Below are 144179 nucleotides of genomic sequence, written 5' to 3'. Positions count from 1 at the left end.
TTGTCTCCCCAGATTTCAGAAGATTATCTTTGAACAACTTCTAGATAAATCAAGAAGTGCATCAGACATCAAGGCATGTAAGCAATTATGTGCTCATCAAGCTGATCAGGTACTTGGAGAAATGGACTGTTTCAATAAATTTGGTTGGAGCATTGAGGTAGAATAAGATGACAGCATCCTTCTCTGGTACATTGCAACTGATCTCTTCTACTATAGTGATCTAAAGAAAAATTCAATCTCTGTCAAGAACTCAAAATGGGAAGCATGCAAGTTGCTATTGGATTATATGCTATATCTGCTGGTAATGTGTCCCTTCATGCTACCCAATCGAATTGGACAGTTCAGATTCCTAGACAGCTGTGCTGAGGCCATGGAGTTTTTTCAGGATAGGAAGTATGTAACAGATAGAATCCAAGCTAGTGAAAAGTTGCTTCAAGTTAGCACTGAAATTCTACCCTTGGAAATGAAAGGAGATAGAAACAAGTCTGCGAAATTTGATGCCTGCAGGCTAGCTAAGTTCCTGCAATCCCTGGAGACAGAGGAGCAATGTGAGAGTGAAAAGAAATGGGAGATGATGAGTCATGTGTGGGTGGAGATGCTATGTTATGCTGCAAACCAGTGTCGATGGAATTACCATGCCAAGCAACTCAGGCGAGGCAGAGAGCTTCTCAATCATGTCTGGCTTCTCATGGCTTATTTTGGTATAACTGAACATTTCAAGATTTCACAAGGCTAGGCAAGGGCTGAGCTGGTTGTCGTTTGATAAGTTTGATATGCCACAAGATATCTGATTTCACCTTCCCTGTGCTGCTACTTCGAATATAAGGTCGTCTACAACATCCTCAACATCATAGGCAATCTCCACTAATTTATCTGTGAAGTGCTGTAAATAATTAGGAGCCCAAGTCCTCAATTCCCTCTCAATCCATTCAATCGGTTCTGCCACTGCAACAAATAGTGCTGGTTATGAATTAGCAGAAAAGAGAGCTTCTCTGTCACCCTGGACAAGGGTAGCAGAATTTAGCAGTTTGATTAATGTATTAGATGCATGATTTGTCATTTTTCTCAATTTGGCCAAGAAACTCACTACCCATTTCCCCACCTTACCATAGTCGAGTGGAAACAAAAAATTTCCACATTGGAGACATTTGTTTGTTAATTTACGTTGACTCCTTGTGTTACAAGTCTTTCCAAAAGAGCCTACAGTATTCCTCTTAGAAAAAGGGTGGAAGCAGTCCATTGTCTCTCATAGTGAAAAAGAAAAAGAGAAAGAAACTGATGGTATTGGGTGGTCAACATGTGGTGGTCACTGTAAGTTGGCTTTCAGAGAAAAAAATGTATATACAGAGAGAGGAAAGGAGAAAAGACGTCAAGGGGGAATGTTCTTAGAAAGAGATGATGAAGGTGGTGAGTGTTAATTGGGTTGGAAAGAAAGAAAATGAGAATGTAAAATGAGAAGGAAAGACAAAATGATCAGGGGAAGACTTAGTTTACTTGTTAGTTACCAGATTTCCTTGCCATTGTGAGTTTGTTACTAAGGCCACCTCCACCTCAGTCCTTTGCTGTTCGCAGCTAGCTTCATCTTGGCAGTATGAAATGGCTATTGAGTTTCGTGGGGGGCTTTGTCGCCTACAGCTTCTTGTAAGAACAACGAAAATTTTATCATGTCTGCAATATCATCTCTCCTTTTGTGATCCTCCTAAGATGACAGATTATTAAATATTTATGCGTCAATAATTTCAGTTATTGTTTCCTTTTATTCATCATCCTATAGCGTTTTATTAGACATTTTGTGTGAGTTTTTTTTTTTGTCCCTTGGTTTAATTTCTAGATTCTTGTTTGGATAGAAAAGCAGAATCTGCATCTCTTGATGATTATTATGATATGTTTTTGTTTAGATTTGTGTGAAACCTTTTCTGTTCCTTTCACATAGAAAAATGCTGCATGAATACTCTACAAGGAAGGTAAGGGAGGAGGCGTGGAGGATGATGGCAGAGGGGAGAAATGAAGAAGCAAAGGGGATGCGGCACAGAAACTGTACACTGAAGATGATCGACACACCAGATTGGGACACAATAGATTGGGCGGAGGTAGATGACACACGAAATTTGGCGAAGATAGTCTTGTCGAGGGTCATAGAGAAACTCTATGTTGTGCGGATTCAAGAACCAGCAGTTTTGGTTGGAGTTGAAGAAGAGGTCCAATGGATCCAAAGGGAGTTGATGGGCGCTCGGGTAAAATATAGTTATGCCCCAGAGGAATTAATGGATGTTGCCTATGATTTTGAAGATGTGATTGATGACCTTATACTCAGATCAGCTGCAAAGCAAAGGGGAATAGGAAATTGGGAGAGGTGCCTTTTGTCAATCAGAATTCATAAGAAGCTGGAATTGATCAAGTCTAAGATCCCTTCTCTTCCTCATCTCCCGATCGCAACAGGTTCCAGCTATGATAACTACATCGAAGAAATGGTCTGGTCAGACATCTTCTTGATACAGGGTCGGAGTGTGGCAATCACGATTGTTTCCCCGGTGGAAGAGAAGGTATCAGCTCTGCTAGCTCTAGAGGCAATTCATCCCTATACTAAGAAGAAGGTCATGCGGGCACTAGACAAATTCAGGTCTCTGAATGATTTTCTGACAGGCTTACAATCAGTAGAATTAGACGATTGCGGAATGGTTTGGATGGAGGAGCTGTCCCATGTTGCCCTGTCTGCTGCAATAGCCATTGAGGACCTCATCAATAAAGAAGAACAGTTCACAAAAAGAAGTTGGATGAGACCTTCCAGGGGATTTCTTTCTGCTTTTGGAAAATTGAAATCTGAGGATAAGCTTTCTGTGGAGATGGACAAAATATATGCTAAGATTCAGAACCTCTCTATGCACAGGCCAACAGAATTCAGTAGACAATGTCAAAGTAGGGACACAAAGTCCACCATGCCAATCCCACCACAGCCAACAGCACAAGAACCTGATCTCGCCAGCTTCAGTGATGATGTACATGCAATGATAACACGGTTGCTTACTGATGACAAGAGATTCAGAGTGATTCCAATTATGGGTATGGAAGGCATTGGAAAGACAACCCTAGCAAAGTTGATATTTAACCATAAAGCTGTTGTAGATCATTTCCCCTTTGCTGTTTGGACGTCAGATGGCTGTCGACTTCACCTACGTAACAAGGAAAATTTGATGGAGTTCGACCTAGATCAACTGGGAGATTTGTGGAGTTATGATGAGGAGAGGCACCCGCTGAAACCTTTCTTGATTGATAACAGGTCTCTCGTAGTTTTGGATGATCCCCACTTCTTGTACGAGGTGTTAATGGTACTTCCAGATACATCAAATGGGAGTAGAATGATTTTGACTACTTGCGATATGAGGCTACCTTCAAAACTCGAAAGGAAGAGTGATCCACATCCACTACGGTTACGTACAGATGAGGAGAGCTGGGCATTGTTTACCCATGCTTTGAAGGTGAGCATACCCCCAGAACTGCTAAAGCTGAAAGAAGAAATTGTAAAAAGATGTGGGGGGCTACCACTGCTGATTGTAAAATTTGCAGAAGCACTCTCACACAAGGATGCAACCATTGAAGAGTGGTCCACTGCACTTCTACAGTGTCCTCATGACCAGCAGCAACTTTGGTCCAATACCCTCTGCAATATCCATAAGGATTTGTCCTTGTACATGAGGAGATGTCTATTTCATTTCACTTTATTTCCTCAAGATTTTGATATTCCTGCAAGAAGGTTGATAAGATTGTGGGTTGCAGAGGATTTGGTGCAACCAGAGGGCGAGAATGAAGCTCCAGAAGATGTTGCAGAGAGGTGTTTGAATCTGTTTATAGCCCAGGGAATGATTCAAGTAACAAAGAAGAAGTTTAATGGGAAGGTGAAAGCGATTCGCCTGCCAGATACCCTAAGACAATACTGGTTGTCCAAAGCTCAACAAGCCACATTTCTTGGAGTTCATACTAACACAAGATCAGAGATGTCCCTAGGCACCAACAAGATTCGCCGTCTTGTTGATCATCTTGACAGAGAAGATATAAGTTTCGGTCATATTCATGGTGATTACAACACAACTACTTCTTTGACACCTTTCTATGAAGATGTACTTTCTTTTCTATCCTTTGATACTAGAAAAGAAAGCAAACCAGGAGAAGAAGTAGGGAACTTTCTCCATCGATGCGTATCTAGGGGTTGCTTCCTAGTACTGTTGGTGCTTGATCTTGAAAATGTATTCAGACCTAAGTTACCCGAGGCAGTTGGTGAACTAACTCGACTAAGGTACCTTGGCTTGAGATCTACATTCCTCGAGATAATTCCATCTTCCTTAAGCAAGTTGCAGAATGTTCAAACACTAGACATGAAGCATACTAGCATCAGCACCCTTCCTAATTCAATCTGGAAGCTACAAAAATTGCGTCACTTATACTTGAGTGAGAGCTACCGAAGTAAACTTATGCTTCGACATGGTACCAATTCTCTTACAACCCTCCAAACATTATGTGGGTTATTTATAGATGAGGAGACTCTGGTAAGAGATTGCCTAGATAGGTTGCTTGATATTAAGAAATTGGGATTAACAATGTCATCTAAACAAGAGGCAGTGTCATTAAGCTTGCAGGCAGTCGCTGATTGGATCTCGAAACTAAACCAACTCCATTCTTTAAGGCTCAAATCTATTGATAAAAGCAATCAGCCATGGGATCTAGAATTGAAGCCTTTAGTAGGCCATGTGAATCTTTCTTGCATTTACTTGCTGGGGCGGTTAAGGAATCCATCTATTATTTCCCAATTCCCATACAGCCTCATCGACCTCACCTTATCAGGGTCAGGACTTGCAGAAGATCCAATGCAGTCATTGGATAAGCTTCCAAACCTTAGAAGTCTTAAATTGTTTGCCAAATCTTATTTAGGGAAGAACATGCTCTGCTCTTTAGGAGGCTTTCCTCAGCTTCGAGCTCTTAAACTATGGAAGTTAGAGCAACTGGAAGAATGGAATGTAGACAAAGGAGCACTACAAGATCTCCGAGATTTGGAGATCAGGTTCTGCAGAAGTTTGAAAATGCTTCCCGTAGAACTGCTACACAGAACTCTCTTGAAAATTGAAGTTATACCTGCCCAGTAAGTTTACTACTTAATCTCTTGAAAATTGGTTTATAACTTGTGTGTGTGAACTCTAGAATTAGGTCATCATGAACTCAACGGGGCCAACTCAATGGAGTTCTGGGTGTGAAAGTTGTAGAATTTTGCTTTGTGAATGTATTTGGATTGAATGGAGTAATTTCTTCTTTCTGTTGATAGTGTTTGTGCGGGTACTATTCTCTTCTTGTCCAGATGGATGGAGAGTGCACATAGATTAATTCGCCACCTTTGTTAGTAGTCCTGACATATGTTATGTTAATGCTTTGCTCACAAGCCATATCAGAGCCCACCATTACCTGCATGGCTGCTTACATGCCCCGCCCATTTAGTCCAGATACAATCTCAAACCTCACACCATTTCTTTTTTCTTTTTTTTTTTTCTTTAAGTTTAAAAGAGAAGGATCACTACAGATATGGACTTGTCGAGAAGAGTCCAAACCATTGAAATGGGATTCATCCATCCCAAGCAAAACTAAAACTGAAAGTGGTCAAGAAGAGTTCCTCTATCCAAACCATTCCTCTATCATCTAATTCCACACACTGTGTATCTTTCAGAAGAGCTTTTGTCAACCTGAACATGTCTTGTAGCCATCTGACCTTCTTCAGTTCAGGATGAAGATAATTCTGTCTTCTTTTTCCATAGCTGGTTCTTTTTCCATGACAAGGGAAACACCTGTGTTGGCTATGTTTTGATCCTTTACTGAGCTGGAGAACCTCCAGTTTATTTCTTCAATGCCTGCAAAATGGCTCTGAGCATGTGGTCTTAGAACTGGAGTCGGAAGAGCTGGGATCTTAACTTTAATCCATCCCAGCTTCTTGTGGAGTTGATATTGATCAATGAAATCACAAATGAATAAAATGAATCCTTCAAGAATTCCTCTTCTCCTTCCTTGTCTTGCTGATTTTAGCATAAGAAGATCAATGGTATCCGCTACATCATAGGCAGCATCTATTAATTTCTAAGTGAAGCCATGATGCCCAGTACTCCAACCAAAGCAGCTGGTTCTTGAAGGGGCAGAACAGGGAGTTTCCTCAAACACCCTCCATATAATGTTTACTGCCATAATCCCTGTCCTTCCTCAACTTCGAGCTATTATGGTCCATCAACTTCTTCTTCTTTTGGTATGATCAGTGTGGATTCTGGAAATGAACAACATAGCTTTCCCCCAAGTGAGAGTTTGACTTTGGAGCCATAAACTTATCTTGTGCTTTGGATGATTGAAACACAGCAATTGAAATATAGTTGCCCTGTAGTGCATGGATTATTCCTAGCAGATAATGAAAATAGTCTAAAGGGTTGCATCCAGTTTCAGGCTAAACCTTAACTAGAGACAAGAAATTTTCCTCTGGAGTGAGTCTCAAGGGCAAAGATTGGATATTCCAGCCATTGCAATGCTCATCATTGGACCCCTCAAGTATGTCAAGCAGTATTCATTTAAGTGATGCCAATGCTATGTAGTTATGCAAAATTCATTGAAAATTTAAGTTAAAATGGCATTGGGCTGTAAGTTTTCAGTGGGGGTAGTGATAAAACCAGCAACTACAGTAGGTCATTCTGATATAGCTGCAGGAAGCAGCCATTCTGCATTAGGCTTACTGCTTTCTCAGCAATTTTGAAGCAACTTATTTGCAGATCAGATTCAATTTTGCCTGTAGAATACGCCTTTTCTAACTTTAGGACTTTTAACAGTCACAACTTGGAACAACCCTGCAAACACCCTCATAAGAAATGCATTTGAATCTCGACTTGATGACTTCTAAGATGGTATATATCTTGCATAATAATTTTCAGTACATCAGTACCAGTTTGACTCCAAAAATATCCTTACAAAAATTGTTTCTGCTGCTCTTGAAGTCAGCATTCTTGGAAGCCTACGCTTATTCATAAGATTAGTAGTGGAATGGCTATCAACTATCAAGGACAATTTGCAACCCCTCGTGCACTTCCAAATTCTCTGAACATGATCAGAGCCCACCATCCCCTGTATAGCTGCTTACATGCTCTGCCCATTTGATTTATTGTTACTCACTTTGGCTCAGATACAATCTCAATTCTTTCACCTCTTAATTTTCCTCTTTTAGAAGAGAAGAACCACTACAGGCTTGAACTTTGGACCACACAACTAAATCACATATAATAGGAAACAATTGTGACTACACCCATTTGAAATGGTACTTATCTATCTATGCAAAACTAAAACTGAAAGTGATGGAGATGAGTAGAGGCAAGATAGAAAAAGAGGCTCTAACGCTCTAAGCATAAAGTTTCACTATTTGCACTTGAAAATTTGATCAAGAGAAAGTAACTAACAACTAGAAACCAAGCTTGTACAACATTGAAATTTAAAAGAGATAGAAACTAGTCAGTGCTCTTTGATGCCTGATGGCTGGCTAAATTTTGCAGACCCTAGAGACACAGGTTCTTTGGGAGTGCGCACAGAAATGAGAGATTATGAGTCTTGTGTGGGTGGAGCGCTACTTATGCCAAGCAGCCCAGGAATAAGCTGCTTAAAAGTTAAGACTTGATAAGCTAATAAAAGTAGAAGGAAATGCCAATGCCCTAGTTGATAAGCTGATATAGAACATGTTACCTGGCTGTATCAAAGAACATTTTGCATTTTCCCAGTAGCAATATTTCTTTTTTGGATTCTTTTTGCCTAGGACAAAAGAATTATGTGAGAAGAGAATTACGATCATAGCATAATCAGAGAGCTGAACTTGACTTTGTTTAATGATTGGCAAGCAGAGCGCAAGCATATTTCTTTGAGCTTGGTATGAGTGTCCAGCTATAGACTCCACAGTTGACCAGATTGATTAATTGATCTCAAAGTCAACGCTATTTTCCAGAACCATGGCCTGGAAATTATGTTCTGAGTTTAAAACAAATTAAAATCACTTCAAAAAGGATATGTATATCAGCTGATCCCCACCCCAGATGCCATGTCTGATTAGCTTGTATCAGCACTGTTGAGCAATCAGAGTAATGATTTCTCTGAAAGATGCCTATATCTGCAGAGGAGATTACACTAATCTACTCCGACAATAATGAAGAGTATGAAGCTTTTCAACTCTCTTGACTTTGAACCAGGAAAAGATCTCAGAGAACCTTGAGAGATATATGACGGATACAAATTTTTGATGGCTTGGCCTGTCATATATAGCTTGCATGGTCCTTTCCTCCACAATTTAAAGAGGGCCCCTAGCCTTTGGCCTTGAAGACCAGTAACATAGGCAGAACACCTCATAAAAAAGCTCCAATGGTGAAACATTGATAGATAAAGCAAAGCGGAACAATGAAGTAGAATAGTGCATTATAAGTTGTTGAATTTTGACTTAGTATTTGCTGGAATTTGAATTTTGAATATTGCAGCTGGAGTCTTGCACAAAATCTGCAACATCTAGATATTTTCTTATTTTTATTTGGTCAAGATTTGGTTTCTATTTTATAGGAAGTAGTTGTTCATCATCTAGTAGCTTGATTTTCTGCTATTCTAATGTCATTTTAGTTACAAGCTCATGTATAAATTCAGCACTCTTCATCAATAAAATTAGTTCCGGCAGCCCAAAAATATATATTCTGTATAAGTATTTAATCTTATACCAACATAAGTGGTAGATATAGCCATTACTAAAGCACAACATCCAATCTTGTCAAGGACTAATAAGTAGTGATTGTGGGCAAAAGAAAAAGAAAAAGCACATACACTCCAAATCTGTTCTGCTAAGTCTGTGATCCCACAAGAACTAACAATCATGATCAGATTACCCCTTTATTCAATCCTATGTAGTGAACTCGTTCCTCATGTCTGATAACTTCAAATTCATAAGATTTCTGTGTTGCAATTCTTTTGGGAGCATCTTCAACCTTGGGCATGATCGAATCTCTAAATCTCTTAGAGCTCGAAGTGCCCCTTCTTCAACATTCCATTCCTCCAATTCCTCTAGCTTCCATAGTTTAAGAACACGAAGCTGTGGAAAGCCTCCTGAGGAACAGAGCATGTTCTTTCCCATGTAAGATTTGGCTAACAATCTAAGAATTTTTAGATTGGGAAGCTTATCCAATTTTTGCAGTGGATCTTCTGTTAGTCCTGAACCCGATAGAGTAAGGTCAGAAAGACTCTCTGGGGACTCAAACACAACTAAGGGGTTCTTTAACCTTCCCAACAAATAAATACTAGAGAGCTTCTCAAGTCCAGACAAAGGCTTCAAGTCTAGATCCCCAGGTTGATTCTCTCCATCATCTGATTTCAGCCTTAAAGTATGAAGATGGTCCAATTTTAGAACCCAGTTAGCCACTGCCTCCAGTTGTGCTAACATTGCCTGTTGCTGAGATGGCATTAGTCGACATGTCAATCCCAATTTTTTAAGATTGACCAACCTGTCCAGACCATCCTTTACTGGAGTCTCCTCATCTACAAATAGTCCCCACAAGGTTTGGAGATTCGTTAGAGAGCCAACTCTTGGTTGAGGCATAAATTTACTCCGATAACTTTCACTCAAGTATAAATGTCGCAACTGTTGAATCTTCCAGATTGAATTAGGAAGAATGTTGATGTAAGTGTGTTTCAAATCCAGTGTTTGAAGATTTTGCAATTTGCTTATGGATGATGGAAGCATCTCGAGGAATGTCCATCTTAAGCCAAGGTACCTCAGTCGACTTAATTTACCTATCGTCTCAGGCAACTTAGGCCTGAATACATGTTCAAGATCAAGCACCCGCAATAACAGAAAGCAACTGCTAGAAATGCACCGATGAAGAAAGTTCCCTATGTCTTCTCCTGGTTTGCTTCCTTCTTGTGTGTCAAAAGACAGAAAAGATAAGGCATGTTGATAGCGAGGTTTCAAAGAGGTCAAAGTTCTGTTGTACTCACCATGGATGTGCCCATAGCTGAAATCTTCTTTGTCAAGATGATCAACAAGGCGGCGGACTAGACCAGTGCTTAGAGATAACTCTGATCTTGTGTTAGTGTGAAATTGAAGAAATGTGGTCTGCCGAGCTTTTGATAACCAGTGCCTTTGCAGGGCATCAGGCAAGCGACATGTTTTAACATCCCCATTCAGCTTCTTCTTTGTCACTTGAACCATGCCTTGGGCTATCAATTTTATCAAGCATATCTCTGCAACATCTTCTGAAGTTTCATTCTCTCCCTCTGGTTGCATCAAACCTTCAGCAACCCACAATGCAATCAACCTTCTCGCTGGGACATCAATATCTTGAGGAAATAGGCCAAAATAAAAGAGACACCTCTTCATGTGTAAGGGGCACTTCCTATCAATCATGGATAACGTATTTGACCATAGTTTTTTGTCTCTATGGAGTTGCTCAAGTGCAATAGACCACTCCTCAATGTTTGCATCCTTCTGTGACAGCACCGCTCCCAATTTCACAATTGCAAGTGGCAGCCCCCCACATCTTTTCACAATTTCTCTTTTCATCGTTTGTAGTTCTTGGGGTATGTTCATCTTCAACTTATGGGTGAACAGTGCCCAGCTCTCATCATCACTCCGTAATCGCAATGCATGATGAATGCTCCTTGTTTCAAGGTGTGAAGGTAAGCTCATTTCACTAGTGGTCACAATCATTCTACTCCCATTCAATGTTTCTGGTAGTGCACTTAGCAGTTCATTCAAGATACAGACACTGGAGCTCCTGGCATGATCTAGAACAATGAGATACCTCTTATCCATCAAGAAAGCCTTCAGCTTCTGCTTCATTTCTTCCTGCTCCTTCCGCCAACTCGTCCTTGTGCTTTTCTTGTAGTCGATAAATTGTTTAACGATGTCATCAAGAATTTTAAACATATTAGTTGCAGAGGCCCAAGCACGATAAGGGAAATGATCCACAACAACATCATTTTCATATATCAGTTTGGCTAGTGTTGTCTTACCAGCGCCTTCCATACCCACAATTGAAATCACGCTGAAACAACTGTCATCTGCCAGCAACCGGGCCATTACTGCATACACATCATCATAAAAGCTGATGATATCATGCTCTTGTGTTGGCTGTTGAAGGATTTGGAATGTACATCCTTGCTCTCTGCTTTGACTATGTCCAGGGACTTCTTCAGGCCGGCTCATTACTGCTTGCGAATCATCATCATCATCAAAACTGATGATATTAGGCTCTGGTGCTGGTTGTTGAAGGATTCCAAATGTGGATGCTGGCTCTCTGTTGTGAGTCTTGTGACCATGCCCAGGGACTTTTTCAGGCCTCCGGGAGGAGATATCCAAGATTTTGCAATGTATTTGTTCCATCTCCATTGAAAACTTATGCCGAGATTTCAAATAGTCAACGGCCAAAGCAACTTTCCTGAAAGGGCTCCTCCAGCTCCTTCTAAGCTGCTCTCTTCTGTTGATGAACAGCCCAAGGACATCCACTGCAGAACGGGAAATGTCGCAAAGTTCCTCCATCCAAACCATTCCTCCATCAGCTAATTCCACTGATTCTAATTCCTTCAGAAAACCATTCATGAACCTGAATTTGTCTTGTATCTCTCTGACCTTCCTTTTCAGCTGGGGATGAAGTGACTCCTGAGCTAGCAAAACTGAAACTTTCTCTATGACAGGATAAACAACTGTTTTGGCCACGTTCTGATCCTGTACTGATCTCCAAGTTGACCAGTCTATTTCTTCAATTCTCACAGTAAAGGAACAAACCAAGCGTGGGGAGTCAACAGAAAGGGAAAGGATCTTAGAATCAATCCACTTGATCCTCTTGTGAAGTTGATATCGATAAATGAAATCACTGATGAACAAAGTTAACCTCTTCAAGATTCCTCTTCTCCTCCCCTGTACTGCTGATCTGAGTATAATATCGACAACATCCTCCACATCATAGGCAATATCTATTAATTCTGCTTCGAAGCCACCAGTGCCCCTCACATACGGTTTCATCCTCCAATGACAATCTTTAACCCATTGAATCTGTTCTTCAACTCCAACCAAAGCTTCTGGTTCTTGAAGGTGCAACATAGAGAGCTTCTCTGTTGCCCTCCACATAATGCTTTTAGTGATCATCATCAGCATTTCGTAGTCCATCTCTTTCCCCTTCTTCTTCCACCTCATGGAAAGAAAGGAACAGAAAAATTCACACAAATTAAAACTCTGGTTTTTCAAGCCTTACTAAATGAAAAAGGATTGTCCTTGGTTACTCAGTCGAGGCCTACAAGCACATGGATTATCCTCCATCTTTATTAGAAGTTATAATATTAATATATTGGAGTTTTTAATCTTTAGATCTCCATATCTTATGCTTGCTTTTATCTAGCTAGTGGATATTCCCATCTTTCCATTGCAAGCAGATAATCTAATTGTATCTGATGGTATGCCAAGGTCACATCTTGCAAATCCGCCCTCTCATGATCATGTTGTATGGCAAAGGCCTATCCATGACCTCAAACTTGGTCACCGCTGTTTTACCATTGAAACCCCACTAGCTGGCATTCGTTGGCAGCAAAGTCTCTCAATTGCTGTATGTTCATCTGATCAAATCCTATGACAAACTCGCATCTGCCAAGTTCCCCAGGGTCAGCTATATATGCAGTGAGCCAACTAAGCATGTCTATGAATTGCAGTTCTAAGATGGTTCTATGAAGCAATCCTTTGGGAAACATCTTCAATCCTATACCGGATCTTATCTCCAAATCTGTGCTCAAAATGAGCTTAATCAACAAATTTTTCATGTACATTATTCATGAAATAATCAAGTATTCAAATAAGAACTGAAACTTTAGCTCCTACCCACATCCATCTCTCAACATCTCAGCCTCATAGAAGGTCTAAGCAAACGGTAAAGTTAATTTCCTATTGTTTACGATGTCTACCCATTCAAATAGATGGTCTATTCAATAAGAGATTTAGAGTGTATTTGACAATAATTTTGAAAAGTATTTTTAATTTTTTTAATATTTTAAAAATAAAAATTTTTAAGTATTAAAAATGTTAAAAATATTTCTTAAAATCACTGTCAAATACATTTTTAATCACAAAGCTACCTTACCGTGTGTTTGGCTCTGGGGAAAATTGTTAGGGAAAGAATTTTTAAATTATTTAGGGTTCATTTCCCATGTGTTAACTTGTTTTTAAAAACTATTTTAAAGTTAAAAAAAATGAAACAATTTTTTAATATTTTACAAAAATAAGATTATTTACTAAATTGTTTTTAAAAATCATTTTTTAAAAATAGAATATAAAAAACTTATTTGGATAAATTGTTTTTAAATATAATTTTTTTTGTTTTATTGAAACATTACAAATTTAATTTATATAATATAAATTACATTTAATTCAAGTATTATTAAAAATAAAAATAGATTTTTAATTACAAATAAAATTAAAAAATAATATTTTTTAGTAAAACATGAATAATAATATTATAATAAAATCATAAATTATATTTTTTATAAAAAAATTACTATTTTAGTGTATGTTAGAAACATAAAGATATTAACATTTTTGTAATTTTTTTTTGTTAAAAATAAATAATAATAATTTTTAATAATATTTTATTTAAAATGAATAATAAACAAAGTTTAACCTTTTTTTTCACATGTAAATAAATCAAGATTTTCATTTTATATACACATTCTAAATTATGAACATAATATTTTAAAATATTTTTATTTAATCTGCAATTAATTAAATTAGTTTTTTGAATTCAAAATTATTTTTAAAAATTAAAAAATTCATTAAAGAATTTAAACTATTAATTATATCTTACTTAAGTTATAATTTATTTACCAAAATTCAAGAAATATAGTTGTGTATGGGAGAAAGGGTAAAGTCATGATTTATAGTATATTAGTTTTAATCTATTATTTTTTTAACAATTAGATTTTGTTTAAATCCAAATTATTTTTAAAAATTGTTAAACCCATTAATAAATTTAATATAAACTATTACTTGATTTGAAGTTTATTTTTATGATGAGAAAATTTATAAAATATAATTATATGTAGAATAACTAAAACAACTTCTACTTCTTTAAAAACTCTCTTCTATTTCATTTTATTTTTAAAAATTGTTTCCAAAAAACACTAACTGTTTTTAAATTATACAACCCAACAAACTCTTAATTTTTATATATTTAATAAATAAGTAAAATAAATTGAAAATAATAAATAAAAATAATTCAATGACTTTAAATCTATTTTTCACTTTTTTTTCTTTTTTTCCTTATTTTCTTTTCCTCATATATTTTTTTTTCAAAAATCAAACATAACCTAATGTTTGAGTATTATTGAAAAAAACACAATTAAAATTAAATTTAGGAGGTTTTTGTGGAAAGATGTTAATTCAAATTAAATTTAAATTGAAATCGAATTTTGAAAATTCCTAATTCATTTATATTTTGAAAATATTATTCATATTTTCTATTACTATTTAGAATATTTTATAAAATAATTAAAAAAATCTCAAAATTGTTTTAAAAAATTGATCAGAAAACGCCAAAAAGAAAAATAAAATAAAATTAAAATTAAAACATTAGGTGTGTCCCACTAAGACATGCCTATCGTGGCCTTCTATTGTATTGATTGTTTCTCACACAAAAGAAAACAAGAAAAGAATAGAGAAAATAACGCCTTTGCTCCTTGAAAATGATGTCGTTTTTGTTGGGACGTCATTTGTTTTTTAGTATATTTGGATGGTACCAGGAGGGCAAACCAAAAGTTAAGGTCTTGAGTTCGAATCCTAGGGAGGCCACTTTGTGGGGAAACATGTGCACCTAGTGCCGAGTATCCCACAGATCCAAATATACTCAAAACAAATGACGTCCCAACAGGAATCGTTATAATATATCCCACTTTTAAAGCTGTGAAGGCCCCTTCTGTCATTTTCTAATGATCAATTGGCATTCAGATCTTCTGTATTAATCTGATAATTTCCTTTTATATTTCCAAGTATTAGCTGCATCATCATCATGAATAAGAGGACTGCCTCGAAGCTCCAAAGTGTGACAGAATTTTGGAATGAGTGGCAACTCATTCTATTTGTTTCATCCAGTCTCTTCTTACAAATTATGCTCGGCGTCCTGGGCAGCAGGAGAAAATATACAAGCAGAAACTGGCTTAGATACATCCTTTGGCTAGCTTACTCACTCGCATATCGGATAGCTGCGGTTTCCATTGCCATAATCTCCAACGACCTAGGATATTGTGATAACCCATCACAACAAATACGAGCGTTTTGGGCACCATTTCTGCTACTGCATCTTGGCGGCCCGGACACCATCACAGCCTATTCTTCGGAAGACAACGCATTACGTGCAAGATATTTTCTTGGGCTCTTCACGCATTTTGTAGGGGCAGATTACATCTTTCTTGGATCCTGGAAGGCCACACCACTCAATATTCTGGCCATCCTAATGTTTAAGGCTGGACTGATCAAGTATTTGGACAGGACTTTTTATCTAATGTCCAGAAGTAACGCTCGTTTTACAAAATTCGTGATCCGGTGGCTCAGGGATAAGGGTGACAAGGGTGATGGCGGTGATGACGGTGGCAGCCATGACGACGGTGGCGGCAGTGACGAGGAGCCTGGTGATGCCGCATTCATGGCAGGGTACTATTTCAAGAAAGCAGAGGGATGCTATAAGGACAACTAGTATTCATGCAGAAAATCAGCATGAGAATTTGTAACTGCATTTGATCAGCTAGTTTAGGAAATCTGTACAGCTCACTCTTACCTTTATTTTCACATACGTTAGCACAAGTTTAGGAGTAATTTTAGTTTCTCAAATCTGTAATTATACCTCTTCTTCTAATAAGAATCGTGTGAATCATTTTGTCTAAACCTCTATATGGTATCAGATTAATGCCTCAAAACTCCAACGAGTATTTCCTGTCTTTCTCGCTTCTGCTATGGCCACTTCTTCCTCTGATAGTTTTCCAATAGCCATCAATGCCACCCAGCAAATTACTGCACGTCTCACACCAACCAACTTCCCTTCATGGCATGCTCAATTTGAGTCTCTCCTCCTCGGCTATAACCTCTTTGGCTATGTTGATGGCACTCATACCTGCCCACCCCTATCGACGTCAACTGATGCAGCTGCCACTACAGCTCATCACCTTTGGTTCCGTCAGGACAAACTTATTCTAAGTGCAATTCTGACTTCAGTGTCCCCAACTGTGATACCACTCATAGCAACCTCAAAGACGTCACATCAAGCCTGGACAAAACTGACAAAACTGTATGCTAGTCGATCCAGGACTCGTGTCATGCAGCTCAAAGAGGATCTCACTCTCATGCAACGTGGCAATCGCAGCATTACAGAGTACCTACACTCTGTAAAAACCATTGCCGATGAGCTTGCTCTCATCGATGCCCCATTATCTCAAGATGACATCACCCTATATGTTTTTCATGGCTTAGGATCGGATTTTCGTGACATTGTTGCCCCGATTCGAGCCCGAGAGTCTTCACTCTCCTTTGAAGAATTACATGATCTGTTACTTGGTCATGAGGCATATCTTCGAAGGCTTGACTGCACTGCTCAATCCTTGGTAGTTACTGCCAATACCACTCAACGCAGGGACTCACGCTCCTCAAAGAATCAGTCTTCATCAACTTATCAACAATCCAAGAATGACTCCAGATCAAAGTCTCGACAATCGAAACAATACAAGTATCCTCCAAGGTGTCAATATTGTGATCAACAAGGCCACATTGCAAAATACTGTCCGAAATTGAGACCCTCTGACGCCACTGTGAACTGCACAACTACCACTTCCAGTCCAAACAAACGTTGGCTCATTGATTCTGCGGCTTCCCATAATATCACTTCTCAGGTTTCAAATTTACAATTTCACTCTGAATATGATGGTACTGATGAAGTTATTATTGGAGATGGATCAGGTTTGCCCATTACTCATTCCGGTTCTCTTACTCTTTCATTTCCAAACAGAAAATTTCAAGTTGAAGATACTCTATGTGTTCCTACCATTAACAAAAACTTGATATCTGTTCACCACTTCACAAAGCAAAACAATGTTATCCTGGAATTTCACCCAACTTATTTTCTTGTGAAGGATCGGAGAACGGGGGAGATTCTTCTTCAAGGACCGTGTGAAAATGGAGTCTACCCTATGCCCTCATCGCCTGCTGCTACTCCAATTGCTTTTGTCCATGAACGCACATCAGTCGCTGGTTGGCATCAGCGCCTTGGTCATCCATCATTCAAAGTTGTCACTCGCCTCATTAGTTCGTTCTCCCTTCCCACCACTTCATGTCTTTCTGGTTCTAATAATTGTCATTCGTGCTCTATCACTAAAGCTCATCAGTTACCCTTTCATAAACATGGTCTAACTAGCACAACACCATTTGATTTACTTTACACTGATGTATGGGGACCTTCTCCCACTCCTAGTCTCAATGGCCACAGATATTATGTTATTTTTGTAGATCACTTTACCAAATATGTGTGGTTCTTTCCATTGCATCAAAAATCAGATGTTAAAACCATATTTCCTCATTTCTACAAAATGATTGAAACTCGTTTTAACATAAAAATTAAAGGAGTTTATTCCGATAATAGAGGAGAGTTCACTGCTCTTCGACCCTTTTTCACCACCCATGGCATTAGTCATTATACGACAGCCCCTTATACACCCCAACAAAATGGAGTGTCTGAGCGTCGTCATCGCCATATTGTGGAGACAGGTCAAACCCTTCTAACTCATGCCTCTCTTCCATCAGAATATTGGGCTTATGCTTTTGCAACAGCCACATATCTAATCAATCGACTTCCATCACCTGTCCTTCATCATAAATCACCTCTTCAAGCTCTCTTCAAGCAACAACCTTGGTATGAAAAATTACGTTCCTTTGGATGTCTCTGCTTTCCCTTGATGAAGTCGTATAACACAAACAAATTTCAAAAGAAATCTGTTCCTTGTATCTTTGTTGGCTACTCTATTAGCCAAAGTGCATATCTATGTCTTCATCTACAAAGTCAGCGTATATACACCTCCAAACACGTAACCTTTGATGAATCTGTTTACCCCTTCAAACAGGCTTCCATGCAATCACCCACTGACTCATCCCCACTAGAAACCTCTTCTTTTTCAGGACCAATTTTGCAGCTTGCTTCCAGGGAGCTTCCAGCAATCACACGGGCTCAAGGAGTTATCCCCTCTGCTTCTTCGACTCCAAGTGAAGATCCAACTCTTGTGCAACCTCAAGAGGCACCACTCTCCACTTCAGATCAGGTAATTCTTAGACCTTCTACTTCTGTTTCTCAACCAGAAAATTCAATACCATCCTCTCCACCACCATGTCCACGAACCATCATCACTCGCTCCATGAACAATATCTTTCGGCCAAAACAACTCCACACCACCACCAAGCACCCCTTACCTGAACCACCCGAACCAAGTTGTGTAAGTCAAGCTCTTAAAGACCCTCACTGGCGCAAGGCTATGTCAGAAGAAGTGACAGCCCTCCTTCAACATGGGACGTGGGAACTGGTTCCTCCCACTCCTGGCCAGAATCTTGTTGGGTGTAAATTTGTGTTTCGGAAGAAACGAAATCCAGATGGAACAATCAATCGATATAAAGCTCGACTTGTCGCTAAAGGATTTCATCAACGGCTAGGTATTGACTACTCTCAAACCTTCAGCCTCGTCGTAAAGCCAGCAACAATTAGGCTTCTTTTAACCATTGCTGTCATGCATGGCTGGCCCCTTCGTCAGTTAGACATCAATAATGCATTCCTGCATGGTAATCTTGAAGAAACAGTCTTCATGCATCAACCTCCAGGATTTGAAGATCCATCTCAACCTCAGCATGTTTGCAAGCTAAAAAAGAGTATCTATGGTCTTAAACAAGCCCCACGACAGTGGTACAAGGCTCTTCGGGATGCCCTTCTCCGCTTTGGTTTTATTCACTCGGCCACTGACAACTCTTTGTTCATCTATAAGTCTCATGATATCTTGTGTTACTGCCTTGTTTATGTTGATGACATAATTGTCACAAGCAACACACTCAGCTTTGTGAATAACATTATAAACAAGCTTGGCTCTACATTCTCAGTCAAAAATATGGGCTCCTTGCATTATTTTTTGGGGATAGAAGTGATTCCAACGCCACAGGGGCTCTTTCTATCTCAACATCAGTATATACGGGATCTCCTTTCACGAACCTCCATGGAAAATGCTGAAGAAACACTCACTCCAATGTCCACTACAGCCAAGCTTACGGTTCAAGATAATTCCGAATGTGTTGACAGCACTGAGTATCGCAAGATCATTGGAGCACTTCAGTATTTGGGGCTCACTCGTCCCGATATTGCCTTTGCAGTCAACAGATTATCTCAGTTCATGCAGAAGCCGACAACAAACCATTGGGCCGCAGCAAAAAGACTACTCAGATATCTTAAACAGACCATGTTTCATGGTATCCTTCTCCAAAAGCATGATCAATTCCAACTCAAGACCTATAGTGATGCGGACTGGGCATCAGATACGGACACTCGTGTTTCAACCACTGCTTTCATCACATTCATTGGTCCTAATCCAATCTCATGGTCTGCACGTAAGCAAAGGGCAGTCTCAAGATCATCTACAGAAGCAGAGTTTCGGGCACTAGCTACTGCCACATCAGAAACAGTTTGGCTTCATTCTCTTATCAAGGAACTTGGTCTCACTCTCAGAGAAGCACCTCAAATGTTTTGTGATAATATTGGCGCCAACCATTTCAGTTTAAATCCAGTCCAGCACACACGGATGAAACACATTGACATTGATCTCCTCTTTGTACGAGATCTTGTCAAAAAGGGAACTATTCGTGTTCAGCACATCCATACCATTGATCAACTAGCTGATCTCCTTACCAAATCACTCTCACGTCAACGCTTTCAACTATTAAGATCCAAGATTGGTGTTGCAGATGGCACCTCCATCTTGAGGGGGCATATAAGGACAGCTAGTATTCATGCAGAAAATCAGCATGAGAATTTGTAACTGCATTTGATCAGCTAGTTTAGGAAATCTGTACAGCTCACTCTTACCTTTATTTTCACATACGTTAGCACAAGTTTAGGAGTAATTTTAGTTTCTCAAATCTGTATTTATACCTCTTCTTCTAATAAGAATCGTGTGAATCATTTTGTCTAAACCTCTATAGATGCCATGTTTCATGCCAGCCAGAAATTAAAAAGCCTGAGGTGGTGATTAGACCTTGTCCAGCACCCAGAAACAAGAGTATCCCAGGAAGCAGCCATTTTGCGAAAGGCTGATAAATTCTTCCCCAAGTTCAAGACTTTATTTGCAAATCTTGGCCTTGAGTCGATAGTTCTTAGAAAAAGCAAATCCTTCTTCCAGAATTTATCTTGGACGGAAGCTTTTGGAGTGACTGAGATTGAGCTTGGATTCGTGTACGACATTTTCTATACCAATGCAGCTGATAATAAGCGGGGTGTCCTAAGCCGTTTCATCTGTCTATGTTTGACAATCTTGACATTCATGGGCTTCTCCATAATTGATAAGCATGAGTACCCAACTATTGACGTGATTATAACATGGTTGTTGCTGGTTGGAGCATTCCTTCTGGAGTTCTATTCTATAATTCTACTTTGCTCCTCTGACCAGACCAGGAGTTGGTTGAGCAAACAAGAAAAAACACGAGTGAATCTCCTCTGTCAAGCCATATCTAGTTGCCGAGTAACTTTTCTATTCCCTGAAAACAATAGATGGTCTAATTCCATGGCACAGTACAGTCTCATAAGTTACAGCCTCAAAATTTTGAATAAGTTCAGTGAGGTCTGGAAGTTCTTCAGTATTTGTCCAGAGTTGGAGGAGCGTTCTTCTAAGAATTCAAATGTTGTTCCCAAATATTTGAAAACATTGATCTTTGAACAGCTTCAGGAGAAATCAAGGTGGGCCTCAGGCATTAAGGCAACCAAGAAATTATGCGCTTTGAAAGGAGAATGGGCACTTGAAAAGATGAAGTGTTGCTGTAGATTAAGTTGGAGCATTGGGGAAGAATTCGATGAGAACATTCTCCTCTGGCATGTAGCTACTGAGATCTGCTACTATACTGATCTAAACAAAAATTCAATCCCTGTCAAGAACCCAAACCGTGAAGCAAGCAAGCTGCTATCAGATTATCTGTTGCATCTTCTGGTCAAGCGCCCCCATATGCTGCCTAATGGAATTGGACAAATCCGATTTCAAGACAGCAGTGCTGATGCCACAGAATTTTTTCGGAGTGGAAAGCACATAAAAGATAGAATCCAAGCTTGTGAAAAGTTACTTCAAGTGAACACTGAAATTCCACAACGGAAAGTGAAAGGAGATAAAAAAAGGAAAGTGAGAGGAGATAAAAAAAGAAAGTCAGTGCTATTCAATGCCTGTTGGCTGGCAAAGTCTCTACAATCCCTGGAGACGGAAGAGGAATGGAAATGTGAAAAGAAATGGGAGATGATGAGTCATGTATGGATAGAGATGCTATGTCATGCTGCATGTCAGTGTCCATCGAATCACCATGCCGAGGGGCTAACTCAAGGTGGAGAGCTGCTCACTCATGTCTGGCTTCTCATGGCTCATTTTGGTATTACTGAACATATTCAGGCTCCACGAAGCCACACCAGGGTTAGCCTGTTTTCAATCCTTTCATGCAAAAGAGTTTCTACTGGGGTGGTTAAAATTCCACCATTGTTAGACTTGCTTTAAGTTTTATTTTGAAGGTGGAGTCTTTCACCAGAATTGTTACTCCCATTTGTGCTTTGTTTCATTTAAGGGGCATATGTAGAATATATATATTGTGTGTGAACCTTTACCTCATTGTATCATATTGTGTGTGGAATCTTTAAACATTTTTACATCCATTTGCATAGAATTCGTTAATAATTAAGGTAGAAAATAAAGGAAATGATTGGTATGGATGAAATGGAAAATATCTATATTGGGCAAATTAAAGGGAAGAGATTCCTTATCTGAAAGACATAAATTGATATCTACAAGTGTTTGTCCACTACCTTATGGATTTTTCTTAGGCTTTCTTCCAAGTTGATGTATATTCAATTAGTATATATATTTATATAATGAACATGCTTATGAAGTATAACATGTTAATTCTTATAATTTGTGTTTTTTAAGTCCAAGGCTAAACCTTCAGGAGAATTTCGGTAAGAAGTCACATTTCTAAGAAAGATTATCTTCATGTTGATTATCAAAAACCTCAAAAAACCTTGTGGACTTTCAGATTCCCTGGCATGATGAGATTAGTTAGTGTACAAAGAATTCATCAAAACAGAGTGCCATGGACCTAAGATTTGATATGATAGATAGCTTGATCTTCAATCATGGACCCACTTTCTAACTTCTAGTGGATTAAGTCAGATGCCTGATCAATCCATATGGAATAATCAACTTCTTATACATCAGTGCTATATTGTGCCATTTCTGCTTTTTATTAAGTCAGATTAAGTCAGATGCTTAATCTTAGTGGAGTTTTTCTCATATCAATTTTCATTAAGTCTTACACTAGCTATACAAGGTCAGTGGCCAATTCCCCAACCTTCCAGGAAAATATGAGCTAAGGAAGATTCAAGATCCTGAGAAAGGCTCCAAACTTGCCCAAATTACCTTTTGATCTCCACCTTGAAGAATGCACAGTTTGGTTTCAAGGACCACTCTATCCTAGTGTGAGGCTTAGGTTGAAAACACTATAGTCCATCATACCATCTTCATAATGATAATATGTAAGTTGAAAGGAATTCATCCACATAGCAGAGAGGTTTTTCTTATTGATTCCATTACTATGAAAGTGGATTATCTGGAGGCAGGAATCCTCCTCTAGAGTTTAGATGGGGCCAAGGTCTCAAGGCAATGTAAAGGACATGAGTTTTTGCCAGAGAAGTCTTGCTACCTTGTCCTGATCCGGTGCCTAGTAATCTAAAATTTATGGACAAGTATAGTTCAAATAGCATTGGGCTTTGAGATTTCAAAGTTGGAGACAGTGATATTAGTGGAAACTGCAGTAGGTTATTCTAATACAGATGCAGGGAACAACATTACCCCCAAGTCAGCCATTCTGCATGAGGCTTGCTACATTTTCAACACTTTTAGGCACTACTTTGCAATCTGGTTCATTCTTGTTCCAGAATACATTTGGTGAAAGCTTGGTGGGAAGCTTTCATCATTTCTGTGTTTATAGCCTTCTTGATCTTATTCATTTAAGCTTAGTATGATTGTTCAACAATAGACTTCACAGATGATCAGATTGATTAATTGATCTCACACTCAAAGCTTATTGCCAGAACCACAATCTTGAAATTATATTGTTTTAAGTTCAAAACAAATTTCACCTCAAAAAAGGGTATGTTTATTAGCTGAACCCACACCCCAGAAGCTATGTCTAGTTGTATCATTTCTGTTAAGTAATCAGAGTAGTGATTAATTGAAATACTAAGCAAAGGAGAACCTGACAACAATGAAGAGAATGATGCTTCTCAACCCTCTTGACTCTGAACTAGGAAAAAAAATCTCAAAGCCTAACAAGCGAATATTACTATGAACTTATAGTAGTGAACTCCTTGGGCATCTGTTAACTTCAAATTCCTAAGAGTTCTGTAATGACCAGGTATTTTAGGCCAAGTTGGAATTTCAAGTTTGAATAGTCTTCTATTCAACTGTGGTTGAAAAGTCAAACAGACCATTTGAGAACACAAGAACATGTGTCAATTTTGGATTAACAGAATTCAAAAGATTTTATTGGTCAATTAAGCGAATTGAATTTTTTGTGTCACGTCAACTTTATAGTAAAAATCTCTTAGGATTTTAGAAATCAAAATTTCCCGAAAAACAAAAAAAAAACTAAAACGAAAAATGAAAAAATGAATGAATTAAAATTAATTAAGTAAAAAATTAAATTAAATTACTTGATAATAAATTTGAGAAAATTAATTTTTTTTTATTGGTGTTTGATAATTTATTAGTGAAGTGCAGTTGCAAAAAAAAATGAAAAAAAATAATAATAAAGAAACGAATAGGAATTGTGTTAAAAAAAACCTAAATGAATAAATATATAATATAATATATATATATATATATATATATATATATATATATATATATATATATATATTTGCACGTGCACCACTTTTGCTTTCTCTATGGGTTAAAAGAAGAAGAAATAAAAGGTAGGAAAGGGGAGGAAAAAAAAACTTGTAGAAAGGGGAGAGGAGCGGCGATTGTGAAAGGAAGAAAGTGTCGTCCACCTTGGCCAACTGTTTCAACAGCCAAACGCCGTCCATTTCTTGTGAAATTTCAAGGGAACACTCTACTGAACACGAAGAACATTTATATAGTGTCGGATTTCATTTTCAGCGGTTGGATTGTTAGATCTAATGTTTTTTTCTTTAAAAAAATAAATATAAATCTCATTGTTGGAAGTTAAATATGTAATATTTATGATACAAGAAATTTTATTGGATGATTTAGGAATTTTCTTTGGAATTTTTGTGATAATGGAAGTGTTTAGTTGTGGAAAATAATTGAATTTGGTTGTTGAATTTATTGGGATTGTTGAGAAATAATGGCATTTTGGTATAAATTATGTTTAATTGATATTTGAATTATTGAGAATTTATTTGGTTGTTTTTGGTAATTTAATTGTGGAGAAATAATTGTATTTGATTATTGGAATTATTGGGATTGTTGAGAAATAATGGAATTTTGGTATAAATTATGTTTAATTGATATTTGAATTATTGAAAATTTATCAAGTTGTTTTTGGTAATTTAATTGTGGATAATAATTGTAGTTGGTTGTTGAAATTGTTAGGATTGTTGAGAAACAATGAAAGCATAGTATAAATTGTAATTTTATTGAAATTTGGATTAGTAGGAATTTTATCTGATATTTTTGATACTTGTGAATTAGGATAATTAATCTCATTGCATCTTATATGCATCATGGTTGTGTGAAAGAAAAAAAAAAACTATAAAAAGTGTATGAAATGGAAAAAGAAAAAAATAAAATAGTAATGAAAAGTAAAGGCCCGTAAAAGGCAAATTAAGAAGGGAATGAGATCCCTAGGGTGAAAGACCCAAAAATCCACCTTGAAAAGACTCCAAATGGGGAGTGTATTTGGGTACAGACGTATATCCTTCAGTGAAAGCACGAGAACAATAATGCATTGTATGACTGTGTGTCACATCCTCATACACATTTTATTTAATTGTTGAGAATTGTTGAAGTGATGTAATGTGATTAAATGAAATGTTTGGAGTTGCTTATTCTATGGTCGAATGCTTAGTTTATGTAATTTTTTTACATTAGTAACCCCAATTAACCCCCTTGGGTGTAAGACACCTTACTAAGCTATGTGGAATGCTCACCTCTTCCTTCTTATATCTTTTTAAATATAGATGTAACTCCTAAGGATCCACAAATAGGGCTGGGAGGGCTTCAGGATGCTCTAGGGGATTTTGGAGTAGCTTAGAGGATTTTGTTATTCTTGGTTGTGTTTGGTTATCTGGATCATGTTCTATTAGATTTTTGAATTATGTAATCATTTATGGACTATATTTTGAATTAAACTTGCTCTATTGTGGACACTCTTGTTGGACTTGGGTTAGAGATCTTATTGATATTAAATTGCTTGTTGCTCTTGAGTAGTTGTTGTATTGTGATAAGTTAGAATGTTAGTTGGAGGAAGCTTTGTTGTGATTTGTATTTAGAAAAATAAAAAATAAAAAAAATCAAGGTGTTTTAGTTGATTGCTAATTTGGATTAGGAGGAACCCTTAGGGTCAAACCTTTGACCTAGGGTCATGAGTCAGATTTTGGGTCACTCAGAATTTGGGTCATGACAAGTTCTTTGTTGCAATCCTTTCGGAAGCATCTTCAACCTTATACATGACCTAATCTCCAAATCATAGAGAGCTTGCAATGCACCTTCTTCCATATTACACTCCTCCAATTGCTCTAGCTTCCATAGTTTAAGAATTTACAGTTTAGGAAAGCCTCCTGAAAAGCAAAGCATGTTCTTTCCTACATAAGATATGGCCAACAACCTAAGAAATTTCACGTTAGGGAGCTTGTCCAATTTTTGGATAGGGTCTTCACCTAATTTTGAACCTAATAAGGTAAGGTCAGTGAGACTCTTTGGGAATCATCTCTAGAAAAGTCCATCTCAAGCTAAGGTACCTCAGTCAAGTTAATTTACCAAGGTCCCTGAACAACTTAAGCCTGAATACATTTTCAAGATTAAGAACCCTTAATAATAGGGGAAACTAATAGAAATGCATCTATGAAGAAAGTTTCCTATGTCTTCTCCTGGTTTTCTTCCTTTTTTATCCAAGTGATTAGCAAGGCAATACTGGGGTGTCAATGATGTGGAAGCAATGTTGTAGTCCCCATGGATATGATCAAAGCTAACATCTTTTTTATCTAAGTGATCAGCAAGGCAGTAGATTAGACCAGTGCTTGGGACAACTCAGATCTTCTGTTAGCCTGAACTTGAAGAAATGTGGCTTGTTGAGCCTTTGATAACCAGTGCTATCGTAGGGCATTAGGAAGGCGAAATGAGTTAGCATTCCCATTAAGCTTCTTGTTTGTGACTTGAACCATGCCCTGAGCTATCAACTTTATCAAGAACCACTCTGTAACATCTTCTAGAGCTTCATTCTCTCCCTCTGGTTGCACCAAACCCTCTATAAGCGAATAGACATCGTTTCATGTACAAAAGCAAATCCTCATTGATCTTGTTCAAGGTATTAGACAATAGGTTATGATTTCCATTAAATTGTTGGAGCACACTGGACCATTCCTTAATGGTTGCATCCTTCTATGACAAAATATTTTCCAATTTTACAATTGCCAGTGGCAATCCCATAAATCTTCTCATAATTTCACTTCTCATATTTGGTAGTTCTAATGGTATGTTTACCTTCACAGCATACGTGAATAATGCTTGACTCTCATCATCTCCTCATAATCGCACTGCATGATGAACAATCCTCAATTTGAGATTTGAATGCAAACTCATTTCACATGTGGTTTCAATCATTCTACCCTCACACATTGTGTCTTGGAATGCTTCTATGACTTCATTTAAGCAAAAGACACGGTAGGCATCATCTAGAACTATGAGATACCTCTTATCACTTATGAAAGCTTTGACCATCTGTGTCATCTCATCCCACCAACTTACTAGCTCATTAGTGTCGTAGTCCATAAATGCTTTCATCATGTCCTCAAGAATTTGAAATTTACAAGTTACAAAGGTTTAAGCATGATAAGGGCAACGATCCACAATCATGTCATTGTTATATACCAACTTTACTAAGGTTGTCTTACCAATGCCTTTGATGCCTACTATTGAAATCACACAAAAACTTTTATCCTCTGCGAGCAACCATGTGATAAGCGCATGTACACCATCATCAAAGCTGACAGTATTAGGTTCTTGAGTAAGCTATGTTGGGATTCTGAAGGATGTAAATGTTAGCTTTCTTATTTGAATACATCTAGTGCAAGCTTTTTTTTGGCCTCCTCGTAGAGATCTCTAAGATCTTAGAATGAATTTCATCCATCTCCATGGCAAGCTTATGCTAACATTTAAAATTATAGAAGGCTAAAACAACTTTCCTAAAAGGTCCCCTTCAACTCTTACTAAGACGTTCTAGTCGGTTGATTAATAACATAATTACATCTACTGCAAAATGGGAAAGGTCACAAAGTTCCTCCATCTAAGCTACTCCTGTACCAACTCTTATGATTCTAATTCTCTTAGAAAACTACTAATCAGCCTAAATTTGTTTGGTAACCTGCTGATCTTCTTTTTCATTTAGGGATAAAGAGACTTCTTGAGTTAGGAAAGCTACAACTTTTTCAATGATTAGGGAAACAACTGTGTTGGTTGTATCCTGGTCTTATAGTGAGCTCTAGCATTCCCAATCTATTTCTTCAATATCAATAGGACAAGAGGCACGAAGAATAGGAACATAGGCAGAAAAAGATAGTTTGGAAAGTTATACCTCAATCATTCCAACTTTCTATGAAGTTGATATTGATGAATGAATCTAGTGATTAATAGATGTGGACTCGTATTTTCACATGTCTTCCTCTCTTGATGGTGAGACTTGTTTTTTTAGTGAAAAAACTAATTTTTAATAAAAAAAATTGAGTCATCACTTATTTTATTTTATTTTTAAGGGAAAACAAACTAAAAAATAGAAGCCTAAAAAACGACTCCTTATTTTGGAAAAACATGCCTTTGAAACTGTGAATCTAAGTTGAGGGATCAAGTTAATATTTGGGAAAGTACCTTAAGATAACACCCTTCTAAGGCCTAAAACAAGTCTCTACTAAATAAATTAAGGTAACTATGACAATCAATATGTAAATCAATGGATATCAAAGAGAATAAAAATGACTGTCTAAAGCTTAACATGATGTTATTCATATCGAAGCAATCACACCAAATAAATCCATCATACAAAGAAAATGATATAAGTGTACATAAGCCGCAACCTAAAGCACTTTCATGAAAACGCTAAGGTTAGTTTAACAAATAACACAACATGCAAATCATATCATCCAAGAAAACTAAGCAATGATCAAAGCATAATCAAGCACAAAGATGTTCATAAACACAACATATCTATTTACAAAGTTAAGAAATAAAGGACATACCTTGATAACATTGATAGCTTACAATGTGCTTGCATATAGTTAGAGCGTTAGAATAAACATGACAACAAATAAATATGATAGTAAAACCTAATTTACATGGCATATGTATGGCTCAAATAAAATGGCAAGAACCTAAAAAATGTCAACTATCACATAGAATACACATACAATTTATTATCAAAGAAAACTAATTCACAAGAGAGCTTAGAAATACCAATATTAATGACCAAGTCAAAATATGCAACAAAGTGGCAGAATAGTCAATTGTTTTAAGAAAATTATAAACAAAGAAAGTTATGTACAAGAATTTCAGCATTTAATCAAAATAGGAAGTTCATAAAATAAATACTCAAAAAATATCTAAAATATGAATTTAATCACAAAAATTTTCAGAGAACATCTACTACATGTTTAGCTTATCATTCAAGTGATCAAACAATTAAATAATGCTCCAATCAATTCGAGTTCACCAAAATATCCTAAAAGGTATAGATCTGGCTATATATTTCCTTCACTCGTTCTTTGTAGCTTGTTGGATGTAGTTCTGGTATTAATATTTCTGTTTGGTGTGACATAGGCAAGGAAATAAGAGGCCGGTTAGTTGAGTGGGTAGAGAATACCTCTTTCGATCGCCTCAACAAATTGTTCGTAATTATTGTGGATGAAAGAAATCATCATACTCTCCTAACTTACCAGAATCCGTTGGCAGTCATCCAAGAGCCTTAGTCATACATCATTCCCATCATTTCTCGCTCGCTCCCCAAGGTCCTAGTGTTCGGGGAACATCACTTACTGAAGGATCTTCCCTTCTACGAAGTGCCACATGAGACAGATGCTAAGGCACGCCAGGACCACCTTGATCAGAGAGAGAAGAATAGGCAGGAGAGGAAATTAAGGCAAGCTCCAGGTGGGAACCGTTCGACTACTACTTCCATTGTCCGCCCCCGACTAAAAAAAAAGTCTTCTACCTAGGCTGCCAAGAAGGCGCCTACTCCGGTCTCTGCGTCTTCGTCTGTCTCAACTTCTTTGGCGGTTGCTTCAGCGGCCAGCACTATTCCGGATTTAGAGACTGACTTAGATCTCCCAAGAGTAGAGCCAGACACAAAGGCTGAGTTTGTGGTCCCCCGCATCATCCACGAGCCGGAAGGGGAGGACAATATGGCGACAAACCTGAGAGCTGGTTTTAGGGAGAGGCAATGCAAATGCCTCTCCGAATATATTGCAGTCACCACCCCTCCTACTAAGAGGTCCTGCACAGAGGCCCCCTAGGAGGCACTTGTTCAGGATACTCTCTCAGTAGCGATGCCTCCAACTGATGTTGCAGGGCCTAGCAATGCATCGACTGCGAAGTCTTCTGCTAGGGAAAATACCTACCCTATTCGAGACGGGGCCTCTACTGATCTAGCCCCTATTAATGATGACCTGGACAAAAAAGAAGCCATGGCTGCTCTTCACGCCCTCAGCTAGGAGGAAATGGTGGAAATTTTGAAGTAAGTTCCCTGCTTTACCGAGGCCGAGCCCCCTTCAACCAAAATGTCAGACTTTTTCCCGCTTACAAAGCGGATCTCAATGAATTTAGAGAGGAATCCCCCCATTTCTATCTCAGCCTGACTTTCATTTTGCACTCCAGAAATCGTCGTCTCTTGTATCCAATCGATGCAAGGTTACAGGGCTCAGCAGACGACTGAAGTGGTAAATCTTGTCATCTCTTTGGTTTGAGTTTCCTTAGTTGCCCATTTTAATACTTATCTCAATGTTGCTCTTAGGTGGTGGCTGGTGTCTGCAACCTGATATGGCAGCGCGTCATACTTTTTGAATGGTTGAAGGTCGCTGAAATGATGAGGGCATTCATTACCTAAAAAATGGGCGATAGAGAAAACCTTCACGCTAAGTTGGAACGGGTAAAGAACGACCTGGCCGATGCCCAAAAGGCTGTAATGGACAGAGCTAAGGCATTGGGGAAGGCAGAAGGGGAGAAAAAGACGGCTCAAGCTGAGGTCGGTCGGTTGAGAGAGGATGTGAAGGTTGCTGAGGCCAAGGGCAGAGATTCCGATAAAGAAATTGAGCGTTTGAGAAAAGAATTGGAGGAGCTTCAAGCAAGGTTCGCCACTCAGAAGGAATTGGATAACGACTATCAAAAACAAGTGGATGATATGTTCTTCTTCGGCTATCAATTTTGCATGAAAAAGAACAACATCACCCAACACATTCCCAACTATCCTTCTAATGATAAGGACAAAGCGACCGACACTTCTACTCAGGGAGATGAAGTTTCTTCTATTGTTGATCCTTCTACCGGGTAGTGATATATGTTTCATTTTTTTAGTTACTTTCGGCCGGTCATGGCTTTGTAATCGAACAATTTGATTTTTGAATGAACACTTATTTCTTCCTTTGTTTGATTTTGCGCACAAGTCTCTTTACTTAAACCAACTCACTGATAGTATTGTTTTAAGTTAGATACATTCCATGGGCAGAGCAGGAGCACTTTGTCTAGCATTTGCAGGTGGTATGCCCCTGAGTCTCCAGCCTTAGTTATTACATAGGGTCCTTCCCAATTTGCTTGGAGCCTTCCAGACCCTTTTTATTTTGTGTTTTCAAAGACTCTTCTGAGGACTAGGGTCTCAACTCTGAACGCATGAGGCTAGGCCTTTTTGTTGTAGTGGGCGATGCCTCTTTGTTGGTAAGATTCCATCTGAATGGCTACGTTTCCTCTTACTTCGTCCACCCAATCCAAGTGTCTTTCAAGCTCTTGTTTCTCATCTCTTTGTCCTTGGATGGTTGTCTTGGTTGTTGGCATGTCTATCTTAGTCAGGATGACTACCTCCATTTCATAGGCAAAAGCGAAAGGGGTGTTTCCAATAAGTCATCTAGAGGTTGTCCCGTAGGCCCACAGAACTGCAGGCAGTTCATCCACCCACTTTCCTTTGGCTTTTTCTAGCATTTTCTTTAGCATAGAGAGTGGGGTTTTGTTCGTTATCTCCGCTTGTCCATTGCTTTGAGCATAACATGGCGTGGATTATAGATTCTTGATCTTTAGCTTCGAACATAAGTTCTAAAGGCAATGTTGTCAAATTGCGGCCCGTTATTGACTACAATTGCTCGTGGGATTCCGAATCAACAAACAATGTTTTTCCATACGAATTTGGAAACGTCCTTATCTTTGATGCTAGCATAAGCTTCTACTTCCACCAATTTGTTGAAGTAGTCGGTGGTTACAAGCAGAAACTTCTTCTATACTGCTGTGACGAGTAGGGAGCCAACTATATCCATCCCCATAGTGTAAATGACCAAGGACTTGTGATTGGATTGAGGACTTCGGAAGGCATACAAGGTATGGGAGTGTACTTTTGGCATTTTTCACACCTTTTGACCTAGTTCTCAGCGTCTTGTCTCATGGTGGCCAATAGTATCCTTGTGAATGAGCATGGTGTGTCAGGGTATGTCCGCCTATGTAGTTGCCGCATATACCTTCGTGGAGCTTGGCCAATACGTACTGTGCTTCTATATCATTCAAACACTTGAGGTACGACCCTCCAAAAAATCGTCTGTAAAGGCTCTCCTTGATTAGAGTGTAGCAGGCAGCCTGTACTCGGATCTTGTGGGCTTGCTTGCTTTCTTCAGGTAGCTCTCCTATCCGAAGGTACGTCTCAATTTCATGCATCCAACTAATGTCTGTCTTGCTAGCACTACATATTAATGTTGCTGTGATCGAGGATGTGGTTTGGAGGTAAATGGGTAGTTGTACCACCTCGTTTATAGGGAACGTGGAAGCTATCTTGGCTAAGGCGTCAACTAGTACGTTTTCTGCTCGAGGAATTCTTTTGACGTCCCACTCGGTTAATTTTTTTAAGTTGACCCACACCTTTGAAAGGTATTGAGCATACGTTCATCCTTAGTTTCATATTCCCCATAAATTTGCCCAACTATAAGCTGGGAATCGTTGCATATTTTTAATTTAGCTGCTGATAAAATGAAAGTGAGGTCCAACCTGAACAAGATTGTCTCATATTCAGCTTCATTATTAGAGGCAGGAAACTCTAGCTGGATAGCCTACTCTAATTGTTCCCCGATCGGTGATTGTAAGAGAATGCCTAAACTAGAACCTGAGACCCTGGACGTTCTGTCCACATGAAGAATCCACCACCCTTCTTCAGAGGATACTGCGATATGGTAAGGCTACTAGGGGACCTCTGCTATGAAGTTAGTCATGACTTGCCATTTCTTCGCCAGTCTGGGCCAATATTTAATTTCGTACTCACTTAACTCTATGGCCCATTTTAGCATCCTTTTGGATAAGTCTGGCTTATGTAGAATGTTTTTTAGCACAGTCACCTGATAGGCTTGGAAATACGGGCAGAGTTTCTGAGTAGCGCTTCTTCAGGCCAAAGTTGTCTGTTCCATCTTGGTGTACCGCGTTAGTCATTGCCTTGCTCACGTAGTAGACGAGCCTCTGTTCTTTATCCTTCACATGGCGAAATAGAACAACACTGACTGTGCATTCAGACACTACTAAATACATGTAGAGTTGCTCATCGGGCTCAAGGCTGCTTAGGATGAGCGATCGGGTGAGGTAAGTCTTAATTTCCTCGAATGCTTGTTGGCACTCACTCGTCCATCTAGTGGTATTTGCCCCTCTTAGGGTGAGAAAGAAGGATCTTAGCTTGTCGGTGAATCGGCCTATGAAGTGCCCTAATGCAGCTAAACAGCCCGTGAGCATTGTAATTCCTTCTTGTTACTTGGGGTAGGCGTTTCCATAATAGCTTTTATTTTATTCGAATTGAGTTTAATCCCCCTTTGTGTCACCATAAATCGGACGAACTTGCCCGCACTGAACCCGAAGGCACATTTAGCCGGGTTGAGCTTCATGTTGTATGCTCTCATTAGGCGAAATGTCTTTTCCAAGTATAGGGCGTGTTCACCCTTGGTTTTATTTTTTACCACAATATCACCGATGTAGACCTCCACATTCCAGTCGATCAAAGTTTTGAAGATCTTTGTCATAAGCCTTTAGTAAGTGGCTCCAGCATTCTTCAGCTCGAATGACATGACTTTGTAGTAGTACAACTCGTGTGGTGTTACGAATGTTGTTTTTTCCTCGTCCAGTTGGAACATAGGGATTTGGTGGTAACCGAAGAAAGTGTCTATGAAAGAGACAATCCCGTGTCCGGAAATGGAGTCAACTATCTAATTTATCCAAGGAAGGGGGAAGTTGTCCTTTGGACAAGCGTCGTTCAAGTTGGTGTAATCAACACAGGCTCATCATTTTCCTCTTTTCTTCGGGACAACCACTACATTTTTCAACCAATCCGGGTATTCGACTTCCCTAATGAATCCGACTATCAACAACTTGTCTACCTCGACTTGGATGATTTTTTGCCTGTCTGGATGAAAGCGTCAAACCTTTTGGCGAATGGGTTTCAATGAAGGTAAAATATTGAGTCAATGAAAAGCTAGCAATGGGTGGATGTCGGGCATATCAAAATGAGCCCAAGCGAAGACGTCTTTATTCTGCTGAAACACTCCTTCGAGTACCTTTAATTCCTCTGGTGAGAGGAAGGAACTAGTATAAGTTATGTGATCATTGTTGTTCAAGAGACGTAGAGGTCGGAGTGGATCGACTGCCAGTGGATCTTTGTCCATCGAGCACTATAGTTGTTATTGTCTCTTCGTGTTTATTGGTTCTGAGCACGGTTCACTACTGCTTGGTGCTTCGGACTCGAGTATCACTTGATAGCATTGTCGTTGGGCTAGCTAGCTACCAAGAAGGTCGATATGCCTGTCCTCAATGAGGTAACTTACCATTTGATGATACGTGGAAAGGATGACCTTCATGCTGTGATGCCATGTGCGTCCCATAATGGAGTTGAAAGGGAAAATATCCTCCACCACAGAGAAATGTACATTCTAGGTGACCGGCCCAACTTGGACAAGTAACACGACATCTCCCAGGGAAATTGTTAACGCTTCGATGAATTCGGACAATACCCGCCCGGGATTCTCCAAGACTAAGGGTGAGAGTCTCATATACTTATATGCCGACATCTATATAAGGTTAGTCAAGCTACCTGGATCAACCAGAATCCTCTTTAGATCAAAATCACCTATCCCCAATGTTAAGATCAAGGAGTCTTCGTGTGGCTGAAATACCCGGTTAGGATTTACTAGAGGGAAGGTGATTATCCCGTCTATTGGGTGTATGCTCATATTAGGCAAGTTGTATTGAATGGAGCTAATTTGCTCTCTTACGGATATTGCTCAAAGCAACCTTTGTCTTTTCCGCTTAGAATTGTATTTCTCATCCACAGGCCCCCCATGGATGTAGTTGATTATTGCCCTTGGGGCCGCTGAAGTGGAAGGAACTTGGATGGCCGGATCTTAGGCCATCACACTTCATCATTCGTCTGAGTAGACGTACTGCTTCAAGTGTCCTGCTCTTATTAGCCTTTCTACCAAGTAATAAAGACTTTTGCATTGTTCTGTGGTATGACCATGATCCTTGTGATAGGCGCATTTCCTGCTCCGATCCAGTTTTTTTGAATCCGTCTTGATTGGCTTTGGCCATCTGAAATCGGATAGATCTTTGATAATGAGTAGGAGCTTGTCATATGAGATATTGAGGAGAGTCAGACCAACTAGGCTTGGTTGTTGTTGTTCGTCCCGCCCTTTGCCTTTGCCTTAATTGGTTTAAGGGCTTGGAGTTTCCTGCTGAATCGTTTCTAGCGGGTCGACTGGTAACCAGGACCTGCTGTATAGCTGCATGGACATCGTCCTCGAGCATGGAATATTTGTTTGCTCGTTTGAACAAGTCATCCATCGTTGTTGGAGGTTTTTTGGTTAGAGATTCGAAGAAGGGTGTTCCCGGACAGATACTTCTTTTAAAGATTTGTAGGACAACGTCAATGCTACAAGATTCTACTTAAAGTATAGCCTGTCCAAACCGTTTCACGAATTCTCTCAAAGACTCAGTCTCATATATCTTTATGTTTTTTAGGGTACTAATGTTTTACTTATGTCATGCTAAACATAGATATTGTCCCATAAAAGCCTCTGATAGGTCCCAAAAATTATTTGTCTGTCCGTGGAATCATGAAAAAGTCTGGTCGTGGAGGCTGACTGGTAAGACCTTGCATAATAGTGCGTCATTCCCTATATCAAGGGTCATGAGTTGTCTGTAATGCATGATATGGTTGAATGGATCACTGGTTCTGTCGTATGTGGGGAACTTTGGTACCATGAACCCTCTTGGGGGCTCGTAGTTGATGATGTAAGGGCTGAAAGGCATGGAGAGCATGTCATCCGGTCGCCTACTGACAAAGTCGGGAGGACCTCAGTTTGTCAGAGCCCCTATTTGTGGTTTTGTTGGCAAATGGGGGTGCTAGTCTAGCATGGTTGGTGCAACCAAGGGACCATGATAGACCTTTTGGGCCATTACTACATGCGATCTTCTTTCCATACCAGGTGTTTAAGGCCCTAACCATGTGTGCATTGCATCTGATAGTTGAGATCTCCTATCTCATCTCCTTTTAGCTGAGATATGAGTGGAATCAGAGCTTTCATCCAAAGGCGCGTAGCACGTTGGTGGGGGCCTTTCCTCAGGTTACACCTCCTGTCCATTAGGGGGGAACTTTGTATTTCTAGGATATGACACTTTCTCGTTTTTCTTGGAGTCTATTCACTAACTTTTAGGTTGTCGGCTACGAGGAGGGCCTGATGAAGACACTTGTATTCGCAACACCTCGTTCTCCTTTCTAAGTCTCCTCGTTTCGTGGAGCAAGGCTTGCACTTGTTGCTCACTCTCTTGCTAGCGCCTCTCCATGTTTTCATGCTAGTCAAAGTAGCCCTCGCTACCCATGATTGACGATCGGCTTCTTGAGGGCGTCGACATCTTTGTCTCGTTCCCACAAACGACACCAATGTTGATGCTGAAGTCAACTGGAGTTATATCCTATCTCTATTGTCACAACGAAAACTTCTCCCCAACTGTTAGAAGTTGGGTTCTCTTCTTTCCTGCACAAAGGATGTCCGAACACACCCTCCGAAGCTTAAGTCATACACCAAAATGGATAAGAACCCTTTTAAGGAAAGCAAATGGGGGAGCCCTTGGTGGTGCGTACCCGAGTTTTCATTTCAGAAGAGTTTTTATAATGCCTAAGAGGGGGTCACTGTTGCGCTAAGTTAGCATTTTGACTTTTGCTATCATGATGGCAGCACTGTGGATGGCAGGGTAATCATCACAGTTTGGCCAGTTGGCAGGGTTCGCCAGATGGTGCGCCATGATGGTTTGCTTGTCGCCTCAAACAGTTGGAGGTATGGGGTAATGTGTGAAAGTCTTCTGACATAGGCGTGTGAACTGGGGAAGGTCTCATCTGCCATTCTTTGTGTTAGGAACGCATGATTGCATGCAGTAAGGAGACAGAGAAGCTATTCAGAACATGTTGCCAATTTGAGGGAGCGTAGTGCCGCTAGTCGTAGGCCTATATGGTCTGGATGGGGACCTCGGGGTCCCATGACGGTCGTCCGGATAGTACTAAGGGGAGCGCCACGTAGACCAGTAGTGGACTGACATATGGGGGAAGGCCCCCACACCCTTCATTAAAGCTTCTCGAATCCATTAGACATGCAATCCTCATGCTACCATATGTCAGCTGCCAACAAAAAGATTGATGCTTCTCCTAGTCTCGTGTGGTAGTATGGTAATGACCCATTCACCCTTTGGCCAAGTCTTCCGGAACATTAAGAAACACATCATGATCACATGAGCTCCCTCCTCATCCTCACATGAGGCTCATCTAAAATGTATGATGGTGAAGTGCTTTCTATGGGCATGTAGTTGTACTGTATTTAGGACGAGTGATGAAGATTCATCCAAGTTGCTAATAGTGCTCCTCAAAGGGATCCATGCATGGTGATGAGAATTCTATAGAAGACATGTGATCCTCCATCCACTAATGATATCCTCCTTCACTCCCAAATAGAACAGTGAGACCAAATGAAAACTCTCAAAACCATGAAATGAGTATCATAAAAAAAGAATTAAAATTAGTTAATTTAAAGATAAAACTAATTGAATTCATCTAAAAGCCATATCAAAAGAATTAATCTAAAAAAATGCCGAATAGATTATTCTAAAATAAGACTAAGATGATCTTTTTTTTTACTTAATTTTAAATAAAACTTTAATACTTAATAGTATTAAGTATTAGGTTGTTTGCTTTTGTAGTATTCTATTTCTATTAAGTATTAAAAAGTAAGGAAAAATCAATATGTTACTTTTTTTATTTAGAAAAAATCAAAATTTTTTTTTCTATTCAATAAAAAATTTATAATAAATCATAAAAAAATAGAAAAACAAATGTAAAGTTTGAAAACAAATTACTTTCAATAAAATGCTAAAAAAACAAATACCCTTAAGTGAATTAATCCAAAATGAAGTCAATCTTAAAATAATAATAACAATCATAATAATAATAAGAAAAAAAAACTATCCTAAAAATAAAATAGAAATACCAAGCTAAAAAAACTAAATAAATGAAATTCACTAAGAAAAGCAAGATCCTAAACTAAATTTGAAGGTAACTAAAATCACGATCGGATCCACGTAATCCCTCCAAGATATATCTCCAAAAGAGATTCGAAGTTGCAGTAAATACTTAAAAAAAAACACGTGTCAAATGGACAAAATGAAGGGTATGCGATAAAACAAACCTCCTTAGAAATCCCTTTTTCTTTTCCTGTACTGCTTGTTTGAGTATAAGGTCATCCATGACATCCTCCACATCATAAGCAATTTCCATTAACTCCTTTATGAAGCTATAGTGACCATGGATCCTAGTACTCTTCAAATCCTTTTCAATGAACTGGAGCTGTTCTTCAACTCCAACCAAAGCTGCAGGCTCTTGAATGAGCAGAAGAGAACACTTCTGTATCACCCTTGATACAACATCCTTTGCCATGAATTCCAAAATTCTATTCCTCCAACTCATCATATTCGTCTTCTGGTATGAGCTGAATTAATTGGAATGAACAATACTAAAGCAGTAGCTAAAATCCCAAAAAATATGAAGGTCTAATGGAATGACTTAGTGGAGCTGAAGAAAATTTAAACAGCATAGGATCACATGTTGACATTTAAGCATGCATTGAACGGCAAAAAACGGAAACGCTCACCTTGGTTAATTCCGTGAAAAGCCATTTCTTGCTTTTTTCTGGTATTCAGGAAGCTCCTCCAGTGCTTGATGGTGCGAGAATTACGGGTTAATGAGCTCTTCCCTTCTACACCCGGATTCAGTCCAAAACGAGAGTGCGTGCTCTCTTTCAGCAAAGGAGGAAGGAGCAAACGGCCAACCAGCAAGAGAGAGCCCTTCCTTTTCTTTTATATATATATATATATATATATATAAATATATATATTCATATATATATATCACACATTATTTGGACCACCACTTGACTTAATGGGCCAGTCAAGTGAATTAGGGTGAGCCCATAAAAAATCAAGCAACAATATGTGTCCAGTCCCATTATGGACCACAATGCAAAAATAAATAACACTGATTTATGACATTATTAAATTGATTATGTAAGTCCAGACATAAAAATTCCAACAATCTCCCACTTGGACTACACAATCAAACATTACAACATACACATAATCATAAATCAATGTCCCATAGAATCTCATCAGAAATAAATAATCAAAAGCAATCATATATGCTTCATTGCTTGATTCATAGGGAAATGTACAATAATAGCAATCCTTTCAACAATAACATAGTATTACAATACCAAAAAATGGCTCCCACTAACTTAATACAACCTAGGCTTCCAACAACCCCATTTGAAATACATGTTCTTGAAACGCAATTATGGGTAAGCCTTTTGTTAATGGATCCGCCAACATACTTTTTGTGGACATGTGTTCAATATCAATAAGAGACTCTGCCACTTTCTCTTTAACAAAATAGAACTTTACATCAATATGTTTGGAGCGAGAAATACTCCTAGTGTTCTTGGAGAAAGCAACAGCTGCGGAATTATCACAAAATAATTTCAGCGGCCTAGAAATGGAGTCAACAACTCCTAAAGCTGAAACAAAATTCCGCATCCACATAGCATGACAACAAGCCTCATAACATGCCACATACTCTGCCTCCATAGTTGAGGATGCTGTAAGTGTCTGCTTGACACTTTTCCAAGATACAGCTCCTCCTGCCATCATAAAAATATAGCCCGTAGTGGATTTCTTATCATCTATGCAGCCAGCAAAATCAGCATCACAAAACCCAACTACATCAAGTAAGCTGGTGCGCTGATATGTCAACATTAAGTCCTTAGTTCCTTGCAAATACCTAAGGACCTTCTTAGCTGCTTTCCAATGTTGACTCCCATGATTGCTCAAGTACCTTCCCAACATGCCCACAACAAAAGCAATATCAGGGCGTGTACATACTTGAGCATACATAAGGCTGCCCACCACAGATGAATAAGGAATGGTCTTCATTTCCTCTCTTTCATCATCATTTTGAGGACACTGAGCCTTTGAAAATTTATCACCCTTCACAATTGGCGTTTTAGTAGATTTACAGTTGTGCATATTGAACCTCTTCAATATCTTTTCAATATAGGCTCTTTGAGACAATTTAAGCATTCCATTAACCCTATCACGAAGAATCTTTATGCCCAAGACATAAGAAGCCTCACCAAGATCCTTCATGTCAAAATGGGTTGACAACATGTGCTTTGTCTCAATCAACAAGTCAGGATCATTTGATGCGAGTAGTATATCTTCAACATATAAAACAAGAAATATGTTACTACTCCCACTGACCCTCAAATATATGCATCTATCAACTGTATTTTCTTTAAAGCCATTTTGGGTGATAATACTATCAAACTTCAAATACCACTAGATCTCTCATCAACAGAGCTCACATCTTCAAAATATACAACCCTGTCTAACTCAATGATCCTGGTGGTATGAGATGGACAATAAAATCTGGAACCCCTTGATCCAATGCAATAACCAACAAAGAAACCACTGATGGTTTTAGGATCAAGTTTCTTTGACTGTGGGTTATAGGGCCTAACCTCAGCCTTACATCCCCAAACATGGAAATGGTAAAGGCTGGGTTTCTTTCCTGACCATAGCTCATAAGGTGTCTTAGGCACAGACTTACTGGGCACTTGATTCAAAAAATATGCCGCAGTCCTTAAGGCTTCACCCCACAGAAATTCTAGTAAGGAGGAATTGGACAACATGCACCTCACCATCTCTAACCAATCTCTCTAATAATTGCCTAGAAATATAACCTAGGCGTTTGTGCCACAATATGGAAGAACTCAAATTTTCTTGGCTTATCAACTCTCAAAGCCCAGTCCAAAATGTGCATAGTCATATGCACATTGAAAGACTCAAAACATTCCTCAAAATTATTCCAGTAAGAGGTTTGATGGCAGACAATTGCAGAGTAATACCAGGATTGCTAGTAGTTGGAAAATAGCAAAATTCAACAGTATGCATGTTATTACAATATCATGCATTTGCTAATTTCCATAATTTCTCAATTTAGCAATAGCTTGGAATTTTGAAAATTCCACGGCGGTAAGGACAACCAATTAAATATCACAACCAAGATGCACTAATTTTATTACCGAAAGGGCAAAGAAAATTAGTACGGTTCATAATATAAAATTAATTTCCTTCACCAATCCAAGCATCCTACCAAATATTATAATCATCGATAGGACAATCACAATACCCGTATGGACCTTAGTTATCACAATAATAAAACAATCAAAAGAGGGAGATAAAATATCTCAACAAAGACAATTTGACACATATAGGATCACGATAGGCAACCACACATATGTTCACTATTGTCATGAATAAAATTCAAAATATCTCAATTTTCACAATTTGACACACTTGGAATTGCGATAGGCAATCACACAAGTGTGCTTCATTGCCTCAATAAATTGAAATATTTAACAAAATTGACATAGGACAACATTATTGATATAAGGAAAAATTATACCATAAAGAACAATAATAATAATAATTGTCCCAATAAAGTCAAAATTAACAAAATGCATAATAATTCTAGCATATGCACAATCATTCCAATAATACCAAGGCAACAAACAAAAAAAAAAATTTTGGTTTTTTTTTTTTTTTTTTTTTTTTTTATGACGTCATGATGACGTCATCACGTCACTATTCATCTCCTTCTCCAGCTGAACACGGCCTGGTGCAGGAGAAAAAAAAATTTTCCTTTTTCGGCCAAAATTTTGGGCATTTTCCGACAAAAAACGCTTAGATTTCCATCCTCAAACATCAAACCTTCAATCTAATCCCAAAATTTGCACAAAAATCGCATAATAGGAAGAACCAAAGCAAGCCCTAATTCTCGAAATCCCACCAAACAAGCTCCAAAAATCAAATAAAATGATGGGTTTTGCTCCAAACAATATTCTCTACAAGTTTCCAACAACAATCGGGCTTGAAAACAGAGAATCAACATCAAACGAGAAATAAAAATCCAAAAAAAATGGCTTCCACCACAGGAAACGGGAAACCTAAAAATTAACCCAAAATTGCAGCTCAAATGTCATCCATGTTGGCTCTGATACCAATTGAAGAAAATTTAAACAGCATAGGATCACATGTTGACATTTAAGCATGCATTGAACGGCAAAAAACGGAAACGCTCACCTTGGTTAATTCCGTGAAAAGCCATTTCTTGCTTTTTTCTGGTATTCAGGAAGCTCCTCCAGTGCTTGATGGTGCGAGAATTACGGGTTAATGAGCTCTTCCCTTCTACACCCGGATTCAGTCCAAAACGAGAGTGCGTGCTCTCTTTCAGCAAAGGAGGAAGGAGCAAACGGCCAACCAGCAAGAGAGAGCCCTTCCTTTTCTTTTATATATATATATATATATATATATATATATATATATATATATATATATATATATAAATATATATATTCATATATATATATCACACATTATTTGGACCACCACTTGACTTAATGGGCCAGTCAAGTGAATTAGGGTGAGCCCATAAAAAATCAAGCAACAATATGTGTCCAGTCCCATTATGGACCACAATGCAAAAATAAATAACACTGATTTATGACATTATTAAATTGATTATGTAAGTCCACACATAAAAATTCCAACAGGAGCTTCATTGAAAACAGAAGAAAAAGAATGCATTTGATTCATAATTGATGTGGGAGAGGGGATCATGCAATATCACAGGATATTCGTTTCCCATCAACTCCAAAAGAAAAAGGAAAAGAATTCCATTAGAGGTTGTTCAAAAGGTACTTTTCCATTAGCATAAAAAAAAAAGCATTTCTTAAGACCATGTGGACGTTGAAATCCCCAACATGGATAAGCTTTCATTTGATTGGTGGAAGAGGTACATAATGGGAATTGAGGATAAGCTTTCATTTCATTGTTGGAATATGATAGGACCAGATCCGGGCATCATGGAATTGAAGATAAGCTTTCAATCACTTATGAATATGATAATTGAGGATGATGGAATATGATAGGATAGAATATATAATATTAAAATTAAAATATATTTTAAAGTGATTTAAGTAATTCAGAACAAGTCACTCTCACTCTAACCTCATCCACATCTCATTTAATTATATTTATTTTCATCAATGTTAAATAAATAAATAAATAAACAAGGCCGCTACTTGCTATTATTTATATTTATTTTCATCTATGTCTAATAAATAAATAAATAAGATGGGGCGAGTGTAAAAAATTTCCATACTAGCCCCATCTTGTATAATTTTTAAAAATGTTTTCATTTTTTTATTTTAAAAAATTTTAAATTTTCATTAAAAGTAAATATAGTTTATAAATAAATAAATATTATCCAAAAATGTGCTCATGAAGAAATTGCTTAGATGTACATAATGGGAATTGAGGATAAGCTTTCATTTCATTGGTGGAATATGATAGAACCAGATCCGGCATGATGGAATTGAAGATAAGTTTTCAATCAATTATGGATATGATAATTGAGGATAAACTTTTGATTGATGGAATATGATAGGATAAAATATATAATATTAAAATTGAAATATATTTTAAAGTGATTTAAGTAAGGGAGAATTATGTTTTAGGGGTAGATGGAGGCATAAATTAATAAAAGGTTCATATAACTCTTCAAATTGAGTTGAAGGATATAAAATAGTAATGGACAAATATACCCTTCAAAAACACATATAAAATTAAGTTAAATAAAATTTTTTTTTCAAAAATACTTAATTAAATAAAAGTAGTTTTCAAAAATATAAAATTAAATAATTTTTTTTTTCAAAAATATTAAATTAAATAAAAGTATTTAAAAAATATTAAATTAAATATTTTTTTAAAATATTAAATTAAATAAAATTATTTTTCAAAAATATTAAATTAAATAAAAGTATTTTTTAAAAATATTAAATTACATAAAAGTATTTTTTTTAAAATATTAAATTAAATAACAAATATTTTTTAAAAATATTAAATTAAATAAAAGTATTTTAAAAAAATATTAAATTAAATAAAAATATTTTTCAAAAATATTTTTTTTTCTCAAAATCAATCAAGGGCATTTTTGGAAATGCTGAAGGATAATATCCTTCAACTCAATTTCCATACTTTCATTGGGTTTTGGTCTTAATTTGAAGAATTATATGGACTTTTTGTTAATTTGGGGCTCATCTACCCCCAAAACATAATTCTCCCTTTTTAAGTAATTCAGAACAAGTCACTCTCACTCCAACCTCATCCACATCTCATTTAATTATATTTATTTTCATCAACGTTAAATAAATAAATAAACAAGGCCGCTACTTGCTATTATTTATATTTATTTTCATCTATGTCTAATAAATAAATAAGATGGGGTGAGTGTAAGAAATTTCCATACTAGCCCCATCTTGTATAATTTTTAAAGATGTTTTCATTTTTTTATTTTAAAAAATTTTAAATTTTCATTAAAAGTAAATATAGTTTATAAATAAATAAATATTATAAATATTTATAATTTATTTTAAACCAAAATGAGAGGGACAGGACGTTCTCCACAAAACTCCAGACCCGCGCTGATTAAAGTGATGACAGAGACTGAATCTGCAATTTTAAACCAATTAGTGAGTCTCACTAAGATGCCACACCAAAAAAATAAATAATTGAGGGAGGGAAGACTTCACTCGCGAAGACTTCACCCACTATTTCTGCTTGCACTCTTGACCTCCCATGACACTTTCTACTGTCTCTCTCCCTCACATCACATTCACAGACTCGGAGAAAAGTGGGTATGTTTTGTTTGGCCTTGATTATTGTCAATTTTTAATCTCAATTACATGCAAATTTGTTTCGGTTTGATCCTTGTTAGTTAGCCCATATGAATACTAATGAGTTTGAGGTTGTTATTTGTAAGTTTGTGGAATTCTGAATGAGTTTGGGTGTTGGGTTGAGCTCCGTTTGGTTGCTGAGAAACTCATTATTCTATGTAGCTGTAATGTCATGTAGTTGTGCCGGTGTCTATTTACCAGGCAAGCAAGTTGGAATCTGGTTTGTAGTGAAGTAATTAGTTTCCTTCATTATTTGAAAATCGAAATCAAAAGTGCATTTTGTTTTACTATTTGAAATCAGAAACACCCTCTGAAAAAAATCACTCCCCATTTCCAAAAATGTGCTCATGGAAGAAATTGCTTAGATGTGCTAATCACTGTGTTGAAAGCAAGGGAGGAAGCAAAATTTGAATTTTTTACTTAATGAATTATTAATAGTGTGATACCATTCTTAGAGGGAAAAAAAGTTTGTAGTAGTGTATAGTTTCTCTTAATCATGTAGACACACATTGCATCTAAAGCAAACACTATCCACATGAAGAGGAGCAATTCCCTCCAAATGCAATGCTTCTCTACATGTGATCCCTAACCTCGATCTTAGTGTGGAACTTTTCTACATGTGATCCCTATGCTTCTCTACATGTGATCCCTAACCTCGATCTTAGTGTGTAACTTTTTCTATCCACCCTGCAATCTCATGGAACAATGAGGTTGTTGTGTTCATGGATGAAAATTTCCATAAATTTCAACATTTGCAGATTAATCGATGAAGTAGGGAAAATATCTCAAATTGTGAGCTCCAATGTGGGTTACGGAAATCCCCTAATTTTCTATCTACATGGGGGCTCGAACACCTTACCCATCAATGGGCAAGTTCACCTCTTAATATATATATTAAAAGAATATTTTAAAGAATAAATTAATTATAATTATTTTATAATTATATGAATTTTTTTTAATTAATTATCAAAAATATAAATATTATCATGATAATTTTCTTCATAATGTTTTTATTATTATTAATATATTAATTAAATATTAAAAAATTATACATAAATCATCATTTATTTTATATCATTTAATACAATTGAATTAAATGTATCATAATTTTAATATTAAATATATTTTAAAATTAGACATATTATAATAAAATATAATAATATTATTATTGGATAATATTTTATGTAATTTAATAATGAATGAGCACTTATAAAATTTATATTTTTTATCAATGCATATAATATTATTATCAAATATGTTAAATTATATCATATATATATATATAATTATTCAACAAAATAGCTTTACAATGGCTGTTATACTTCTAATTACATTTCTATAATTTTTTCTTATATTTTCATGAGTTTTGTTGAATTTTAGGTTTATTGAAATTTTTTCCAAAATATCCGTCGATATATCCATAAAATCAAAGTACTGATATATCCGTAATTACCGATATTTTCATCATTGATTGTGTTTATATGGGAATTATTGTGACATCCCTCATTTAAAATCATAAGAGTTTATTGGGTTTAGAATGGATAATATCTATATTGTATATGGATCATATTATGATATAACTCACTTTAAAACTGTAAAGGTCCATTGGGCGCCTATAACAAGTAATATGTACAAGAAAGGAGTATGGTACTATTGTATGATTGAGATGTGTCAAAAGGTTTAGGTTTTGAGCATGCTGAATTCTGTTCCTCATCGATCGATTCAACTCTGTCATTTCTAATGATCAATTGACATTCAGATCTTCTGTATTAATCTGATAATTTCTTTTTATATTTTCAGGTATTAGCTGCATGACCATCATGAATAGGAGAATTGTCCAGGAAATTTTGCCCGTAATTGTGATAGGATTTCTTAATGACTGGCTACTCCGTGTATTCATTTTAGTCAGCCTCTTCTCACAAATAGAGCTCCTCCTCCTGGGCAACAGGAGAAAATATACACCAGGAAACTGGCTTAGATCCATCATTTGGCAAGCTTACACAACCAAAGATGCGATAATTGATATTTCTATTGGCGTACTCTTCACGTGCCAAGGAGCTAGTGAAGATAACTCATCACAACAAAACGACATGATAAAGGCATTTTGGCTAGCATTTCTGCTACTGCACCTTGGAGGCCCGGACACCATCACAGCCTATTCTTTGGAAGACAATGAATTATGGAGAAGACACTTGATTCAGCTATTCCTGAAGTCTCTGTGAGCATCGAGCATCTTTTTAAGGTCCTGGAAGAGCACACCACTCAATATTATAACCATGCCAATGTTTGTGACAGGACAGATCAAGTACGGGGAGAAAACTTGGTTTCTAAGGTCCGGAAGCTACGATCATTTTAGAAACCCGGACTTGTACCCGTACCCGGACCTGTACCCGTACCCGTACCCGGACCCGGTCCCGGTCCCGGTCCCGGTCCCGTACACGTGCACGTGCACGTACCCGTACCCGTACCCGACTAGGGGCTGTGCTTGTGCCACATTCATGGCAGGGTGTAATGGGCTTTGTTGTGCCGCATTCATGGCAGAGTATGATGGGGTCAGTTATGCCGCATTCATGACAGAGTGTGATTGCAAGAAAGCTGAGGGATATTGTGTTTCATGCCAGCCAGAAAGTGAAAATCCTGAGGTGGTGAATATACCTTCGCCAGACCCCAGAAATGAAAGTATCCTAGTTGCAGCCCCTTTGCAAAAGGCTTTTGAATTCTTCCCCAAGTTCAAGCGTTTATTTACAGATGTCGTCCTTGAGCCGACAGATCTTGAACAAAGCAAGTCCTTCTTCAATAATATATCTTGGAAACAAGCTTTCGAAGCGATTGAGATTGAGCTTGGGTTCATTTATGACATCTTCTATACCAAGCCAATGAAGGTTTATGATGAATGGGGTTTGGTACGCCGTTTCATCTGTCTATTTTCAGAAATCTCAACATTCATCGGCTTCATGATAATTGACAAGCATGAGTACTCAACTACTGACGTGATTATAACATGGTTGTTGCTGGTTGGAGCAATTGTTCAGGAGATTTATTCTATTATTCTACTGTGTTCCTCTGACTGGACCATGAATTGGTTGAACAAGCAAGGAAAAACACGAGTGACTCGGATCTGCAAAGCCATATCGAGTTGCCGACTACCTTATCTCTTCCCTGCAAACAAGAGATGGTCTGATTCCATGGCACGGTACAATCTAATAAGTTACAGCCTCAAAAATTTGCCTATCAAGTTCAGTGAGGTCTGGAAGTTCTTTTGCATTCCTCGGATGTTGGATGAATGTTCTTCTAAGAATTCAGATGTCCCCAAATATTTGAAAATTTTGATCTTTGAACAGCTTCAGAAGAAATCAAAGCATACCCCAGGCATTAAGGAAGCCAAGGAATTATGTGCTGACAGAGGAAAACGGACACTAGAAGAGATGAAATGTTTCTCTACATTACATTGGAGCATTGAGGGAGAATTCGATAAGTGCATTCTCGTCTGGCACCTAGCAACTGATCTCTGCTACGATACTGATCTAAACAAAAAATCAAGCCCTGCCAAGAACTCAAACCGTGAAGCAAGCAAGCTGCTATCAGATTATATGGTGTATCTTCTGGTCAAGCACCCTGTTATGTTGCCTGATGGAATTGGACAAATCCGATTTCAAGACAGCTGTGCTAAGGCCACGGAGATTTTTAAGTGTGTAAAAGATAGAATCCAAGCTTGTGAAAGGTTACTTCTTCAAGTGAACACTGAAATTCCACCATTGAAAGCGAAAGGAGATGGAAGCAAGTCAGTGTTACTCGATGCCTGTAGGCTGGCCAAGTCTTTGCAATCTCTGGAGTCAGAAAAATGGAACAACGAAAAGAAATGGGAGATGATGAGTCATGTGTGGGTAGAGATGCTATGTTATGCTGCATGTCACTGTCCACGGAATAAACATGCCAAGGAGCTAACGCAAGGTGGAGAGCTGCTCACTCATGTCTGGCTTCTCATGGCTCATTTTGGTATTACTGAACATGTATGCCAGGATTAGGCTGGTTGTGAATTAGGAATGCTGATGACAAAGAGGTTGGGTGGATTTTCTCCATTTCCATGGAAATTCCTTTTTTCTCAAAAATGGTTTTCAATCCTTTCATGCAAAGGAGTTTCAATTCAGGTGGTGAGAGTTCCACCATTGTTGCATTTTCTTTAAGTTTCATTTTGAAGGTGGAGTCTTTCACCAGAATTGTTAGTCCCATTTGTGCTTTGTTTTATTTAAGGCACATATGTAGAATATATATATGCACCTCTTCCTTACTGTGTTATATTGTGTGTGGAATCCTAAACATTTTTTCATCCATTTGCATAAAAGTAGTTATACTTAAGGAAGAAAATAAAGGAAATAATTGGCATATGTACAATATATATGCACCTCTTAGGCTTTCTTCCAAGTTACTGATGTGTATTCAATTAGTATGGATTTTTCTTATGAATTTGTCCACAAGCTCTCAGAAATGTCCTGGATCCTAGCATTGATTGCATCCAACTCCATGCCTAGACGAAGCTGAGACCACAATTTGTCAAAGGCTGTGATGACTGTCCTTATAGTTCCCTTCCATTTAAACTGTTTCCTTCTGTTGGTGTAGAACCCAATTACATATGCTGCATAAATAGAAATGTTGCAGAGTTCCTCCATCCATATCATTCCACTTTCATCTAAATTTTCTGATTCTTCATTAACTTAAATTCATCCTGTAACCTTCTGGCCTTCCTTCTCACTTGAGGACGAAAGACAACTGAGCTAAAAGAGCTGTAAGTTTATCTATAACTGGGGAAACCACTGTGATGGCTATGTTCTGTTCCTCTACTGGTTGAGCTGGTATGAAAGCGTAAGAAGCTGGCCCTCTACTTACATCATAGATCTTAGCCTTGATCTGCTCCAGCTTCTTGTGAACTCTACTTCTCCTTCTTGTTGCTGATGATTTCAGTGTCGGGTCATCAATTACATCCTCTATATCATAGGCAATGCCCCTGAACTCCTCTAATTCTGACGGTTCTCTCAATAAAGAATCCAGTTCCAAGTAGATGGAATTGACCTTTTCTTCAAGTCCATTCAAAAGGCCTGATTCTTGAATGACCAGAACAGAGAGCTTCTGTGCCACCCATGAGAGAATGACCTTGGCCATGGATCCTCCATTCTGCCTCCTCTTTTTCCTAAAATGCTGAGGAGAAAGAGGCTTCTACAAGACTCAAATCTTCGGGTTTGGAACTGAAAATTATAGGTTGTACCTAGAGAAAATAACTGGAACTGTAAAATTTATCTTGTAGCTGGAGAGAAAGGGATAGCTTCCTTGACATTTCCCTTAATCCCAGTCACATGTGGAATCTGGAAGCAATACTGATAGAGACGTGTTTTTAAAGATTTGTAGCATACCAGTGAACAAATGTATGGTATGGCCAAAACAAACAAACAAACAATTCACTAAAGTTGCTACCTAGAAAAGCAATTAAGAAGAGGGTCAGGATTTGTTTCATGATCTATAGTAGTTCATTTACAGAATTAATGACATAGCAGTAGGGCTTATGCTTATAGCATACACGAGCCAGTTTAGAAGAAATCATCAAGCAACAGAAATCCACGAGGTTTGAAAAATGCTCTATGGATTCTGAGGTTGTCTCAGATTTATTAGTTGATCCCAAACTCAAAGCTTTATCACTGTCTTTTTTATTAATCCCCACTCCATCTTTTTTCATACACAACAAAATTCTTTGGTCTCAGAGCCATGAAGTTTAGCCTGCAGCAGGGGAGAATAAAGGCCAAAATACAGTTCCCACACTTAATCAAGTTCTGTGAGTGCTCAAAAAATGGCTTAATGGAATCACCATGGCAAGGAGGTGAGGCAAGGCAGAGAGCTGCTGACTCATGTTTGGCTTCTAATGCCCCATTTTGGAATAGCTGAACGTTTCAAGATTTTGCAAGGCCATGCAATGACTGAGGTGGATCTCGATTAGGTACACTGATGAAAATTAGGAGAAAGGCCAATGCCCTAGTCGATAAGTTTGATCAACACAAATCATCTAAACAGCTCTAAGACTACTTCAAATTTATAAATTATATTCACTTTCATAATTTTTTTTTTTTGCCAAAATTTTTAGACCTCTCTTCATTATCTCAATGAAGAAGTAGAACAGAACATTGAAAGACCTACTCACATCCATTGCTTCATTCTCCTCCAATAAAAGCTTAAACAGAACAATGGTGTCCCAGGTGTTGTTCTAAGCAGTGTTTGACATCTCCGAAATTTCTCTTATCGGCCGGCTCCGGCATCATATTCGTCACCGATTATTGGTCGACGGAAATTTCGGTATTTATCGGTATTTTTACCCATTTTGTAGGGAAATTTCCCGATATTTCCTTACCAGTCCAGGCCACGCACAGGATACAAAATCTGTCCAATTCTTTTTTTAAAAAAAAACAAATAAGATGCTATTTGGTAATCTGATCATGATTTGCATGGCAAGGTTGTGTTCTTCAGCCTAGCTCAAAAATCGTGGATTTAGGGTTCGTGAAATTTAAATCCAGTGGCATAAAAGCAAAGAGACCCCTAGAACAGATCCAGAAAACACAGGGAGCAAAAAAAAAGAAAAAAGCAATTTTTTGGTTTTCCTTGGGGATTTAGCATGGATTTTCTCGGAAATCAAACGAGGATGAATTTTCCCGGAAATCAAATGGGGGATGGGTTTTCTTGGGAATCGAATGGGGTTGAAAAGGATAAAATAAAAAAATAAAACCCATGATTAGATTACTACCTGCGGGGATTGAGAGTGGCAGAGGAAAATAGGGCCTTTTTAGGGATTCTCTCGTCTGGAGGGCAACTTCAGACAAGGGCATCTTGATGCCTTGAGAGAAGTGGGTGGCCCGTCTGAGTTTTAGATTTAGTAGAGATAAAAAAGAAAAAGAAAAAAAGAAACAAATCATGAAAACAATTTTCCTCCATATAAATAATTATTAATTATTAATTATCCATCTTAATTTTTATTAAATCAAAACCTTGGGTTCAATCCTGCTGCCATTGGAATATGATACTCTTTGATAATATATATTTAATTTAAATTTGTTAAGATTCATCATTAAAAAAAAAATCTAATTTTAATTATTTTATTTTAAATTACATTTTAATTGATTAATAAAAATATAAAAATCAATATTATAATTTTTTTTAATAAGTCTTTTTTATATTATTTATATGATAGTTAAATATAAAAAATATAAATATTAAAAAAATCATATATTTATCATAATTTATTTCACACTATTAAATGTATTTAAATGTATCACAATTTATCTCATTAATCATATTCTAAAAAATTATTATCACTTCACTTTTAAATTTTTTATATTTATCCTTTTAATTTAGAATGTTTTTATTTTAAAATATTAAACATATAAATTTATTTTTAAAAAACTAAAATATAAATAATAATAATAATAATAAAGTTATAATATTTTATAAATTAAAATTAATTTGATAAGATAAATAATAAATTATATATATAGATATTTTTCTTCTTAATAATATTTATATCAATTACATTTACAAAATAACTTTAAAATGTGAATTCTTATTTATTTTATAATTTTTTTTATAGTTTTTTCAAATATTTTCATGAATCTTAAATAATTTTTACTTTAACGATATTTTTATCAAAATATTCATCAAAATTTCTCCGATATTTTCAATATAATCATAAAATCCAAGTACTGATAAATCTATGTTTACCGATATTTCAAACTTTAGTTTTAAGTAAGATGTAAAGAAAATGGATGCATTTTCAACCTTCCACGAGACTTGATCCTCTAAATCTCTAAATGTTGTGTTCAAAATGAGCTACATCTTTGAACCCATCATGATGAGACCTTGATTGATCTTACCAACTCATTATTCTTCATGAAATAGGACCTCTACTTCACATCCTCATATATACAAGGGCTAAGTAGTAGTTCTATTACCACCAAATCATGATAAATAATTAAAAAAGTGTGATTATCTTTTTATTAAAAAAGACATGAGAAGTCTTGCCACCTTGTCCTGACCAGGCCAGTGCCTAGTTATCTAAAATTCACAGACAAGTATAGTTCAAATGGCATTAGACTGTAAGATTTCACAGCTGGGGACAGTGATATTAGAGGAAACTGCGGTAGGTCATTCTAATACAGATGCAGGGAGCAGCATTACCCCCCAAGTCAGCCATTCTGCATGAGGCTTACTACATTTTTTATGCTTTCGGGCACTTCTTTGCAGATCTGGTTCATTCTTCTTCCAGAATACATCTTGGTGAAAACTTGGTGGGAAGCTTTCACAATTTCTGTGTTTATAGCCTTCTTGATCTTATTCGTTTAAGCTTAGTATGATTGTTCAACAATAGACTTCACAGATGATCAGATTGAATAATTGATCTCAAACTCAAAGCTTATTGCGAGAACCACAATCTTGAAATTATATTATTGTAAGTTCAAAACAAATTTCACCTCAAAAAAGGGTAAGTTTTATATTTATTAGCTGAACCCACACCCCAGAAGCTATGTCTAGTTAACTCGTATCATTTCTGTTAAGCAATCAGAGTAGTGATTAATTGAAATACTAAGCAAAGGAGAACTTGACAACAATGAAGAGTATGACGCTTCTCAACCCTCTTGACTCTGAACCGGGAAAAAAAATTTCTCAAAGCCTAACAAGTGAATATTACTATGAACTTAAAGTAGTGAACTCCTTGGGCATATCTATTGACTTCAAATTCCAGAGAGTTCTTTGTTGCAATCCTTTCGGAAGCATCTTCAACCTTGCACAGGACCTAATCTCCAAATCATAGAGAGCTTGTTGTACACCTTCTTCCACGTTCCACTCCTCCAGTTGCTCTAGCTTCCATAGTTTAAGAATTTGAAATTTAGGAAAGCCTCCTGAAGTGGAAAGCATGTTCTTTCCTATATAAGATTTGGTCAATAACTTAAGAAATTTCAGGTTGGGAGCTTGTCCAATTTTTGGATAGGGTCTTCATTTAGTTCTGAACTTGATAAGAGTATGGTCAATGAGACTCTGGGAATTCAGATAAGAATATTGATGGATTGTTTAACCATGACAACAAATAAAGACTAGAATGATCCTCATGACCAGACAAAGGCTTTAGGACTAGATCCCAAGGTTGATTATTAGTATCAACTGATTTCAGTCTCAGAGATTCAAGACGGTTCAGCTTCAAAATCCAATCAGCCACTGTTTCCAATTGTAACAACATTGTCCCCTGTTGAGATGGAATTAACCGACATGCTAATTCCAATTTTCTAAGATTGATCAATTTGTCTAAGCCATCCTTCACTGGAGTCTCCGCATCTATAAGTAGTCCCCAAAAGGTCTGGAGAGCTGTTGGAAAGCTTGCTTGTGGTTGAGACATGAATTTACTTGGAAAACTCTCACTCAAGAATAAATGTCTCAACTGTTGCATCTTCCATATTGAGTTAGGAAGAGTACCGATGCTAGTATGCTTCAAATCCAATGTTTGGAGGTTTTGCAGCTTGCTTAGAGATGAGGGAATCATCTCCAGGAAAGTCCATCTCAAGCCAAGGTACCTCAGTCGAGTTATTTTACCAAGTTCCCTGGGCAACTTAGGCCTGAATACATTTTCAAGATCAAGAACCCTTAGTAATAGGAGGAAACTGCTAGAAATGCATCTATGAAGAAAGTTTCCTATGTCTTCTCCTGGTTTTCTTCCTTCTTTATCCAAGTGATCAGTAAGGCAGTACTGAGGCATCAATGATGTGGAAGCAATGTTGTAGCCACCGTGGATATGATCAAAGCTGACATCTTCTTTATCTAAGTGATCAGCAAGGTGGTGGATTAGACCAGTGCTTTGGGACAACTCAGATCTTGTGTTAGCCTGAACTTGAAGAAATGTAGCTTGTTGGGCTTTTGATAACCAGTGCTGTCGTAGGGCATCAGGAAGGCGACATGAATTAACATTCCCATTAGGCTTCTTGTTTATCATTTGAACCATGCCCTGAGCTATCAACTTTATCAAGCACCTCTCTGCAATATCTTCCGGAGATTCATTCTTTCCCCCTGGTTGCACCAAACCCTCTGCAAGCCACAACATAATCTTCTTGCTGGAATCGCAAAATCTTGAGGAAATAGCCTGCAATAAAACAGACATTGCTTCATCTACAAGGGCAAATCCTCGTTGATCTTGTTCAAGGTATTAGACCATAGGTCATGGTCTCCATTAAACTGCTGGAGCACACTGGACCATTCCGTAATGGCTGCATCCTTCTGTGACAAAACATCTGCCAATTTTACCATTGCCATTGGCAACCCCCCACATTTTCTCACAATTTCACTTCTCAGATTTAGTAGTTCTAATAGTATGTTTACCTTCATGGCATAAGTAAATAATACCCAACTCTCATCATCTCCTCGTAATCGCCATGCATGATGAATACTCCTCAATTTGAGATTTGAAAGCAAACTCATTTCACATGTGGTTAGAATCATTGTCCTCCCACTCATTGTGTCTTGGAATGCTGCTATGATTTCATTAAAACAAGAGACACAGTGGGCATCATCTAGAACTATGAGAAACCTCTTATCACTCAGGAAAGCTTTGACCATTTGTGTCATCTCATCCCACCAACTTACTGGCTTGTTAGTGTCGTAGTACATAAATGCTTTCATCACGTCCTCAGGAATTTGAAATTTACAAGTTGCAGAGGTCTAGGCACGAATAAGGGCAACGATCCCCAATGTCATTGTTATAGACCAACTTGGCTAAGGTTGTCTTACCAATGCCTTTGATGCCTACTATTGAAATCACACAGAAACTTTTATCCTCTGTGAGCAACCATGTCATTAGGGCATGCACATCATCATAAAAGCTGACAGGATTCTGAAGAATGTAGATGTTGGCTTTCTGATTCGAATACATCTAGTGCGAGCATTTTTTTGTCTCCCCACAGAGATCTCCAAGATCTTAGAGTGAATTTCATCCATCTCCATGGCAAGCTTATGCTGACATTTAAAATTGTAATAGGCCAAAACAACTCTCCCAAAAGGTCCCCTCCAACTGCTACTGAGATGTTCTAATCGGTTGATGAATAACCCAATTACATCTACCGCAGAATGGGAAAAAGGTCACAGAGTTCCTCCATCCAAGCCATTCCTCTACTATCTAACTCTTCTGATTCTAGTTCTCTTAGAAAACTACTAATCAGCCTAAATTTGCCTTGTAACCTCCTAGCCTTCCTTTTCATTTGGGGATAAAGAGACTTCTGAGCTAGCAAAGCTATAACTTTTTCAATGATTGGGGAAACAACTGTGTTGGCCGTATTCTGATCTTGTAGTGAGCTCTGGCATTCCCAATCTATTTCTTCAGTATCAATAGCATACGAGGCACGAAGAATAGGAACATGGGCAGAAAGAGCTAGCTTGGAAAGTTGTACACCTTCATCCATTCCAACTTTCTATGAAGTTGATATTGATGAATGAATCTAGTGATGAATAGATGTGGACCGTATTTTTCACGTGTGTTCCCACTCACTTATGAGATTCGCTTTTTAGTGAAAAACTAATTTTTATAAGAATTGGAGTCCTCACTTTTTTTTAAAGGAGAAAATAAAACATTAAAAAATGACTCTTTATTTTGGAAAATCATGCCTTTCAGAACTCAAGTCCAGATATGAGGTTAGATTACTCTATGGGAAGATACTATAAGATAATACCCCTCTAATCCTTAAAACAAGTGTCTACTAAATAAATTAAGATAACTATGACAATTAATATGCAAATCAATAAATATCAAAGATAATAAAAATGACTATCTTAAGCTTAATAGGATGTTATTCATATTGAAACAATCACACCAAATAAATCAATCACACAAAGAAAATGATATATATGTGTACCTGAGCTGCAACCTAAAGCAATTTCATGTAAACATTAAAGTTAGTTTAACAAATAATACAACATGCAATTCATATCACGCAAGAAAAATAAGCAATGATCAAAGCATAATCAAACACAAAGATGTTCACAAACACATCTATTTATAGAGTTAAAGAAATAAATGAAACAAAGGGCATACCTTGATAGCATTCATAGCTTACAATGTGCTTGCATATAGCTATAGCGGTTAGAATAAATCACGACAACAAATAACTATGATAGTAAACCCTAATTTACATGGCATATGTATGACTCAAATAAAATGGCAAAGAACCTAAAAATTAAATATCAACTATCACATAGAATACACATACAAATTATTATCAAAGACAAACTAATTCACAAGAGGACTCAAAAATACCAAAATAAGTGACCAAGTCAAAATATGCAACAAAGTGGCAGAATAGTCAATTGCTTTAAGAAAATCATAAATAAATACCTAAAAGTAATATTTTATCATAGAAAAATTTAGGTAACACCCTCATTATGTCTATATTATAATACAAAATTTAAGATCAAACAAAGATATGCCAACTAAGACCAAATCAAATAACAAATAAAGTTATATATAGGAATTTCAACATACAATCAGAATACGAAGGTTCACAAAATAAATGCTAAAAAAATATCTAAAATATGAATTTAATCACAAAAATTTTCATAAAACATATTCTACATGTTTAGCTTATCATTCAAGTGATCAAACAATTAAATAAATTTCAATCAATTCCGGTTCACTAAAATATCCTAAAAGGTCTAGAACAAGATTGAATTCTATAGCATGAATAAATCAACTTTTTAGCCACCCCATAAATGTGATAAAATGATACAAAAAAATCATACCATATGTTCGGCATGTTAATTTGCAATAAAAATATTGGTGAGGTAGGAAAATATATGCATCAATTTTAAAAACAACCAAATAACCTCTTGGTTCAAAATTGGGAAAACATTTTCTAATATTTTATGTATCAAAAATCAATTTCACGATGTCTAGAATGAAGGAAAAATATTAAACCAATTTTTCAAAGTCATCCAGCAATCTATTTTTATAGAAACATTTCAGGTGTCTAGAATAGTGCTTAAACTACACCTGTTGGAATACTAAATTAAATCCATTGTTTGGAGAAGTGTTTTAGGTTAGAAAAAATTTATGTCACACATTTAAGGAGTCAATAATAATATAAAAGAATTGAAATAATTTTAGGGGGTATCTAAGTGATTGAATTCCAATTTAAAAGTTCAAAGGAGCAATGGACATTCAACAGTGGTAATAGAAAACTGATTTTTTGAAAACTTTGTATGTAGGGATCTACCAAATCCCTTTTTAATTTCCACGAATTCATCCATAATTCTCAACCTCAAATGATCACAACAAAGCTCATCAAAGCCGAAAATGACTCTATTGATTGGAGTTATGAATTTTAATTCATGTATCATTCAAAATCAAAATTCATTTTAAAACCTTTTTTTACGTATGCAAACCGAATAAAATAAGGTTGCATTGTCTTTTGGAAAATTGAAATTTCATAATTAAAATGACTAAGATGAATTTTAAATAGAAGTTAGAAGATTGATTTGACTATGAACACGGTTGAAAACAATTTTAAAAATATTAAAACACATAAAATCTCAAACACAAACCATCGAGAAAAAGTGTAAGTGTGTGAATGTGAATTCTAACAAACTAACCATTGTAACTTAATTTAGAATCCAAATTAAGATCCAAAAATGTTCTAAGTATAATTTCCTACATTCCCATGCTTAATCTAAAACAATCACCAAATATCATAGTATATCTCCACTACCCTATTATTATTATTATTATTTCATGTAAACATGCCACTAATACTAACATTATTCTTATCAAAAACTGGCTGCCATCATTCACTCCCTTTAAGTTTTATGTTATTCAGACAGCCGCTGATACCAACACATGCATAGCTACCTTTCTTCCCCATGTTGATTTTTCTAATTCAAACAATCGAACTACATTAAGCTTCATTTCCAAGTAGCTTTTATAGAATTTTAAAATTCAAAACTAGCTAACTAAATTATCACAACTTCATGGCTGCCACCATCCACTACGTTCATATATAGATTTTTATTTAAAGTTCAACAAACATAATTTTAGCGACCGGCCGGTCTGGGGCCATGAATATGGGACGAAATAATTTTTGTTCAAAAATGTTTTTATGAATGAAATTTAAAGTTTATTTGGTAGTAATTTTAGAAAATGTTTTTATTTTTATTTTATTTTTTCTCTTGTAAGTCTGAATCACATATATACCATTAACTAATCTCCGGCTGACACCCATTCTCATTCCACTGATAACAAAAATTAAAAATTAAAACAAAGCATTGACACTCTTCCATGCCTGTCATGCATTCATTGTATTTTTAAATCTCAAACAAACACCAGCAATTGACATCCCTCGTAGCCGACCACATTATTCCACATTCAATTGATTTTGAAAGTTCAACAAAAGCCATTACCAAAGAATTTCGATGGCCGACCACCATCCATCCTGACATCAGTTTATTCTTTTTAAATCAAACAAAGCATTTCACTAACATCCTTCCATGATCAGTATGTATACCTAGGTTATTGATTTTTTTTATTCAAATGGAAATAAGGATATCAAAACTCACCTTTATATCTTGTTCTAATGGTGATTAAAATTCTGATGATGAGTGCATGTATCATTGACGGGTGTCATAGTGCAACAGTGGGTGAACTCAATCCTCCTGCAAATCTGACATGGCCGCGTGTATTTCTTCAATGGAGCTGATGGCAGTTTGCGTGCTAATGATCCTTAGTAGTGCATGCTGATTTTCCTTCATGATGGATGCTGATTGTGTGTACTCAGATGAAGATGTAGGAGACATGGATGATGTATTGGAGGTTTATTGTTGATGCGTACGTGGCTATGGATATGCAGATGCTGTGGTAGACGGGACTGGTGTGGTGTGCAGACAACGCGATGCATGTGTGAAGCTGATGTTAGTGCGCTGTTCGCAGATGAGGGATCCGATTGGTGGTCTTTTCCAGAATGCCTTGATGATTCTTCTCCTCTGCTGAAGATGCGCATTCAAAATCCCTGATGATTCTGGCTAGCACGTGGTGGTGGTGTGTCTGTTCCACTGTTTGGAGAGCGAGAAAGGTGAAGGAAACTGAGAGAAGTGGTGATGAATTGACGTGATACTGAATCTGGAACACAACTGATGGAACCTCCCGGAACGAGATGCATTATGGTAGCGATGCTCTGATGCGCAGCAAATGAAGATGTCAAGATGTCGTGTGTTCAGAGGATGCAGAATGGCGGAGATAGATAATGCGCTGATGGTGCGCAGATGATAGCCAGGTGGTGGTGCCTGCGTGTTATGCTGACAGAAATCTAAAAAATGGCGAGATGAAGATGTGGGTGCAGTGTCCAAATGATCGAACTGGTGTGCTGGTGCAGATCTTCAATGGCGGTGGTGTGTTCTCCTTCCAGAGATGGACATGGTGTTAATGCCGAAAACTGAAGCTAGCATAAAACGCTAGGTCATGCCGTGTTGATGCAATGCCATGATGATCTGTTCTTCCTCTCTCTCCGAAAAACCCACTGCAAGACGGAGAGGATTCTTCTTCCCGGTCGGCGTGTCCTCCCCCTCCATTGAAGCTTCTGGAATCCATTAGACACGCAATCCTCATGCTACCATATGCCAGCTGCCAACAAAAAGATAGATGCTTCTTCCAGAGTCTTCTCCCAGTCCCGTGTGGTAGTACGGTTTTGACCCATTCACCCCGTGGCAAAAGTCTTCTAGAACATTTAGAAACCAATATTTTTTAGAGTTTCTAATATTTTCAGAATCAGACAGGTCATTAAAACAGAAAAGTTACCAGTTCATGGTTTATTGATCGGACCCGTGGTTGAATCGTGGTTGAACCGGTCCAATCCGATGTTTAAAACATGGGAAAGTTGTGTTTTCATGGGCCAATATGGTAATAATATTGTTTTGGGAACCCAGGTTTCTGAAATATGAAAAACATCTATTAATGTGGAAACTTATATCAGATTCATGCACTCTAAGCCGGCTGTGTTTTTTCTACCGAGCTTGCCCCTCCAGGTATCCACGTCAGCAGCCCATCTCAGTCCGGGGGATTTTCAGAACCCAAATAATTCCAATTCCGAAGAAAACAAATTTCCCTATATTCTCTGGAAAATCAATTCTCTGGAAACCGCATTTCTCCTCCAAAATCAAACCCCCCAACCGTCCCTTAAGCTGAAAACAAACGCAGAAGCATCCCTCCTTAGCTCCATTGTTTCTCTCTTTTCAATCCCATGATTCTAGAGAGAGAAAGAAAAGAGTTTCAGACTACAGCAATGGCCAAAACGCGTGACCGATCATCCAAGCCTCTCCACAACTTCTCCTTACCACGCTTAAAATGGGGCAATCAGAGATTCCTTAGATGCATGAAACTCTCTCCAAATACCTCTAATTCTTCATCTTTCCTCATACCCACATCTGTGATTTCGTTCCAAAACGCCGAGACCGACGCCAATGGTGGAATCGAAGCCATTCGCCATAAACTCATGCTTGATCTCAGAGAGGCCGCCGACAAGATGAGACACTCCATTTTGGAGGACGATTCAGAGAGGCCTTGTTGGATTTTGGATCGCATGAGCGGCTGTTTGATCTCAATATTTTTGTGTATTGGAGACTCATGAAATGGAAAAATGTTGTGGACATATTTAGAAATTGGGTGGAAAACTTGTGTATTTATTCAGATTTTTAGACTGATGGTAATAATTGATGAATATAATTAGGCAATATCATATATTGGCGAAAAACTTGATAATTCAATCATATATGTTGAGAATAAAAATAAAAATAATAATAATAATAAAAATAAAAATGCATAAATTATGTGTTGGTTAGTAGAAATTGTTGGTAGTGTTTATGAATTTGTAATGTTTGTTGGAATTTGTAGTGTACATCTTTTGTCAACGAAGACAGAATTGTTTCATCGCATCAGGTACTACCTTAATGCAAAACATGTACTACCTTAATGGTCTTGAGGTACTACATTAATGTACATCAGGTACTATCTTAGTGCATATTTGAGAAATGTTGTTGTTGTGTGACTTAAGACACAATTAGTTCATTTCATTACACATTGCAACATGACATTGTTATGTTCTCATAGGTTACTCCATCGGTGGCGTATGTAATTATAACAAATTTCATGTACTACCTTAATGCACCTCAGGTACTACCTTAATGGTCCTGAGGTACTACATTAATGTACATCCGGTACTACCTTAATGCACCTGCGAGAAATGTAGCTCTTCTATGACTTTAGACACAATTAGTTCATTTCATTACCTATTGTAGTATGACGTTGTTATGTTGTCATAGGCAACTCCATCGGTAGCTTATGTAATCATAAGAAATTTCAGGTACTACCTTAATGCACTTAAGGTACTACCGTAATGGTCTTCAAGTACTACATTAATGTACCTCAGGTACTACCTTAACGCACGTGCGAGAAATGTAGCTATTCTATGACTTCAAATTTTTATTAGTTCATTTCATTACCTATTGTAGCATGACGTTGTTATGTTGTCATAGGTGACTCCATCGACCTGATGTAATCATAAGAAATTTCAGGTACTACCTTAATGCACATAAGGTACTACCTTAATGGTCTTCAGGTACTACCTTAATGTACCTCAGGTACTACCTTAACGCACCTGCGAGAAATGTAGCCATTCTATGGCTTCAGATTTTTATTAGTTAATTTCATTACCTATTGCAGCATGACATTGTTATATTCTCATAGGTTACTCCAACGGTACCTTATGTAATCATAAGAAATTTCAGGTACTACCTTAATGCACATCAGGTACTACCTTAATGCACATAAGGTACTACCTTAATGGTCTTCAGGTACTACCTTAATGTACCTCAGGTACTACCTTAACGCACCTGCGAGAAATGTAGCCATTTTGTGACTTCAGATTTTCATTAGTTAATTTCATTACCTATTGCAGCATGACACTACCTTAAACCATATTCGATAAATTTTGCTCTCTCGACAATTTTTCACTCTCAGTAGTTATTTAATCATACTGTTGTTTTCTCATTTTTCTGGTTATGTCAAGTTAAGATGGTTTTGGTTGGATACGGAAGGTGATCATGCGAAGCAAATATTTATTGGTTTTCTACCACCTCCTCTCTCGACAGGGACACCGAAAACTTCGGTCTCCCTCTTTTCTTCTTTTTCTCCACTACAGCCGCCTCACAAGGGACCTTACAAGCCGCTTTCCGAGTCCTGAGATTCCAAGGCCTCTCTGAATCCTCCTCCAAAATGGAGTGTCTCATCTTGTCGGCGGCCTCTCTGAGATCGAGCATGAGTTTCTGGCGAATGGCTTCGATTCCACCATTGGCGTTGGTCTCAGCGTTTTGGAACGAAATCACAGATGTGGGTATGAGGGAAGATGAAGAATTAGAGGTATTTGGAGAGAGTTTCATGCATCTAAGGAATCTCTGATTGCCCTATTTCAAGCGTGGTAAGGAGAAGTTGTGGAGAGGCTTGGATGATCGGTCACACGCTTTGGCCATTGCTGTAGTCTGAAACTCTTTTCTTTCTCTCTCTAGAATCATGGGATTGAAGAGAGAGAAACAATGGAGCTGAGGAGGGATGCTTCTGCATTTGTTTTCAGCTTAAGGGACGGTTAGGGGGTTTGATTTTGGAGGAGAAATGCGGTTTCCAGAGAATTGATTTTCCAGAGAATATAGGGAAATTTGTTTTCTTCGGAATTGGAATTATTTGCGTTCTGAAAATCCCCCGGACTGAGATGGGCTGCTGACGTGGATACCTGGAGGGGCAAGCTCGGTAGAAAAAACACAGTCGGCTTAGAGTGCATGAATCTGATATAAGTTTCCACATTAACAGATGTTTTTCATATTTCAGAAACCTGGGTTCCAAAAACAATATTATTACCATATTGGCCCATGAAAACACAACTTTCCCTTAAAACATTATCAGAACGTGAGCTCCCTCCTCATCCTCACGTTAGGCTCATTTAATATGATGGTGAAGTGCTTTCTACGGGCATGCAGTGGTACTGTATTTACTGATAGTACTCCTCAAATGGATCCATGCATGGTGATGAGAATTCTATTGAAGACACGTGACCCTCCATCCACTAATGATATCCTCCTTCACTCCCAAATAGAAGAATGAGATCAAATGAAAACTCTCAAAACCATGAAATGAGTATAGTAATAAAAAGAATTAAAATTAGTTAATTTAAAGACAAAACTAATCGAATTCATTTAAAAGCAATACCAAATGAATTAATCTAAAACAATATTAAACAGATTATTCTAAAATAAGATTAAAGTGATGTTTATTTTTTTATTTAATTCATTTTAGTAAAAAAAAAATAAACATTCCTAAGTGAATTAATCTAAAATAAAGTCAATCTTAAAAATAAAAAAATTTAAAAAAAGTAATGAAAAAAAACTATCCCAGAGAAAAAAAAACAAAATAAAAGAAATTCATTAAGAAAAGCAAGATCCTAAACTAAATTTGAAGGCAACTAAAATCACGATTAGGTTCCACCTAATCCCTCCAACATATATCTCCAAAAGAGATTTGAAGCTGCAATAAAGACTTAAAAAAACACCTGCCAAAAGGATAAAATTAAGGGTTTGCGATAGAACAAACCTTCTCAGAAATCCCTTTTTCCTTTCTTATACTGCTTGTTTGAGCATAAGGTCATCCATGACATCCTCGATCCACATCATAGGCTATATTGATCATGGATCCTAGTACTCTTCGACTCCTTTTCAATGAACTGGAGCTGTTCTTCAACTACAACCAAAGCTGCAGGCTCTTGAATGAGCAGAAGAGAACGCTTCTGTATCACCCATGATACAACATCCTTTGCCATGAATTCCAAAATTCTATTCCTCCAACTCAACATATTCGTCTTCTGGTATAAGCTGAATTAATTGGAATGAACAATACTAAAGCAGTAGCTAAAATCCCAAAAAATATGAAGGTCTAATGGAATGGCTTAGTGGAGCTTCATTGACAGAAGAAAAATATTGCATTTGATTCATAATTGATGCCGTTAGCATAAAATAAGCATTTCTTATTATGTATGCATCTGATATCTATTCAAAAGAAAACATAAAACCCTCAAAAAAACCATGTGGACGTTGAGATTCCTTACATGGGAATGGAGGATAAGCTTGGAGGAGAGGATAGGTTTAGTACATGACGGGAATTGAGGATAAGCTTTCATTTCATTGATGGGATATTATTGGATAGAGTTACTTATTAGGATGATAAATGAGGTAGATTGGGGTCACTTTCACCCTATCCCTTTCTCATTTATTTATGTTTATTTTTATTAACGTTAAATAAATAAATGAACAAAAAATTAAATTTCCATATCTGTCAACTATTATTTATATTTATTTTCATCCGCATCAAATAAATATAACAGAAGAAATATAACAAATTTTCATATATGCTCCATCTTGTATAATTTTTAAAAAAATTTCATTATTTTATTTTTTTAAAATTCAAATTTTTATTAAAAGTAAATATAATTTATAAATAAATAATATTATAAATATTTATAATTTATTTTTATGAAAATTAATATATTATTTATGTTAAAAAAATTTAAAAATAAAAAAAAATGAATTAAAATAATTTTTTATTTAAAATTATAAACAATCAAGACAAATTGAACTGACATAAAATTATATATAAACATGTCCCAAACCCATTTCGGGTTTTAAAAACTCCTCAAACCCACTTTGAACCCATTTATTTTTATCTCAAACTCTTCCCATTGTAGGGACAAAAATTGACATATAGAAAAACCTAATCCATTGTCCTTCCTATAATGATAACATTATTTGTGTTTTTTTGACACATAATGTTTAGCTTTACTATTACAACTTAAATTAAAAAGAAAAATAAAATTATTTTATTTTTATTTTTTGACACATCGATAGATTCCCACTTTGAGTTCAATTATTTCAAATCCCGGAGAAACATCTGGGGCCACCTGGATTTAATAAGGTCAACTGGATTTAATACGTCAATCCCGGAGAAACATCTGGGGCCACCTGGAGCTTGCTTGGGACAAACCTAAACGCCAGAGAGAGGCCATTACTTCTTCACAGAACTCCACACGCGCCCTGATTAAAGTGATGACAGAGACTGAATATGCAATTTTAAACCATTGTCGGTCTCACTAAATTAATGCCACACCAAAAAAAATAAATGCCACACCAAAAAAATAAATAAATGAGGTAGGGAAGACTTCACTCACGTAGACTTCACTGGCTATTTCTGCTTGCACTCTTTGACCGCCCATGTCACATCTGTGTGTCTCGCTCCCTCGCATCACATTCCAAGACTTAGAGAAAAGTGGGTATGTTTTCTTTGGCCTAGATTATTCTCAATTTTTAATCTCAATTACATACAAATTTGTTACGGTTTGATCCTTGCTTGTTGGCCTATATGAATACTAATGAGTTTGAGGTTATTGTTATTGTAAGTTTGTGGAATTCTGAATGAGTTTGGGTGTTGAGTTGAGCTCCGTTTGGTTGCTGAGAAAACCCTTTTTCTATGTAGTTGTGCCAGTGTCTATTTACTAGGCAAGCAAGTCGGAATCTGGTTTGTAGTGAAGTAATTACTTTCCTTCATTATTTGAAAATTGAAATTAGAAGTGCATTTTGTTTTACTATTTGAAATCAGAAACACCCTCTGAAAAAAATCACTCTCAATTTCCAAAAATGTGCTCATGGAAGAAATTGCTTAGATGTGCTAAATCACTGTGTTGAAAGCAAGAGAGGATGCAAAAAATTTGAATTTTTTACTTAATGAATTATTAATGGTGTGATACCATTCTTAAAGGGGAAAAAGTAGTGTATAGTTTCTCTATATCATGTAGACACACGTTACATTTAGAGCAAATAATATCTATATAAAGAAGAGCAATTCCTTCCGGATGCAATGCTTCTCTACACGTGATCCCTAACCTCGATTTTAGTGTAGAACTTTTTCTTGTGTTCATGGATGAAAATTTCCATAAAATTTGGCATTTGCATATTAATCGATGAAGTGGGGAAAATATCTCAAATTGTGAGCTCCAATGTGGGTCACAAAAATCCCTTAATTTTCTACCTATAAGGGGACTCGAACCCAAACAAAAGTTTAAGAATAAACCTTACCCACCAATGGGCAAGTTCACCTTGATATATATATATATATATATATATATATATATATATATATATATATATTAAAAGAATATTTTAAAGAACAAATTAATTATAATTTTTTATAATTAGATGAAAATTTTTTATTTAATTAATTACTAAAAATATAAATATTATCATGATAATTTTTTTCATAGTGTTTTTAATATTATTAATATATTAATTAAATATTAAAAAATTGTACATATTTTTTATATAATTGAATTAAATGTATCATAATTTTAATATTAAATATATTTTAAAATTAGACATATTATAATCAAATATAATAATCTTATTATCTAATAATATTTGATGTAATTTAATAATGAATGTGCACTTATAAAATTTATATTTTTTATCAATGCATACAATATTATTATCAAATATGTTAAATTATATCATACATATATAATTTTATTTAACAAAACAACTTTACAATGTCTATTATACTTCTAATTACATTTTTATAAGGTTTATATATATATATATATTTCCATAAGTTTTGATGAATTTTAGGCTTATCATAATTTTTTCCAAATTATCCGTCGATATATCTTCAATATATCCATAAAATCAAAGTATACTACAGGTAATATCTACAAGAAATGAGTATAGTAGTATTGTATGATTGAGATGTGTCAAAAGGTTTAGATTTTGAGTATGCTAAACTCTGTTCCTCATCGATTCAACTGTCATTTCTAATGATCAATTGACATTCAGATCTTCTGTATTAATCTGATAATTTCTTTTTATATTTTCAGGTATTAGCTGCATGATCATCATGAATAGGAGAATTGTCCAGGAAATTTTGCCCGTAATTGTGATAGGATTTCTTAATGAGTGGCTACTCCGTGTATTCATTTTAGTCAGCCTCTTCTCACAAATAGAGCTCCTCCTCCTGGGCAACAGGAGAAAATATACACCAGGAAACTGGCTTAGATCCATCATTTGGCAAGCTTACGCAACAAAAGATGCGATAATTGATATTTTTATTGGCGTGCTCTTCAAGTGCCAAGGAATCATCACAACAAAACGACATGATAAAGGCATTTTGGCTACCATTTCTGCTACAGCACCTTGGAGGCCCGGACACCATCACAGCCTTTTCTTTAGAAGACAATGAATCATGGAAAAGACAATTCATTCAGCTACTCTTGAAGTTTGTGTGGGCATCGAGCATCTTTTTAAGGTCCTGGAAGAGCAGACCACTCAATATTATAAGCATGCCAATGTTTGTGACAGGACTGATCAAGTGCGGAGAGAAAACTGGGTATCTAAGGTCCGGAAGCTACTATCATTTTAGAAAAACCACGATTTCTCATCCACTCCCGGTCCCGGTCCCGGTCCCGGGCCCGGAACTGGACCACCCGACCAGGGGCTGTGCTTGTGCCGCATTCATGGCAGAGTATGATGGGGTCAGTTATGCCGCATTGATCATGACAGAGTGTGATTGCAAGAAAGCTGAGGGATATTGTGTTTCATGCCAGCCAGAAAGTGAAAAATCTGAGGTGGAGAATACACCTTCGCCAGACCCCAGAAATGAAAGTGTCCTAGTTGCAGCCCCTTTGCAAAAGGCTTTTGAATTCTTCCCCAAGTTCAAGCGTTTATTTACAGATGTCGTCCTTGGGCCGACAGATCTTGAACAAAGCAAGTCCTTCTTCAATAATATATCTTGGAAACAAGCTTTCGAAGTGATTGAGATTGAGCTTGGGTTCATTTATGACATCTTCTATACCAAGCCAATGAAGGTTTATGATGAATGGGGTTTGGTACGCCGTTTCATCTGTCTATTTTCAGAAATCTCAACATTCATCGGCTTCATGATAATTGACAAGCATGAGTACTCAACTACTGACGTGATTATAACATGGTTGTTGCTGGTTGGAGCAATTGTTCAGGAGATTTATTCTATTATTCTACTGTGTTCCTCTGACTGGACCATGAATTGGTTGAACAAGCAAGGAAAAACACGAGTGACTCGGATCTGCAAAGCCATATCGAGTTGCCGACTACCTTATCTCTTCCCTGCAAACAAGAGATGGTCTGATTCCATGGCACGGTACAATCTAATAAGTTACAGCCTCAAAAATTTGCCTATCAAGTTCAGTGACGTCTGGAAGTTCTTTTGCATTCCTCGGATGTTGGATGAATGTTCTTCTAAGAATTCAGATGTCCCCAAATATTTGAAAATTTTGATCTTTGAACAGCTTCAGGAGAAATCAAGGCATGCCCCAGGCATTAAGGAAGCCAAGGAATTATGTGCTGACAGAGGAAAACGGACCCTAGAAGAGATGAAATGTTTCTCTACATTACATTGGAGCGTTGAGCGAGAATTCGATGAGTGCATTCTCGTCTGGCACCTAGCAACTGATCTCTGTTACGATACTGATCTAAACAAAAAATCAAGCCCTGCCAAGAACTCAAACCGTGAAGCAAGCAAGCTGCTATCAGATTATATGGTGTATCTTCTGCTCAAGCGCCCCCTTATGCTGCCTCCTGGAATTGGACAAATCCGATTTCGAGACAGCTGTGCTAAGGCCACAAAGATTTTTCAGACTGTAAAAGATAGAAATATCCAATCTTGTAAAAGGTTTCTTCTTCAAGTGAACACTGAAATTCCTCCATTGAAAGCGAAAGGAGATGGAAGCAAGTCAGTGTTACTTGATGCCTGTAGGCTGGCCAAGTCTTTGCAATCTCTGGAGTCAGAAAAATGGAACAATGAAAAGAAATGGGAGATGATGAGTCATGTGTGGGTAGAGATGCTATGTTATGCTGCATGTCACTGTCCACGGAATGAACATGCCAAGGAGCTAACGCAAGGTGGAGAGCTGCTCACTCATGTCTGGCTTCTCATGGCTCATTTTGGTATTACTGAACATGTATGCCAGGATTAGGCTGGTTGTGAATTAGGAATGCTGACGACAAAGAGGTTGGGTGGATTTTCTCCATTTCCATGGAAATTCCTTTTTTCTCAAAAATGGTTTTCATTCCTTTCATGCAAAGGAGTTTCAATTCAGGTGGTGAGAGTTCCACCATTGTTGCATTTTCTTTAAGTTTCATTTTGAAGGTGGAATCTTTCCTTAGAATTGTTACTCCCATTTGTGCTTTGTTTTATGTAAGGGGCATATGTAGAATATATATATGCACCTCTTCCTTACTGTGTTATGTTGTGTGTGGAATCCTAAACATTTTTACATCCATTTGCATAAAAGTAGTTGTACTTAAGGAAGAAAATAAAGGAAATAATTGGCATATGTACAATATATATGCACCTCTTAGGCTTTCTTCCAAGTTACTGATGTGTATTCAATTAGTATGGATTTTTCTTATGAATTTGTCCACAAGCTCTCAGAAATGTCCTGGATCCTAGCATTGATTGCATCCAACTCCATGCCTAGACGAAGCTGAGACCACAATTTGTCAAAGGCTGTGATGACTGTCCTTATAGTTCCTTCCATTTAAACTGTTTCCTCCTGTTGGTGTAGAACCCAATTACATCTGCTGCATAAATAGAAATGTTGCAGAGTTCCTCCATCCATATCATTCCACTTTCATCTAAATTTTCTGATTCTTCATCAACTTAAATTCATCCTGTAACCTTCTGGCCTTCCATCTCACTTGAGGACGAAAGACAACTGAGCTAAAAGAGCTGTAAGTTTATCTATAACCGGGGAAACAACTGTGATGGCTATGTTCTGTTCCTCTACTGGTTGTGCTGGTATGAAAGCGTAAGAAGCTGGCCCTCTACTTACATCATAGATCTTAGCCTTGATCTGCTCCAGCTTCTTGTGAACTCTACTTCTCCTTCTTGTTGCTGATGATTTCAGTGTCAGGTCATCAATTACATCCTCTGTATCATAGGCAATGCCCCTGAACTCCTCTAGTTCTGACGGTTCTCTCAATAAAGAACCCAGTTCCAAGTAGATGGAATTGACCTTTTCTTCAAGTCCATTCAAAAGGCCTGATTCTTGAATGACCAGAACAGAGAGCTTCTGTGCCACCCATGAGAGAATGACCTTGGCCATGGATCCTCCATTCTGCCTCCTCTTTTTCCTAAAATGCTGAGGAGAAAGAGGCTTCTACAAGACTCAAATCTTAGGGTTTGGAACTGAAAAGTTTAGGTTGTAGCTAGAGAAAATAACTGGAACTGTAAAATTTATGTTGTAGCTGGAGAGAAAGGGATAGCTTCCTTGACATTTCCCTTAATCCCAGTCACATGTGGAATCTTTCTTCAACTAAAACCATTGATTTGCATATTACCCAGTTAATAACCTTACTAATAAATGATTTAAGTAGTTCATTTCACACCGTAACACCATTCCCCAACAACACAACTATAAAAGATTAGAAAGGGCTTCACTCCGTCTCCTTTGAAAGCAGTCTTAACATTTTGTTGAAATGTAGCCAGGGAGCACAGGCGAGAAGCCTGCTTTTTAGTTTCTTATGAGGATGGATTTTCACCACCCTCATCTGGAAGCAATACTGATAGAGACGTGTTTTTAAAGATTTGTAGCATACCAGTGAACAAATGTATGGTATGGCCAAAACAAACAAATAAACAATTCACTAAAGTTGCTACCTAGAAAAGCAATTAAGAAGAGGGTCAGAATTTGTTACATGATCTAGTAGTTCATTTACAGAATTAATGACATAGCAGTAGGGCTTATGCTTATAGCATACACGAGCCAGTTTAGAAGAAATCATCAAGCAACAGAAATCCACGAGGTTTGAAAAATGCTCTATGGATTCTGAGGTTATCTCAGATTTATTAGTTGATCCCAAACTCAAAGCTTTATCACTATCTTTTTTATTAACCCCCACTCCATCTTTTTTCATACACAACAAAATTCTTTGGTCTCAGAGCCATGAAGTTTAGCCTGCAGCAGGGGAGAATAAAGGCAAAAATACAGTTCCCACACTTAATCAAGTTCTGTGAGTGCTCAAAAAATGGCTTGATGGAATCACCATGGCAAGGAGGTGAGGCAAGGCAGAGAGCTGCTCACTCATGTTTGGCTTCCAATGCCTCATTTGGGTATAGCTGAACGATTCAAGATTTTGCAAGGCCATGCAAGGACTGAGGTGGATATCGATTAGGAACACTGATGAAAATTAGACGAAAGGCCAATACCCTAGTCGATAAGTTTGATCTGCCACAAATCATCTAAATAGCTCTAAGACTACTTTAAATTTATAAATTACATTCACTTTCATAATTTTTTTTATTTTTATTTTTGTAGAAATTCTTAGGCCTCTCTACATTATCTCAACAAAGAAGTAGAGCAGAAAATTGAAAGAGCTACTCACATTCATTGCTTCATTACCACCTCCAATAAAAGCTTAAACAGAACAATGCTGTATCAGGTCTTCTTCTAAGCAATTGTATAATGTAAAGGAAAGGAATGCATTTTCAACCTTACATAAGACCTTATCCTCTAAATCTCTAAATGTTGTGTTCAAAATGAGCTGCATCTTTGATCTTACCAACTCATTAATATTCATTGAACAAGACCTCAGCTTCACATCCTCATATATATAGAAAGGCTAAGTAGTATTTTTATCACCACCAAATCATGATAATTAAAAAAAGGGTAATTATCTATTTTAATAATTTTTTGTAGATAATTAGAGTGCTTAAAAATCATTTGTGTCTCTCACAAGGGTCGGCCCATTCAAATAGATGGTCCATTTGATCCAAATGTAATCATAAAACACACTAAAAAAACACAAACCCAAAACTTCATTGAGTTCGTCCCATCGACTACAAGAGAGTTTGAAAGTAAATTTTTATTATAAATAAATATTATAAATATTTATATTTTTAAGAAAATTAATATTTTATTTATATTAAAAATGTTGAAAAAAAATCAACTATATAATTTTTTTATTTAACATCATATATAATCAAGATAGACATGACGTGACAAATTCATACTTGAACTAATCTTGGGGTTTTAAAAACTTCTCAAATCCACTCCCATTAGGGACAAGATGAGATCGATACCGAAAAAATCAATCTTATTGTCATCTCTATTATAATAACATTATTTGAGTTTTATGGCATATAATGTCTAGCTTTATCATTACGATTTATGACTTAAAGTAACAAGAAAAAAAATTTGTTTTTTGTTGTCTAGAGGAATCAAAACAGATCAAAATGAAGTAGGATGGATTATTGTAATTAAATCAAAACAAACCACACATTGATAGATTCCCACTTTGAGTTCAATTAGTTCAAATCTTAATGTTAATATGTAAAAATATATAAGGTGGATTGGATTTAATTTATCGATCTAGGAGAAACATAGGACCACCGGGAGCACGCTTGGGACCAACCTAAAATGCAAAAAGTTTATAAAATGGTTTGCATCATTTTATCAATTGTAAATGACAGAGAGATGGACGTAGCTTCTCCACAAGACTCCAGACCCGCACTAACTAAAGTGATGACAGAGGGAATGAATCTGCAATTTTAAACCAATAAGTGAGTCTCACTAAGATGTTTTGCATCTTCACCCCACTATTTCTGCTTGTTTGTTCTGACTAAAATGTTTAGCATCTTCACCCCACCAATGATTTTGAGGTTATTGTAATTTGTAAGCTAGTGGAATTCTCAATGAGTTTGGATGTTGGGTTGAGCTCTGTTTGGCTGCCGAGAAACCTATTTTTCTATGTAGTTGTTGTAATGTCATGTAGTTGTGCCAGTGGCTATTTACTGGGAAAGCGCGTTGGAATCTAGTTTGTGGTGAAGTGATTAGTTTTGTTTCATTATTTGAAACCAGAAGTGCAATTTGTTTTACTAAAATCAACAAAAGCAATAGTAGTTTTAGCTAGGAGTGTTTTGAAAAACACTTTTAACCTTAGTTTTAAACAATACAAAATTTAAGAAATATTTTTAAAAATTAGATAAATCACTTGAAGGATTGGAAAATCAATTATAATGTTTTTTGGAGAAACACTTTTATGTGATTCTTTTAAAAACACTCTAAGAGACAACATTTTCACAAAAAACATTTCGAATGAAAACAATATCAATCGCACCCTAATATAATCAACTATATTTTAAATAAAAATTAGATAATAAAAAATGTAAAAAAAATAAAATTAAAAATAAAAGAAAATAAAAAGTGAAAAAAATAAAATTAAAAGAAAATAAATTATTTTTATATATCACTTTTAAATTCATTTTAACTTTTTAATATATTTAAAAATTATAAAATTTTAATTAATTTTCATTATATTTTTTTTATTTTTTATTTTTTTTATATGAGAACCAAAGGTGAGAAATTCAATTTTTTAATAATTTTTTTTTCATTGTACATTTTAGAAAGCAAATATACTCTCATTATGACATATCCACTAACAACTTTAATAATATTATTTGAAATGAATGTATGATATTATAATTTCAATATGCTTTCTTAAAGAAGTTACCTATTAGGCAGCGTGCAGGTCACTCCCACCAATCACATTCTGTTAATTCTTTTCTCCACCAAAAAAATAAATAAATGAATCACGAGATTGCATAGGGCGGCCCAACCACATTTGTAATTTCTTTCATTGCAAATAATAATAATAGTAAATAAATAAATAAACCCGTCCTTGTTTAAGTTTTTTTATAAAAAAAACATTTTTTTTTCATTTTAAAATTTTAAAAATAAATATTTACAAATAAATAAATATTAAAAATATGTATAATTTATTTTTATGAAAATTACTATTTTATTTATATTAAAAATTTTGAAAAATAAAAAAAAATCAACTAAAATAAATTTTTATTTAAAATTATATATAATTGAAATAGAACCCATCTTGGGGTTTTAAAAACTTATTAAATCCATCTTTGAATTTATTTATATTTATCTCAAACTCTTCCCGTTTAAGGTAGGATAAAATCGATAATAGAAAAAACTCGTATCAGTATCATCCCTAGTATAATCATATTATTTTGGTTTTTTGGCATATAACGTGGAATTTTATATTATGACAAGAAAAAAAAAATTGTTTTTTTTTTTTTGTTGTCTAGAGGAACAGATCAAAATGAAGTTGGACGATATTGATAGAATTCCAATACGAGTTCAATTAGTCCAAATCTTAATGTTAATATATAAAAATTAATAAGGTGGATTTGATTTGATTTATCGATTTTGGTTAATTGAAACATGGGGGCCACCGGGAGCACGCTTGGGACCAACCTAAAATGCAAAAAGTTGATCACATCACTTGTTTTGCTTCTTCTTCTATTTTAAATTTTTAAATGACAGAGATGGACGTCACTTGTCCACAAGACTCCGCGCTAATAAAAGTAACGATAGAGAAAATGAATCTGCAGTCTTAAACCATTAAGTGGGTCTCACTAAGATGTTTTGCATCTTCACCCCACTATTTCTGCTTGTTTGGTCTGACTAAAACGTTTAGCATCTTGACCCACTAATGAGATTGAGGTTATTGTTATTTGTAACTTCGTAGAATTTTGAATGAGTTTGGGTGTTGGATTGAGCTCTGTTTGGCTGCTGAGAAACTCATTTTCCTATGTAGTTGTTGTAATGTCATGCAGTTGTGCCAGTGGGTACCAGTGGATATTTTCTAGGCAAGCAAGTTGGAATCTGGTTTGTAGTGAAGTCAGGAGTGCATTTCGTTTTACTAAAATCAACAAAGGCAATAGTAGTTTTAGCTGAAAATCAAGATATGCATTGCGTGTTTTTAAGAAATACTTTAAATTTTAAATGTGTTTTTAAAGAAAAATGAGACGCTTAACAAGATTTAGAAAACATTTTTAAAATTTTGAAAAATTATTTATAGTATTAAAAAATCACTTAGAGCTCATTTGATAGTGATTTTAAGAAATACTTTTAATATTTTTAATACTTGAAAATTTTTATTATTTAAATATTAGAGTGCGTTTGATAATAATTTTAAGAAGTGTTTATAATCTTTCTAACACTTGAAAATTTTTATTTATGGTAAAGAGATGAGTGATTCAAAGACTATATAGGTTTTATGGCTATGAGATATATCTTTAGTTTGATTGATATGAGAATGATGATTCAACTAATGACTTTTGGCAAGGAAAACTCATTGACACTAATGTATATGCGTAAGGGTGTTGGCTCCTCACGTTTGTAAAGATCTTCTTGATCTTTCATGAATGGCTTTTCGTTCTAAGTGTGATGAGCTTAGACTTTCCCATAGATGGCCCCAAATGAAGATGCTCGAAAATCTTCATAAATAATTGACATTTTTGGTCCTACAATTTCTGGATTCAAAGGAGGTTCCTTGATACAAAAATGGGTTTCAAGATTTTGGGAGAGTTTTCCCAACAGGGAACCAACCTGTCTTTGGTTGGGGAGGAGCTACTTATATGCTCCTCTTTGAGTTATTTTTAGGGTTTGTTTTTATAGTCTTTATGGTTAATGGTGTGGTACTCATGCAGAGCTTTTGCCTCTTGGGTCAAATCAAAGGTGGGTTCCTTTTTTACTTAGTGTATCAACTTGACCCGGTGCAAATACTAAGTTTATTGGCTTGACCCAATGTAGATGGATGTTATTCAAATACACCTATTGAACTGACATGCCTTCAGGTCGGCTCCCCTTGGGAAAAACTCTCCCAAAACCCTGAAACGCATTTCTGCATCAAGAAACCTCATTTGAATCCAGAAATGGTAGAACCAAAATTGTCAATTATTTATGAAGATTTTTGAGCATCTTCAGGAACCTAAAAAAACTTGACCCATTTTATCATGATAACATTATTTGTGTTTTTTGACATATAATGTCGGGCTTTATGATTACAACTTAAATTAACAAGAAAAAAAATTGTATTTTTTTTGTCTAGAGGAATCAAATTAGATCACAATGAAGAGGGTTCAATTATTGTAATTAAATTAAAACAAACCACATTGATAGATTCCCACATTGAATTCAATTAGTTCAAATCTTAATATTAATATATAAATATTAATAGGATCAAATGGATTTAATTCGTTGATCACAAAGAAACATCCGGCCAACTGGAGCTCGCTTGGGACCAACCTAAAATGCAAAAGTTTATAAAAAGTTTTGCATCTTTTTCTATTTTAAAAGCCAGAGAGATCGACGTTACTTATCCACAAAACTCCAGACCCACGCTAATTAAAGTAGCGGCAAAGAGACTGAATCTGCAATTTTAAACCAATAAGTGGGTCTCACTAAGATGGCACACCAAATATAAAAAATGACGGAGGGAAGACTTCACTCAGTATTTCTGCTTTCACTCTTGACCTCCCATCACACTTCCAACTGTCTCTCTCCCTCACATCACATTGACAGACTCGGAGAAAAGTGGGTATGTTTTGTTTGGCCTAGATTATTCTCAATTACATACAAATTTGCTTCGGTTTGATCCTTGTTAGTTAGCCCATATGAATACTAATGAGTTTGAGGTTATTGTTATTTGTAAGCTTGTGGAATTCTGACTGAGTTTGGGTGTTGGGTTGAGCTCCGTTTGGTTGCTGAGAAACTCATTATTCTATGTAGTTGTAATGTCATGTAGCTGTGCCGGTAAGCAAGTTGGAATCTGGTTTGTAGTGAAGTAATTAGTTTCCTTCATTATTTGAAAATCGAAATCAAAAGTGCATTTTGTTTTACTATTTGAAATCAGAAACACCCTCTGAAAAAAATCACTCCCCATTTCCAAAAATGTGCTCAAGGAAGAAATTGCTTAGAGGTGCTAATCACTGTGTTGAAAGCAAGAGAGGATGCAAAATTTTGAATTTTTTACTTAATGAATTATTAATAGTGTGATACCGCTCTTAGAGGGAAAAAAAGTTTGTACCAGTGTACAGTTTTCTTAATCCTATAGACACGCATTGCATTTAGAGTAAACAATATTTATATGAAGAGGAGCGATTGCCTCCTTATGCAATTCTTTTCCACATGTAACCCCCAACCTCAACCCTGGTGTAGAACTTTTTTTATACACTTTGTAATCCCATGGAACAATGAGGATGTCGTGTTTATATGGGAATCATTGTAATATCCGTCATTTAAAACTGTGAGGGATAATTTGGCTTGGAATGGACAATATCTATCTTGTATATAGATCATATTATGATATATCCCATTTTTAAAGCTATAAAGGTCCATTGGGTCTATAGTAGGTAATATCTACAAGAAAGGAGGATAGTAGTATTGTATGACTGAGATGTGTCAAAAGGTTTAGGTTTTGAGCTTGCCGAATTCTGTTCCTCATCGATTCAACTCTGTCATTTCTAATGATCAATGGACATTCAGATCTTTTGTATTAATCTAATAATTTATTTTTATATTTTCAGGTACTAGATGCATGATGATCATGAATAGGAGGATTGTTCAAGAAATTTTGCCTGTAATTGTGATAGGATTTCTTAATGACTGGCTACTCCGTGGATTGGTTTTAGTCAGCCTCCTCTTACAAATTGAGCTCGTCCTCCTAGGCAGTAGGAGAAAATATACACCCGGAAACTTGCTTAGATTGATCATTTGGCAAGCTTACACAACCAAAGATGCGATAGTTGATATCTTTATTGGCTTACTCTTCAAGTGCCAAGGAGCTGGTGAAGATAACTCATCACAACAAAACGATATGATAAACGCATTTTGGCTAGCATTTCTGCTACAACACCTTGGAGGCCCGGACACCATCACAGCCTATTCTTTAGAAGACAATGAATCATGGAAAAGACAATTCATTCAGATACTCTTGAAGTTTGTGTGGGCATTGAGCATCTTTTTAAGGTCCTGGAAGGGCACACCACTCAATATTATAAGCATGCCAATGTTTGTGACAGGACTGATCAAGTATGGGGAGAAAACTTCGTTTCTAAGGGCCGGAAGCAATGATCATCTTAGAAAAACCATGATCCGTCGTCGATACCGAGGGCTTACTGACCCGGCCCACCGGCCCACCCCAACGGGGTCCTCAGGGCCCACACCGAACGGGTCCTCAGGGCCCACACCAAACGGGTCCTCAGGGCCCACACCGAACGGGTCCTCCGGGTCCACCTCGCCCGGGTGCCCCTGGCCCCCTCCGACCGGGTGCCCCTGGTCCCCCCCGATCGGGTGCCCCTGGCCCCCCCCGACCGGGTGCCCCTGGCCCCCCCAGACCGGGTGCCTCTGCCCCCCCACCCCCTCGACCAGGTGCCCCCCAGTCCCCCCTGACCAGGGGCCCAGCTGTGCGTGTGCCACATTCATGGCAGGGTGTAATGGACATTGTTGTGACGCTTTCATGGCAGAATATGATGGGGTCAGTTATGCCCCATTCATGGCAAAGTGTGATTCCAAGAAAGCTCAGGGATATTTGGTTTCATGCCAGCCAGAAAGTGAAATATCTGAGGTGGTGTATATACCTTCACCAGACCCCATCCCAGAATCTTCGCCAAACCCCAGAAACAAAAGCAATCCAGTTGCAACCCCTTCGCAAAAGGCTAATGAATTCTTCCCCAAGTTCAAGCGTTTATTTACAGATGTCGTCCTTGAGCCGACAGATCTTGAACCAAGCAAGTTGTTTTTCAAGAATATATCTTGGACAGAAGCTTTCGAAGTGATTGAGATTGAGCTTGGATTCATGTATGACATCTTCCATACCAAGCGAATGGTGGCTTATGATGAATGGGGTTTGGTACGCCGTTTCATCTGTCTATTTTCAGCAATCTCAACATTCATGGTCTTCTTGACAATTGACAAGCATGAGTACTCAAATATTGACGTGATTATAACATGGTTGTTGCTGGTTGAGACAATTGTTCAGGAGATCTATTCTATTATTCTACTGTGTTCCTCTGACTGGACCATGAATTGGTTGAGCAAACAAGACAAAACACGAGTGACGGTTCTCATTTGTGAAGCCATATCTAGTTGCCGACTACCTTTTCTATTCCCTGCAAACAAGAGATGGTCTGATTCCATGGCACAGTACAGTCTGATAAGTTACAGCCTCAAAAAATTGCCTATCAAGTTCAGTGAGGTCTGGGAGTTCTTTGGCATTTCTCAGATATTGGAGGAGTTCAGTGAGGTCTGGAATTTCTTCTGCATTTGTCCGAAGTTGGATGAGTGTTCTTCTAAGAATTCAAATGTTGTCCCCAAATGTTTGAAAATTTTGATCTTTGAACAGCTTATGGAGAAATCCACAATTGCCTTAGACATTGAGGCAGCCAAGCAATTATGTGCTCGCAGAGGAGATTGGATACTTGAAAAGATGAACTGTTTCTCTAGATTGGGTTGGAGCACTGGGGGAGAATTCGACCAAAGCATTCTCCTCTGGCACCTAGCAACTGATCTCTGCTACTATACTGATCTAAATAAAAAATCAAGCCCTGCCGAGAACTCAAACCGTAAAGCAAGCAAGCTGCTATCAGATTATATGGTGTATCTTCTGGTCAAGCACCCCGTTATGTTGCCTGATGGAATTGGACAAATCCGATTTCAAGACAGCTGTGCTGAGGCCACGGACATTTTTAAGTGTGTAAAAGATAGAATCCAAGCTTGTAAAAAGTTACTTCTTCAAGTGAACACTGAAATTCCACAATTGAAAGTGAAGGGAGATAGAAGCAAGTCAGTGTTATCCGAAGCCTGTAGGCTGGCCAAGTCTTTGCAATCCCTGGAGACAGAAGAGGAATGGAATTGTGAAAAGAAATGGGAGTTGATGAGTCATGTGTGGGTAGAGATGCTATGTTATGCTGCATGTCACTGTCCAAGGAATCACCATGCCGAGAAGCTAAGGCTAGGTGGAGAGCTGCTCACTCATGTCTGGCTTCTCATGGCTCATTTTGGTATTACTGAACATGTATGCCAGGATTAGGCTGGTTGTGAATTAGGAATGCTGATGACAAAGAGATTGGGTCGATTTTCTCCATTTCCATGGAAATTCCTTTTTTCTCAAAAATGGTTTTCAATCCTTTTATTCAAAGGAGTTTCTATTGAGGTGGTGAGAGTTCCACCATTGTTGCATTTGCTTTAAGTTTCATTTTAAAGGTGGAGTCTTTCCTTAGAACTGTTACTCCCATTTGTGCTTTGTTTTATTTAAGGGGAACCTGAAACATTCTTACATCCATTTGCATAAAAGTAGTTAATAATTAAGGAAGAAAATAAAAGAAATGATTGGTATGGATGAAATGGAAAAATATCTATATTGGGCAAATTAAAGGGGAGAGATTCCTCCTGTGAAAGATATAAAATTGATGTCTGACCTTTTCTTCTAGTCCATTCAAAGGGCCTGATTCTTGAATGACCAGAACACACAGCTTCTGTGCCACCCATGAGAGAATGACCTTGGCCATGGATCCTCCATTCTACCTCCTCTTTTTCCCATAATACTGAGGAGAAAGAGGCTTCTACAAGACTCAAATCTTGGGGATTGGAACTGCAAAATTTAGGTTGTAGCTAGAGAAAATAATTGGAGCCGTCAAATTTATTTTGTAGCCGGAGAGAAAGGGATAGCTTCCTTGACATTTCCCATAATCCCAGTCACATGTGGAATATTCCTTCAACTAAAACCATTGATTTGCATATTTCTCAGGGAATAACCTTATTAATTAATGATTTAAGTAGTTCATTTCACACCATGACACTATTCCCCAACAACACAGCTATAAAAGATTAGAAAAAGGGCTTCACTTCGTCCCCTTTGAAAGCAATCTTAACATTTTGTTGAAATGTAGCCAGGGAGCACAAGCGACAAGCCTACTATTTTGTTTCTTATGACAATGGACTCTCACAAGTGAACAAATCTATGGTATGGCCAAAACAAACAAATAAACAAACTGTCTCCAATGGTGATTGCCAAGTTACAAGCCATGTAGAATTTTTTTAATGCAATTTCACTAAAGTTGCTACCTAGAAGAGCAATTAAGAAGAGGGTCAGAATTTGTTATATGATCTAGTGGTTCCTTTACAGAATTAATGATATAGAAGTAGGGCTTATGCTACAGCATACAAGACCCTAGTTTAGAAGAAATCATCAAGAAATTTCCATGACATTATAGGCGAGAGAAATCCAAGAGGTTTGAAAAAGGCTATAACCTATAGACTGAGGTTGACTCGGATTTATTAATTGATCCTTTTTGTTTAACCCACTCCAGTCCATCTTACCCCAATTTTGTTTTTTTTTTTTCCACACTCACAAAATTCTTTGGTCTCAGAACCATGAGGTTTAGCCTGCAGCAGGGGAGAATAAAGGCAAAAATAAAGTTCCCACAGTTAACCAAGTTCTGTGAGTGCTCAAAAAATGGCTTGATGGAATCATCATGGCAAGGCAGAGAGCTGCTCACTCATATTTGGCTTCTAATGCCTCATTTTGGTATAGCTGAACATTTCAAGATTTTGCAAGGCCATGCAAGGACAGAGGTGGATATCGATTAGGAACACTGATGAAAATTAAGAGAAAGGCCAATACCCTAGTCAATAAGTTTGATATGCCACAAATCATCTAAACAGCTCTAAGACTACTTCAAATTTATAAATTACATTCACTTTCATAATTATTATTATTATTATTATTATTATTATTATTATTTTTGTAAAAATTCTTAGGCCTCTCTACATGATGTCAACAAAGAAGTAGAACAGAACATTGAAAGACCTACTCACATCCATTGCTTCATTCATCTCCAATAAAAGCTTAGACAGAACAATGGTGTCTCAGATGTTGTTCTAAGCAATTGTCTAATGTAAAGAAAAGGAATGCATTTTCAACCTTACACAAGACCTTATGCTCTAAATCTCTAAATGTTGAGCTCAAAATGAGCTACATCTTTGAACCCATCATGATGAGACCTTGTGTAGACCCCCATTTTTGGGGCTCCTTTTTTTCATGTTCCTGCAGCTCATTTTTGCCAGGTGGAGGGCTCTCAAAGAGCCATGTGCTGCCTCCTGATCGGCTGCTAGGGAATCAGCTAGTGTTTTGAATGAGCTAATGGAAAAGGGACACTTGTAAAGGGAGATTCTGCAGGAGCGTGTATTCTGTTCTGAGGGTAGCCAGCTGTAGGTGAAAGGGTGCTTTTTTCTTGCTGATTGAGAGAGATATTTTGAGGGGGATTTCGTTTAGCTTGGAGGTAGCAAGCTGGAGGGGAGTAACAGGGAGAGTTTTCGTGGGACCTTGGAAGAAAAGTTTTGAGAGATAACCAGAGAGTGAGAGAGAGGGAGAGCTGTATATTTGGAGAGTAGAGGAGGATGGCTCCACTGTTTCATTAGTTTCGTTGGCATTGGAGGTGGATTTAAGGTGTTTGAAGCTGAACAGAGCTTTACTAAAGAAGGGTACTCTCAGGTATGAATGCAACAGGTTTATTGTTTGATTCGGATCCTTACTATCCCTCTACATTTCTTGTCGATATTTGGATATTTATTGGTTTGCTTGGGGTGAATGATGAAGGCCACTTGTTGCTTGTTGATATATAATCTTGAACTTGTGTTTGCCATTGTTGATCTTAATATACCTTGCCTCTATTGCGAAATACCTAAGAATCATGCCAATAGTCGTATTTGATGTGGTTTTTCTCACTTAATCAGAGGGCTCACTGATGACCCATGTGAAGCCTCATTTGAGGATGTTTTTTTTATTTTGTTTTCTTTCATGCTCTGTTCCTATGGTTTCTTCTCTTCTGTGGTTGCCTTTTATTCCTGGATCTTGTTCAATACATTGGCTGTGAGAGAGACAGAAATCAGGGCTGGCTGTGAATTCTTACAAGGGATACATATTCTCAAAGTTTGGATGTCATCTAAGAGCAGAATTGATCACAAGAACATCCAAATGATTCAGCAACTTCAGTCTTGTCAGTGACATTTTGAAGGTAGCTATGGGTGTTGCGTCCTTGTTCTATGATCCCAGTAAAGCTTCCCACAACTTCGCATGGGAAACCATGGCTGCATCTTCCATTGGGAATGGGATTGCCTAGCTATTTCGTTCACTGTGTTTATTGAACCTATGAATCCAGTTCAGCCAAAGGTCGAGAGCCACAGCCAAGAAGCGAAGCTTAATTGGCCGTAGCAGTATCATCCTTGACTAAGAGGGTTCCACGTGCTGATAGGGTGATGGGTCGGTGGGGAATGAATGAAAATGCATGGAGGGTGTGGTGTTTGATGATTCATGGCTGGCTCGATACCGGAAGGGCCACAATCCGATGCTCGTTAACACAATAGCAGAATATAAGACAACGGGATGCAGCAGGGACACGAAAGTTAACAGAGCCAAAGTTATCACGGAAGGAGGAAGAAGAAGCAATCCGGAGATCTAATGCTATGGAGGAAGATGACATTTCGGCTTTAAGAAAAGTTTCAAGACAAGAATATTTAAAGAAAATGGAGCAAAAGAAACTGGAGGAGCTTAGAGATGATATAGAAGATGAACAATATCTCCTTGATGGCGTGAAGTTGATTGAAGCAGAACAGCGTGAACTAAGGTACAAAAGGGAAATATACGATCTTGTGAAGAAGAGGTCAGAAGAAACTGATGATATAAATGAGTATAGAATGTTTGAAGCTTATGATCAGGAAGGGGGTGTAAATCAGGAGACGAGAATTGCTGTGGCTTTGCAGTGTTATAGGGACTCAAGTGCAAATGATAAGATTAATCCATTTGCAGAACAAGAGGCATGGGAGGAGCATCAAATTGGAAAGGCAACCTTAAAATTTGGTTTAAAAGATAAAAACCAAAAGTCAGATGACTGTCAGTTTGTATTTGAGGACCAGATTGAATTCATCAAGGCATCTGTGATGGATGGTGACTAGTTTGAAGATGGTTTATTTGCTGAGCCTCATGATGATTATGTCGCAAAATCAGAATTAGAGAAACTTCAGGAAGATAGAAAAATGTTGCCTATCTATCCATATCGAGATGAATTGCTCAAAGCAGTAGATGATCATCAGATTCTTGTTATTGTTGGGGAGACTGGTTCTGGGAAAACCACACAGATACCTTAATATCTTCATGAAGCTGGGTACACAAAGCGTGGAAAGGTTGGACGTACCCAGCCACGGCGAGTTGCTGCTATGAGTGTTGCAGCTCGAGTTTCTCAGGAAATGGGCGTTAAACTTGGGCATGAGGTTGGCTATTCTATCCGTTTTGAAGATTGCACGACAGAAAAGACGGTTCTAAAATATATGACTGATGGAATGTTATTGAGAGAATTCCTTGGTGAACCAGATCTGGCAAGCTACAGCGTGGTGATCGTGGATGAGGCCCATGAAAGAACGCTCTCAACTAATATTCTATTTGGATTAGTAAAGGATTTGCTTATGTGGAGTTTGTTGAGATAGAGTGTTCAGAATGCTCCTCTTTTAAATGAATCGGGATTGCATGGCCGCCAGTTGAAGACGAAGACCTTCCAGGCATGGGCCCCCTTTTCTATCCTTCATATGGTTATGAAAGGGTTTCAAGGTTCAGACGCCCCATGCAGTATAGGTCACACTGATATGGCAGTAAGGACAAGGGAATGGCTATAGCCTCTTGTGTTGAGCAATGGTCCGCATGGCCACCTTAATGCATGTGTCATCTCCCTTTACTTTTTTTTTCTCTTTGATTTTAAAAAAAAATGTTTTCTCAGTCCCATTTTGCAAATTACCTTCAAAATGTTAGTTCTTTTAATAATCTTGATCCTTCAAATTCTCGTTCATCCTTAGAATTTATTTTTATTTTTTTTACGTTCCAAAAATTTCTTTCTTTTTAATAAAAATTTGCTGCCATTTTCCCTTATGGCAAGCAATTTTCATAAATTCCATGATTTTTGAAAGGTTTTAAAATAAGCATTAATTCAATTTTGTAATTCCAAATGATGAAATTTATGGAATGGATTTAAAACGGGCTTTGGTGGGGGCCCAACATTATTGGATGTTTCCTTTGAAAATCAATTTGATTGAATTGTGATATATGATGATTTCGTATTCGATTTAGTGGCATGTGAGCTATGTTTTGTGTCCATTATTTGTGCACTAACCTCCTTTATTGATAGCACATTGTGGCTCATTGTTAAGATACACTCTCATTCTCACTCTGGTCATTTTTATGCATGTTTAGATTCTCGTATGTGCATGATCTTTTTGGATATCCATTGATCTTCTTACTAATTGTCATGATTGCTTTATTTTATTAGTAGAGACCCGTTTTTAGGGACTTAGAGAGGTGCTACGGTCTTTACCGTACCTTTCCGATAAGTAACTTGACCCCCGAGCCTAATCCGGTTTTTCACAGACCACCTTTTCTAAATTAAGAAATCATACTTAGGGTTTTCCTTCTTATTTTGTTTACCTTTTTAAAAATTAAACAAAAATAAATAGCGACTCCAAGTCATTTTATAAATCAATAAAATCATTTTAAAATAAAAAAAGAGCTCGTCATCGAGTTGAAGTGCATGAGCCGAAATGCGGGGTCTACACCTTGATTGATCTTACCGACTCATTATTCTTCATGAAATAGGACCTCTACTTCACATCCTCATATATACAAGGGCTCTATTACCACCAAATCATGATAAATAATTAAAAAAGGGTAATTATCTTTTTATTAAAAAAGACATGAGAAGTCTTGCTAACTTGTCCTGACCCAGTGCCTAGTTATCTAAAATTCACGGACAAGTATAGTTCAAATGGCATTAGACATTAAGATTTCACAGCTGGGGACAGTGATATTAGAGGAAACTGCAGTAGGTCATTCTAATACAGATGCAGGGAGCAGCATTACCCCCAAGTCAGCCATGCTGCATGAGGCTTACTACATTTTTGACACTTTCAGGCACTTCTTTGCAGATCTGGTTCATTCTTGTTCCAGAATACATCTTGGTGAAAGCTTGGTGGGAAGCTTTCACCATTTCTGTGTTTATAGCCTTCTCGATCTTATTCGTTTAAGCTTAGTTTGATTGTTCAACAATAGACTTCACAGATGATCAGATTGATTAATTGATCTCACACTCGAAGCTTATTGCGAGAACCACAATCTTGAAATTATATTATTACAAGTTCAAAACAAATTTCACCTCAAAAAAGGGTATGTTTTATTAGCTGAACCCACACCCCAGAAGCTATGTCTAGTTAAATTGTATCATTTCTGCTAAGTAATCAGAGTAGTGATTAATTGAAATACTAAGCAAAGGAGAACCTGACAACAATGAAGAGTATGAAACTTCTCAACCCTCTTGACTCTGAACCACAAAAAAAATAAAATTGTTAAAAGCCTAATGTGTTTTTTATTCTTAATAACATAAAACAGAAAATAATTTCTAGTTATCTAACATGTTTTTTTTTTTTTTTTTTCTGGAGAACAAAATATTATTCTTGAAAACAGTTGTCAAATAAACCCTAAACTTCTTTTAAGAAAATTGGCAGTTCAATAGTTAAATGTACCTTGTTTGTCTTTCTCTCTCTTTATTTCTTTTATATTTTTATCATTGGATTATCCCGGTGATAGAAGGCCTAGGACGCATGTTCTCTTAGTAATAAAATATTATTTAATAGTGGTAGATGAATGAAGATGATATCACGTGAGTGAGAAAGATCCATACCCATGAGTTTGATGTATTAATTTAAAAATGTCATAAGCATATCAATAACCATTCATATGGTATACACTCATTAATTTTAGTATATGAATAACCATCCCTTGGAAATATAAACTAAAATTTAGCCTAAGTTGGCTTCACATGATAGTTAAAGGAATACGACTTCATTTAGAAAGTCAGGAAAGAAAAAAATCCTTCAATTTTAGCATGTTGATAACAATGTTGAGATCCAAAAGAATTGATGATGAAGATTATTTAGTAGTGATCTTGGGAAGTACTATTTCTAGTTATTTTAGCATTTGAAAATAATTCTTTTGATAAAAACTTTTAACCATTAGAAATATTAAAAATGTTTCCTAGAAATATTGTCAAACATACTCTAAAATTCATATATCTTCCAACTTTATCTATCTACTAATTCCAATATTATTAAAATTCACTATCCATTAACATTCACACTATATTGAATGGCTATAAATCAACTTGATAGGCCCACAACTTTATTTTTCAATTTTAATATTATGAAGATACTAAATTTAAGGTTTTCTCATTGCGAAGATTCTTTGCTTTGTTGACATATTATCTAATAATTTAAATTAAATTTTTAGATTATAATGATAACAGACGTAACATGCACTCAAGAGAGTTGAACTAATTAACTTCATTAAAAAATATATATATAAAAATAAATAAATAAATAAAAACATGTGTCAACCAACTGTACTTAATTAATATGTAAAGAAAAATCATGTTTTTTTTCTCAACGTTTTTAAATTCTTTGTTTTCAAGAGAATTTTTAAATTATGAAATAAATTTTTATATCTAGTCCAATTCAAATTCTTTCATGGGTTAATCCTGGATGGATTAGTAATTAAATGAATTAAAGATCAAAATTTTCCCTCTCAACAATAATAACATCCTAATAATAATGAATAATAATAATTCAAAAACATTCAATCAAAAAAAGAACACCAAATATAATATAGAAAAACCCTCCAAAGGATACAAATAATCAAGTCCTCACTAATTTATTCACTTTGAAAACTTAAATAAATATATCTTAATACTTGAGGTGGGAATCCATTATCCCAAAAAATAATGAACATAGAAAGATCATAAAGAAATCATGCCAGAGAAACTTCCTAAATAAATACACTATGACTTTGTTTGATTATATAAAAATGCAAGGAAAAAAAATAAAGGAAAAAAAATAAAAGAAAATAAAAATCAGATTTAAAGTCAATAAATATTTTATGTCACTTCAAATTCATTTCATTTATTTGAACTTTTCAATATCAAGATTGAATTATTTAAAAATGTAAAAGTTTTTAATTTTATTTAATTTTATTTAATATTTTTCATAGGACAACCAAATATAGAAAATCAATTTCCTTAACAAGTTTTTTTTCTTAGTGCTTTTTGAAAACAAAACATAACATGTGATTATGACATTACAAATAACAACATTAATATTATGATTTTAAGGATATATAACATTATAATTTAAAGGCATCGTATGTACTCAGGATGGGGTGGGACAAAGTCCTACCTGAACCCGCCTCAAACTCATCCTAAATTTTTAAAAATTTCTTAAATTCATCTCAAATCTATTTATCTTTATCCTAAACCCTTCCCGCCAGGAGCAAGACGAAACGGGTACCCCGAAGAACTGCCCATTGTCATCCCTATAATGATAAAATTATTTGAGTGTTTTGGCATATAATGTTTGGCTTTATGATTAGGACTTGATTTAATAAGAAAAGAAATTCATTTTTGTTATCTAGAGGAATCAAAACAGATCAAAATGAAGGATCGATTTTTGTAATCAACTCAAAACAAGCCATAGATTCCCACTTTGAGTTTAATTAGTTCAAATCTTAATGTTAATATATAAAAATTAATAGGGTCACCTAGATTTTGTCAATCTCGGACAAACATCTGGCCACCGGGAACACGCTTGGGACCAACGTAAAATCCAAGAGTTTTTTGCATCTTTTTCTATTTTAAATGACATCCACGTTACTACACAAAACTCCAGACCCGCGCTAATTAAAGTAATAACAGAGAGACCGTATCTGCAATTTTAAACCAAGAAGTAGGTCTCACTGAGATGCCACACCAAAAAAAAATGACGGAGGGAAGACTTCACTCACTATTTCTGCTTGCACTCTTGACCTCCCATGGCACTTCTTAGTGTCTCTCTCCCTCACATCACATTCACAGACTCGGAGAAAAGTGGGTATGTTTTCTTTGGCTTAGATTACATACAAATTTGCTTCGGTTTAATCCTTGTTTGTTGGCCCATATGAATACTAATGAGTTTGAGGTTATTGTTATTTGTAAGTTTGTGGGATTCTGAATGAGTTTGGGTGTTGGGTTGAGCTCCGTTTGGTTGCTGAGAAAATCATTTTTCTATGTAGTTGTAATGTCATGCAGTTGTGTCAGTGTCTATTTTCTAGGCAAGCAAGTCGGAATCTGGTTTGTAGTGAAGTAATTAGTTTCCTTCATTATTTGAAAATTGAAATTAGAAGTGCATTTTGTTTTACTATTTGAAATCAGAAACACCCTCTGACAAAAATCACTCCCCATTTCCAAAAATGTGCTCATGGAAGAAATTGCTTAGATGTGCTAATCACTGTGTTGAAAGCAAGAGAGGATGCAAAATTTTGAATTTTTTACTTAGTCAATTATTAATAGTGTGATACCGTCTTAGAGGGAAAAAAGTTTGTAGTAGTGTACAACTTCTCTTAATCTTATAGACATGCATTGCATCTAGAGCAAATAATATTTATATGGAGAGGAGCGAATCCCTCCACATGCAATGCTTCTCTACATGTGATCCCTAACCTCGACCCTAATGTAAAACTTTTTCTATCCACCCTGCAATCCCATGGAACAATGAGGATGTTGTGTTTATACGGAAATCATTGTGATCTCTATATTGTATATGGATACATCCTACTTTTAAAGCTTTAAAGGTCCATTGGGTCAAGAGCAAGTAATATCTACAAGAAAAGAGCATAGTAGTATTGTATGATTGAGATGTGTCAAAAGGTTTAGGTTTTGAGCATGCTGAATTCTGTTCCTCATCAATTCACTCTGTCATTTCTAATGATCAATTGACATTCAGATCTTCTGTATTAATCTGATAATTTATTTTTATATTTTCAGGTATTGGCTGCATGATCATCATGAATAGGAGGACTGTACAAGAAATTTTGCCTGTAATTGTGGTTAGATTTCTTAATGAGTGGCTACTCCGTGGATTGGTTTTAGTCAGCCTCCTCTTACAAATTGAGCTCGTCCTCCTGGGCAACAGGAGAAAATATACACCCGGAAAGTTGCTTAGATTCACCATTTGGCTAGCTTACACAACCAAAGATTTGGTGTTTGATATTTTTATTGGCGTACTCTTCAAGTGCCTGGGAGCTGGAAACGATTACTCATCACAACAAAACGATATGATAAGGGCATTTTGGCTACCATTTCTGCTACACCACCTTGGAGGCCCGGACACCATCACAGCCTATTCTTTGGCAGATGATGAATTATGGATAAGACCCTTCATTCATCTACTCTTGATGTTTCTGTGGGCATTGAGCATCTTTTTAAGGTCCTGGAAGCGCACACTACTCAATATTCTAACCTATTCAATGTTTGTGACAGGACTGATCAAGTTTGGGGAGAAAACTTTGTTTCTAAAGTCCGGAAGCATGGATCATTTTAGAGATTCCATTATCCGTCATCCAGGCCCAGAGGTCATTGACGACTATATACCTTCGCCAGACCCCAGTAACCAAAGTATCCCAGATGCAGTCCCTTTGCAAAAGGCTAACAAATTCTTCCCCAAGTTCAAGCGTTTATTTACAGATCTCGTCCTTGAGCCGACAGCCCTTGAACAAAGCAAGTCCTACTTCAAGAATATATCTTGGACAGAAGCTTTCCAAGTGATTGAGATTGAGCTTGGATTCATGTATGACATCTTCTATACCAAGCCAATGAAGGCTTATGATAAATTCGATCTCCTACTCCGTTTCATCTGTCTATTTCCAACAATCTCAACATGTTGTGCCAGCGGAAGCTTTGATGCCAACGATGTTAGTTCAAGAACACAAAGATAAAAACAATCACACATACGGTACACGAGGTTTTAACGTGGTTCGGCCAACCATGCCTACGTCCACGGATGAAAGAGAATAATTCCACTATACAATAGAGAATATTACAGAGGATAGAACCAGATACAACTATTGGGTTCCCGAAACATCCCATGTTTCCCCACTCCTTGTATCCATACCTTACTACGAGCCCTCTCGCTCCACCAGGTACCTCCCGTTCTTCCTCACATCTCTATCCACCTTGTATAGTCTCTATAGGCCCATCTCCATCTCATAACTTTTTCCCCTCATGACCTAGAATATTTATAGAGATATTTCCAACAACCTTCCTTATTCTATAAGGAAGTCTAATATTACAATAATATATCAACCTAGAAATATTTTATACAATGTTCTTTACAAAAAAGGAATATTTACTAATTAGGAATTTGGGACAATTCCCAACAATCTCCACCTTGGACCAAATTACATGAAGTTAATCTTCAATCTCTCCATGACACAAACCTTTTTGTATCATATCACCACGAAAGAGCAATTGACTCCACCTTCAGTGAAAATTCCTTTTGTTTTCATCTTGTGTGCTTTGTGATCTTTTACTCTTCCAGAAATCTTCAACCCAAGCTCTGATACCAGTTGTAGGGAATTAAACCGAATTCCCAACCCGTGAGAAACAAAAAAATTAGAGAAAACACACGCCAAAGAAAAACAATCACACATACGGTACACGAGGTTTTAACGTGGTTCGGCCAACCATGTCTACGTCCACGGATGAGAGAGAATAATTCCACTATACGATAGAGAATATTACAGAGGATAAAACCAGATACAACTATTGGGTTCCCGAAACATCCCATGTTTCTCCACTCCTTGTATCCATACCTTACTACGAGCCCTCTCGCTCCACCAGGTACCTCCCGTTCTTCCTCACATCTCTATCCACCTCGTATAGTCTCTATAGGCCCAGGCCCATCTCCATCTCATAACTTTTTCCCCTCATGACCCAGAATATTTATAGAGATATTTCCAACAACCTTCCTTATTGAATAAGGAAGTCTAATATTACAATAATATATCAACCTAGAAATATTCTATACAATGTTCTTTACAAAAAAGGAATATTTACTAATTAGGAATTTGGGACAATTCCCAACACAACATTCATCGGCTTCTTGATAATTGACAAGCATGAGTACTCAACTACTGACGTGATTATAACATGGTTGTTGCTGGCTGGAGCAATTGTTCTGGAGATCTATTCTATTATTCTACTGTGTTCCTCTGACTGGACCACGATTTGGTTGAACAAACAAGAAAGAACACGAGTGACTCTTATCTGTGAAGCCATATCTAGTTGCCGACTACCTTATCTCTTCCCTGCAAACAAGAGATGGTCTGATTCCATGGCACGGTACAATCTAATAAGTTACAGCTTCAAAAAATTGCCTATCAAGTTCAGTGAGGTTAGGAAGTTCTTTCGCATTTCTCAGATGTTGAAGTGTTCTTCTAAGAATTCAGATGTCCCCAAATATTTGAAAAAAATGATCTTTGAACAGCTTCAGAAGAAATCAAAGCATACCCCAGGCATTAAGGAAGCCAAGGAATTATGTGCTGACAGAGGAAAACGGACACTAGAAGAGATGAAATGTTTCTCTACCTTACATTGGAGCATTGAGGGAGAATTCGATGAGTGCATTCTAGTCTGGCACCTAGCAACTGATCTCTGCTACGATACTGATCTAAACAAAAAATCAAGCCCTGCCAAGAACTCAAACCGTGAAGCAAGCAAGCTGCTATCAGATTATATGGTGTATCTTCTGCTCAAGCGCCCCCTTATGCTTCCTCCTGGAATTGGACAAATCCGATTTAGAGACAGCTGTGCTAAGGCCACAAAGATTTTTCAGACTGTAAAAGATAGAAATATCCAATCTTGTAAAAGGTTTCTTCTTCAAGTGAACACTGAAATTCCACCATTGAAAGCGAAAGGAGATGGAAGCAAGTCAGTGTTACTCGATGCCTGTAGGCTGGCCAAGTCTTTGCAATCTCTGGAGTCAGAAAAATGGAACAATGAAAAGAAATGGGAGATGATGAGTCATGTGTGGGTAGAGATGCTATGTTATGCTGCATGTCACTGTCCACGGAATGAACATGCCAAGGAGCTAACGCAAGGTGGAGAGCTGCTCACTCATGTCTGGCTTCTCATGGCTCATTTTGGTATTACTGAACATGTATGCCAGGATTAGGCTGATTGTGAATTAGGAATGCTGATGACAAAGAGGTTGGGTGGATTTTCTCCATTTCCATGGAAATTCCTTTTTTCTCAAAAATGATTTTCATTCCTTTCATGCAAATAAGTTTCAATTCAGGTGGTGAGAGTTCCACCATTGTTGCATTTTCTTTAAGTTTCATTTTGAAGGTGGAGTCTTTCACCAGAATTGTTAGTCCCATTTGTGCTTTGTTTTATTTAAGGGGAACCTTTACCTTATTGTGTTAATAATTAAGGAAGAAAATTAAGGAAATAATCGGTATGGATGAAATGGAAAAATATCTATATTGGGCAAATTAAAGGGGAGAGATTCCTCCTGTGAAAGATATAAAATTGATGTCTGCAAGTGTTTGTCCGCTAGCTTATGGATTTTTATTAGACTTCTTCCAAGTTACTGATGTATATTCAATTAGTATAGATTTTTCTTTTGAATTTATTTGTCCACGTACAAGCTCTCAGGAATGTCCTGAATCCTAGCATTGATTGCATCCAACTCCATGCCTAGACGAAGCTGAGACCACAATCTGTCAAAGGCTGCGATGACTCTCCTTAAAGTTCCCTTCCTTTTATACTGTTTCCTCCTGTTGCTGTAGAACCCAATTACATCCGCTGCATAAATAGAAATGTTGCAGAGTTCCTCCATCCATATCATCCCACTTTCATCTAAACATTCTGATTCTAGATCATAACAATGATTCATTAACCTAAATTCATCCTGTAACCTTCTGGCCTTCCTTCTCACTTGAGGACGAAGCTTGACAACTGAGCAAAAAGACCTGTAACTTTCTCTATAACTGGGGAAACAACTGTGTTGGATATGTTCTGATCCTCTACTGGTTGAGTTGGTATCCAAGCGTAAGAAGCTGGTCCTCTACTGACATCATAGATCTTAGCCTTGATCTGCTCCAGCTTCATGTGAACTCCTGTGCTCCTTGTTGCTGCTGATTTCAGTGTCAGGTCATCAATGACATCCTCTATATCATAGGCAATGCCCCTGAACTCCTCTAATTCTGACGGTTCTCTCAATGAAGAACCCAGTTCCAAGTAGATGGAATTGACCTTTTCTTCAAGTCCATTCAAAGGGCCTGATTCTTGAATGACCAGAACAGAGAGCTTCTGTGCCACCCATGAGAGAATGACCTTGGCCATGGATCCTCCATTCTGCCTCCTCTTTTTCCCATAATGCTGAGGAGAAAGAGGCTTCTACAAGACTCAAATCTTTGGGATTGGAACTGCAAAATTTAGGTTGTAGCTAGAGAAAATAATTGGAGCCGTAAAATTTATCTTGTAGCCGGAGAGAAAGGGATAGCTTCCTTGACATTTCCCATAATCCCAGTCACAAGTGGAATCTTCCTTCAAACCTTTATCTTTATCTCAAACCTTTCCCACTAGGAGCAAGGCGAGGTGATACCCAAAAGAACTGCCCATTGTCATCCCTATGATGATAATATTATTTGAGTTTTTTCACATATAATGTTTGGATTTAGGATTGCCACTTGAATTAATAAGAAAAGAAATTGTTTTTTGTTGCCTAGAAGAATCAAACAGATAAAAATATAGGATCGATTATTGTAATTAACTCAAAACAAACCACATTGATAGATTCCCACTTTGACTTCAATCGGCTCAAATCTTAATGTTAATATATAAAAATTCATAAGGCAATCGGATTTTGTGGATCTCGGAGAGAAAGGGATAGCTTGTAGCCGGAGAGAAAGGGATAGCTTCCTTGACATTTCCCATAATCCCAGTCACAAGTGGAATCTTCCTTCAAACCTTTATCTTTATCTCAAACCTTTCCCACTAGGAGCAAGGCGAGGTGATACCCAAAAGAACTGCCCATTGTCATCCCTATGATGATAATATTATTTGAGTTTTTTCACATATAATGTTTGGATTTAGGATTGCCACTTGAATTAATAAGAAAAGAAATTGTTTTTTGTTGCCTAGAAGAATCAAACAGATAAAAATATAGGATCGATTATTGTAATTAACTCAAAACAAACCACATTGATAGATTCCCACTTTGACTTCAATCGGCTCAAATCTTAATGTTAATATATAAAAATTCATAAGGCAATCGGATTTTGTGGATCTCGGAGAAACATCGGGCCACCCAGAACTCGCTTCAGACCAACGTAAAATGCAAGAGTTTATAAAATGTCTTGCATCTTTTTCTATTTTAAATGACAGAGAGATCCACGTTACTTCACTCAGATGCCACACCAAAAAAAATGACGGAGGGAAGACTTCACTCACTATTTCTGCTTGCACTCTTGACCTCCCATGACACTTCCTGGTGTCTCTCTCCCTCACATCACATTCACAGACTCGGAGAAAAGTGGGTATGCTTTCTTTGGCCTAGATTGTTTTTAATTTTTAATCTCAATTACATACAAATTTGTTACCGTTTGATCCTTGTTTGTTGGCCTTTATGAATACTAATGAGTTTGAGGTTATTGTCATTGTAAGTTTGTGGAATTCTGAATGAGTTTGGGTGTTGGGTTGAGCTCCGTTTGGTTGCTGAGAAAACCATTTTTCTATTTAGTTGTAATGTCATGTAGTTGAGCCAGTGTCTATTTACTACGCAAGCAAGTCGGAATCTGGTTTGTAGCGAAGCAATTAATTAGTTTCCTTCATTATTTGAAATCAAAAGTGCATTTTGTTTTACTATTTGAATCAGAAACACCCTCTGAAAAAAAAATCACTCCCCATTTCCAAAAACGTGCTCACGGAAGAATTTGCTTAGATGTGCTAATCACTGTGTTAAAAGCAAGAGAGGATGCAAAATTTTGAATTTTTTACTTAATCAATTATTAATAGTGTGATACCATCTTAGAGGGAAAAAAGTTTGTAGTAGTGTATAACTTATCTTAATCATATAGACACGAATTGCATCTAGAGCAAACAATATCTATATGGAGAGGAGTGATTCCCTCCAAATGCAATGCTTCTCTACATGTGATCCTTAACCTCAACCCTGGTGTGAAACTTTTTCCATCCACCTTGCAATACCACGGAACAATGACAATGTTATGTTTATATGGGAATCATTGTGATATCCCTCGTTTAAAACCGTAAGGTCCATTGGGTTTAGAATGGACAACATTTATATTGTATATGGATCACATTATGATATATCCCACTTTTAAAGCTATAAAGATCCATTAGGTTTTGAGCATGTTGAATTCTGTTCCTCGTCCATTCAACTCTGTCACTTCTAATTATCAATTGACATTCAGATCTTCTGTATTAATCCAATAATTTTTTTTGTTTGTTATATTTTCAGGTATTAGCTGCATGATCATCATGAATAGGAGGACCGTCCAGGAAATGTTGCCCGTAACAGTGATTGGACTTCTTAATGATTGGCTACTCCGTGGATTTGTTTTAGTCAGCCTCCTCTCACAAATTGAGCTCGTCCTCTTGGGCAACAGGAGAAAATATACACCCGGAAAATTGCTTAGATGCATCATTTTCCTAGCTTACACAACCAAAGACGCGGTGATTGATATTTTTATTGGCGTACTCGTCAAGTGCCAAGATAACTCATCACAACAAAGCGATATGATAAAGGTGTTGGTATTTGGATTAAATACTTATACAAAATATATATTTTTGGGCTGCCGGAGCTCTAATTTTATTGATGAAGAGTGCTGAATTTATACATGAACTTGTAACTTAAATGACATTAGAATAGCATAAAATCAAGCTACTAGATGATGAATAACTACTTCCTATAAAATAGAAACCAAATCTTGACCAAATAAAAATAAGAAAATATCTAGATGTTGCAGATTTTGTGCAAGACTCCAGCTGCAATATTCAAAATTCAAATTCCAGCAAATACTAAGTCAAAATTCAACACTCCTCCTTGACTTCGTAGATGCAAACTCCAAGTCTTGCACGTAGACACTCAAACCAAACTTCGAAAGGGGTCTGCTTCTTTAACACTTTTGTTGGCAATATGTTCAGAAAATATACTGCTCTACTTGCAGTTTTAGCCCAAAACTGTTTGCATTCCATTTCAAGGATGACATTTTTTGAGATCCACCAAACATTGTTTGCATTCCATTTCAAGGATGGCATTTTTTGAGATCCACCAACATCAGTATACACCAGTTGCAGTTTTTGGGTTGCTCTCCAGGATATTTTCTTTGGAAAGGGAAGTTTAGTTTGCTTCCCATATTGACAAGTAGCACATATAGGAAGATCTTTTTCTAATTCAGGAAGTCCTTCAACTATTTGATTTTTCTTCATGTAGAGCACATCATCATGATGAAAGTGCTCGACCCTTCTGTCCCAAAACATTGTTGTGCTATCTTGTTGTAAAATAGCAGTATGTTCATCTTCCAGTAAATTCAAGGCAAAACTCTTGCCCTTCATTTTTATGTTGAACACCTCTTTGCCTTCAACATCCTTGATAATGCAATTCCTATCTTCAAAATAAACTTTAAATTCTTTCTCAACGAGCTGTCCAACACTGAGTAAGTTTTGGTCAATGTCAGGCACAAACAAAACATCATAAATGAGTTTCAAACCTGTTTGGCTTTTGATAGCAACCGTTCCTTTGCCCTTCACTGGAATATACTCACCATTTCCAATTCTGACTTTGGAAATAGTTGTTCTATCAAGTTCTCTAAAGAGATCTTGATTATTTGTCATGTGGTTTGTACAACCACTATCCACAAGCCAGCTTTTAGAGGTGCTTTTATTAGCAAAACACGTTGCTACAAACAATTGCTCCTCCTGACAATAGTCAACTGCTGCACTAGTTTCTTCCTGCTGTTGATTTTTGCAAATCCTCTCCACATGTCCTTGTTTACCACACTTGTTGCATTTCACATCTGGTCTCCACCAACATTTTTGTGGAGAATGATTTGTCTTCTTGCAATGAGGACAAGGTGGAAAAACTCCATTTTTCTGGTTGTTGCCACACGACTTGTTGTTGTTCACCTTTCCATTTTTATGGCCTGCATTTTTCTGCATTCTTGCTTGAAATGCTCCTTCTGCAGTATCTCCTTGTCTCATGAGTCTTCTTTGTTCCACAGCCTCCAAGGAATGTAATAATTCTGTCAAGCTAATAGTTGACAGATCTTTTGAATTCTCCAAAGAGGAAATTGTAGCTTCATATTTCTCAGGAAGTGTAACCAATATCTTTTGAACAATCTTCTCATTGGAAAATTCTTTTCCAAGCAGCCTAACTTTGTCTGCTATTGAAAGAAGTTGTGCAGCATAGTCTTTAACAGCATCAGACTCCCTCATTTTCTTCATTTCAAATTCTCGAATCAAGTTCATCACCTGCATGTTCTTGATTCTTTCATCTCCTTTGTATTCCTCCTTGAGATACTCCCAAATTTCTGCAGCTGAATCAATTTTCATGATTTTGATGAAAATTGATGGTGAAACTGCAGCAAACAAGCAAGCTTTCGCTTTAGCCTTTCTTGTCCTTCTTTCTTTATGCAACTTCATTTAAGCCACAGTTGGATTGGCTCCCAGGGGAGGAACTTCATAATTTTCTTCCACTGCTTCCCAAACATCAAGTGCTTGTAGATGAACTGTCATTCTAACAGCCCAAGTTTCATAATTGTCTCCATCAAGAATTGATGGTGCAACTGTGAGACTTGACTCTTCCATTGCTAAATGATTTTAGAAGGTGTTTGGGTTCACTCACCTCACTGGCCCCTCAAGATAACTATGGCTCTGATACCAATTTGTTGGTATTTGGATTAAATACTTATACAAAATATATATTTTTGGGCTACCGGAGCTCTAATTTTATTGATGAAGAGTGCTGAATCAATACATGAACTTGTAACTTAAATGACATTAGAATAGCAGAAAATCAAGCTACTAGATGATGAATAACTACTTCCTATAAAATAGAAACCAAATCTTGACCAAATAAAAATAAGAAAATATCTAGATGTTGCAGATTTTGTGCAAGACTCCAGCTGCAATATTCAAAATTCAAATTCCAGCAAATACTAAGTCAAAATTCAACAAAAGGCATTTTGGCTACCATTTCTGCTACAGAACCTTGGAGGCCCGGACACCATCACAGCCTATTCTTTGGAAGACAATGAATTATGGAGAAGACAATTGATTCACCTATTCCTGAAGTCTCTGTGGGCATTGAGCATCTTTTTGAGGTCCTGGAAGGGCACACCACTCAATATTCTAACCATGCCAATGTTTGTGACAGGACTGATCAAGTATGGGGAGAAAACATGGTTTCTAAGGTCCGCAAGCAACGATCATTTTAGAAATTCCGTGATCCCTCCCACTGATGAGGAGACCAGTGATGAGGAAACCACTCATGAGGAGACCAGTGATGAGGAGAACGGTGATGAGGGGCACAGCTGTGCGTGTGAGTGTAATGGGCCTTGTTATGCCGCATTCATGGCAGAGTATGATGGGCTCAGTTATGCCGCAATCATGGCAGGGTGTGATTGCAAGAGAGCTGAGGGATATTGTGTTTCATGCCAGCCAGAAATTGAAACATCTAAGGTGGTGAATATACCTTCGCCAGACCCCAGTAACCAAAGTATCCCAGATGAAGACCCCTTGCAAAAGGCTAACAAATTCTTCCCCAAGTTCAAGCGTTTGTTTACAGATCTCGTCCTTGAGCCGACAACCCTTGAAAAAAGCAAGTCCTCCTTCAATAATATATCTTGGACAGAAGCTGTCAAAGTGATTGAGATTGAGCTTGGATTCATGTATGACATCTTCTATACCAAGCCAATGAAGGCTTATGATAAATCCAATGTCCTACTCCGTTTCATCTGTCTATTTTCAGCAATCTCAACATTCATCGGCTTCATGATAATTGACAAGAATGAGTACTCAACTACTGACGTGACTATAACATGGTTGTTGCTGGTTGGAGCAATTGTTCTGGAGATTTATTCTATTATTCTACTGTGTTCCTCTGACTGGACCATGATTTGGTTGAACAAGCAAGGAAAAACACGAGTGACTCTGATCTGTGAAGCCATATCTAGTTGCCGACTACCTTATCTCTTCCCTGCAAACAAGAGATGGTCTGATTCCATGGCAAGGTACAATCTAATAAGTCACAGCCTCAAAAATTTGCCTATCAAGTTCAGTGAGGTCTGGAAGTTCTTTTGCATTCCTCGGATGTTGGATGAGTGCTCTTCTAAGAATTCAGATGTCCCCAAATATTTGAAAAAATTGATCTTTGAACAGCTTCAGGAGAAATCAAGGCATGCCCCAGGCATTAAGGAAGCCAAGGAATTATGTGCTGACAGAGGAAAACGGACGCTAGAAGAGATGAAATGTTTCTGTACGTTACGCTGGAGCATTGAGGGAGAATTCGATGCCTGCATTCTCCTCTGGCACGTGGCAACTGATCTCTGCTACTATAGTGATCTAAACAAAAAATCAAGCCCTACGGAGAACTCAAACCGTGAAGCAAGCAAGCTGGTATCAGATTATATGGTGTATCTTCTGGTCAAGCGCCCCTTTATGCTGCCTAATGGAATTGGACAAATCCGATTTCAACACAGCTGTGATGAGGCCACAAAGATTTTTCATAGTGTAAAAGATAGAATCCAAGCTTGTAAAAGGTTAGTCCTTCAAGTGAACCTTGAAATTCCACCATTGAAAGTGAAAGGAGATAGAAGCAAGTCAGTGTTATCCGAAGCCTGTAGGCTCGCCAAGTCATTGCAATCCCTGGAGACAGAAGAGGAATGGAACTGTGAAAAGAAATGGGAGATGATGAGTCATGTGTGGGTAGAGATGCTATGTTATGCTGCATGTCACTGTCCACGGAATGAACATGCCAAGGAGCTTACGCAAGGTGGAGAGCTGCTCACTCATGTCTGGCTTCTCATGGCTCATTTTGGTATTACTGAACATGTATACCAGGATTAGGCTGGTTGTGAATTAGGAATGCTGATGACAAAGAGGTTGGGTCGATTTTCTCCATTTCCATGGAGATTCCCTTTTTCTCAAAAATGGTTTTCAATCCTTACATGTAAAGAAGTTTCTATTGAGGTGATGAGAGTTCCACCATTGTTGCATTTGCTTTAAGTTTCATTTTGAAGGTGGAGTCTTTCACCAGAATTGTTAGTCTCATTTGTACATCCATTTGCATAAAAGTAGTTAATAATTAAGGAAGAAAATAAATGAAATGATTGGTATGGATGAAATGGAAAAATATCTTATTGGGCAAACTAAAGGGGAGAGATTTCCTCATGTGAAAGACATAAAATTGATGTCTGCAAGTGTCTGTCCACTAGCTTATGGATTTTTATTAGGCTTTCTTCCAAGTTACTGATGTATATTCAATTAGTATGGATTTTTCTTATGAATTTGTACACAAGCTCTCAGAAATGTCCTGGATCCTAGCATTGATTGCATCCAACTCCATGCCTAGACAAAGCTGAGACCACAATCTGTCCAAGGCTGTGATGACTCTCCTTAAAGTTCCCTTCCTTTTAAACTGTTTCCTCCCGTTGGTGTAGAACCCAATTACATCCGCTGCATAAATAGAAATGTTGCAGAGTTCCTCCATCCATATCATTCCACTTTCATCTAAATTTTCTGTTTCTAGATCATAACAATCATTCATTAACCTAAAGTCATCCTGTAACCTTCTGGCCTTCCTTCTCACTTGAGGACGAAGTGATAACTGAGCTAAAAGACCTATAACTTTCTCTATAACTCGCGAAACATCTGTGTTGGCTATGTTCTGATCCTCTACTGGTTGAGTTGGTATCCAAGCGTAAGAAGCTGGTCCTCTACTGACATCATAGATTTTAGCCTTGATCTGCTCCAGCTCATTGTGAACTCCTGTGCTCCTTGTTGCTGCTGATTTCAGTGTCAGGTCATCAATGACATCCTCTATATCATAGGCAATGCCCCTGAACTCCTCTAATTCTGACCGTTCTCTCAATAAAGAACTCAGTTCCAAGTAGAAGGAATTGACCTTTTCTTCAAGTCCATTCAAAAGGCCTGGTTCTTGAATGACCAGAACAGAGAGCTTCTGTGCCACGCATGAGAGAATGACCTTGGCCATGGATCCTCCATTCTGCCTCCTCTTTTTTCTATAATGCGGAGGAGGAGGAGGCTTCTACAAGACTCAAATCTTCGGGTTTGGAACTGCAAAATTTAGGCTGTAGCTACAGAAAATAATTGGAACCGTTAAATTTATCCTTTAGCTGGAGAGAAAGGGATAGCTTCCTTGACCTTTCCCATAATCCCAGTCACATGTGGAATCTTCCTTCAACTAAAACCATTCATTTTCATATTACCCAGTTAATAACCTTATTAATTAATGATTTAAGTAGTTCATTTCACACCATAACATTATTCCCCGACAACACAACTATAAAAGATTAGAAAAAGGGCTTCACTCATCCCCTTTGAAAGCAGTCTAACATTTTGTTGAAATGTAGCCAGGGAGCAGAAGCGAGAAGCCTACTATTTTGTTTCTTATGACAATGGACTTTCACTAGTGAACAAATCTATGGTATGGCCAAACAAACAAATAAACAAAATTGCCAACTTACAAGCCATGTAGAATTTTTTTCAATTCGATTTCCCTAAAGTTGCTACCTAGAAAAGCAATTAAGAAGAGGGTCAGAATTTGTTACACGATCTAGTGGTTCATTTACAGAATTAATGATATAGCAGTAGGGCTGATGCTACAGCACACAAGACCCAGTTTAGAAGAAATCATCAAGAAACTTCCATGACATTATAGGCCACAGAAATACAAGAAGTTTGAAAAAGGCTCTAACTATAGACTCTGAGGTTGTCTCAGATTTATTAATTGATCCCAAACGCAAAGCTTTATCAGTCTTTTTGTTTAACCCACTCCATCTTTTTTGATACTCAACAAAATTCGTTGGTCTCAGAACCATGAAGTTTAGCCTGCCACAGGGGAGAATAAAGGCAAAAATATAGTAGCCATACTTAATCAAGTTCTGTGAGTACTCAAAAAATGGCAGAGGCACCTGCAGGCTAGCTAAATATGTACAAGGCCTGGAGACAGAGTAGCAATGGCAATGGAAACCAAAAAGGGAGATGATGAACAAAAATGTCCAAGTGTACACAATACCTTGCTGGAATTACCATGCCAAGCAGGTCAGGCAAGGCAGAGAGCTGCTCACTCATGTTTGGCTTCTAATGCCTCATTTTGGTATAGCTGAACATTTCAAGATTTCACAAGGCCATGCAAGGACTGAGGTGGATGTTTGTTAGGAACACTAATGAAAATTATAAGACCAATAGTACCCTAGTCGATAAGTTTGATCTGCAATAAATGATTTAAGCATCTCTAAGACTACTTCAAATTTATAAATTTCATCCATTTTCATAATTTTTTTTTTGTAAAAAATTCTTAGGCCTCTCTACATTATCTCAACAAAGGAGTAGAACAGAGCATTGAAAGGGCTACTCACATGCATTGCTTCATTACCACCTCCAATAAAAGCTTAAACAGAACAATGGCATCTCAGGTGTTGTTCTAAGCAATTGTATTATGTAAAGAAAAGGAATGCATTTTCAACCTTACACAAGACCTTATCCTCTAAATCTCCAAATGTTGTGTTCAAAATGAGCTACATCATTGAACCCATCATGATGAGACCTCGATTGATCTTACCAACTCATTATTATTCATTGAACAAGACCTCAACTTCACATCCTCATATAGAAGGGCTAAGTAGTAGTTCTATTACCTCCAAATCATGATAAACAATTAAAAAAAGGGTAATTATCTTTTTTTAATCATTTTTTGTAGATAATAAGAAAGCTTAAAAATCATCTGTGTCTCTTACAAGGGTCAACCCATTCAAATAGTTGGTCCATTTGATCCAAATGTAATCATAAAGCACACTGTAAAACACAAACCCAGAACTTCATTGAGGTAGCCCCATAGACTACATGACAGTTTGAAAATAAAGTCATAAAAACATTATGAGGTAGCCCCATAGACTACATAACAGTTTTAAAATAAAGTCATATAAACATTATAAAACACCACCAACAAGCATAAAACAGTTTATATTTAAGGCAAGGAATACAAGAAAATTAACATCAATGGCAACAACAGAATAGCAGGCTGGAGCAATGGAACCCCAATCTGAAATGGAGGGAGCTCCATTATTAGAGGCTAAAATTTGACAAACTTTGATGAAGCAAAACTCAATGAAGAAGTGGAACAGGACATTGAACCAGACACCAATAAAACTAGCCACCAGCATTGCTTCCTCACAACGTCCAATTTTGTCATGGCCTAATAAAAGGATTGATACATACACTTGTAAAAGCTGAAGGAAGCTTGGACCAGATTATCCACAATCTAGTCCTATGCAGTGAACTGACTAGGCATACCAGTTAACTTCAATTCCAAGAAAGTCCTATGTCGCAATCCTTCAGGGAGCATCCTCAGCACCATACAGGACCTTATCTCTAAGTCTCTGAGAGCTCCAAGTGCTCTCTCCTCCACATTCCATTCCTCCAGTTGCTCTAGCTCCCACAGTTTAAGAACACGAAGCTGTGGAAAGCCTCTTGAAGGGCAAAGCATGTGTTTCCCTATACATGATCTACGCAATAGCCTAAGAACTCTTAGGTTGGGAAGCTTATCCAATGTTTGCATTGGGTCTTCTGTTAATCCTGACCAAGACAGGGTAAGGGTATTGAGACTATGTGGGAATTCAGACATGACAGATGGATTCTTTAACCGACCCAGCAAATAAACACTTGAGAGTTTCACATGGTTGAACAAAGGCTTCAAGTCTAAGGTGGTGTTTGTTTTTTTGGCTTTTTGCCGAAAATCATTTAGTTTTAGAATTTAGGTTGTTTGTTTTTTTACTTTTTCATGACTTATTATAAACTTTTTACTAAATAGAAAAAGCCAAAATATGTGGCTTTTTCTAAATAGAAAAAATAACACAATGGTTTTTTTTTACTTTTTAATACTTAATAGAAATAAAATACTACAAAAACAAACAACCTAATATTTAATACTATTAAGTATTAAGATTCTATTTAGAATTAAGTAAAAAAACAAACACCATCTAAGTCCCAAGGTTGATTCTCTTCATCAATTGATGTTAGCCTCAGAGACTGAAGATGGCTCAGTTTTAAAACCCAATCAGCCACTGCCTCCAACTGTGACAACATTGCCTCCTGTTGAGATGGAGTTAACCGAAATTTCACAGCCAATTTTCTAAGAGTGACAAACCTGTCTAGGCCATCCTTCACTGGAGTCTTCTCATCTACGAATAGTCCCCATAAGGTTTGAAGAGCTGTTAGAGACCCAGCTGAAGGTTGATGCATAAACTTACTCCAATAACTCTCATTCAAGTATAAATGTCGCAGTTGTTGCAACTTCCAAATCACACTAGGAAGAGTGATGATGTTAGGTGGTGTTTGTTTTTTTGGCTTTTTGCTAAAAGCAATTTAGTTTTAGAATTTAGGTTGTTTTTTTTTCTACTTTTTCATGACTTATTATAAACTTTTTACTAAATAGAAAAAGCCAAAATATGTAGCTTTTTCTAAATAGAAAAAATAACATATTGGTTTTTTTTACTTTTTAATACTTAATAGAAATAAAATACTACAAAAACAAACAACCTAATATTTAACACTATTAAGCATTAAGGTTCTATTTAGAATTAAGTAAAAAAACAAACACCACCTAGTGTGCTTCAAGTCCAGTGTCAGGAGATTTAGCAACTTGCTTATGGATGATGGAAGCATCTCCAAGTACGTCCTTCTCAAGCCAAGGTACCTCAAGCGAGTTAGTTTACCTAGTTCCACTGGCAAATTAGGTTTGTACACATGTTCAAGGTCAAGGACCTGCAATAATAGGAAGCAACCACTAGAAATGCATCGGTGGAGAAAGTTCCTAATATTGTCTCCTGGTAGGCTTCCTTCTCGAGTGTCAAATGAAATGAAAGAGGAGGTAGCTTCATAATGAGCTTTCAAAGGAATTGAAATTGTGTTGTGATGACCATGGATATGAGTAAAGCTGGCATCTGATTCATCAAGATGATCAACAAGACGGCGGACCATACCAGTGCCCAAAGATATCTCTGATGATGTTATGCTTGTCTGACGTTGAAGAAATGTAGCTTTCTTGGCTTTCAAAAACCATTATTTCCGTATGGGATCCGGCAAGCGACACGCTTGAACTTCTCCATTAACCTTCTTCTTTGTTACTTGGACCATGCACTGGCCAATTAGCTTTGTCAGGTACTTCTTAGCAACATCTTCAGGAGTTTCGGTCTCTTCTTTTGGATACACCAAACCCTCTGCAATCCATAACGCAATCAATCTTCTTGCTGGGATCTCAAAGTTTTGAGGAAATAAGCCGAAGTAGAAGAGACATCGCTTCATGTGCAAAGGCAAACGGCCGTTAATCTCATACAAGATGTGAGACCTAAATTCTTCGTCTTCATTGAGCCGCTGAAGAACACCTGACCACTCCTCAATGGTTGTGTCCTTACGTGACAGAACAGCAGCTAGCTTTTTTATGATTAGTGGGACCCCACAGCATGTCTTCACAATGTCTCCTCTAAGACTTTGTAGTTCTGGAGGTATGGTTAGCTTCAAAATATGGGTAAACAGTGCCCAACTCTCATTATCATCTCGTAGTTGCAGTGTGAGATGAAGGCCCCCTTCGGAAGCTCTGAAAGTAGGCTCGGATCCTCCAAGATCAAAATCATTCGACTGCCACTGGATGTATCTGAAAATCCTGTTAGCAGGTTATTGATGATTGTGATGCTATATATGTCATCCACAACTATGAGACACTTCTTATCCTTTAGGAAAGCAACATTAAAGACAGACCACAATTCTTCTTCTTCTTCTCTTTCCCTCATTTTCTTTACCCACAAATCTTCTTCTTCAGCCATCCCCTGGTTGTTCTCTTCTGTTATGCTTTTGTTGTCTTCTTCAGCAGTGCTTTTGCCGCCTTCTTCCTCTTCTTCTGCCGAGCTATTGTTGTCTTCTTCCCTGCTATTGTTGTCTCCTTCCTCGTCTTCTGCCGAGCCATTGTGGTCTTCTTCCTCTTCTGCCAAGCTAATGTTATCTTCTTCCTCATCTTCTGCCAAGCTATTGTTGTCTTCTTTCTCATCTTCCGCCAAGCTATTGTTGTCTCCTTCCTTCCACAATGTTGGAATGCTTTTGTTGGGGTCCATCGGTTTCAGTATGTCCTTGAGAAAATCTAGAGGCGGCTGCTCTTCAGATGTCCAAGCACGGAAAGGAAAATGATGAACGATGGCATCGTTATCATACACCAACTTTGCTAAGGTTGTCTTGCCAATTCCTTTCATATCCATAATTGAAATCACCAAGAAGCTTTTGTCGTCTGTGAGCAACCGTGCCACAATCTCTTGTACGTCATCATTAAAGCTGATGACATCGGGTTCCTCAATAATGACATCAGGTTCCTCGATAATGCAAGAATCATCAGTTGAAGAGTCGAATGGGCAATAGTCATCGACTTGTTGTGGCATCCTCTCACAGAGATCCTGCAACCTGGCATTGATTCGATCCATCTCCACGCCAAGACGAAGGCTGTTGAAAGCCATGACAACTCTCCTGAAAGCTCCCTTGTTCCCTTTAACGTGAGCTTTCCTGTTGATGAACAAGTTTATTACACCCACTGCTTCACAAGAAACATTGCAGAGTTCCTCCAACCATTCCATTACGCTATTATCCCATTCTACTGACTCTACCTTTTCCAGAAACATTTGATTAGCTTGAATTCATCCTCCATCCTTCTGGCCTTCTTTTTCACTTGGGAACGGAGTGACGCCTGAGCTAACAGATCTGTAACTTTCTCTATAACAGGGGAAACAAATGTCTGTGCTATTGGTAGGTCCCAGCACAGTTAATACAAGAATAAATAAATAGTTTCTCTTCGGGTGAGAAAGTACCACAAGCTTTGAATAACAAATGACTTCTTGACCTCCCCTTAACAACTGATGGCTGCTTTAAATAAGCAAGGCCACGTACAAGCAAGCAAACCAAAATAATTGGACACGTAAACAACACCTGCAAATACACGTAAAAACCAAACATAACTGCATGAAGAAAAGTGACGTAAAACTCGCAACCAACTGAGGACCCTTTCATAACTGGAGACCCATTCACACGAAAAACTCTCAACTGCACGACCCAGTCCCTCCTTCATTATTCTTCACGTGCAAGACCCACTGCCTACGTTGCATGCATGCTACATGCAATGATCTCTTATGTACAAGCTCATCCCAAATACTTGGGATTCGGCTTATAGCTCCTTACAGAACGCCTTGGCCTATCAATACCTCCTCCATCAAGTGGACCCTTGTCCTCAAGGTCCAGATTTGGGAACATCTCCTGGAGCGTGTTTGTTGGTTCCCACGTTGCTTCCTTTGCTGGAAGATGCTTCCAGCGCACCAAGCCTTCTTCGACAAGCTGGGTTCCTTGCTTGATCCAGTGGTAGTCTAAAATAGCTTGAGGCTCCAAGAGAACCACTCTGTCGTCGGTGAAAGGTGGGATCTCGGCTGGCTGGGTCTCAGCAAGTCCCCCGTTGTCCTGGTATCGCTTAAGTAGTGACATGTGGAACACCGGGTGAACGCGTGCCTTTGCGGGGAGCTGTAATTTGTATGCGACTGGTCCGATCTTTTCTAAAATCTGGTAGGGCCCATAATAACGGCTAGCTAGTTTCTGATGGACCCGTTTGAAGATCGTTTGCTAGCGGTATGGGTGTAACTTCAAAAGTACCTGTTCGCCGACCTTGAACGAAATGTCTCTTCTCTTCCTATCTGCCATCTGTTTCATTCTGTTCATCGATCGTTCTAAGTTGACCTTTAGTTGCCATAACAGTTCATCTCGATTTAGGAGTTGCTGATCCACTTCATGGACCGGTGAAAGTCCGTCTTTGTACGGCAGAATGGGGGGCAGCAATCTTCCATACAGTGCCTGAAAAGGGGTCATCCCTGTCGAAATATGATAAGTCGTATTATACCAGTATTCCGCCCAAGGTAAATAGTCGTTCCATCTTCGTGGCCACTGATGAACAAAACTCCGAAGATATTGTTCGACGCAGCGATTGATGACTTCCGTCTGGCCATCCGTCTGCGGGTGGTATGCGAAGCTAAGCTGTAGTTTGGAGCCCGACATCGTGAAAAATTCCTTCCAAAAGTTACTGATGAAGATTGGGTCCCGATCACTAATAATTGAATTGGGCATGCCGTGAAGCTTGAAAACGCCTTCCACAAATTTTTCGGCTACAGTTTTTGCAGTAAAAGGATGACTTAAAGTAAGGAAATGAGCGGACTTACTAAGTCTGTCGACCATTACCATGATGGTGTCCTTTCCTTGCGAAATCGGTAGGCCCTCAATAAAGTCTAAGGTGATGTCGTCCTATACTTGGCACGGGATTGGCAACGGTTGAAGAAGCCCAGCCGGAGCTAAAGTCTCGGCTTTTATTTTCTGGCAGACCGCACATCCCTTGACGTAGTCTTGCACTGATCTATGCATTCCAGGCCAATAGAACTGTTGCCCCAACTTCTTGAACGTACGTAGGACGCCCGAATAACCCCCCACCTTGGTGTCATGCATTTCGTGTAACAGTTTGGCCCGTAAGGTGGCAACGTTCGGAACAATGACCCTTCCTTTGTATAGTAATAGCCCTTGGCGCCATGTATATGATCATCCAGGTTGTTCCGTGGCCATACGGACCTTCGACTGAATGAACTGGTCTTCGTCTGCAGCTTTTTTTATTTCCTCCCATAAGCTAACCTACGGAAAGAAAATATTGTGGAGAATGGGACTGCCCTGCTTTCGAGAGAGAGCATAAGCTACGGAGTTCTCACGGCTCGGTTTGTATTTAATCTCATAATCATAGCCCAAAAGCTTAGCAACCCATTCTTGTTGCTCCGGAGTTGCTATTCGTTGCTCTAGAAGATATTTGAGGCTACGTTGATCAGTCTGAATATAGAATTTTTGGCCTAGAAGGTAAGGCCGCCAGGTGCGTATGGCTTCGACGATAGCCAGCATCTCTTTGGCGTACGTCAACCAAGATTTCTTAGTCACTCCGAGGGCTCGACTCATGTAGGCCACTAGTTTGCCTTGTTGAGACAGGACTGCTCCAATTCCTTCCCTAGATGCGTCCGTTTCAATAGTGAAAGCATCATTGAATTTTGGCATGGCTAATATAGGAGTGGTCGTCATGGCCTATTTGAGAGCAAGAAAGGCGGTTTCAGCTTCTCCGTGCCATCCGAATTGACCTTTTTTGAGAAGATTGGTGAGAGGCCAAGCTATAATGCCGTAATCTTTGACGAACTTCCTATAATACCCTGTTAAACCTAGAAACCCACGTAGTTCCGAAATGTTAGTAGGTCGAGGCCAAGCTACCATAGCAGCAATTTTATTTTCATCCACCTTCACGCCCTTTCTAGTGATGATATGCCCCAAGTACTCCAATTCTTGCTGTCCAAATGCACACTTGCTAGCTTTAACAAAGAATCTGTGTTGCCTCAGTATCTCGAAGGTCTACCTTACATGCACTAAATGTTGATCCCAATCCGAACTATAGACTAAAATATCATCAAAGAAAACTAATATGAATTTTCTAAGATGACATCGAAAGATGGAGTTCATGATAGCTTGGAATGTGGAAGGTGCATTACATAAGTCGAATGGCATAACCAAGTATTCGTAATGTCCATTATGTGTTCAGAAAGCAGTTTTATGGATATCACTTGGTTTAACCCGTACCTGATGGTATCCCGCTCGCAGATCAAGCTTGGTAAAATAAGAAGCACCGTAGAGTTCATCCAACATATCATCCACGGTGGGAATCGAAAATCGATCTTTAATGGTTGCGGCGTTGAGTGCACGATAATCTGTACAAAAGCGCCAATTCTCATCTTTCTTTTTTACCAATAATACAGGTGATGAGAAGGGGCTAGTGCTGGGTCGCACAAGCCCGGATTGCAACATATCTTGGACTTGCTTCTCGATCTCTTTCTTCTGATAATGCGCATACCTGTAAGGTCGAACATTAATCGGTTCGGTGCCTTCCTTAAGGGCAATGCTATGGTCAACCTCCCGTGTTGGTGGTAAGCTCGAGGGCTCTGTGAACAAATCTGAGAATTCCTGCAATATCTCCCGCATGCTTGAATGAATATTTTGTGGTTTCGTATGGGCAACTTGTAGGCATAGAGCAAATTGAGCATGGCTAGGACGAATTTCTTTAGTCAACTCTTCGATTGATGCCGCTTGGATATGTTGCCTGTCGATGCCTACCAATTTCTTGGTCTGGTTTTCCCACATGAATTCCATGGTTAACTCCCTCCAATCACACACCACAGAACCAAGTAGCTCAAGCCATTGAATTCCCAAAACTATGTCTAACCCTATGAGAGGTAAGGAATAAAGGGTTAAAGAAAAAATGATGCCCTGCAAATTGATTTGTACCTCTTCAAACCTCCCTTGGCATCTTAGATTTTCTCCATTAGCCACTCGGACTGTGAAACTTTCCGTAGGCACCACTAGTAGACGCAGCAGATTGGCCATACACTCACTAATAAAGTTGTGAGTTGATCCGCTATCGATTAAAACGACAACGTCGTGGGCACCGATTCTAGCAGCGATCCGCATGGTTTTGGACACAGTCCATCCCATTAGTGCATATAGTGTAATTTCGGGTCCAGGAGATCCTTCATGATTCGTCCAGCTGGTTGTTCTTCGGTGACCTCGTCACACAACAGGTCGTCGTTATCCTCGTAACCTTCCAACAGGAGTATCTGTGGTCCCAGACATTTGTGTCCTGCAGTAAAACAATCATTACAATTGAAACATAAGTTTTGGGCTCGTCTCTGCTGCATTTCTTCCCAAGAAAGTCACCGCACAGGAGCGGCAGGGGCTGGTGGTGTTGCTAGTTGAGTAGGGGGAAGAGTTAGAGGAGCTCGCGTTGGTAGTGCAAGCCCTCCAAACCTCCTTTGTCTAGCAAGTTGATCATCCTTCATTCTTGCTAAATTGATGGCTTCTTTTAATGTCTGAGGCTTAAACATCCGTATACCATCCGAGATGTCCGACCTTAAGCCACCCATAAAAGTTCCTACAAGAGTTCTTTGCGTCCATCCCTGTACTCGATTGCCCAAGCGCTCGAATTCCCTTTGGTAATCACACAAAGAACCCACCTGCCTTATCCACAAAAGGGCTTCATCAAAATCTTCGCACTCCGAAGGCCCAAAACGAGCCTAGAGTTCATCTTCAAAATTCGTCCACGAGAGAACTCATCCTTCTTCTTGGAACGTCCTGCGAATCCACTGCCACCATTGGTTGGCCTCTCCTTCCAAGTGATAAGAGGCTAAGGAGACTTTTTGGGCTTCGGGAGTATTTTGGAACTCAAAAAATTGGTTCACACGATTGAACCACTCTGTCGGATCATCTCTTGAAAATCGAGGAAATTCAAGCTTTGCTGTTTTGGAAGATACCACCAACCGTCTCCTACCATTGTCTTCTCGGTTGGTGATGCTACCCAGGATGGGATTCTCCAGATTTGCAAGCAAGACATCGAAGAGGCGGTTGAGATTTTCTTCCACCTGACGAAGCCTATCGGCCATGCCGAGCTCCATCCTGTGTAGCCCATCTTCCAACTGCTCAATACGCTCTTTATTGGTTCCCATAAGCTAACTTGGCTCTGATACCAATGGTAGGCCTCAGCACAGTTAATACAAGAATAAATAAATAGTTTCTCTTCGGGTGAGAAAGAACCACAAGCTTTGAATAACAAATGACTTCTTGACCTCTCCTTAACAACTGATGGCTGTTTTAAATAAGCAAGGCCACGTACAAGCAAGCAAATCGAAATAACTGGACACGTAAACAACACCTGCAAATACACGTAAAAACCAAACATAACTGCATGAAGAAAAGTGACGTAAAACTCGCAACCAACTAAGGACCCATTCATAACTGGAGACCCATTCACATGAAAAACTCTCAACTGCACGACCCAGTCCCTCCTTCATTATTCTTCACGTGCAAGACCCACTGCCTACGTTGCATGCATGCTGCATGCAATGATCTCTTACGTACAAGCTCATCCCAAATACTTGGGATTTGGCTTATAGCTCCTTACAGAACGCCTTGGCCTATCAGCTATGTTCTGATCCTCTACTGTTTCAGTTATTATTCTCCCACAACGACATAGACGTTTCATGGAAGGATAGATCTTGACCTTGATCTTTTCCAGCTTCTTGTGGACTCATCTGCTCCTCTTCTTCGTTGCTGCTGATTTCAGTGTGAGCTCCTCAATAAAATCCTCCACATCATAGGCAATGTCCCTTAAAGGCTCCGTGACGTCACCAACGAAACTTCGAAAGGACCGGACACATTTGATCATTTCCAAGTAGATGAACTTGACATATTCTTCAATTCCACTCAGAAGGCCTGGTTCTTGAATGAGCAGAACATGAAGTTTCTCCGCCACCATTGAGAGCCTGCTCTCCAACATGGACTCTCGGGCCCAACTCAGCATCTGTTTCTTATCTTCCTTTTCCTCTTTGATATGATACGCAAGGATGAAAATATCGGTAATCACGGATATATCGGTATTTCGATTTTACGGATATATCGAATATATCGAAGATATATTGGATATATCGGAGATATATCGGTGGATATTCTGGAAAAAAAATCGGTAGGCTTAAAATTGTTAAAAACTCATGGAAATGCAAGGAAAACCTCATAATAATATAATTAGAAGTATAATGGACATTTTAAAGTTGTTTTATTGAAAATTTTGATATATATATATATGATATAATTTGCAATATTAGATGTAATTATATCATGTCGATCTATAGGAAATGTTAATTTTGTAATTGTTCTCATTATAAAGTCACATAAAATATTTCATTTCATTAAATATCAATAATTTGTACACATCAATTCATTAAATAAACATATTTCATATTCAAAATATACTAGTTCATGTTAATTAAATTAATTAAATAATTTAGCATGTTAATTAAATTAATTAAATAATTTAGCTAAGTTAACTAGTTTAATTTAATTCTAAATGTGAAAATAAATCACAAATAATCATTTAAAATAAACATATCAATTTATAATTAAATAATCAAGTTAACCTAAGTTAATTCAATAAAAATATAAAAATTAATTACAATTGAATGTAAAAATAGCATTAAATAATCCATATTGCAAACATACTAATTAATTGAAAATACATGAATTAATTACAATTGCAAACAAAATTAATTACAATTTAAAACAAATATACCTTAAAATGATTAAATAATTGAGCAACCTTAATAAAAATTGGAGTAAGGAGAGAGCAAATAAAGAATGAAAGCAAAAATAAATGAAATTTAGGCTATTTATAAAATAAATTTGGGCCAAAATAGCCGTTGGAACATTAATTTACCGTTGAAAATCAATTTTGGCCGTTGGATAAAAAATTGGGAGCAATCTAGCCGTTGGATCGCCATATTACCATTGGAATCACATCTAGGCCATCGGATCAACACGGGCGTGATTTGGGCCGTCAGATCACGTTGCATGAAGGAGGGGAAATATCACCAAAAAATCAGCGATATATCATCGATATTTTGCCACCAGAGGCGATTTTTTCAAAATATCTCCGATATATCTCTTCGAACCGATATATCGCCGATATTTTGGCGATATTTACGGAAATATCTCCCCTCCGATTTTTCTTCACGAAATATCGTGTCGACCCCTCCCGATACACGATATATCGCCGATATATCGCCGATATATCCCGACATTTTCCTCCTTGATGATACGGTCTATCAAACAGAAAAACAAAGCCTTCACACAAATGAAATCTCTGGACTTGGAAATATGAAGTTTAGCTAGGGAGAATGAATGGTAGTGAGAAATGCAGTTGCTAAGGAAATCTTCAGGTTTGGAAACACTAGATTTGTAGCTCGGGAGTAGCAACGGAGATGAGAATAAAAGTCGCCACAGCAGTGAGGGGAAAAAAAAACAAACAAAAAACAAAAGGGTTTTTCAGAAATCAAATCTTCGGGATTGGAACTACAAAATTAATTAGCTTGAAGCCAGAGAAAATGAAAATGGGGGTGAGAAATATAGTAGCTACAATGGTGAGGAGAAAAGGCTTTTGAGCGAATCAAATTATTTTTAAATTACTTTTTCATAATTTCCCACTTCTAATTCATCTCTAAATTATTTTTAATTGTTTTTTTAACTATTTTTACCACAAGTTTTTTTTTTTTTTTGGTCAAAATTTGTATAAAGAATGAGTCCTACAAAATATTTCAATAATTCTCTCTAGCTACAAGCTAAACTTACCCACCCATCGTACGACATGATGCTGACAAGCCCAAGGCAGGTGCAGTGAGCCTCCTAAGAAATTAAATTTTTTTTAAAACAGTTAAAGAAAATAATTTTTAAGAATGTCCGGTAGAACAAACGTACCTTTGAAGCTAAAATGTTTTTAATTTATTTTTAATATTTTTAAATATATTTTAAAAATAATTTTTATGGTTATAGCTTTACTTTTAATTATTATATATATATGTATAATTATTTAAAATAGGTCTCAAAAAACAACCGAAAATAAAAAAAAAATAGAAAACACTTCTTTTCAGTTTTTTTGTTCTAAAAAATAAAAAATTGTTTTTCATAATGCTTACCAAATAGGGCTGTAAGGTCTGTTTGATTGTTGTTTTTTAAAAATTATCTTGAAAAATAGTTTTTAATAATAACGTATCTATAGATCCCAAAATTTGTCCCAATTTTATTTTTACATTAATTTTGATTAAATCTCAATTACATGTGTTTTTTAGTCCACTCACCCTTTAATTTTTAGTTTTTATTATTTTATAAAAAAAATTATTTATTCATTTTATTTGTTGTTATTATTATTATTATATTATATTTTTATATTTTTATATTTTATTTTATTTTTTCTCTCTCCTCTCTTTTCCTTTTTCTCCTCCATCTACCCTCACCTACCCACTTCTTCTCTCTCTCCTCCTGTACTTTCACCATCGCCACCATCTCATCCTCTCACTCTTTTCCTTTTGACCTCCCCCTCCCCCTCCCCCTCTATTCTTCTCCATTTTTCCTCTTTCTTCTAGGGATGGCAGCAGGGTGTAATTTAAAATTTTATTTTCCTATTTTTAATATATAGATAATAATAAAAAATTTTAATAAAATAATATAATAATTTTATTATTTATAAAATATATTTATTTTAATGTAATTAAAAAATTTAAAAGTAATTTAAAAAAAAAAAAAAAAAAAAACTAAACAGGGCGGGGCGGAACGGGTATGGGAAATTTTTAATTAATAAACGGGGCGGGGTTGGGATGGGGGCGACCCGTCCCGAACCCGCCCCATTGCCATTCCTACTTTCTCCCCTTACTCCCACAGGGCTCCCTCACTTCCCGTTTTCATTTTTTCATTTTTTTTCTCCGCACAACATACGACCGACCCTCATTTCTTTTCCATTTTATTTTCTCCTACAGCTCATCTCAACGCCCACATCCCTACCTGACTTCATCGTCACTATCGGTGGCATAACATCGGCACCATTTTTAGCGTCCCCCCATCCATCCCCATTTTCTCCATTTTTCTTCCTCTTTTTTTTTTTATTTATCTTCTTTTATTTACTTATTATTTTTATTTCATTTAAAAAAAAAAAAAACCCATCAACCCTCACTGTCTGTAGATCACCAGCCAATCACCACCGGTGAGCCACTGCCGGCCAACGACTCCCATATTCTCTCGTTCCCCCACTTTCCCATCTCACTCATTTTCTATTACTATTATTATTATTATTATTATTATTATTATTGTTGTTGTTGTTGTTGTTGTTGTTGTTGTTGTTGTTATCATTGTTATTGTTATTGTTGTTATTTTCTTCTATTTTAATATTAATTATTGTTGAAATTGGGTTTGTGTATTTGTGTTTATTTCTGGACCTTATATTTGAGTTTTATTAATTAGTATGAGATTTATGTTAATTTGTTGTTGGTAAATTAATATGAAATTTTGGTTAATTTATTATTAGATAATTAATATGAAATTCGGGGCTAATTTACTATTGGTGAAGTAATTTGGAATTTGTTAGTTTGGGCTAAATTAGTTGATAATTTATATGGTTGTACTCATTTGAATTATTTAATTTGGATATGATGTAATATTATAGTATATTTTCAATGTGAGTTTGAATATTAAATTGGATTGATTTTGGTTGTGGATTTAGGTTTGCATATTAAATTTAAGCCTAATTGAATTTATTGTATTTGGGTTTGATTAATTGTATCTATATTTTGGTAATTAATTGGAAAATCTTGCACTATGACTATTGGTATGTGAGATATTTTTGTTTGGTTATATTTATTAATTTAGGTCCATTTTTAATTGTTGAAATTTATTGGACTAATTTAAAACTTGAATAATTATTTTGGACTCTACACATTTTTTTATATTTACATTTGTGCTATTTTTGTTTTTGTATGAGCTCATTTTGCAATCTTGTTGGCTGAGTACAAATTGATAACACGTGGAGCTTGTTGTAAGTTTATTTGAATACATTTTATTTCTCACTTTTATTTGGTTTTATTTTTATTAATTCTTGTAAATATTTGTTCGTATATATTTATTGAGTGTATACAGATTTGAACACTGAACAAACTAAAAATTTTGTTTAAATGAGAGGAAGAATTCAATAAATGTGTTTTGATAAAACAATAATTTTAAAATATTATTTTTAATTAAAGAACGTTTTTTTATTATTTATAAAAAATTTAAAAATGCATTTAGAAAAATCCAAAAAAAAACTGTTTTTAATAGAATTCAAAAAAATTGTTTTTAATAACACTGTCCAAAAATTTTTTGTTTAATAAAAATTGTCCAAAAATTATTTTGTAAATAAAGTTATCCCCAAAAATTAATTTTCAATCAAATTGTCTAAAAATATTTTTTTTAAATGAATTCTTTTTCCTTAATTAAAATGGGATTAAAAGTGTTTTTCAGAAATAGAGGATTTAAATCTTTGTTTTTCTTATTAATTAAAATTTCTTTTGCAAATAAAGTTATGTCGTTTTAAATAATTTGTAAAAATCACTTTTTTTTAAATGAAAATGAATCAAAATACTTTTGTGGATAAAATTGTAAAATTTCATTATTTTCTAAAAAAAAGCAAGTAAAATAATATTTGTTGCCAAATTAAAATTTCGTAATAATTTTTTTTTGATACAATAAGTACAAATAACCTTTTTTTTTCGAAAATTAAATACAAATGAAATTGAATCAAATCATTAATTGAAAATAAATTGAAACTTCTTTTTTGTAAATAAATAAATTGAAATCATTAATTTAAAATCATTTTTTATAAAATCTTTTGAAATTTCTTGAAAACCATTTTTTTTTAATTCAATAAATCATTTTTGCACAATTCTCTTGTTGTTCATTTCATGTATTCTTATAATTAGATTTCATGATTATTTTTGTGTATATTGATTTTCATCATGACTCGTACATTTATTATTTTTCTTGGTATCCATAATTAACTAATTATTTGCCACAATTTCCTTGATTCGTTTAATAGAGGTCGTATGTATACGGGGTTAAAAGGGTGTTACGGCTCACCACCGTACCTTCCCAATAAGTAACCTGACCCCCAAACCTGACTTTGGTTTCCCATAGACCTGTTTTTCCTTCAGGAGCCACACTTAGGGTTTTTCTTTCTTATTTTATTTTTTCATTTAAAAATAAAATAAAATAAGTGGCGACTCCAAGTCTTTTTAAAAAAATATATATATTTTTAGCTAAACAAATAAAAAAGTGAGTCACGCCATCGAGTGAGAACACACGTGAAAATGCGGGGTCCACAAAATGGTAACTCCGCTGGGGATTTTTAGAGGTTTAAACTTGAACTCGAGTTGAGGGGAATGTGGCGTTTGATTGGTCGATCAATGGATACCCCTCTCTATGTGTCTTGGTATGATTGCTTGTTGATTACACGTAGAGAGCTTTGATATGTTTGTCTGTAATACATGTTTGGTTGTTATGTTCATTTGTGATGTTGACATGTTGATTACATCGATTGATTCTCTTACCCTTTAGCATAGTGACTATTCTTGTTGTATGATTATCTTGCTTTCCTGGACATGTATATTCTCATTTTTATATATCTCATTCATCTTGGCATGATTGATTCTATTTGTTGTATATTATCTTGTTTATCTCGACATATTGTCTATTCTTGTTATATTTCTATCTTGCTTTTCATATTCTTGCCTAGCTTGTGTGTAGATATGAGTGATATACATGTTATTTGCATGAATGTTTGGTGCATGACTGCTATTCTTTTATGTGATGCATGTATTGTTTGTCTGTGTGGGACACACATCTATCCCTTTACCTCCAACTCCCTAGACTCGGTCGACCTTGTTTCACTTGATCTCATATTTGATATGAGACTTGTTACTTTGTTTGCTCTTCGACCGAGCTAGCGGTTAGGAGTAGAGTCTACCGACAGGCTATATCGATGTTTGGGAGCATTCTGGAGGAGGCTAACACGTTGATGCTGATTGGAATCCGATTTTTTAATACCTGTATAGCCCAGAGCTAGGTTTCATGGATATTTGTGTGATCAGTGTGTTTCTTTTTTCTACTTTAGCTTCATAGGATTTTCGGATGCACCCATACCGCTCATTGTGCATTTTAGTCAACTACTGAGTGTTGAGAGTTTTGAGAGGTTTCACCATAAGAAACCCCCTGGGATGTCGAGGTAGTGCATGTGTGGAGATGATGACCACCTTGCATGGAAACGCCCTGTCTCTTTGGGGGCGTGCAGAGGATTGCGTACCGTCGGAGGGTATGATGGCTTATGTTAGGGATCTTTTAAAGTTCACCCTTATCCTTTTAAAGTCGTCTTGACCTTGTAGGTTGAGTCGTAGATCCTTCAATTAGGACTTCCTCCCCTCACGTGGTGCATCTAAGGGCCTTTAGAGCCTTTTTGGTCATAGTTTGGATTCAGTATTCCCTCTTTTAGTTTCCAGTTGAGAGTGCACAAGATCAATACGGGTTTGAGTTACAGTCGGACAACCCTTCTACACTTTGATGCTTTGCTCATTCCAGTTCAGACTAACATTTCTTCCATGTTTTCACTATGCATACCATATCTCGTGCTTCATGCTCTTCGAGATTAGTTTGTCATTCTCAATGTGGATTTACCATCTTGGGTTAGAGTAGAGGGGAGCTTAGTTCGCTTTTCCGAGACATGGATCAACGGGTTGTTATAGTTGAAATTTATTGGATTAATTTGAAACTTGAATAATTATTTTGGACTCTACACATTTTTGGATATTTACATTTGTGCTATTTTTGTTTTTGCATGGACTCATTTTGCAATCTTGTTGGCTGAGTACGAATTGATGATATGTGGAGCTTGTTGTAAGTTTATTTGGATACATTTTATTCTCATTTTTATTTGGTTTTATTTTTATTAGTTCTTGTAAATATTCGTTCATATATATTTATTGAGTGTGTACAGAATTGAATACTGAACAAACTAGAAATTTTGTTTAAATGAAAGGAAGAATTCAGTGAATGTGTTTTGATAAAACAATAATTTTAAAATATTATTTTTAATTAAAGAACGTTTTTTTATTAAAAATAAAAATTCAGAAAAATGCATTTAGAAAAATCCAAAAAAATTGTTTTCAATAGAATTCGAAAAATTGTTTTGTTTAATAAAAATTGTCCAAAAATTATTTTGTAAATAAAGTTGTCCCCAAAAATTAATTTTCAATCAAATTGTCTAAAAATATTTTTTTAAATGAATTCTTTTTTCTTAATTAAAATGGGATTAAAAGTGTTTTTCAGAAATAGAGGATTTAAATCTTTGTTTTTCTTGTTAATTAAAATTTTTTTTGCAAATAAAGTTATGTCGTTTTAAATAATTTGTAAAAATCACTTTTTTTTAAATGAAAATGAATCAAAATACTTTTGTGAATAAAATTGTAAATTTTCATTATTTTCTAAAAAAAAAAACAAGTAAAATAATATTTGTTGCCAAATTAAAATTTCGTAATAAATTTTTTTTTATATATACAATAAGTACAAATAACCTTTTTTCGAAAATTAAATACAAATGAAATTGAATCAAATCATTAATTGAAAATAAATTGAAACTTTTTGTAAATAAATAAATTGGAATCATTAATTTAAAATCATTTTTTATAAAATCTTTTGAAATTTCTTGAAAACCATTTTTTTTAATACCCTTTTTTTTAGTTCAATAAATCATTTTTACACAATTCTCTTGTTATTCATTTCATGTATTCTTATAATTAGATTTCATGATTATTTTTGTGTATATTTATTTTCATCATGACTTGTATATTGATTATTTTTCTTGATATCCATAATTAACTAATTAATTGCCACAATTTCCTTGATTCATTTAGTAGAAGTCGTATGTATATGGTCTTAAAGGAGTACTACGGCTCACCACCGTACCTTCCAATTAGTAACCTGACTCCCGAACCCGACTTTGGTTTTCCCACAGACCTGTTTTTCTTTCAAGAGCCACACTTAGGGTTTTTCTTTCTTATTTTGATTTTCCCTTTTAAAAATAAATAAATAAATAAGTGGTGACTCCAAGTTTAAAAAAAAAAAAAATCAATTTTCACTAAACAAATAAAAAAGCGAGTCACGTCGTTGAGTGAGAACGCACATGAAAATGCGGGATCCACAGTATCTTTGAAGCTAAAATGTTTTAAATTTATTTTTAATATTTTTAAATATATTTTAAAAATAATTTTTATGCTTATAGCTTTACTTTTAATTATTATATATATTTGTATAATTATTTAAAATATGTCTCAAAAAACAACTGAAAATAATTAAAAGAAGTTATCTGAAAACACCCTATTTTTTGTTTTCTATCATATTTTTTGTTTTCTAAAAATAGAAAACAGAAATAAAAAAAAATAGAAAACAATTCTTTTCAATTTTTTTGTTCTAAAAAATAAAAAACAGTTTTTGATAACAGTTACCAAATGGGGCTGTAGGGTCTGTTTGGTTGCTGTTTTTAAAAAATTATCCTGAAAAATAGTTTTTAATAATAATTTTTAAGAATAGTTTTTAGTATTTTTAATATATATATATATATATATGTTTGAAAACTGAATTCTAAAAAATTGTTTTTGTTCTTAAAAAAAACATGTTTGGTTGAGTTAATAAAAAAGTTTTTAGAGTAAGTAAAACAAAAAACTTGAAAGTTATTTTTTAAAATTAAATATTTTCTTCGATTAATTTCATTTTATAAACATAAATAATTTTTATATTTACTCTTCATTAAAATTTAAAGAAATTGTATCAATTTTTAAAATCACTTACATCATTTTCAATTTTTTTTAATAATTATAAATAATGGAAACACATTATTTAAAATTGCGGTCTTGATCATTAACTATATTTTCCATGTCTCTGATATAGGGTGAAAGGCATAATATGCTAATTAAAAAGTTCAAAAACTTATAAAAATATCATTAAAAATAATTATAATTATATAATTTTAATCATTAAATTTATACCATATTATTAAATCTACTCATGATACAATATCATTAAATTCACATTATTTGGTAACATCATACTATTAACATATAAAATAATACATCATTACACATTTTTATTCAAATCATACTAGAATTTATATAATAGACTATATATATCACCATTACCATATAAATTTGAATTTATTCAATATTCATGCATGTAACATATATAAAATAACAAATTATTATTATATAAAATAATGTATCATCTGTTGCCTCTCCTCATTCCCCTGTTTGTAAACACCACAAGGGCATAGCCACAAACCCCAGATGCAAAGAGGAGATGGGCACACCAGTCACCCACACACAGCGAGAGAAAGGGGAAGGCATGATGCATTCATCTTCAATCCCCTCGTCGATAAGAGAAATCAAATCTCTCTAACCATAACGAAATGGTTGGAACCAAGGAATTATTCACAATTAATCAATTATTTGGATTTGTCCATTCTTCATCTTCATCTCATGGGTATTGAAAGTTTTCCTTTTTGAGAGAATCTCTGATTTTTCAGAGATTTTTCTTTGTTTTTCTAGAGTTTTTTTTTTTTCAAAGATTTTTCTATCTGTTTTGGTTGTTGGTGGAGCCATTCACAATGAAGACTGAGGGGTGACACACTTGAGAACACGAAGAACACTCTTAATGAAAACATAGAGAACGAGCTCCTTTTTGGGGTTGTTTGGTTGCTGTTTTCAAGAACTGTTTTCTGTTACTGAAAATAAAAAACATTGAAAACGTGTTTGGGAAAGGGGTGATTTTTGTTTTTGGTGTTTTCCGTGTTCTCAAGAGGCCTCTTTTCAAAGAACAAAAAAAAGTTGTTTTGGTTGTTTTCTTCACTGTTCAAGGTTGAGTTGTTCTCCGTGTTTTCTTCTACTGGTTTTTTGTGTTTCCCTACATGCGGCTTCTCCTTCAGCAACTAGAAATGGAGGATGAAGATGGCAGCCATGTTGGCTAACTATGGTGGTCTTGGCGTGAGTGAATGGTTATGGGTGTAAAAGGCATCAACGACCATGCGGTGCTTTGAAAGGCAAGGCCACAGGTGGATATGTCGTGAGCAACGGTGTGTGGTACGACGAGTCTGATTCTGAGATTCTCAAATCCCAATTTCAAACCATCAATCTTGTCCGCCATGAAGATTAAAAAAGAAGAACAACTATTCCCGATTAACCCAACCATTACCTCTTTCATCATCTATTAAGATGAGAGATTAAGGGATGAGGGCTCCCTTACCTCACTATAGTTGACGGACCGTGGGAGCTTTAATGTCAATGGATGGCGACTCATCATCGCCAACATCGGGACTGAACAAAATTCCTTCTCCAGCTCCAACGACCCTCGACTATGATTGGGATTTGGGGGAGAGCTTTGGGTTTGGGGTTTGGGGATTTGCTGGTGGCTATTAGGATGGGGGAGAACCATGTTTGGTAAACTTGTAATTTTATCCTTTATAATGCAACATCAAATTTAATATTTGGTAAAGTTATATTTGATAATTTATATATTATAAAAAAACTTGTAAATTTTATAATTTATATGCAACATCAAATTTAATATTTGGTAATTTATATGCAATATCATATTTAATAAATAATAACATGATTTTTATAAGATACATTTATATGATTATCAACTTTTGACATGTATTTATATGGTAAATAGATTATATTTACATTTGAATCATTTTTAATTTATTATATCATATAGTTTTTTTATCTTATAATATTTTAAATTATATTAAAAAATCAATAATTATTTTTAAATGATATAAAAATTATATTTATATTTGAATTATTTTTTACCTTATTTATCTATATCATATTCCATATTCATATTTATCTACTAAAAGTTAACAAAAATTATAATTGGTGTAAATAAATTTGAAAATAATTTTTTTAATTTTAATAAAATATAAATTTAAAAATGATTTATATGCTTACGAATATGAAGTTAATCGAAGAAAAAAAACCTTTGAATATGTTTTTTATTTTACTTGATCTAAAAAAAATATTATTAACTCAACCAAACATGTTTTTTTAAAAAAAAAAAACAAAAACAAAAACTGTTTTCAAATCCAATTCCCAAATACAATTTTGTTTCTGAAAACAACAAAAACTGTTTTTCATAACAGTTTTCAAATACAACGTCCAAGTTGAAGATGTTCTCTAAAAATAGAGGATTTGAAGAACACGAAGAACATCAAGAACAGAACGTCACTCAGGTTACTAAACATGTTCCCCAAAACTGTTTTATGTTCTCTGATAAATAAAAAAAATTGGGTTGTTCTCTGTGTTTTCATCAGGCTTGTTCTTCATCTTCTTCGTCTTCTCAAGGGCATCCCCTTCCTTGTGAAGGTCTCCACCACCACCACCAACACATTCATTGCAGAGAAAAACAACCAAGTGCATCATTTTTACTGCTTTCAAATCAAAATAAGAGAAAAATCTCTAAAAAAAAATAAAGAAAAAATCCTAAAAAACCTAAGAAAAATTCTTCGAAAATGCAGAAGAAAATCTCTAAAAATACAGAGAAAAAGAACTGATAAAAATATTTAGAAAATCATAAATTCTCTCAAAAGGAAAAGCTATCAAGACCCGTGAGATGAAGATGAAGATGGAAGAAACCCAAATAATTGACGAATTAAGTAAAATGCATTGTTCCAACGATGTCACTATGGTGCGAGACATTCGATTCCTCTCGTCAATCACAAGATCGATGAATCTCTTCTCTCTCTCTTTGCTTTTGGCATGGGTGACTGGGTGTGTTGTCTCCTCTTTGCAGCGCGTCTTGGGTATCTCTTTGCATATGATGATGGGTATGCCCAGGTAGTGTTTGGGCATCGGAAATGAGAAGCAAATTTGGCAATATTATTTTATTTAATAATAGTTTATTATTTTATTTATGTAATAAGAATATTGAATCGTATAAATTCTAATGAAATTGTAGGATTTGAATAAGATTGGGTAATATATTATTTTATATGGTAATGATGTATTATTTGATTATATGATATAAATTTAATAATTTAAATTTATTTAATTATAAATATTTTAATAATTTTAGTAATATTTTTATAATTTTTTTACTTTTTCGATTATCATATTTTGCGTTTCATCACGCTTGACACATTAAAATTGATATATCTGGAAACTCTTTTACTTAATGACCTATCTCAAAACCCTCTTACTTAATGACTAAGTTCACAATTTTGAATAATTTGCAATACCTTGAGAATGTCCTCACAAATACATCTCTATTAAAATTGAAAATAATGCAAATAATTTTAAAAATTGATACAATTGTGTTAAATGTTAATAAAGTGTAAATCTAAAAATTATTTTAATTAAAAAACACTCAATTTGAAAAAACAACTTCCAAACAAGTTTTGTATTTTACTTATTTTATAAAACTATTTTTATTAATTCAACCAAACATGGTTTTTTAGTTTTTAAGAACAAAAAACTGTTGTTTAGAATTCACCATCCAAACACAATTTTTTTTTTTTTTTTCTAAAAACACTAAAAGTTGTTTTAGAAAATTATTCTCAAAAGATGTTTTCTAGAACTGTTTTTGAAAACACTTTTCAAATGAACCCTTAGTCAGTAAGGTAGGAAATGGAGAGCAATCGTACTTTTTCAAGAAATTTTTAAGGAGTTTATTAAAAATAATTTCAAATTAATAATTTTAATTTCTTTATTTAAAAAAAGATTTCCATTATTTGCAACAAATTATATGATTGAATTTTATTTGTATTCAATTTTTATTTTTAAGAAAATTATTTGCACCTATTCTATCCAAAGAATTATTACAAAATTTCAATTTGGTAATAAAAAAATTATTTTTACTTACTTTTACTAGAAAAAAGTATGAATATTTACAAAAGTATTTCAATTTAATTTTTATTTATAAAGGAATTAATTTCTTTACAAACTTTGTTTATGAAAATAATTTCTACAACTTTAATTTGCAAAACTAATCCTATTCTCATTAAAAATAAATAAAAAATAAAAAATAAAACCTTTATTTATAAAATTACTTTTAATCCCATAATAATTCTAATTAAGGAAACACAATTTATTTAAAAATCACTTTTTGGGAAATTTTATTAAAAATTAACTTTTGGGACAATTTTTTTTTTACAAAACAATTTTTACTAAACGAATAAATTTTTGAACAATAGTTGCTAAAAACAATTTTTTTGAGTTTTATTAAAAAAAATTAGATTTTCCTAAAAGCATTTTTCTAAATTTTTATTTAAAAAAAATTCTTTTATTAAGAAGAATATTTTCTAAGGTATTATTTTTATTAAAACATAATTATTGAACCATTTCTTTTATTAAAGCTAATTTTCTAAGTTATTAACTATTCAATTCTAAATACACCCAACAAATATATACATAAGAACATTCACATGAACTAATAGAAATTAAACTAAATAGAAATAGGGAAATTAAATATGTACTCAAACAAATTTATAACAAGCTTAATGCCCCATTTACAGCCTTCATGAGTCTCATTTTCTTCCATGAAATTTGGTTCTCCATATGTTATAAATTCATGCTTAGCCAACATAATACCAATAGTGAAATGGGCTTATGCAAAACAAAAATGAGTCCAAAGTAAATATCCAAGAAATACACAAAGCTCAAAATAATTCAAGCCCAAATTCAATAAATTCAAAAGCAATCCTCAAATTGGTTCAATAAAATTTACTAATAAAAAAATATGCTCAAAGTTAGCAAATATAACCCGACAAAAGTATCCTACATGCTATAGGGCCTAGTCCAAAATCTTCATATTAATAACCAATATACAAGTCCAATTAGCCAAGACTGATTAGGTAAGCCCAAATGTAACAAATCAAAATAAATTCAATTAGGTTTAAATTTAATACTCCATAATCCAAACTTAATTTAATATATAAACTCCAAATTCATAATCAAAATTAAGCCCAATTTATGCTAACCTGAAATAACATCCAAAATATAGTTTAATTTAATAAATAAAAACCAAATGTAACAAAAATATACCACGATATTATCTCATGTCCAAATTAAATAATTTAAATGAGCAAAACTCATCTCAAATATCCTCTAACAAATTTCACCAACAACAAAAGGACTCAAATTTCATATTAATTAACATCCTCAAATCTCATAAACAATTACTATTAAAATCAAAGTAAGAAAATAAAATAAAGAAATGCATAAATAAACTTACACATTTTTGGAGACCATGGATGGAAGGTTGTTGCTAAAGGGTGGCGGGGGAGTTGAGAGGAGAAAGAAATAAAAATAAAAAGTTTTCTTAATACCATGTTGGGTAAAGTCAAAGAGTATCACCAAATGAAAGGAGTCATTTCCAACTGGCAACCAAATTACATTCACACCAAGTAGTATTAATAGTTTTCTTAATCTGTGGCACAACACAAAGAGTATTTCTTGAAGGCTTGTTTTTCTTCAATCAAACTCATCCCTCCATCTGTCTAGCAGTGATTCTGAAAATGAAGAAACCTATTCATTGAACTTTTAGTGAAAGAAAAACAATAGCAGCAGTTGGGTCTTAAGCCAACATCATGCTTTGATTTTCATTTAGTGCTTCCTTTAATTGAGTAGGAAGGTACCTACTGATAGGCTGATACACACCCAAAAAGAACAGGTTTCAAGAATAAAATTCTATTAGGGAATTATAAAAATATGAAAAATAGTTTTCCCGATCTATTGATATGAAAGTATAGTACATATATACATAATACAAAAAAAAATTTAAGACATTTTTCATATTTTGAATGGTTTCTCAAAACACTTTACAAAAGAATCATGGTGTCAAGGAACAAGTTATGGGAATTTAAGTGATGCCTTTGGATACTTAGATGACACCTTCATTGATTAAGGTGAAAAAAATTGAAATAGCATAGGATCACATGTTAACATTTAAGCATGTATTTAATAGCAAAAATTTAACCGGTTACCTTGGTTTATGCCATGGGAAGCTATTTCTTCTCCCTCTGATATCTAATAAGCTGCTTTCCGGGTGCGTGATAGTCCGAGAATTAGGGATCAATGAGCTCTTCTCTTGCCTCCCAAAATTCAGCCCAAGTGCAAATGTGTGTGTGTTTGCCGAGAGTGCTCTCCAAGAAAAGAAAAAGGATAATCTCCAAATGCACACACACACATATATATATATATATATATATATATATATATATTACACATTACACATTTTATTTGGACGACTTGACTTAATGGGCCAGTCAAATGAATTAGGGTGAGCCCATAAAAAATCAAGCAACAATATGTGTCCAGTCCCATTATGGACCACAATGCAAAAAAATAAATTAACACTGATTTATGATATTATCAAATTGATTATGTAAGTCCACACATAAAAATTCCATCAAAAGGATCTTAAAGATTCATTGTTTCCATTGGTAGGGGTTCTTGGATGAATCTTCTTTTTGCCTATGAAAGTACTTAGATGATAAGCTTTATTGGTGGTAGTACTTAAGACAATATTCTTCTCTCTTAATAGGGAGCTTGGTGATTAATACTCTTCATTAGTATGGATTCTTAGACAACAATCCCTCATTAGTTAAGGTGCCTAAACATGTCCTTCTTATTGTTGTAGAAGAACTAGGATATAGCCCTTGTTTATAGGAGAGACTTGAGGAATAAGCACAGCCTCTCAACGAGAGGTCATAGGCATGACCCTCTCATCAACGGGGTGGCATGGCAATGAGATTTGAGTATCACTCTCATCACGAGGAGGCTTAGGTAATATCCTATGTTAGTAAGAGGGCTTGGGTTTCTTTTTCCGATGGAACAACTTGGGTGTTTGCTCCTCCGTGATGAAGGTTTTTCAATGGTATCCCCTTTTTTGAAGACACGTAGGAAATACCCTCCATAGGAAACTTAGAGAACAATTTCTCTTCTCTAGGAAGATCCTAAAAATTGAGGTAAACACATGGGTGTTTGATAAAATTTAATACTTCACTTTAAGTTAATTTGTTTTTAAGTTGTTGGCTTAAAACTTAGTATTTATTTTTTACTTTAAATATTGAAGTTGTTTAATAAAACAAACTTAAATTTTATTCTAAATAATTAAATTAATATATTTACTCTCATTAATTTTAACTAATATTTGTATTTTCGTTAATTTTAGATAATAAATTTATGTTTTATACATTCATATTTAAAGTATTATAAAAATAAGAGACCACTACAAAAATACTTATCATTAAAAAAGTTGTAAATGTAAAGTTATAATCATAAATTATATTTTCACTAATCACTTGTAAATAAGGTAAAAGAGATTTAAGATTAAAAATATATTAACAATATTGACTTAATTACTTAGAGTTATTTTTTTTACTTTAAATAATGATATTAAGTTATTTTATCAAATATGTTTAATCTACTTCATGACTTAAATTAAGTCGTTAAGTCATTAAGTAGATTTACCAAACATCGGTTACATGAAATTACTTTTATTATGACTTCAAGTCTCTCAAGGATTATGTTCTCTCTTAATAGGGTTTCAATTAAGGGGAATTTATGTAACCATACACCAAGGGGCAAAATTTTGCCTTTTGGAAACTTAACTTTTTACTTTTCAAATTCAATGGATTTTGTGAAAAATAAACCACTTTTCATACACTGTAATAGTGATATTGAGGACCCTTCCAAAAATACCCTCATACACTTTGACATAATCAATTACTCAGCAAAGTCATGTTCCACTTAAACCAGTGACATGGCTCATATGACATGTAGACACTCCACGTGGCAATATTTTTTAAAAAATATTTACTAAAATATAATAGTGAGATTTACCCGAAATCATTTCTTCTGTGTTGAATCAAAACCCTAAATACCTTCTTCTCTCTTTGAACCAAACCCCCCAAATCCCTTCTTCTCTCTTGAATCAAACCCTAACTCCAAAAACCCATATTTTTTCACTTTCTTTCACAGCCACAATTCGCGAGGGGAGCTTGCAATGAAAATAGAGAGAGGTGGTCCGAGCTAAGAGGAGCTTTCCCAGGTACGAATGTAATGGATTTATGAGTTAATTTGGGTTGGTATTGATGCTTGTTGAGATCTTTGACAAAAAATTGGGTAATTTTTTAAAAATATCACACACGCACACAGATCCACAATTTGAGGGCAAAAGTTGTGGTTTTCAACATGGCTCAAAAATCATGGATTTAAGGTTTGTAGAATTTAAATCCAATGGCACAAAAGCAATCAATTTAAAGAAATAGTGTATTTGAACTCCACTTACCAGTCCAGCCCACCGCACACGCACACAGATTCACAATTTGAGGGCAAAGGTTGTGGTTTTCAGCGTGGCTCAAAAATCGTGGATTTAGGGTTTGTAGAATTTAAATCCAATGGCACAAAAACAAATAAAACCTTAGAACAGATCCAGAAAACACAGGGAGCAACAAAATAAAAGCATTTTTTTTTTTTTTGGTTTTCCTTGGGAGTTTTGATGGATTTCTCTCGGAAATCAAACGAGGATGAATTTTCCCGAAAATCGAATGGGGGATGGATTTTCTTGGGAAGCAAATTGGGGTTGAAATAAATATTAATAACATGATTAGATTAGTACCTGCGAGGATTGAGAGTGGCAGAGGAAAATAAGGCATGATGCTTGCCTGGAGAAGAATTCAACAAAGGGGCACTCGTGGTGGCCGTCTTTTGTTTGTTTTTTAGATATAGTATAGAAATAAAAAGGAAACAAATCATAAGAACAATATTATAAATCAAAATTATTAATTATTAATTATAAATAATTATTAATTATCCATCTTTATTTTGGTTAAATCAAAATTTCAGTTTTTATCAGTAATATTTTATAAATTAAAATTAATTTGATAAGATAAATTATTAATAATATTAATTATTTAAATAAATTAATGTTAATAGAAAATTTTGTTACCATATATTTTTAATACAAATGTAGAAAATTTTTAAATGGTAGGTTACTCTTTTCTTTCAGCAGTTTTGTAACTTCATTAATTTTGTAAACATTGGTCTTGTTGTTGTTTGATGGATATTGTAGTTTAAAATGTGAAATGGTCTCTAGTTGTTTATGTAGATTTGTTTCAATTATGACAATTCATCTTGATAGCGCTAACTTCATGGGTCATATGAAGTGAATTGTAGGATTACGTACCTTTTAGTGAAACAGAGGTTTGAGGACTATGATTTTTATTGAATTGGATTTTGATATGTCATATTTTCTTTTATAGCTATTTTTGTAACCATATCAATGTTGGGGCCACCGATCTTGTTGTTTGTTGAATAAAGTAGTTTAAAACAATATGGCTTTTATTTATCAATATAAAAAATATTATATTTTAATTTACAAAAAAATCAAAAATTACATGAACTGTTATATATATACATTATATATATATATATATATATATATATATATATATATATATATATATACAAAAACTAACCTCCTCAATTCTGGAGCTTATCCGTTACAAGAACTTTTTTTCTCAAAACTGATTGGTTGACAAAGAAAATTCCAATATTATCTTCATTTATTTAAAATGCATGCACTTTTTAATTTATGATTTAATTATTCCCAAAAATAGCCCTTTACTTGTCATGTCATCCTAATCCATTGACAATTAGAATCCTTTGTATAAATATTTCCATTCTTTTTAGATATTTTGTTATTATTATTACTTTATTATTTTATTATTTGGGAATTTGGGAATTTTTTTTCTCTAGAAACATTATAAAGTAAGAATTTGAAAAAAAAAACAGAATTTATTATAGTATTAATAAGTTAAAAATAGATTCGTATTCTTGATAATAAATAAACAATAATAAATTTCTATTTATTATATAATATTAATAATTGTTTAATATAATAATGAATAAAATTTGTTATTAGAGTTTTTGAATAATAAATTTGTTATAATATTAAAATAATTATATATTACGAAGTTTATTCTTTATTATTTAATAAACAATCTTATTACTTTTTGAATTGGTAATTATGATTAAATAGGATTTGTTTGACAATATTTCCTAAACTTTTAGAAAACTAAAATAAGAATCCTATAAGGTGTTTGTTTCTAGAGGAAAAAAAATCTTAAATAATAAAATAATAAAATAAAATAAAAATCTAAAATAATAAGGAAACATTTATATGGAGTGTAGTTGTCAATAATCTTAAATTATTATTATTATTATTATTATTATTATTATTATTATTATTATTATTATTATTATTATTATTATTATTATTATTATTATTATTATTATTACTTTATTATTTTATTATTTTATTATTTGGGAATTTTTTTTCTCTAGAAACATTATAAAGTAATAATTTGAAAAAAAAAAATAGAATTTATTATAGTATTAATAAGTTAAAAATAGATTCATATTCTTGATAATAAATAAACCAATAATAAATTTCTATGTATTATATAATATTAATAATTGTTTAATATAATAATGAATAAAATTTGTTATTAGAGTTTTTCAATAATAAATTTGTTATAATATTAAAATAATTATATATTACGAAGTTTATTCTTTATTATTTAATAAACAATCTTATTACTTTTTGAATTGGTAATTATGATTAAATATGATTTGTTTGACAATATTTCCTAAACTTTTAGAAAACTAAAATAAGAATCCTATAAGGTGTTTGTTTCTAAAGGAAAAAAAAACTTAAATAATAAAATAATAAAATAAAATAAAAATCTAAAATAATAAGGAAACATTTATATGGAGGAGTGTAGTTGTCAATAATCTTAAATTATTATTATTATTATTATTATTATTATTATTACTTTATTATTTGGGAATTTTTTTTCTCTAGAAGCATTATAAAGTAATAATTTGAAAACAAAAATAGAATTTATTATAGTATTAATAAGTTAAAAATAAATTCATATTCTTGATAATAAATAAACCAATAATAAATTTCTATTTATTATATAATATTAATAATTGTTTAATATAATAATGAATAAAATTTGTTATTAGAGTTTTTCAATAATAAATTTGTTATAATATTAAAATAATTATATATTACGAAGTTTATTCTTTATTATTTAATAAACAATCTTATTACTTTTTGAATTGGTAATTATGATTAAATATGATTTGTTCAAAAAACACTTTTAATCTTATTACTAAGTACAACTATTTTTGTAATATTTAAAAATACAAAATTTTGAAATTAAATAAAAGTAAACGGATAAATAAAAAAAATTATCAATGAGCTAAATAAAAAAAGTAGTTAAAAAATTAAGATAATAAAAAATAAATTAAAATTTGAACAATTAAATTTTTTTTAAATATTTAGAAAAAATCTATAATTTTGAATCAACAAGGAATCATTTCCAACGTTTATTTCATATGAACATCAAGGGCCAACCTTTTCAACTATCAGTATGCCTCCATTTGCCTTATTGCCCAACCCACACCTCAACTCTAGTCATTCTAAAGGCATGCCTCTGACAGAGAGTCATGACTTTCTTTTTCCTACTGCAAATAGCTTAACAAAAAGAAGTTTTTCACCCACATTTATGTGTCTTCCATCAAGGTTTTGCTCTTAGGTTGACTACTGTACATAGCCTACCAATATAATAGTTTTAGCAATAGGCATGCCCCTAAAATCAAGGGTGTGCCCCTACTTTGCATACTGCATATAGAATTTCCCAATAAAGTTATCATACCCATGGGCATACCTATGCAACCAAGGGTGCACCCCTGCTTTGCCTTCTGCATGTAGCATAGTTATATAATATCATTAACACATAGGCATGCCTTTCAAATGGAAGGTGCGCCCCTAGATTGCCTTCTGCACATAACATACTAAACTAATGTTCGAATGCCTTCCCATGGTGTTAATGGTTCAACCTCCCTTTTACAGACACCTCACATAACACGAAACCAATTTTAAAGATGAAAAACGATAGGGGGTCCTATGATCTAACAGGCACAACCTTATTTTGGCTATTGCCCATTTCACACAAAACTAAATAATATGCTTAAGGGTCATCAGCCAAAAAGCAGCAACCCCTACATGTAAAGGTTGGCCACGATTATGCCCACTAGTTAACAATCTCGTTTTTTTGCCAAGGACACCATATGAATCTATGTCACTTCAATGCCATCTTTGAACAATAATGACCAAGGTACATATTTTGCTATTACAATTTCATTATCATGTAACATATCCCATAATATTGAAGAACAACATACAATCACAATATATGTACACCAAACACTTCAAATCCAATAAATTACTCATTGCTTATAATCAAGGAAACAACAACGAAGATTAGCAAACTATTTCATACTAATATAAAGTCGATCTTACATTATGAAGTTTAATAAAAAAAAACTTACAACAATGGGTTGTTACATGTCGCACGATTATGCCCAGGCTGATTACAACGAGAACAATGAACTGTTTTTTTTTACATGAATTGAGACTCGATTCGACGTTTCCTAGGTCTTCCAGGAGGTCGCTTTGTGGTTGGAGGATTAAGAAAAGGATAAGTATGACCCAAGGCATCACGAACGGTTCCATCTTCATCAATCATTGGCATGTCATGCGTTACCAAAATACGCATGCTTCCATAGTATATCTTCTCTTGCAAATTGTACTTATACCAATCATCAACATAATCAGATACATCAAACCCCATTCGTCGTATAGCTGCACAAGCATGATCACATGGGATTCTAAACATTTGTCATGCTTTACATGTGCAAGTTCGCTCCATTAAGTCCACTTCCAGGAATGCTTTTCCATTGGATACTTTCATCGAACTACCTAAGTGTAAATAAGTGATATAATTTTCACATTTTCCAATGTTCAATGCAATACTTTCTTCTGTTTTAGGACCAATACACCCATTCCATTTTACAAGTCCATTTTTATGCTCGACTAAAAGAGATCCTAACTTATCCATATGCTCGATGAAGAAAACACAAATGTTATGGTGTCGTTCATGTCTTAACCAAGAATTGAAAGACTCAGCCAAATTACTTGTCATCTTATCCCAACGCATCTTCTTAAATTTAGAGATTGCCTAATGTTGAGGGTTATTTTCTTCAACCCACTTCGCCAAATCATGATTAAATATCCTTAAAGTATCCATTGCAACCTCATAATCACAATCTAACCTAGCATAGGCGATAGAATCAAGCATTTGCAAAGCATTTTCCCTTCATTTCCTCCCTTTAGTGTTTAGCTTTGTTAGAAAGCTACTGAAGTTTTCTTTAATGTGACGATAGCAATGTGCATGGTTTTCACTACCAAATACCTCTGAAACACTACGGATAATCCTTTGGTGCCTATCAGATATTATTATAACATCTCTTTCACCTATGACCATCTTCAATTTCTCTAAAAACCAAAGCCAATCCTCGTAATTCTTAGAGCTAAATAAGCCATAAGCAAGTGGAAACATGCCATCGTCAGCATCATAGGAAGAAGCTGAAAATAAAGCACCCTTGTATGGCCCACTCATGTGGGATGAATCTATTGATATAATAAGCCGACATCCCAATTGAAACCCATGTATTGACACTGAAAGGGCAACAAACAATTGCATAAAATGACCATCATCTGAACATCTATATTCAGCAATCGTCCCTGGATTTGTTTCAATAAGCCTTGTACATAACCAAGGTAACAACTTATATGAACATTACGGCACACCATGAATTCGTTCTTTAGCCTTCTCTTTCAAGTTCCATGCTTGACAATAATTCAATTGCATTCCGTATTGTCGACGAAAGTCTTTACATATTTGACGGGGTAAGTAATCTAGATTTGAACGAATAACATCATCAATCATAGCTGTGGCTCGATTACAACGAACTACTAGTTCGGAAATTGACACATCTTCTAAAGAGTGGTTATGTTCATTTCTAAATGTATGCACTTGAACTATTTTTGTTCTCCCAACAGCACGAGCAGTTACTTTCCAAGGGCATCCTTCAATAACATATATTACAGTCATATGCTTAAGACAATTCCTCTTAAACTTATATCTAAAACGGCCTCCTACTGACATGAGATATATTGCATCTCAAAATTCATTTGCATTTGAGAAGGTATGCCCACTACCCAATATTGCACTCTCAAAACGGCTTGACTCTAGTGGACCAACATGTGATTTAGCACATCTTTGATGAAATCCTCGTGATTGCATTCTAATATCAACATCTCTTGTTGAATATGGGACCGGTGAGTTAGACCCTACGATTGTTTCGTTCAAGCTGCATTATAACATCTAATGAATAAACATAAATATTACAAAATAAATAAATACATGGAATCGTTTAAGATTATATATATTTTTTATATAACTTACCCTTGTCCTCCATTCTCAATCGTTTCATCGTCTTCAACTGTTGATGCTAAACATATATATACACGTGCACATCGGTCACTAAATTGAAACATGTTTGTCAAGTCTTCATCATTTTTAAATGTGACAAACATGTTTCAATGGTTGAAGTGCATATAAATCAAACGGGAGAGTATATGAAAATGTTGGTCCCACTATATTGATGTTCATTTTCCCACAAATCCTTAAAACTAAATCATTATATGTCATTGATCGTTCTAAACTTAGACCCTCTCGTCTCCCACCCATATATTCCACATTGCCATGTTCATCCCTTACTAACTCTCCTCCAATGTGCAGATAACAATAAATTGTATTATTTGGATCCATTTAAATGCTACTCGATCATGTGCAGCCCCTGTTTAGAAGCATGAACCTTTAGTCAAGCTGAAACAATTAACTAATTTCTTAATAACACTGCATAAACCAACTTACTTATAACAAAACTGATTATCATGCCTATGACCATCATATATTAATACATCATTTATCTTTGAAACTTTACAAACGAGCTTCATTTATATTTCATAGTTTACAATTAATGGTGTAAATATAGACATGCATAGTGTATACTTAACATTAAGCAATGCAATTATTCTATTTTACTTCGTAGTAATTTGCTATGTTATATAAGTTAGGGAGTGAACCTCTCAATTCATGGGCTAACCATTATTTTGGTAACTCTTCAAGCCAAATTGTGCTAATTTCACTCTCTTCAGGCCACCCCCTCAAACAATGGGTCGACCTTTATTTTGCCCACTGCCCAAATTTAACCATAACAATGTTACAACCAAGGGTCGACCTCCAAACAATTGGGTCAGCCCTTATTTTGCCTATTGCCCAACTTAAACCACAATAATGTTTACAACCAAGGGCCAACCTCCAAAAAAATGGGTCAACCTTTATTTTGCCCACTGCCCAAATTAAACCACAACAATGTTTACAACCAAGGGCCGACCTCCAAACAAATGGGTCAGCCTTTATTTTGCCTACTATCCAGATTAAACCACAACAATATTTACAACTAAGGGCCTACCTCCAAATAAATGGGTCAGCCTTTAATTCACTTACTGCAACCTCTTACGAAAATAATAATTTCATCTAAATGTCATTAACTGAATTACGACCAACCCCTTCATCTAAGGGTAGACCCTTACTATGACCACTACACACATAAACAAAACAAATTTCATATTTGTGGTTGTGACCATCAATTTTGAACCTAAGGCTCCAATACTATTTTCCCTAATTCCCACATTAATTCATGTCCGCTTTACTAAATTTGTTTTATTTTCTTCTTCAATTCAATCCTTATTCATTACAAATTCAAAACTTTTATTAAAAAATTTATTCAAACTTTAATCCCAATCATTTTTAAAATGTATACTCATCTACTCATGACTAAACATAAATTCTTTTCCCATGCATTAGATTCACCAATTAACAACTATAAAAGATCACTCAAATTACTCATTTTGGAATCCCAGATAAACAACATTAAACAACAAAACATTTCGAATCCCATATAAACAACATTAAACAACAAATTGTTTGAACATTCCTAAAAATTGTATTCCCTTCACATGCAATAGTCATATTTTTCTTCTCTTTTCCGTATTCTTCCCAACAACCACATACAACACAAACACAACAATTCAGAAATAAAACAAAATCAATATAGCTTATCACCATCTCATTTTCCCATCAGTTATCAAAATTTAAGTCATATTTCATTTCAAATAAACTCTAAATAAATTAAAATATAAATTTAGATACAATATTAATGGACATTGAACATGTAGAAATATGCAATGTAATCAAGTTTAAATCACAAAATTGCACAAATCACATAACTATGACATTATTCAAATCTCAAAGAATCAAAATAACAAATCAAAATATAAAGTTATTACAAAATTTAATAACATATATATATATATATATATATATATATATATATATATATATATCACCTGGAAAAACCCTTGCTTTAAAAGTTAAATGCAACTACAATATTTTTATTCTTCATTATCTCGTTCTCTCAATTGCTTTCTTTCTCCTTTTTTGATGTAAAAGCAAAATAGGAAGTACAACCAGGAGAAAAATGATTGTCACTCCTGAAATAAGAAGAAGGAAATGGGTTTTTTTTGTCTACCTGGCCTTTGTTAAGGGGTTCGCACTTGGACTTTTGTTTTTAGATTGATGTTTGGTGGGAAAATGAAGATGTCGTCTTCCTTATGGTGATGGAGGAGAAACAAAATAAGAGATCAAGTTTGGAGGTTCGTTTGGGGTTGATGGGTTATCACAATTTGAGAACCTACCAGATTTTTTATGGATCCTTTCGCCTTGTGATGGGTTGTGCCTGTGAACGAATAAGAAAGAACATGGGTTTTTGGTGTTAGGGTTTGGTAAAAGAAAGAAGAAGATATTTGGGGGTAAATATTGTTTAAAACATCAATCCATGTGGAATGTCTAGCTGGCTGATGACATGTAACTGAGTCATGTCATTGGCTTAAGTGGACAACAAGCAACTTATCCAACTAGGAGAGATGTCAAACTATAGGAGGGTATTTTTGGAAGGGTCTCAACATCACTATTATAGTGTATGAAAGGTTGTTTATTTTCCACAAAATCCATTGAATTTGAAAAGTAAAAAGTTAAGTTTCCAAAAGGCAAAATTTTGCCCCTTGGTGTATGGTTACATAAATTCCCCTTCAATTAATCTAGTCCTTGCGAGAGTTAAAAGTAACATCCTTAGATGTGTTTAAAAATAAACAAACTTTCCTCCGCTTGTTAGACTTATTTTGGAATGATTCTTAAGGATATATTTGATTCACAGGAATTACTAAGGAAAAAAATTACAAAAAAAAAACATTTTTTTCACATTCGATTATCTTATAAAAAATAGCAAAAAAAAATTAAATATAATTAAAACTAGTTAGAAACGTAAACATTTTCAAATTTTTTAATATTATATGGATAATTTAAAATAGGTCAAATAAGTATAAAGTAGTAAATAAAAATAATTTATTGACTTTAAATTTATTTTTTATTTTCCTTTACTTTTTTTCTTTCTATTTTTTCTTACTATTTTCTTTCATTTACATTTTCCCTCAAATTTTTCTCAAACCCAACATAACCTAATGGATTAGATTAATTGTTTCTTGGGAAAAGTGTGTTTTCATACTGTCATATGAGAAAAATTACAAAACAGGAACTCGAGTTTATAAAATACAAATTTCAAGTAGTTATCTAAAAATAATTAACATTTCATGTACTGTTTTTATCAAATGCACTACCTTTTAATAATATAGATATTACCTTTGATCGGTGAGTATATATAACTATTTTTACATGAGTATATGAAAACTCATTTTTTCCTTGTATGTTAATACTTGGAATTACTATTCATAGAAACAAAAGTGAGATATTGGAAAATAGTGTAAAAATCACTTTTTAAATCTAGAAAATCACGTATAAATTTTATACTAACCCTTGATGGGGGCTTCTTCCAAAAATCAATTTTCCCTCTTATTTTCAAAACACTTTTCAATATCAAAACAATAAAAAATAATACTGATATATTTATTTATGAAACATAGCTAAATACTTTTAAGCTAAATTAAAAGGATGGCAAATTAGCCAAGGCCCTAAACCCAACTTAATTTTTGGACTTGAAAATTTAAATTTACTCTATTAAGTGTATATATGTGAACACATATAAAAAAAATTATTAAGGTGCTTTTTATTTTTTTAAACTTTTTTATGAAAGTAATTTGCTTTTAAGTTTTAGATTTTCTTTTGTTAGCTTATTACTTATTTCTTAAATTTTTTAACTAAAAGAAAAAACTCAAAATATTGTGTTTTTCTTAATGATAAAAGTAATATAGTGGTTTTTTTTTACTTCGTAATACTTAATAATAGTAAAATATTAAAGAAACAAATAATTCAATACTTAACACTATTAAGTGTTATATAGGGTATTTGTTTTTGGTATTTTTTTCATGACTTATTATAACTTTTTGGCTAAATAGAAAAAATCAAAATATTTGACCTTTTCTAGATGAAAAAAGTAACATGTTAGTTTTTTTTTTACATTTTAATGTTTAACAGAATAAAATATTACAAAAATAAATAACTTAATATTTAACACTATTAAGTACTATTTAGTTTTAATTTCTATTTAAAATTAAGTGGAAAAAAAACACCACCTTTTTAAGTGCTATTTAGAATTAAATAAAAAAACAAACAAATTAAATTTGAAGTGTCAAACAATTCAACTATTAGCATTGTCAACTACTACTACAATTATTATTATTATTATTACTATTATATCAAACCTACTACAAATATTGTTGTTACTAGTACTAATAATAATAATTACTATTATTATTATTGATATTGTTGCAGTTGTTGTAATTATTATTATTTTACAATAATAAGTTGATTGTAACATAATTTATTGTGATTAATAATTTAAAGGGTTGTTTGATACGTGGAAATAGACATCTCATTTCTTTCCTTCCACATTTTCATGTTTGAATAAATTTATGAAGATAAGAATGAAATAAAAAATGATTCCGACAAAAATCAAATCTCACTTATAAGTGGAATTTCAATTCATTCATCTCATAAGAAAATATAAAATAGTTTAAAATTACTATTTTACCCTTATATTTCATTCATTTTGCCCTGATGTCTTTTCATCCCATAATAAGTCTATTTTGTTTAGTCTTATTATCTAGTAACAAAAAAAAAGTTTCATAAATTATTATATATATATAAAATGATATTATTATCAATTTATTTCTTTTTCATTCTTATTCCTATTATTACCAAACATTAGAATGGAAACAAGTAATCATTTCAATCTTGAATTCATAAGTTCATCAAAACACTAAAAATTGAATTACAAAATTCATTTTCATTCATAAAAAAAAAAAAAAAAAATAGGAATGGAAACAAAATATCAGCCTCGATTGATTTTGAATTCGGCAACCAACTCTCACCCCATATTGCATGACTTGCTTAATTCATGCTACTAATATGACCCACTTAATTTACCCTCACCCTAATTGCATGACCCATTTAATTCACTTTACTTGATTTGAATTGGAATTTGAGTTAGACTTTGGAAAAAAAGAAAAAGGAAAAGTTTCATGTGAGTACCCAACCTACCCTAATTAATTTAATTGGAAGAATTAAGTTTGACGATGTTGGAAATAATATAAACAGATCAAAAATATAAAATTTTTACCATACACTCCTATAAAAACAAGAATGGTTTAAATATGCATTTATTAGTAAAAAAATAATACTTAAAATGGTCAGAAGTAATACTTATATCATTAAAAAATAGTATTTGAATGACCAAAGATATTACATTTAACCAAAAAGCTTGTGAAATGGTAATTATTTTTAAATAATTGTTTAAAATTTATATTTTATAAACTTAGTTCCTACCCTCAAAGACACCCTTCAAGTTCAAACTTGTGATTTTAACTCTGATACCACTTGTAAGACTTTGAACACTACCAACACTCCTAAAACAATTATTATCAGAAAAAAAATGCATACATTAATCTTATAATATATTCACCTAAGTGTCCACTATAGTGATGAACGCAGTTAACCCTCTAATCTGCCAATAATTATTATTGTTATTATTATTTTTATTATTCCTATTTCATATTTATTGTAAGTAATTATTTATTATTAAAAACAACATGAAAAACATGTGTCTATAGGAGTTGATAACATGTATAATAAGTTTATGCACATGTAACACATATACAACTTTGTGATATGTAGTATTATATTGCAATTCAAACGTTTATGTAGTCGGGATGAAAGTCAAAGTTTATGA

The 144179-nt window shown here is 35.5% G+C and overlaps 8 protein-coding genes, 1 long non-coding RNA gene and 1 pseudogene across 10 annotated transcripts in view; 6 read left to right on the top strand and 4 right to left on the bottom strand.

Moving 5' to 3' along the window:
• The window catches only part of LOC104879462 (putative disease resistance RPP13-like protein 2), a 4977-nt gene extending 4126 nt beyond the window's left edge, over positions 1-851 (bottom strand). The window contains exon 1 of the mRNA XM_010652303.3: positions 1-851. This exon is cut by the window's left edge and continues 1585 nt beyond it. The gene's annotated coding sequence lies outside the window, so the exon portion shown is untranslated.
• A 384-nt stretch (positions 852-1235) lies between these two features.
• LOC104879463 (putative disease resistance RPP13-like protein 2) lies at positions 1236-5766 on the top strand. The gene is made up of 2 exons (XM_010652304.3): positions 1236-1641; positions 1934-5766. The coding sequence occupies exons 1-2, from the start codon at positions 1592-1594 to the stop codon at positions 5133-5135; spliced, it is 3252 nt and encodes a 1083-aa protein (XP_010650606.1). The 5' UTR covers positions 1236-1591; the 3' UTR covers positions 5136-5766.
• Positions 5767-8932: 3166 nt separating this feature from the next.
• Positions 8933-12193, bottom strand: LOC100254341 (putative disease resistance RPP13-like protein 3). The gene has a single exon (XM_002267323.3). It carries the CDS (start codon positions 12191-12193, stop codon positions 8933-8935), a length of 3261 nt encoding a protein of 1086 aa, XP_002267359.3.
• Positions 12194-44969: 32776 nt separating this feature from the next.
• On the top strand, positions 44970-49460 carry LOC104879459 (uncharacterized). Of its 2 annotated transcripts, none has more exons than XM_019220125.2 (2): positions 44970-45121; positions 46965-49460. In XM_019220125.2, the coding sequence occupies exon 2, from the start codon at positions 47441-47443 to the stop codon at positions 49187-49189; it is 1749 nt and encodes a 582-aa protein (XP_019075670.1). In that variant the 5' UTR covers positions 44970-45121; positions 46965-47440; the 3' UTR covers positions 49190-49460. The 2 variants fall into 2 exon arrangements, with proteins under 2 accessions (XP_019075670.1, XP_019075669.1); XM_019220124.2 differs by having other exon boundaries at positions 44970-45125.
• A 35-nt stretch (positions 49461-49495) lies between these two features.
• Positions 49496-52065, bottom strand: LOC109122669 (uncharacterized). Its single transcript, XR_002030129.2, has 2 exons — positions 51946-52065; positions 49496-51152 (listed from the first exon to the last, which is right to left on the bottom strand). It is a non-coding gene; the product is annotated as an uncharacterized LOC109122669 (long non-coding RNA).
• Positions 52066-55349: 3284 nt separating this feature from the next.
• On the bottom strand, positions 55350-55859 carry LOC109122619 (disease resistance protein RPP13-like). Its single transcript, XM_019219892.1, has one exon. The coding sequence runs from the start codon at positions 55857-55859 to the stop codon at positions 55350-55352; it is 510 nt and encodes a 169-aa protein (XP_019075437.1).
• A 10635-nt stretch (positions 55860-66494) lies between these two features.
• Positions 66495-70574, top strand: LOC104879460 (uncharacterized). Its single transcript, XM_010652301.3, has 2 exons — positions 66495-66577; positions 68171-70574. The coding sequence occupies exon 2, from the start codon at positions 68447-68449 to the stop codon at positions 70301-70303; it is 1857 nt and encodes a 618-aa protein (XP_010650603.1). The 5' UTR covers positions 66495-66577; positions 68171-68446; the 3' UTR covers positions 70304-70574.
• An 8163-nt stretch (positions 70575-78737) lies between these two features.
• On the top strand, positions 78738-81419 carry LOC104879477 (uncharacterized). Its single transcript, XM_010652336.3, has one exon. It carries the CDS (start codon positions 78738-78740, stop codon positions 81219-81221), a length of 2484 nt encoding a protein of 827 aa, XP_010650638.3. The 3' UTR covers positions 81222-81419.
• Positions 81420-82564: 1145 nt separating this feature from the next.
• On the top strand, positions 82565-86061 carry LOC104879476 (pre-mRNA-splicing factor ATP-dependent RNA helicase DEAH1-like; annotated as a pseudogene).
• A 936-nt stretch (positions 86062-86997) lies between these two features.
• Positions 86998-94264, top strand: LOC104879475 (uncharacterized). Its single transcript, XM_010652335.1, has 3 exons — positions 86998-87190; positions 91078-92003; positions 93155-94264. The coding sequence occupies exons 1-3, from the start codon at positions 86998-87000 to the stop codon at positions 94262-94264; spliced, it is 2229 nt and encodes a 742-aa protein (XP_010650637.1).
• The last annotated feature ends 49915 nt before the right edge of the window (positions 94265-144179 follow it).

Source organism: Vitis vinifera, chromosome 5 (assembly GCF_030704535.1).
Source record: "Vitis vinifera cultivar Pinot Noir 40024 chromosome 5, ASM3070453v1".
NCBI lineage: Eukaryota > Viridiplantae > Streptophyta > Magnoliopsida > Vitales > Vitaceae > Vitis > Vitis vinifera.
This window is presented reverse-complemented; position numbering and strand designations above follow the sequence as displayed.

Bases quoted from the DNA above. Each gene is read 5' to 3' on its own strand.
- LOC104879463 (XM_010652304.3), top strand. From the start codon at position 1,592: ATGAAATGGCTATTGAGTTTCGTGGGGGGCTTTGTCGCCTACAGCTTC. The intron at 1,642-1,933 runs GTAAGAACAACG...CCTTTCACATAG, and splicing joins TTTGTCGCCTACAGCTTCTT to AAAAATGCTGCATGAATACT.
- LOC100254341 (XM_002267323.3), bottom strand. From the start codon at position 12,193: ATGGACTACGAAATGCTGATGATGATCACTAAAAGCATTATGTGGAGG.
- LOC104879459 (XM_019220125.2), top strand. From the start codon at position 47,441: ATGCCAATGTTTGTGACAGGACAGATCAAGTACGGGGAGAAAACTTGG.
- LOC109122619 (XM_019219892.1), bottom strand. From the start codon at position 55,859: ATGAAAGCATTTATGTACTACGACACTAACAAGCCAGTAAGTTGGTGG.
- LOC104879460 (XM_010652301.3), top strand. From the start codon at position 68,447: ATGATAAAGGCATTTTGGCTACCATTTCTGCTACAGCACCTTGGAGGC.
- LOC104879477 (XM_010652336.3), top strand. From the start codon at position 78,738: ATGAATAGGAGGATTGTTCAAGAAATTTTGCCTGTAATTGTGATAGGA.
- LOC104879475 (XM_010652335.1), top strand. From the start codon at position 86,998: ATGGCATTAGACATTAAGATTTCACAGCTGGGGACAGTGATATTAGAG. The intron at 87,191-91,077 runs GTGAAAGCTTGG...TTATATTTTCAG, and splicing joins TTGTTCCAGAATACATCTTG to GTATTGGCTGCATGATCATC. The intron at 92,004-93,154 runs GTTAGTTCAAGA...TTTACTAATTAG, and splicing joins GAAGCTTTGATGCCAACGAT to GAATTTGGGACAATTCCCAA.